The sequence below is a fragment of the Phocoena phocoena genome, chromosome 5 (assembly GCF_963924675.1).
Source record: "Phocoena phocoena chromosome 5, mPhoPho1.1, whole genome shotgun sequence".
Taxonomy (NCBI): domain Eukaryota; kingdom Metazoa; phylum Chordata; class Mammalia; order Artiodactyla; family Phocoenidae; genus Phocoena; species Phocoena phocoena.
This window is the reverse complement of record NC_089223.1, coordinates 75,606,660-75,727,558: the sequence shown is the minus strand read 5'-3', so window position 1 is coordinate 75,727,558 and position 120,899 is coordinate 75,606,660. Positions and strand designations below refer to the sequence as shown.

General features: G+C 40.6%; 2 protein-coding genes across 5 annotated transcripts; one reads left to right on the top strand and one right to left on the bottom strand.

The window, feature by feature from the left end:
• Window positions 1-14,090: 14,090 nt before the first annotated feature.
• On the bottom strand, window positions 14,091-16,550 carry TLR6 (toll like receptor 6). The gene has a single exon (XM_065877931.1). It carries the CDS (start codon window positions 16,483-16,485, stop codon window positions 14,092-14,094), a length of 2,394 nt encoding a protein of 797 aa, XP_065734003.1. The 5' UTR covers window positions 16,486-16,550; the 3' UTR covers window position 14,091.
• A 32,445-nt stretch (window positions 16,551-48,995) lies between these two features.
• Window positions 48,996-104,888, top strand: FAM114A1 (family with sequence similarity 114 member A1). Of its 4 annotated transcripts, none has more exons than XM_065877745.1 (14): window positions 48,996-49,335; window positions 54,419-54,426; window positions 59,310-59,397; window positions 72,164-72,277; window positions 72,402-72,502; window positions 75,515-75,649; window positions 80,407-80,559; window positions 86,882-87,005; window positions 92,460-92,551; window positions 94,802-94,963; window positions 95,808-95,947; window positions 98,503-98,575; window positions 102,745-102,798; window positions 104,011-104,888. In XM_065877745.1, exons 1-14 carry the CDS (start codon window positions 48,996-48,998, stop codon window positions 104,110-104,112), a joined length of 1,686 nt encoding a protein of 561 aa, XP_065733817.1. In that variant the 3' UTR covers window positions 104,113-104,888. The 4 variants fall into 4 exon arrangements, with proteins under 4 accessions (XP_065733817.1, XP_065733814.1, XP_065733815.1 ...); XM_065877742.1 differs by having other exon boundaries at window positions 72,396-72,502; XM_065877743.1 differs by lacking the exon at window positions 54,419-54,426 and having other exon boundaries at window positions 48,996-49,343; window positions 72,396-72,502.
• Window positions 104,889-120,899: the final 16,011 nt, after the last annotated feature.

Sequence of the window (120,899 nt, the reverse complement as noted above, 5' to 3'; positions counted from 1 at the left end):
CATTTGCAACAACATGGATAGATCTAGAAGGTATTATGCTAAGTGGAATAAGTCAGACAGAGAAAGACAAAAACCACATGATCTCACTTATATGTGGAATCTAAAAAACAAAACGAACAAAATGAAAACAGATTCATAGATACAGGGAATAAATGTGTGCCAGTGGGGAGGGGGATGGAGGGTGGGAACAATAGGTGAAGGGGATTAAGAGGTACAAACCACCAATTATATAATAAATAAGTTACGGGGATGTAATATACAGCATAAGGAATATGGTCAATAATATTGCAATAACTCTGTATGGGGACAGATGGTCACTAGACATATCGTGGTGATCATTCCATAATGTATTCAAATGTCAAATCATTAAGCAGTACATCAACTACATTTCAGTTAAAAATAATAATTAGAATTTTTTAAGCATAAAAAATTATAAACAAGAGAAAGGCAGAGGAATATTTGACAGAGACAACAAAGACATGGAGAAGAAGGCCATATGAAGATATGAAGATGGCCATATGAAGGCAGAGAGTGGAATGATACACCCACAAGGCAAGGAATGCCAATAGCCAGAGAGCCACCAGAAGCCAGAGAGGCTCTGGAGAGAGTGCAACCCTGCTGACGCCTTGAATTTAGACTTCTGGCCTCCACATCTATGAGAGAACAAGCCTCCGTTGTTTTAAGCCACCAAGTTTATGGTAACTGGTTACAACAGCCACAGGAAACTAATACAGATGGGTTTACACATTCAAGGCGAATCCTCTGACCCCAACCTCCCCAAGATCCTTTAGAGCTCACTCTAGGATTCACAGCTGGTGTACTTTCTATGTTTGATACGTACCTCCCCATGGCTTTTTTGAGAGTTCCATCCCTGGGTGGTTGAATTAGGATTCTTTTTGCATTACCTTTTGTTACCTGCACACAGTTTGGGGCCTAACTTTGGTCTTATTCAAAAGACAAGGATGTCCACTCTCACCACTCTTATTCAACATAGTTTTGGAAGTCCTAGCCATGGCAATCAGAGAAGAAAAATAAATAAAAGGAATACAAACTGGAAAAGAAGAAGTAAAACTGTCACTGTTTGCAGATGACAAGATACTATACATAGAGAATCCTAAAGATGCCACCAGAAAACTACTAGAGCTAATCAATGAATTTGGTAGAAGTTGCAGGACACAAAATTAATGCACAGAAATATCTTGCATTCCTATACACTAACAACAAAAGATCAAAAAGAAATTAAGGAAACAATCCCATTCACTATTGCAACCAAAAGTGGCGGGGGGAGGGGTGGTGGTGGTGGGATGAATTGGGAGATTGGGACTGACATATATACACTAAAATGTATAAAATAGATAACTAATAAGAACCTGCTGTATAAAAAATAAAATAAAATTCAAAAGTTCCATAAATAAAAGAATTCTCCGGCCAATGTAGGGGACACAGGTACGAGCCCTTGTCCGGGAAGATCCCACATGCCAAGAAGCAACTAAGCCCGTGCACCACAACTACTGAGCCCTCGTGCCACAACTGCTGAAGCCCGCACACCTAGAGCCCGTGCTCCGCATCAAGAGAAGCCACCGCAATGAAAAGCCCACGCACCGCAACAAAGCCCCCGCTTGCCGCAACTAGAGAAAGCCCATGCGCAGCAACGAAGACCCAACGCAGCCAAAAATAAATTAAATTAAATTAATTTAAAAAAAAAAGTAAGGGTGGTATTTTTATGTCATTGTTTGTATTTGGCTGAAAGACCCAGACACGTCCCAAGTCTTTCTCTCTAGCTTCCTGAAAGAGCTACTCATACAAGGAGAAACATTTCAATGAGAATAAAAATAATACTCAATTACTGCCTGGGCCAGTGCCTAATATCTCAGAACAGAATCATCCTGTATAAGCTATATTGAAGTAAAAGTTGTTTGGGCTTATGGCTCGAGTGGGTTTCCCTACTTATTCCTAAACCTGAATCCAAATCTGGGGATCTTTTAACTTTCTGGTCAAACTCCAGAGTTCAAGGAAGTAGCGGTCAGCACCATCAGGTATGGTGCACAGCGTGTGACTGGAGAGACAAAGGGCAGAGACAGGATCCCACACACAGACGTGAGTGCTTAGCACACAGTGAACCCATCACAAGCAAGATGAAAGCTGTCTTTGTTTGCTTAACAACGGCAACCATCACAGCAAATTTAAATTTATAAAACTGAGACAAGCTGGGACCTGGGACCCTTTGTGGCAGTGCTGCAGTGCTTGTATCTGGACAAATGACTCCTCAAGCAACAAAAAAACCCCAAAACAACTATAAGGGACTAAAAATAACTGCGTGCATGTGCAGTTGGGGCAAATTCTGGACAAAAGACACAAAAAGACCAAAAAAGCCCAAGTGCCGCTTCTAAAGAGCCTGGAGCAAAAACGGTGTGGGGAGCAAAAGCAGGGTACTGCGCATGCTCACTGCACACAGCACCACAAAGGGGCGGGCAAACCACCAAGCCACACCTCCAGCGACCCCCCTGGACACACCTCTAACCTCACCCCATATAAGGAACCAGCTCGCCCCCCACCCCCTCCACCTCGGGCCAGCAAGCAAAGGAAACTGTTACTTGTTCTTGCTCCCCTCTCGTGTGGCAGGGGCCCCAATAAAGCCTTGCCTGAGTTTCCTGTCTGGCCTCTAGTCAATTTCTATTTATTGGGGAAGGCCAAGAACCCTGGTCAGTATCAAAACTGCCTGTCTTCAAGCATTTAATGAAAGCATGGCTTCAGTTTTCTATCTAGCTTAATTAGTTGACTCAAATATCTTCTATTTGCTCAACCTCCATTTTGCCCTTTCATTTATAGTCATTATCTGAAGCACTCAACTTATGAAACCATCATATTACACCTGAGATGAATGGCCAGCTCTTTTTACATTCCTTTCTGTTTATGCCTGACTGTCCCATCCCTTTAACGGGAAGAGGTTTGTTAACTAAATTAGGGGCCACTCTTTCTCGAGGGGCAAGGGAACCACCCTCATCACCAAATGGTTCTAACAAAAAGCAAAAAGGAACAGATAAAATCTGAAGCTAAAATAGAAGCCTTAGTAGACCCTGGAATGTGCAATATCGAGGTTCCGGGCTTGGCCAAAGATATCCAGCCAGTGATTAAGTAAAAAGGGTTATACAGTGTCTAAATATAAGGTACAAATTTCTTAAACCTAAGGAAGACCTTCAAAAATGTTTGAAAGTAGATTAACAAAATAGGAGCCCACTGGTCTGACTAAACTGACCATAGCTGATATTCAGACCCTGATAGGAATTTTGGAAGAGGCCTTCTCCCCTAAGCTAAATGAGGAAAAGTAAAACTTTCCAACATAGGTGAATGGGTATGTCAGTCCTTCAATATCATTGAGGTAACCACCCAATTCTTTGAAAAGGAAAACAAAACTGTCCTTGTTTTATAAATGTAGTCTTTACAGGACCAGAGGTGTGGTTCCAAAAATAATCCAAAACTCACCAATCCTTTTGCCACTCCCAAAGCCTTCCCTATTTATCTTAAGAGGCTTGAAAGTATTAAACAAAGGGGAAACAAAATCATCCTAGGAGGAACTTGCCTGTACCTTTGAGATGCAAATGTCCTATCTGGTCTTTTCAGGAACCCTAATCTCTGACATCTTTTATAAATGGAAATTTTAAAAAAGAGGGTAAAGTAATTTAGAACTTGACTTGTCAAGGATAAATAGATATCTTAAGTGCCTTTTTTGTAAACACTAGTAAAATGGGTTTGTTCAACTGCTAGAAACCCAGTTTGAATCCAGCCCCTTGTAACTGATGGCTTTTATGTTATACCTGACTGAGGGCTGAAATTTTGAAATGGGTACTATAAGGCCTCTGTGTTTGTTTGTGTGTTCATACGTATCTATGTGTGTTGTAGGTGTATGATATTGCAAAAAATGAATTTGTAAAAGAGCTCTACTTAATAGGCTTTAAAAAAATTAAGTGCTTATATAAATACTCAGAAATAGAAAATAATCTGGCCAGAATGAATTTCAGGTTCATGTTATCTGGATAATATTCACTACTAAACTGATATCTGGTATTGAAGGTGGCTTAAGCTTGTTGGTTTGATTAATATAGACATGTAAGAGTCATCAATGTTAAGTAGAATACTTCTGTTGTAACTAGGTTTTTATTTTTAAGCTTTTTTTCCCATACATACATTTATTTATTTATGGCTGCATTGGGTCTTCGTTGCTGCACACGGGCTTTTTCTAGTTGCGGCGAGCGGAGGCTACTCTTCCTTGCGGTGTGTGGGCTTCTCATTGCGGTGGCTTCTCTTGTTGTGGAGCATGGGCTCTAGGTGCACAGGCTTCAGTAGTTGTGGCATGCGGGCTCAGGAGTTGTGGCTTGTGGGCTCTAGAGCGCAGGCTCAGTAGTTGTGGTGCACGGGCTTAGTTGCTCTGTGGTATGTGGAGTCTTCCCGGACCTGGGCTCGAACCCATGTCCCCTGCATTGGCAGGCGGATTCTTAACCACTGTGCCACCAGGGAAGCCCATCTAATTGGCTTTTGATCAGGCCACTATTAAAGGTGGCTGAAAGTGGGAAGAGGGAGGGGTCAAGATCAAAGTTTTGCTAAAACTCATTCATAGAGAAGATCACTCATGGGCTTTTACCAAATGGATGCTAATCATGTCTTTTCCGACAAACTGGATTTCAGAGAAAATCTGGTGCTCAAAGTTTTTTCCATGGATATTTCAAACTTTCTTCAAAAAGTGATTTTTGAAATCTCCATGTGAAAAACACGCTAGCTAACAATCTCTTTTCTCCGATAAGGTCTAAGACATTTCCTGTGGGTTCGTTGCTGTTGTCGAAATGCTCAAGGAATCCAACCTCATAACTCCACTCTGGTCTTTTAAAACAACAGTAACAAAATAACAAATGGGCAAATAAAGCTAAGAAATGCTAGCTAGCTGTCTTCCTCTGAACTTGTGCTCAGCCTGGTGCTGCATGATGTCCTATACAAGCTGGATGCAATTCTTGCTGGAATCAGCTTTTCTCCCACAGCAAGCAAAGTCAACTTCCCTAAGAACCCTGAGATTCTTTTTGACTTGTACTATTCTGTCTCTCTCTGTTTCCTCCTATCCCCTCACAATTTGTTTAAGGGGGAGGCATGTCTATAAATATATTTTTGTGACTGAAAGAATGAACGTCCTCCCCTCTTCCACTCTCACTTACCATTACTTCCCCCAGGTCCATAAATGGAGATAAGGGGGCTCTTTGATTAACAATTCAGTTCCTGGCTCCCAAAAGGCATTTGATTTTGTGAACCAAATCTAGAAACTAATGCCCAGGACAGGGAAGTCAGCAGGGCAGAAAGAAAGCACTTTAGCACTCAAAAAGTCCTGTGTTTCCCTGCAAGCTCATCCCCACTCTGAGTTGCCCACCCGCCTCTTTTTTTTTCTCCCTATTATCCAATAGGTCAGCAGTCCCCAGCCTTTTAGGTACCAGGGACTGGTTTCGTGGAAGACAATTTTTCCACAGAAATGGGTGGGTGGGGGATGGTTCAGGCAGTAATGCCAGCGATGGGGAGCGGTGGGGAGCGGCAGGTGAAGCTTCACTCACTTGCCCGCCACTCACCTCCTGCTATGCGGCCCGGTCCCTAAGAGGCTGCGGACCAGTAGCGGTCCACAGCCCGGGTAACCAGGGGCCAAACATACTTGTAATTATGTACACCCAGGCATTGATATGTCCACCTCTCCTAAGGAAAAACATTAATTCTCAAAGAACATGCTTTCTTTTAACTTTTTAAAATATTTTACAACCCAGTATATCCAAAATATCATTTTAACATGCCATCAATATAAAACATTATTAATAAGATATCATATATAATATTCTTCATTCTAAGTCTTCAAAATCCAGTGTGTGTTCTACATTCACAGCCCATCTCATCTGGGCTCCCCACATTTCAGGTGTTCCATGGGCACACGTGGCTAGTGGCTCTACCATATCGGATGGCCTGAGCCTAGATGGAGTTATCACAGCCATGCAAATAAGTACAAGCCTAATTCCACTCAGTAGCAGCTCAAAGAGCTAACTCAAAACAGAGGTTCCATATCTTAGGCTCTAGGCACCTCTTTACTTCTCTCAATAGCAGTTTCTGCCCACGCTTGATTCCATACCCAGGTGTTTCTTTTTGGATCCAGGGCAATGTAAATATTCTGCCAATTAGATGGGACCTGTACGTGTTGTTTGTTTTTTTAAAACAAAAGTTTTATTGAGATGTAATTCACATACCATAAAAAATGTCACCCATTTAAAGTGTACAATTCAGTGACTTCAGATCAATTCACAGAACTGTGCGACCATTACCACAAGCAATTTAGAACATTTTCATCACCCTGAAAAGAACCACACCCCTTAGCTGTCACCCTCCAATGCCCCATTTGCCTCAGACCTAGACAATCACTACAGATTGTACTAATCTCTATAGATTTGCCTATTCTGGATATTTCATATAAATGGAATCATATTATAAGTGGTTCTTTGTGTGGTTTTTTTTCTTTCACTTAGACTAGTGTTTTCAAGATCCATCCATGTTGAACCATGTGTCAGGATTTCATTTCTTTGTTGCTAAATAACTTTCCATTGTATGGATATACCACATTTTATTTATCCATTCATCAGCTGATGGATATTTGGGTTGTTTACACTTACGGCTCTTATGAATATATAAACACTCATGTACAAGTTTTTGGTAGACATACTCTCTCTTGGGTAGATACTTAGATACTTAGGCATGGACTTGCTGCATCATATGGTAACTGTGTTTAGCCTTTTGAGGAGTTCCAGGCTAGCTGCACCATTTTACCTTTCCACCAACAGTGTATAAATGCTCCAATTTCTCCATATCCTTGCTAACACTTGTTATCATCTGACTTTTATTATAGCCTTCTTACTGGGAATGAAGCAGTATCTCTTTATGGTTTTAATTTGCATTTCCTTGATACCTAATGATGTTGAGCATCTTTTCATGTGTAGATTAGCCATTTATATATCTTCTTTGCAAATTTGCTGAACTTGTGTATTAGTTCTAATGGATTTTTAGTGGATTCCTAAGTATTTTCTGCAATTAAAATCATGTCATCTGCAAAATGTCATCTTCTTCCTTTCCAAGATGGATACCTTTTATAACATGTTCTTGCCTAACTGCCCTGGCTAGCACTCCCAGTACAATGTGGAACGGAAGTGGTGTGAGCAGACATCTTCACCTGGCTCCAAATGTTAGGGAAGAGCTTTGAGAACCATTAAGTATGATGTTAGCTGTGAGTTTTCCATCTATGCTTTTTATCAGGTTGTGGAAGTTCCCATCCGTTTCTAGTTTGTGAGTGTTTTTTTTCCAGAAGAGGCAGAAGTATTGTTTCTTAATCAACAAGGAAGAAAACAAATGCTCTGACCACAGTGTCCTAGTTTGGGAGATGCCTCTCCCAGTGGAGTTAGTACAGTTGACCCTTGAACAAAACAGGTGTTAAGGGTGCCTAATATGATTATAACTTTACAGTTGGCCCTTTGTAGCTGTGGTTCCGCATCCTTGGATTCAACCAACCGCCAATAGTGTAGTACAGTAGTACATATTTATTGAAAAAATATCTGTGTGTAAGTGGACCAGTGCAGTTCAAACTCATCTTGTTCAAGGGTCAGCTGTACTCACAGCTGTGTTCCATTCCTTCCTTCCCTCCCTATTTTCCTGACAGAAAGCACAATTCCTCTCTTCAACCTGACCCTAGAGTTCAAACTGTGCCCCATGAAGCTGGCTGGGAATGAAAAATGACATCACTAGGACATTTAGCATTTAATTAATTCTCCCTTAACTACTTAAAATTTTCCAGCAATTTTTTTTTAAGTTGCCACCTGAGTAAATCTTAGGCTAAGGCCAAGCTGTCTCCAGCTACTGACCTGAGGGGAGGGTTCCTCTTTTAGCTTCACGAAATGTTAACCAGCAACTTTGTACACAATCTTGGTCCAAGTTTTTTACTGTTGGCTTAGGATAAATTCCTGGAAGGAGTAAATAAATGTCTTGGATGGGTTTTCATGTTTATTGATAATTTCTATCACTTTTGTGAATTACTTGTTCATGTCATTGCCTATATCAGGGTTATGATTTTACTATTTAATTATACATTCTCTTTTATGTTACTGACACTAACCCTCCATCAAACTTTCTGCAAACATCTTCCCTCATTGTTTATCTTTTTATCCCATGATCTTTTGAACCAATAAGTACATAACTTTTTATATAAACAGGTAAGTTGACTTTCTCTTTGCTACTACCATCAGTTAGTTGTGTGCTGGTGAACCAGGTTACAAAACAAAAATAAAAAGCCTGATTTTTTAGCACTTGCCAATATCTATGATGTAAGTATTTCCAGTATAGCTGATTTCTAGCTACCAACTGACCTGCCTGCAAAATTTCTGAATATTTAACCACTGGTTCTCACAAGTGTGTACAAACCAGCTCCAGCAGACTACTGCCATATGTTGCTTTTAGGTTTAGAGAGTTCTTCTTCATAACAAGGTCAGATAGATATATGTGTATATGTTCTCCTCAAACATAATTTTTCAGTTAATTTGATTTTTTTATTATCCAAGTAGTAAATGTTTACTGAAGAAAACAGGAAATATGAATAAATAAAAACAAAATTTCAAATCAATAATAACTTACCATATAGAGATACACCAATATCATTTTTGGAGCAACCATGCAGACTTTTTTTTTTTTTTTTTTTTTGCGGTACGCGGGCCTCTCACTACTGTGGACTCTCCCGTTGCCGAGCACAGGCTCCGGACGCGCAGGCTCAGCGGCCATGGCTCACAGGCCCAGCCGCTCCGCGGCACGTGGGATCTTCCCGGACCGGGGCACGAACCCACGTCCCCTGAATCGGCAGGTGGACTCTCAACCACTGCGCCACCAGGGAAGCCCCAGACTTTTTAATATATATATAAACATGCTTTAGGCTCTTGATACCTGTTGCCAAATTGCTATTCAGTAAGTTTGTACAGTTTACATACATACACACACACACACACCCGCCCCCTCAGATGGCACTGGACCAAGTATTGTTTTGTAATCTGCTTTTCTTTTTTTTAATTAATTAATTTATTTATTATTTTTGGCTGTGTTGGGTCTTCGTTTCTGTGCGAGGGCTTTCTCTAGCTGCGGCGAGCGGGGGCCACTCTTTACCGCGGTGCGCAGACCTCTCACTGTCGCGGCCTCTCTTGTTGCAGAGCACAAGCTCCAGACACACAGGCTCAGTAGTTGTGGCTCACAGGCCTAGTTGCTCCGCGGCATGTGGGATCCTCCCAGACCAGGGCTCGAACCCGTGTCCCCTGCATTGGCAGGCAGATTCTCAACCACTGCGCCACCAGGGAAGCCCTAATCTGCTTTTCTTAATCCATAATGCATCATAAATGTCTGTTTATATCAGTAAATAGCCACCTACAGCTTTGTTATTATTGGCTGAATAATATTCCATTTTATTTACAATGTATTTTTAAAATATTTTAATTAACAATGTATTCAAGCAATCTTTTTAAGTTGTCTCCAAACTTCACATTATTATCATAAACAACTCTGCAATATGCATCATGTTCATCCATTTTCTTAGGATGTGTATGAACAATTATTTCCTTAGGATACATTCCATGAGTGAACTCTCTGAACCAACTGACATAAATCCATACCATTTTTCTCTGCCTATTGCTATGAATATGCCTTTTTGATTTTTTTATATGTCTTTTTAAAATGATTATTTAATCCAAATTTAGAATAGATTTTTAGGTTGTTCATCTGCCATATAATTCAATAGCCTACTGACAGTTTTGGTTTCCCTTCTGTTGGTTCTACTGATTATGGTATAGGGTGTTGACTGGAACTTTTCCTATGACTTGGGTCCAAAACCAAGGACTAGGAAGTATTACTTACCCCATATTCTAAGGAGAGCTCCCAACAATTTGGGCCAAGCACTTCCTAAAGCAGTTGTTGAACCAGACAGTGCAATCCCCACCATCACCCCATCCTCACATTTCCCAGGTACATATACATAAAGGGGCAGCAGTGAAAGAGTCAGCAGCATTGAGATACCAGTGTTTATGATGTAAGGCTACACCCTATGATATGGGGAAAGGAGAAGACCTTTAGATGGAATTGGAGATTGAAAATGTTAAGCTAGAGTGCACTGTTAATACCTCAAAAGGGCTGAAGATGTCTGAAATCTGCTCACAAAAATTACTTCGTATTTAGACTTGACTCTGTTGAGATTCCTTACTCCGTGCTTCCAATGCAGGAGGCGTGGGTTCGATCCCTGGTCTGGGAAATAAGATCCCACATGCCATGCCGCCAAACAAACAAAAAACAGAAAGTCCCTGTGGCTTTAGAAATCCCTTTAAGTCTCTTTATCTGCCTGTAATTTATTCTCATTCTCTTCCAATCAAACCAATCTCCAGAAATCTAGACAGAAAGTGACTTCCTCCTTTCCCAGTGCTGTGTTCTGTGTTCTCATTAAGACTCACTCTATCCTCCATTTATATCCCAGTCATCCAGTCACTGTCTCTTAGCCATGCTTTCACACCCTTCCATCCCATCTTCTCTGCCAATCTCTCCCTTTTTTGGACTTCAGAACTGTGAGAAATACATTTCTGTGGTTTAAGCCACCCAGCCTGTGGTATATTGTCAGGGCAGCCTTAGCAGACCCCTACACCACTCTTCTCGATAACGGTCACGAGGCAGGTAACCCTGCTCCCCACTCCTCAATCCCCGTCCTCACTCACCACCATGACAGCAGGTCATGACAAGGAGCTTGACTTTTGTTCTTACTGCAAGGGGAGGTCATTTTAAGCAGGGGAGTGGCTTAAAATAATTTATACTTTAAAAATAATTACTCTGATTGCTGTTTGGAGAATGTATGGGGCAAGAGTAAAAGCAGGGAGGCCGGTGAGTTTACTGCAGTCATACAGGTGAGAGATATTGGTGGCTTAGTCGGGACAGCGGATGCTCTGCTCCAGGTTACAGAGTGGAACATGCACACTCTGTCCCTGATGGCCTGCAGACTCAGCTGGGGGTGGCAGTAGAAAAAAAGGGAGGGAAGAATGTCACAAAAGCTGCATGGGTCTGTGAGACACTTCTGTATCCTTGAAATAAACACGCCCTTTCCCAGGTTGGTATCTGCTACTTGCAACTGGAAGAATTCAAAAGAGGAAACAGAGGATTCCTGGAGATAGAACATCTTTATGTAAAAAACAAACTGATCTCTTATGATAGAGCTTTCATATGTCTGAAATGTGTATGGTTTCATATGTGGCAAAAATACAGGTTTTGTTTAATTCTATTTGAAAATGCCAAAATTCTATATTTTCATATAAAATATATTCTATATTTTCTAAATACTGTCAACAGTATTTTGTGGGAAACATATTGGAACCATTTAAAAATATTTGATCATTTAGAATGTGTGACATAGTTTGTTGTTTGCTTTTTTTATGAATTTATTTATTTTTTTATTTTTGGCTGTGTTGGGTCTTTGTTGCTGCGCACGGGCTTTCTCTAGTTGCGGCGAGCGGGGTCTACTCTTCCTTGTGGTGAGCGGGCTTCTCACTGCGGTGGCTTCTCCTGTTGCGGAGCACGGGCTCTAGATGTGCAGGCTTCAGTAGCTGTGGCATGCAGGCTCAGTAGTTGTGGCTCGCGGGCTCTAGAGCGCAAGCTCAGTAGTTATGGTGCACGGGCTTAGTTGCTCCACAGAATGTGAGATTTTCCCAGACCAGCAATCAAACCTGTGTTCCCTGCATCTGCAGGCGGATTCTTAACCGCTGCGCCACCAGGGAAGTCCCAGTTGTTGCTTTGGTTTTGGTTTTTGGCTTGAGGATTTTTTAGTTTAGGGAACAAGTTCAACAGGGGCTAGAGAAAATTTACCATTTGGGAAAGGGCCTGTGGAAGAAAGTAAGTGCTCTCCTGAAGAGAAGGAAGGGCTAATGCAGACAGAAGATGACTCTAATACAATTTCATTAAGGCTAGTTTCTTTATAACTATTAATTATGAAACCAGTTTATTGAATGAGCTAAGTCCAGAAGGAAAGGACTTTATTTTTCTCTCTAACTATAGCTTTACAAGCAAGTTTTGTTGACTCTCTCCCTCTATAAGGATCTATTCAGGATCTATCCTGAATCCTGAATCCCACAGATTTTAGTGACAAGTCTCATTTTAGTAATTGCACCTCTATTTCAGGCATTGAAATGTCCAGGCCAGTCCAGTTTAACATCAGTCTCACACCTGATTCAAAATTCTGCTTGGCCCTGGCTCGGGCCTTTCTTGCAGTGAAGCGGGGAAGGAGTGTGGTCAATATCATCACTCTTCCTCCATCTTCTCTGCCTTCTCTATATTCTGGATGTTCCCAGGCCTCTGCAAGTGAAGAGAGTATTAGAGAAAAAGGAGCAAGCCTCCCTGCAATTAACGACTGGATAAGGCAGGCAGGCCATCATACCTCTGCCTCTGATTATGGCGGAGTCCAAATGTTGGCTCTTTCACAGGATGCATCTGTGGGTCATTCAGAGGCCTTGGGGGGATCCCACATTGCACAGCTCTTTGATGCAAGTGGCACATTCGCTGGCTGACCTCTTGCAGCACCCCCCTGACTCCCCAAGTCATACGCCTCTTCTCCCTAACCCCTTGCCTCTTAGCAGTATTGTCCCTTTGCACAACAGGCTGCCCTATTAGCTAAGGTCATATCATGACACCTCAAGCCCAGATACCCTTCCCATGGTCATTATGGCCCACAGGAAATCCACAACACTTCTGCCATGCCAAATAATGGAAGGGTACGTTGCAATCACTGCTTCCTTTCTTTCCTCATCCTGCTATTTCGGGCTGCCCAAGCCACCCTCTTACCTCCTGAATTCTCCAGGTGAGAAGAACTCATGCATTCATTCAACAAATATTTATCAAGCACCTATATTTGCAAAGCATTGTTTGCCAATAGGTGACACTCATCCAGCTCTTCCAAGAGCTCTCACTCCATACTCTGTCTGCCTCACTGGACCTGTGCATTCCTGTTACTCTGCAAGCTTTCAGGCTGCGAGTAGGATGTGAGGTTTCTGTTCTCCTAAGCTTACAGCCCATCTCGTTTGCCTTTGGAAGAAATCCAAAGCAATTTCCCCATAAGTCTAGAACCTCTACTTAATGACTCTCTAATCACCCTTTTGAAGCCAGTCTTCTGAAAATGGGTAATATGAGTTGATAGTTACTGATAGTTACTGACCTCTTTCTGCTATTTTTTTATAATTCCAGCCTGGCTGTGTCTAATATCTGTTTAAAATGTGGTGATATTTACGGCCCTTTGTCAGCTTTGAGGCATTCGCCAAAATTCTAACACAACCAGATAACTCCTATTCAATCGGTTACAAATAAATCTGGCTCTGAGTTTCCTTGGCAAGCCAGTAAATCATGTCTTTGGCCTCAACAGCCTATGACTAAGACTCTATTTCCCTTTATATACATAGACTACCAATGCCATGAGTCGCTACTGATTAATTGCATATTTGTGTAGCAAAGTCAAACATTTTATAAACTATTACTCAGATGTGAAGAAAAAAAAAAGTATCTTTATTTTCCATATCTGGTCTAATTTCTCCCCCAGCCCCAAAGTAGAGCAGGATAACAGAGCTGACCAGAGGCCGATGAGGATCCACAGGACACCCCAAGTACCACTGCATACAGTTCTGAGGTTGACTCTTTCCTGCCATGAAGTCTCATAAACTCCTGCTCACACAAAATCCTCTGGGAAAAGGAGAAGAGAGGGGAAAGGTCCTTGAACGACTGAGCATTTACTCAAAAGAGCTTGTTTCAATTTGAAACGGAATGGTTCAACCAGAAGAGACTGAGCTACCTGTCATCAGCACGTTTGAGCACCACCACAGCCCCCAGTCTGGTTCCCAGTTCAACTGAAACACAGTTTTCATTAAGTGTTTCCTGAATGCATGGAGATAATGGAGGCAGCAAACACAATAACTTGAAAGCACAGAGTCCATCAGAATTCAAGTTAGTGATGGTTTCTTAAGTTGGACGTCTGATCCTTTTTTAAGCTTTCACAGCATCACTTTCAGTGACTAGTATTAATTTAATATTAAAAGCAGCTCTAATATTAGCCCAAAAAAGTCCATGTTTGCTCTTCTCCTTGGGCCATTCCAAATAAGTTCTCTGGGCCATGAGAGCCCTCAGCTTGTGATACTTGCCAGGGATGCTGTTCTGTGGAATGGGATCCAGCAAGATCAGGATTAAGTTATTAGATCCTTCATGGAAGAGATTGTGGTGGGCAAAGTAGAGTTCATAATGGCACCACTCACTCTGGACAAAGTTGGGAGACAAAACAAAGATGCACTTGTAACTTTTCTCAATGCAGTTTATGATATTTTCCACGATGCTCTTGCCAGGAACAAAGTTTCTCTCATGGAGACAAATTCTTATATCTTCTTTTTCTAGGTTTGGTATTAACTCATTCTTCACCCAGGCAGAATCATGTTCACTATATGAAATAAACGCATGGAACTGGAGAGCTCTTTGGAGTTCTCCTAAGGGTACATTCCTAGCCCTGCGCCGGGTCTGGGTCCACTGACACACCATCCTGAGATACCAGGGCAGATCCAAGTAGATACAGAGGACAGTCACGGTAACAACCAATACCAGCCCAGGGACCCCAATGGTGACAATCAGCAGAGCTGTGTTGCAGGATAATTGAGATACATGGAAGTCCTTTAGTGGGGTTCCCTTATAGCTTTCTGGATAATCACACTTATAAGAATCAGGCCAACCCTCTACCACTTCACTTGATACTTGGCCTACACTTTGGATAAAGTCTCTTAACTCACATGTACATTGGAATGGATTGTTCCCTGCTTTTAGGGACCTAATCTTCTGGCAGCTCTGGAAGAAATCAGCTGATGGGTTGGAGACTGAATTATAGTCAATGATCAGTATGGAAAGGCTGCTAAAGGTACCACATCCAGGAAGGTGGGCTAAAGAATTGGAAGCAACATTGAGTTCTTGCAAAGTTTCTAGACTGGTGACATCTTTAGGGATGCTCCTTATTCTGTTATTGTGGAGATCAAGAACCTTGACCCTGGGAGGTAAACATCTGAAAACAGAGTCAGTAAGTATATTTGAAGATAAATTTAACACCACTATACTCCCAACCCAAGTGCAATTTCCATCATGTCTATCATATTCCAAAGAATTCCAGCTAACATCCAGTATTTCCAAAGAGAGCATATCCTTAGTCATGAGACCTACTTTGAAAAGGTCTTTTAATTCATTCTTTTGTAGAATAAGTGTCTCCAATCTAACTAAAGTGTGGCAATTTTGAAAAACACTATCTGTGAAAATATTCTGGGTGAAGTTCAAAAACGTAAATGTGCTTGGTTTCTGAGGACAAAGCATGTGTACAAAAGGTGTGTCTGATATGGTTAACATCGTAACAGTCATCTCAGAAAACACTCTGTATAATGCTGTCTGTGAAAAAATAAAAACTCTGTTTATAATATGTTCTATATTCAGTGCTTTCAATGTTGTTTCATGATAAGTAAAAACTTCTTCACTGATGCTTTCAACTATTGTTAAATTGTAAATATTGAGATATTCTACAGGTTTGGGCCAAAGGAATTGAAAAACTCCAACCAAACATTTCCAAGTTGTTTCCATATGGTTTAGGGTAAAATTCAGTAAGGTTGGCCCTCTAGTGAGTTCTGACAAAAATTTAATTAAAACTTGACAGTTGTCGTCATTCAATTTAATATTAGTCAGTTGTAACCACCCTAAACTATTCACTGATATGTTCACTTGGACAGAGAAGAAGCTATTTGGGTGAAAAAGAAGGTGAAGTTCCTTTGTATTCAGAATTTGAAGACTTTCTTTCTCATTTTCTTTCACAAAATAACCTTCCAAATCCAGAAGGATGCAACTGAGGTGCAAGTGAGAAATTGGTAGTAGATCTAATTGCTGTAACTTTGTCGCACTTAATCCTAAGAAATTCAGTTGAGTCAAGTTGCCAAATTCCTTACAGATGGGCAGGGCATCAAAGTCATTGAATGAGAGGTCTAAATGCTTGAGACTTGTAGTGATCGGATGACAGGATATCTTCTGCAACCAATTGTGAGATAAATCCAAATATTCCAAATCCTGGTTGAACTTGAAAATACTAATATCAAGGTACTGGATTCTATTATGGGAAAGTCTCAAAACTTTCAGCCCTGAGAGAAAGCCGATGTCAGAGAGGTGAAGCTCAGATATGTAGTTTTGAGACATATCTAAGACTTTGGTTTTTGGTGACAGGTCTTTGCGAACACGAATAAGGCCTATTTTTGACATGTCCACCACAAATTCACTTTCATCAGAGAAATGGATTATGGTTCCAAATACTAACGTCAGGATGTAAACAAAATGAAGGTTTCTGACAGCAGATTCTTTGCCTTTGGTCATGATGTTGAAGTGGCTATCCCCTAGAGGGTTGTTGCTGTTCTTCAGAACATCTTGCTATGAATCCAAATTCTAGAAATATAATATACATTAAAATGTATAAAGATTGGATGATTGCTCTCAAACCTCAGCTTACTAAACACAAAATCTCAATGAGTTCTTCATTCATTATCAGAATCATTTCTGTCCCCATAATTTAATGTGTTGTTTTTTCCAGTTATACAAGTTGCTTGTGCCAGGAAAGGCAATACAGACCTTGTTAGCAAAGAATTGTGGGTGTGTGTTATAACCTGTCTGGTGGCTTTCTGAGGGGTCCACTCAGGAGTGTGCCTTTGTTTCACCCCATCCAACTCAGAACTTTCCCAGGGCTGCAGCAGCCTCCTGGACAGTGTTTCGAAAACCTTTAAAGGCACAAACACTAGCCACAGCTACCTGGAGGAAGGGATAAGATATGGGGCAGGCAGCAGACACACCAGAAAGCCAGAGAAAGAGGAAGCTGGGAAAGGAGATACATGGGAGAAAAAAGGCTCTAGAAATCTCCATGTATCCCAGGTAATCTAGAGGCCATACACATGCCCAGGGCTGGATGCATGCTCAGAGAAGACCTGAGAAAATCCTAAACATTCACCTCTGATTGGCTTTTAGGCTCCGTGCAAGCAGAAAGTAAAAGCTAAGGCAGAGGTGTAAACAGCCTGGATAAGCACTGAAGAAGTGCTTCAACACAGCCAATCTGCAAAGATCAGGTATTTTTTGTTTTGTTTTGGTTTGGTTTTTTTTCTCCAGATGTTTAAGAAAATCTCTGTCAAATCACTAGCTGACCACTAAGCCAATGGAACAGAGAATTCAATGGCCACACACAAGAAGGAATACAGTCTTTACAAAAATAGTTTAGAAACATCACTAAACAGATAAACAACCACACCCCACAGCAAGCAGCAACAACAAACCCTGGGAAAGAGGAGAATCTGAGTTACCACATCCTAATATTTCCAGTTACCACGTTATAATATTCAAAATGCCTGACTGAAGTAAAAGAACTATGAGGCATGCAGAGAAATAAAAAAGTATTGTTCATTCATAGGAAAAAAAATTTAAAAGAACAAAGTTAGAGAACTGACACTACCCAACTTCAAGTCTTACGTAAAGCTATAGCAATCAAGACAGTGTGGTATTGGTGAAAGAATGGACAGATAGATCAACTGTCCAGCATAGCAAGCTCAAAAATAAACCCATCCAAATACAGTCAACTGATCTTTTACAAAGGAGCAAAGACAATTCAGTGTAGACAGGATAGTCTTTTTAACAAATAGTGCTGGAAGAACTAGACATTCCACATGCAAAAAAAAAAAAAAAAAAACAGAAGGTCTAGCTCAAAATGGACCACAGACCTAAATGTAAAATACAAAACTATAAAACTTCTAGAGGTTAGTATAGGAGAAAATCTAGGTAACCTTGAATTGGCAATGACTTTTAGACACAACATCAAAAGTACAATCCATGAAAGAAAAAACTGTTAAGTTGGACTTCATTAAAATTAAAATTTTCTGCTTTGCAATTAAGAAAATGAAAAGACAAGCCACAGACTGGGAGAAAATATTTGCAAAGCACATATCTGTTAAAGAACTTGTATCCAAAATAAATGAAGAACTCAAGCTCAACAGGAAAATAAACAACACAATTTAAAAATGGGCAAAAGATCTGAACAGATATTTCACCAAAGGAGTTATACAAATGGCAAATAAGGACATGAAAAGATACTCAATACCATATGTCATTAGGGAATTGCAAGTTAAAACAATGAGGAACTACTACATATCTGTTAGATTGGCCAAACAATCCTGAAACAACATCAAATGTCGGTGAGGATATGGAGCAACTGGAACTTTCATTCATTATTGAAATTCAAAATGGTACAGATACTTTGGAAGACAGTCTGACAGTTTCTTACAGAGCTAAACATAGTTTTACCATATGAGCCAGCAATCACACTCCTAGGTATTTACCCAAATGAACTGAAAATCTATGTCCACACAAAAACCTGCACGTGAGGGTTTCCCTGGTGGTGCAGTGGTTGAGAATCCACCTGCCGATGCAGGGGACACGGGTTCGTGCCCCAGTCTGGGAAGATCCCACATGCCATGGAGCGGCTAGGCCTGTGAGCCATGGCCGCTGAGCCTGCGCGTCCGGAGCCTGTGCTCCGCAACGGGAGAGGCCACAACAGTGAGAGGCCTGCGTATCACAAAAAAAAAAACACAACAAATAAAAACCCTGCACGTGGATGTTGATAGAAGCTTTATTCATAACTGCCCCAAACTGAAAGCAACAAGATGTCTTTCAATAGGTAAAAAGATAAACAAGCTGTGGTACATCCATCCAATGGATTATTATTCAGCAATAAAAAGGAGTGAGCTGTCAAGCCATGGAGGAACCATAATGCAATTGCTAAGTGAGGAAGCCAATCAGAAAAGGCTACCAACTGTATGATTCCAACTCTCTGACATTCTGGAAAAGGCAAAACTAAAGAGACATTAAAGATCAGTGGTTGACAGAGGCTGGGGGGTGGAGGATGAATAGGCAGATTATAGAGGACTTTTAGGGCAATGAAACTATTCCATGTGATTTTGTAATGGTGGATATATGACCTTATGCATTTGTCAAACCTATAGAACTATGCAACACAAAGACTGAATCCTAATGTAAAGTATAGACTTTAGTTAATAATATATCATTATTGGTTCATCAATTATAACACATATACCACACTAATGCAAAATGTTATAATAAGGAAAATTGTGTGCAGTGGAAAGGGAGTATATGGGAACTCTCCGGCCCATTTACTCAAATTTTCTGTAAACCGAAAACTGCTCTAAAAAATAAAGTCTATTAGGGCTTCCCTGGTGGTGCAGTGGTTGAGATTCCGCCTGCTGATGCATGACGCGGGTTCACGCCCTGGTCCGGGAGGACCCCACATGCCGCGGAGCGGCTGGCCCGTGAGCCATGGCCGCTGGGCCTGCGCGTCCGGAACCTGTGCTCCGCGACGGGAGAGGCCACAGCGGTGAGAGGCCCGCGTACCACAAACAAAACAAAACAAATTAAAAATAAATAAATAAATAAAGTCTATTAAAAAAAAGGAGAAGAAAATAGAAATGGTCCCCGAGGAAGCACAGACATTGATTTGCTAGACAAAGACTAAATCAACTGTCTTAAAAGTTAACTACGTGACTACGGTCTCTTCTCATTGGACTCCGAATACTTTATTGCTCTTTCAAAGGGCAGTCCTCTTATCCCCTCAAAATGTTTTACCAGTCAGTCAGTTTGATCACCTAAAATTGTATAAAATGGTATGCAAGGAGCTACTGCCAAAAACTACAAGACATTCTCACGAGTCTACACCAGTATTCAATTTGGTACTATGCTCAGCCATCTGCTGCAACCAGTGACCCCTCATGGGTGAAGGGTTAACAAACTCATTTCTCTCCTTCTCCATGGACTAATCTGATCTAACTCTTTTCTGGAAACCTGATACAGGGAGAATGTCAGCTGTGTTATCAGGGAGAATCACTTATGATAAAAGTGACCATTGAGAGGCTTCCCTGGTGGCACAGTGGTTAAGAATCCGCCTGCAAATGCAGGGAACATGGTTTCGATCCCTTGTCTGGGAAGAGCCCACATGCCGTGGAGCATCTAAGCCCATGTGCCACAACTACTGAGCCTGTGCTCTAGAGCCCACGAGCCACAACTACTGAAGCCCACATGCTTAGAGCCCGTGCTCCACAATAAAAGAAGCCCACGCAATGAGAAGCCCACGCACCACAACAAAGAGTAACCCAGCTCACCACAACTAGAGAAAGCCCGTGCACAGCAACAAAGACCCAACACAGCCAAAAATAAAAACAAATAAATTTATTTTTTAAAAAATGACCATTGAACGGTAAATAGCATCCAGGCTGAAAGGACTGCGTATGAACTATAAATACCAAGTAAGAAACCTGAGCTCTATTTCCTCTCCTGTATCTTCCTGAGTAAACTGGGACCAAGTGTGGCCTATTAGCACTTGTGCATCTGAATGTTCAGATGAGCCTGAGAGGTCCTCCTGGTGGGCACTGCAGAGCCATGCCAGCAGTAGGCTAGACCTTCAGATCCTCAACTCAATTTGGCCAACACAACATGAGATGAAAAGGATGGGGAGGAAGGTGGTTGACAAGTCCCTGAGGCCTGGTTGGAAGGCCCATCTCCCTGTAGCTTGAAGGCTAAATCTCTATGGCATAAGACAGGGGATAAATCCTCTTGTGAGGGTAGATGAGGATAGGAATGAGGCCAAGTTTGTGTTACAAGGAAGAACTACTTATACTCTTTACCTCCATGAATTGGACCTCAACAAAACCAGCTGTAGCTGGGCTGGCAGAGAGGATACTACCGTTCATGGAGCCATTTGAGAAGATATGATTAATACAGGCCAAGCCGGGCACTGATGACCATTGCGAGGTGGAAGCAGATTCACCAGCCCACAGATATCATGCTTGTGACTGAGACAAAGGGGTGGAACTAAAACTGTGCAAAAGGTCAAGGAAGAAGCCAGTCCCAGAAATTCAGACACACATTCGTGAGTCTATGCCACTCCAGCTCTGATCTGCACAGAAAAACATCTATGAGCCCCAGGAGGGAACAAAAGCTGGCCAGGACACACCAGGCTCCACAGCCACCTAATTCCCTCAGCAGCATCCTGAAAGCAGCAGTGGCAGCTGTGATGGCCACAGGGCAGCCTCCTGCACCTACATTGGAGTGTCCACACCACATCTGCCTGGAACCACCTATAGGCAGAGGTTAGAAGTGCTTCACAGACTGGCGAGGGTCCGTTGAGATAACACATATACTCTGCTCTTTCCAGTCACAGGATTTTTTTTTTAGTTGCAGGATCTCGTTTTTGGACACAATTCCCATAAACATGGAAATACGTTTTTCCCATTCACATTAGACCAGAAGCAACAAATTCAGAGAGGCAGGAGTCGGCACTTGATAATCTGAAATCATCAAGTTCCTACAGTTGACACGCTGATAAAACAGGAGAAGATGGAGAAATATTAAAAAGTGCACTGAAGAAATCAGAAGGCACGTCAGGATAAAGCTGCTGTATGTAAGACAAAAGTCTTCCCAGAGCCCAGAAAGTCTCACTGTACTACAATGGATTACAAGACATTGCCTCTCATGACAATGATGCTGAGTGAATGAGAAAAGATTACCTGGCTGAGGGGAGGAGGCAGGTGTATGCTCCCATCGACTCAATATCTGCTACCAAGACAAAGGGCTAGAACTTCGAGGCTTGCTCAACCCCATTTAGGATCTGATCTCCACAAAAAAGCATCTAGGAGGCCCCAGGGGACAAGAGCAGGCAACAGGGTCCTGTGTAGCAGGAATAATTGAGAACAGATTTTGACTACTTGTTGTTGTTCAGTTTTATTAACAAAAGGATCCACTGTTCATCACTTGAGGGCATACTGGAAATAGCAAAATAGTTAAGAGATGAATAGTTTCAACTAGTCATACTTTGGAAGAGTAAAAACTCTTCTGGGTTGGGGAAATTTCATTGCAAAATGGCATATAGTGGTTAAAAGTCCCTCCCGGCTCCTCCAATACAGCATTTCCCACCTGCCCATCAAAACACCCAGAAAACACAGAAACTCTCAAAAACCCACCTTGTCACCAAAACCAAAGAAGGATGGAAGATTAATGGCCGGATCCAAAAGCATTTACACTCATGAAGAAATATCTGGAGCTGTATTAAGGAAAACCTGGCATACTCAAGCTTTGTTTCAGGAAAACAGACTCCCTTCTGAAAGGTAGGAAAGAATTTTGTCCCTCTACCTGTTTGTCTCTGATTCAAACACCAAGGATAAGTAACAACCAGGCAATTAAGTAGCATTTCTTTTACCCCAATGCTACTGATGTTAGTGGGTCAGAATACTGAGTTTTCCTTCTACAGACCACCGCCCCCCCCAGCTCTCCAAGATTTCTACACCTAGTCAGTGATGGACATTATCAGGTAAGAACCGAGCAAGAAGCACTATCACCACTCCTATTCAACACAGTACTGAAAGTCCTAGCCAGAGCAATTAGGCAAGAAAAAGAAATAAAGGTGTCCAAATTGGAAAATAAGAAGTAAAATTATCTGTTTGCAAATGATATGATTTTATATGTAGAGAATCCTAAAGATTCCACCAAAAAGCTGTTAGAATAAACAAATTCAGTAAGTCACAGGATACAAAACCAACATACAAAATTAGTTGTGTTTCTATATGCTAACAACAACTATATGAAAAAGAAATAAAGAAAACAATCCCATTTACAAATGCAAGAAAAATAATAAATTTAACCAAGGAGGTGAAAGACCTGTACACTGAAAACTATAAGGAATTGATGAAAGAAACTGAAGAAGACACAAATAAATGGAAAGATATGCCATGTTCATGGATTAGAAGACTTAATATTGTTAAAATGTCCACACCACCCAAAGCCATCTATAGATTCAGTGCAATCCCTAACAAATTCCAAAGGCATTTTCCACATAAATGAAAAAAAAAGATCCTAAAATTCATATGGAGCCACAAAAGACCCTGAATAGCCAAACAAGCCTGAGACAGAGCAAAGCTGGAGGCATCACACTTCCTGGTTTCAAAGCATATTACAAAGCTATAGTAATCAAAACAGTATAAATTTAGCATAAAAACAGACACACAGACCAATGGAGCAAAATCAAGAGCTGAGAACTAAGCTCACACATATATGGTCAACTAATATTTGGCAAGAGAGTCAAGAAGACTCAATGCGGAAAGGGTTGTCTCTCCAATAAATGGTGTTTGGAAAAGTGGATAAGCATATGCAAAAGAATGCAATTGAACCTGTTTCTTACCCCACTCACAAAAATTTACTCCAAATGGATTAAAGACTTAACTGTAAGATCTGAAACCATAAAACTCCTAGAAAAACAAGTAGGAGAAAAGCTCCCTGACTTTGGTCTTGGAAATGATTTTTTTTGGATCTGACACCAAAAACATAAGCAACAAATGCAAAAATAAACAAATGGGGCTACATCAAACTAAAAATCCTCATGCACAGCAACAGAAACAATCAACAAAATGAAAAATCAACCAACAGAATAGGAGAAAATATAAACCATTTTATCTGGTAAGGGGTTAATATCCAAAATATGTAAGGAATTCATATAACTCTATAGTGAAAACAAAACAAAAACTTAAATAATTTTATTTTAAAATGGGCAGAAGACCTAAATAGACATTTTTTCCAAAGAAGATATACAGGTGGCCAACAGGTACATGAAGAAATGCTCAACATCACTAATCATCAGGAAAATGCAAATCAAAATCACAATGAGATATCACCTCACACCTATTAGAATGGCTATTCTCAAAAAGACAAGAGATAACAACTGTTGGCAAGGATGTGGAGAAAAGGGAACCCTTGTGCACTGTTGGTGGGAATGTAAATTGGTGCAGCCACTATGGAAAACAGTATGGAGGCCCCTCAAAATATCAAAAATAGAACTACCATGTGATCTAGCAATCCTACTTATTGGTATGTATCTGAAGGAAATGAAATAACTATCTCAAAGATAGTGCACCCCCATGTTCATTCCAGCATTATTCCCAATAGTCAAGACATGGAAACAACCTAAGTGTCTATCAGCGGGTGAATGGGTAAAGAAAATGTGGTGCAGACACACAGTGGAATACTATGCAGCCATAAAAAGAAGGAAATACTGCCATGTGTGACAACATGAATGGACCTTGAGGGCATTATGCTAAGTGAAAGTAAGTCAGACAGAGAAAGACAAATACTGTATAATCTCACTTATATGTGGGATCTAAAAAAGCCAAACTCATAGAACAGAGAATAGAAAGGTAGTGGCCAGGAAACAGAGGAAATGGGGAGATGTTAGTCAAAGGCTACAAGCTTCCAGATGTAAGGTGAATGGGTTCTAGGGATCCAATATGCAGCCTGAGGACTACAGTTAACAAGACTGTATAATATACTCGAAAATTGCTAAGAGAGTAGATCATACATATTATTACCACACACACACACAAAGGTGTGTGTGATGGATGTGGATAACTAACTTTATTGTGGTAATCATTTTGCAATATACATGTATCAAATTGTCACATTGTAGACCTTAGACTTACACAGTGTTGTATGCCAATTATATCTCAATAACGCTGGAAAATAAAAAGAACTGGGCAAGAGGTAAGGAGGGATTTGAGGGAGTACATTTCATTCTGAATGGTGTAAGACATACAACAATACTTGTAAGTGGGGCAGAAATAAGAACTTTAGCAAGTGTATTCATCAGAAATTGCAGTTTGTATGTATAATACTCCATTAGGTCAAAGTATCAGAGAATTGGGCAATGAGAATAAGAGAAGCTACTGTTTAATACTGGTTAAAACAAATAGCTCACAATGAAAATACAACAGATAAGAACACCTATGCAATGAATAACATTGCATCAAAATTTACAAAGTAACAATGCTGAAAACATAAGGAGACATTGATAATGAAAGTAATATATTTCTCTGGGTCATAGTTAGATCAAGTAGCAAAAAATAAACATATATGGAGGGTTTGAATAAAATAATTAATAAAGGATTTAATAGAGACTTAATAAACTTTGACCCTACAAAAAGAGAATATTTTATATCTAAGGGCCAGGGTTCATGGAACATTTGCTAAAATTGTTTCTTAGGTCAAATAAATTTTAAAACAAATACCCCAAAGCAGAAATTCGTAAAGTCGTATTTCTGACTACAAAATAAACTTTTAAGATCACTTTTTAATATGTTCTGGATCAAGAAAATCACATTTTCAATTATAAACATTAAAAATGATGAGAGTCAACAGGGTGATATGCACATGTGCTAGCCACCGCCTCTTGCCCTAAATCCCCAAAATGATGAAATACACACACACACACACACACACACACACACACACTTAAAAGCAGAAAGGGAAGTCTTTAGGGGAACTGAAACCAAGAGAAGTCTCTGAAATCCACAAGTAGATTGGACTACGATAGACAGAATAGTAGCCTCCCAGAGATGTCCACTTCCTAATCTCAGAACTTGTAAATATGCTGTTACATGGAAAAAGGGATTAAAAGTTGCAGGTAGTATTAAGATTGCTAATCAGCTGACCTTAAAATTTACTCAGGTGGGCCCAATGTAATCAAAGTATCCTTAAAAGTGGAAAAGTGAGGCAGAAGAGGTCAGAGTGATGTGATATGAGAAGGATGTGACCTTTCTTGAGGAAGAGGGCCATGAGCCAAGGTATGCAAGCAGCCTCTAGAAGCTCAGAAAGGCAAGTAAGTGGATTCTCCTGTAGAGCCTCCAGAAGCAATGCAGCCTTGCCAACACCTTAAACCCAATAAGACCTATTTTGGACTACTAGCCTACAGAACTGTAAGATGATAAAAGTGTGTTTTTCAAGCCGCTAAGTTTGTGGTAATTTGTTACAGCAGCAATATAGAATTAATACAGACTAGTTTGGTCTAACCGTTCAACAAGCAGGCTGTGAAAACAGATCAACAAGCAGTTTTACATGGAGCCTCAAGCACAATTTGGGTTGCACGAACAAGAAGCATGACACTTTTACAAAGCAAACCCTGTGATAGAAAGGAACCAGACTCGAGATACAACAGACATTAACACCCAAGGAGACAGAGATAAAAGAGAATAGGCATTTTAATAGATAGACATCCTCAGAGAGGTAAGATTCTAAAAAAGAATGGAGTAGGAATCATGAAAATTAAAAACTTAATAACTGAAATGGAAAACTCGTTGGATGAGTTGAACTGCAGAGTGGCACTGCTGATGTGAGAATCAGTGAGATAGAAGACCAAGAAGAGGAATTTTCCCAAAATACAGTCCAAGAGGCCAAAGAGATTAAATATATGAAAGAAATGCTAAAAGATGTGGAAGACAGATCCACTATATGAATTACTAAAGGATAGACTCTATCCTCTGAAAGAGAAACTGACTCAAAAAAAAAAAATTGGGAATCAAGAAGGAATACTTTGCAAAAAAAGTAGAAAATTTATTGCTAAGTCCCAATATGGATTGATGACAAAAATTTTAATAACAATCTGGAATTTAAATTGCCAATGATAACAAGGGAGTTAGTGGATAGTGGAGGGAGAGGGAGAGAGTGGACTGAAAGCATGTAAAGATCCTTGCCTGACTGAGAAGTTATAGATACCAATTAACTCAAGATTCTGTTAGAAAAATATAAGCTTAAGTATGTGTATTATAAAATTAAGAGTATGTATATGTATATTATTAAAATATAAATAAAAGAGATAAATTCCAATTATTTGGTAGTAGGGAGAAGATCAGATTGAAAAAACCCTAATCAATCTTGCTCTATGCTGAAGGGATAATACATAGTGATTAATTTGGATGTTTCTGGGATTGTAAGCATGACTTATTATTAGCAAATCTATGACAATAATACAGCAGTGGATAAAAGGAAAAAAAACAGAAGAGCATCTCCATAGATATTAAAAATTCACTTGATAAAATTCAGCATTCATCTTTGACTAAAAACATGTTAATTAAAGTATACATTTAAAAGATACTTTTAAAACTTGATAGGGCTTCCCTGGTGGCACAGTGGTTGAGAGTCCGCCTGCCGATGCAGGGGACGCAGGTTTGTACCCCGGTCCGGGAAGATCCCACATGCTGCAGAGCGGCTGGGCCCGTGAGCCATGGCTGCTGAGCCTGCGCGTCCGGAGCCTGTGCTCCGCAACGGGAGAGGCCACAACAGTGAGAGGCCCGCATACTGCAAAAAAAAAAAAAAAAAAAAAAAAAAAAACTTGATAAAGAATATATCAAGTATCTGACTTAAACCAATATCCCACCCCCAAAGCATTTCCATGAAAGTCAATATCAAGGATGCCCACTATTATTTAACACTGTTCTAGACGTTCTAGTCATTGTAAGTAAGGGGTGAAAATGAGAGACAGAAATATTGGAATGGAGGAAATAAAATTATCATTATTTTTAGATTATGTGATTGTCAATGTGGAAAATCAAAGAGAAGTAATTAAAAAACTGTTAGAACCAGTAAAAGTACAATAAAGGGGCCAGTACAAAAATATTTTTTTTAAAAGAAATCTGTCCAAAAATAGCAGATTGTTCAAATAAATTATGGTATCTCCATATAATTAAATATTACTGTGTGGCCTTTAAAGATAATGAAAATCTAATTCCATGGAAAATTGCTCACTATATATATGTGACAAAAAGTAGCTTATTTATAAAATGTGCAGCAGTTAATATGTACACATGCATATGGAAAAATTAATAAGATGCATACCAAGATATTAACAGTGATGATCTCTACCTGGTAAAATTTTAAGGGGAGGGGTTATTTTCCTTTTAGTTGTTACCTATATTTTTCAAATTTTGGACATTTAAAATTAAGTAGATCACGTGATTTGCTCAGAAAATTTATCCCCCCAAAATCAATAGTCAATAATATGAATAACATCCAGTCACACAAAAATCATATTAAATCAAAATAGTGTATAACATCTAAATGAAACTTGTGATATTGGACTGAATCTCAACTTAGACAGACCTGCTGTAAACGTTACTTGAGTATCAAGGGGAGAAAGGATTTTAAGAGGGACCAGGTATTAGATTCTATTAAGAAATAAATGTTAATTTTTGATAATGTTATTTGGCTATGTTAGGAAAATGTACTTTTTTTAGAAATACAGAATGAAGCATTTAGAGGTGAATTATTAGCATGCCTATAATTTAAGATATTTAAGTATAAAAAGATAAAGTGAATCAAATGGGAATTTTTTTCTTAAATATTTTTTTAAAGGCATGATTATTTTCACCTACCAAATTGGGAAAATTCAAAAATATAGTACCCAGTGTTGGCAGGTGGGACTAAAATAAGAACTCTCACTTACTGCTGGCAGGAATGAAAAATTAGTACATTTGTGAAAGGCAATTTGGTCCCATGTATAAATTCCTTAAAAATATGCTTACCCTTATTTTAGCAATTCCACTTCTCAGAATTTTCTTCTAAAGGAATACACATAAAAATATTACTGTGAGGTTGTTCATGAAGATGAAAAATTGAAAAAAATCATAATGACTAGTAGAGAAAATTGTTTAATCAGTTATGGTACACCCACACCATGGAATAGCATGCAGCCTCAAATACTGCACTTTGGAAAAAAATTTTCTATGACATAATGTTAAGTGGACAAAAGAATACAAAATCGTGTGTGCAGTAGGACTCTAGTTTTGTTAAATATGATTAAAACCTGACGGACAAAAAGCCTAGGGGAAGAAAAAGAATGGAAAGAAATATACAAAATGCTAACAGTGGTTATCTCTAGATCTCTAACTCATAGATGAATTTATATTTCCAAAATTTCTAATTTTGAACATCTTTTATAAGTTGAAAGGCTTGTCTGGAAATATAGCTAATATAAAAGTATTCTATATTTAAAGAAATATAATACACTTGCATTTGTGTGGAGAGAGAGAGAGGGAGAGCTTCTTCCACGTGATAAATTGACATCCGTGAGTGAGAACCCACTCAGAGGTCTCTGGATGGTGTCTGTGTTCAGGGGACTGAAACTCAGCCACTACGTAGGAAAGTTGATCAGCTTCCTGTATATCACCCTGCCTCCAAAACACAAATATTCCTCCCCGATCATTTATGTCCTCAAGCGTTTCCTAGTGTTTACATTTAAGCCAGGAGCTTCTCTATTTAAGAAAAAAAAAAAATATGGAGGGGGGAAAAAGGGAGATGAGAGAGCGGAAGATTAGAGGTCACAACTTTTTTTTTTTACAGGAAGTGTAAGAGATAAAAGGTAAAAGGTGTTTTGTTTTTTTTCTTTAATGCATCAAATGAAAGGTGTGGGTGGGGGAGACAGATGGAAGAAGCTCTATATCAAGAAAGAAAATGAAAAAAAAAGGGGCTTCCCTGGTGGCGCAGTGGTTGAGAGTCCACCTAACGATTCAGGGAACATGGGTTCGTGCCCCGGTCTGGGAAGATCCCACATGCCGCGGAGCGGCTGAGCCCGTGAGGCATGGCTGCTGAGCCTGCGCGTACGGAGCCTGTGCTCCGCGGCGGGAGAGGCCACAACAGTAAGAGGCCTGCGTACCGCAGAAAAAAAAAAAAAGAAAAAGAAAGAAAATGATGGATAGGATCTATGAAAATAAAAACTACGAAAAAGGAAAGACCGGAAAAACGTGCAATTCCATAATCAAATCAACAAATATGCAAGAGAAATACTGTTTTATTTGTCAAAGCTTAGGTGAGAATGTTGAAAAAGGCAAGTTCTGGGCCAGTGCCCGCCACTTCCTCCATTTAATAAATGTTTATTCAGAGCGTACTATGTGCCAGAACTGCCCCAGACGTCCAGTGCTGGGGATATAAATACGAATAGCAAAGGCATAATCCCTGCTTTCAAAAGCTTATAAATTAGTGACAGACACAAATAAACAATTATAGAACCATGTGACAGGAAGGATCAAACACTCACGTCTGTGGTAAAAATACATAACATGTGATAGGCGCCATATCAGCGGCAGAAACTACTGTAAACCTTACTGAAAACAAGGAACTAGGAAAAGGTGAAAAGAAAAAATGTAGTAGACAAAAACAGAAGAAATAACATCAGTTAGTTTTTTCCTTAACTATGACAAGTGCTAGCTATTTTTATATCTTTCTAGATAGCCATATCTTTATCTTTCTTGTCTAATAAAAAGAACGCTTGCAACATTAAAAAAAAAACAACCTTAAAATCATTTTGCAAAAACTTAAAAGAAACTTTACCTATTTCCTATACAATCGTTAGCATTTTCTTGCTTATTTGAAGTAATTATTCCATAATTTGAAAAAGCCACAAAGGCTTCTTACTTACCAAGATTTCTTTCTCAGAAGAAGGGAAAATAACTTCTAAATGCACGGAAAAATAAGGGCTTGACAAAATGCAAGTCCTTAGTTCGAGTAAAGCAATACCATAAAAACGGTTTGCGCCACCTGTCGGACATTACTGGAATTACCCCTGCACATGAATTTCCCCTTCAAAGGTCCTGAGCAAAGCATGTGGTCAGTAGGCTTTTCTGGGCTACAGATTAAAACAGTAATCAAATTTCTTAATTCATATGATCACGCAGCTTATGACAATTTCAGTATGAAGAAAAATGTTTTTCTAAGGTGATATTTATCTGTAAAAGTTTGCAGCCTGAATGTTAAATTGTCACCACAATGGAAAGTTATTGAACTTTGCCTGTTTTATCACCATTTTTAATATTTCCAATATAATTGCAACTACCATGATCAATCAGTTTTGAAGCATTATTTTAGCTGGATGGGATACTTTAAAATAAAATGAACTTAGGTTCAAGAATTGGTTTTTAAAAAATCAACTTTTAAGGAAAGTTTGGTAGTTACCACATCCGGGGGAAATTACGTCCTGTTTCTCCATGTTCTGACCAACATTTGGTATTGTTAGATGTTTTCATTTTTAATTCTAAAATAATAAATGCCACTGAGATCCTGCAAAACTAATTAAAAATCAATTTTCTAAAGGCCATTTAGAATAATTTTAGAACAATATCAGCAAAGCTTGATGATACAAAAAGAGGATGTCTGATTAACCAGAGACTTCAGGCAGCCAGGATACCCTGTTCCCAAGACTTTCCCTTAACTGAGGTTCTGTAAAGAACTGAACATATGAGTTAAATAATCATTCTATAATTAATCCCACTGTTTGGCATTATTTCATCGTTAAAAAAACAAGTTAAGACTGTACAGTCTGACCCACGACAAAGTTGGACATCAGGGTTAGAATCACTTCTGCTTTCAGGGGGAAGGAAAGGCCAACTTCTTACTATACATTCTTACTCATCAGACATAACGGGAAGCCTTCACAGGCCTGGCAAGGGTCAACAAGCAGTGGCTGGATCTCTGCTGAATGAGCAGAGGAGATGGCTAGAGTGGAGTGGGTGCCTGTGACTCTGGGAAACCAGCTTTGTGAAACAGGCAGAAGAGAAAGGAACCAGCTATGGGTTTGAGGGAATTTCAAACGACACTGAGCCAAAGTCTTTAAGAAATAAGCACACATACATGGCTGCAGATTTGGTCACATCACACAGTGACAAAATGTTTATGAGCATTTGGTCACAAACGCTCATTAGGGTATTGCATAATAATGCTGGTTTTCGGGAACAAAGAGGCTATTCTTGTTGCGGCTGTTAGAATTCTGAGAAATGTCTTTAAGGAGATGAGAAAACCCACAAAAATCAGGTAATATGCAAGATGGCATGGCAGTGGAACAAACAAACAGACAGGGCAGAAGTCCTCCAAATGCCATGTCCTAGCTGTACGGCCTTGGGCAAGTGGCTTAACCTCAAAGACTCCATTTATTCATCCACAAAATGGGAGTGCTTGTGACTTTTTTGGGAAGATAATAAATAAAAAGTGTCTGGAATAGTGATTTCCATAGAAGACAAGTCATTATAGTAAGGAGTTTTAGAATTCTATGCAAGCCTCACATTTTTTATGCTGGGGTGGAAAGACTATGAAATGAAGAAAAGCAAAGGGCAGAAGAGTATGGAGAGTGTTTCAGCATTTGCATAAAATCCGGTCCCTCAGACATCTGCACAGGTTATCTTCTTCCCAGGAGTAAGGCACACACAGAGGAGAGACACACACACACAGAGAAAGGAACAGGCCAGGTGAAAACAGAGGCAGAGATTGGAATTCTGCAGCCACAAGCCAAGGAATGCCCGGAATCACCAGTAGCTGGCAGCCCTGCCAGCACCTTGATTTTGGACTTCCAGCCTCCAAAAGTGTAAGAGAATAAATTTCTCTTGTTCTAAGCCACCTGATTTGTGGGAATTTGTTATGGCAGCCACAGGCATCTAATACAAGGGTCTACATACTTATGCTGACATCTGCATAAAAATCTTTTTTTCTTAGGGGATACTTAAGAAACTGTTACCTTTGAGCCAAAGAACCAAGGGAGGGAGATATTTTTACTCATCATTTTATGCTCTTTTGTCCTGTTTGATTTTTTTTTTTTTTACTATGTACATGCATTACTTTTGTTTTTAAAAAATAAAATAGCATTATAGTGGGATAAGTAAAATAGTCTAAAGCCAGCAAATATACTGTCCCCATACAAACAGAAGCAAGACATTACTTTAATGATTTTTGTTCTTTAAAAAAACTTCTCTTTCCCTGGAAAATCAATTAAAAAATCAATTGCCTACCAACAGGTTTGAAACAAGTTATATAAAAATGATCAGCATCATAAAATATACAAACCACTAGAAATGAAATTGATAACTTAGATATTAAATATTAATATTAAAACCAAAATCTTCTGCTGAATTAAAAAGAAAAAACAAAACACATTCCAGAAGACACTTGTAACACATATAACCAAAAAAGGATTAATATCTGAAATATATAAAGAATTCCTACAAATCACTAATAAAATGGCTAACAAACCCAATGGGGGTGGGGGTAGGAATTAGCAAAGGATATAATCAAATGGATAACAGGATAACATTAAGACAACCGGGAGACACCATTGTACACCCCTGGGATGGACAAAAATTAAAACATCTAATGATACCAAGTGTTGGTCACAATGTGAGGAAACAGGACCTCTTATACATGTCCAGAGATTCTGACTTAAATAGTCCAGGATGGGGCCAGACATCAGTATTATTTTGAAAGCTCTTCAGGTGGTTCCACTTCAACCCAGTGAGGATCAGGGTGCCCTGAGACCTAAACGCCATCCTGAACACCGCGCCCTCTAGTGGTCCCTAGTGGTCTCCAGTGGTCCCTCTTTTCCTCACACCTCAGGGCCTGGAGGTGATGTAGGTTTCCCTGACTCTCACTGCTACTTCCAGATCACTGTTCTTCCCTCCAACCCTTGAAACCTACCCCTCCTGGTTGCAGTCATCCACAGGCCCATCACTCCCTCATTCACTGAGTAGTTTTGCACCATTCACTGTCTAACACCACCACTGTCATAATTCCAGTGATTTCAGTAGCTATGTAGATTCTTTCATTCCCCTGGCTTCTTAGTTCTTTGATATTCTCTCTTCTAATGAGCTTGTCCTGAAACCTACCTCAGCCATGCATTCCCTTATTGTACCCTACATATTATTACCAACGGCTGTGCTCTCTCCATAACCTCTCTTGCCAGCAACCCGCTTTTCAACTAGCGCCTCTAACTCTTTTTCTCAGATGCCATCAATTCCCCAGTCCCACTGCACTGGACTGAAAGATCATGGTCCACCCTTTTAATCATCTCTCTGAATTCACCCTCAGCTACCTTACTCCTCTCTCCTCAACCCAGGTTAAATCCAACTCGCCACTGGACTATATTGAGCCTGACCAGCTGAACATAGTTGGAGAAAATACACACCCATGCTGACTGTCTCACTTGAAATTCATGACTGGGTCCCAACCTCAAGAGGGAGAAGCCATTCTACTATCCTTTTTGCTCCCCTTCCTTAGCGCATTCACTCTCACTGTCCTACACATCCTCCTCTTATGCTTCCAACACCTCCTTTCCTTCCTCACTTTCAGCTGCTGATGCTTCATTTTTCAGGAAGAAAATAAATGCAGCCAGAAGAGCATTTCCACATCTTCCCTCCAAAATTCTACTAGTGCCTACTTGTCCCTGTTCTATCTGTGCTTTCCTCTGTTCTCCTGAATGAACTCTCTGTGTCGAGCCAATTCCTCCCCATTAAGCACTGAACCTCACTCCTGCTTATCTACTCAAGGAAATCCCTTTACAATTATCCTCTCTACATTGCATCATCATTTTTTTTGCTCTAATGTATGATTCCAATTAGCATATAATGCTACAATTTCTCTCATAGTAAAAAACGAAACCCTCCTCTGAACCCACAACCTCTTCCTCTCTGCTCCTCTTCATACTAAAAATCCTTGAAAAAGTTGTTTTACTCACTAACTGCAATTATTCTCCTCCCATCTTCTCAAATCCTCTCTTTCTCTCTCTCTCTATATATATATTCTTTTTCACATTCTTTTCCATTATGGTTTATTACAGGATAATGAATACAGTTCCCTGTGCTATACAGTAGGACTTGTTGTTTACCTATTTTATATAACTCCTAATTTATCCCTCCCCCACCCCCTTTCCCCTTTGGTAACATAAATTTGTTTTCTATGTCTGTGAGTCTGTTTCTGTTTCATAAAGAAGTTCATTTGTATCATATTTTAGATGCCACATATAAGTGATATCATATGGTATCTGTCCTTCTCTTTCTAACTTACTTCACTTAGTATGATAATCTCTAGGTCCATCCACCGTCTACCTCAAACCCCAAACCTGTCCCTTTTGCATCCTTCCTCATCTCAGTAAATGATACTTCTATTCTTGCAGGCTAAATTCCTTGGAGTAATTTGAGACTTCTTTCTTTTTGCTCAAACTCCACACCCAAACCATGAGCAAATTTTGCTGAGTTTTTCTTTAAAATATATCCACAAGCAAAACTGCTCTCATGCCCTCTACCACTCCCATGTGGCCAAACCATCAATTCCCTCACGTGGGTAACTGCAGTGGACCCCTAAATGGTCTATCTGGCTCTACCTTTCCCTCCATCCCCCCCAACCCCATCCCAACCCAATTAAAATCATGGCACACTCCTACTCAAAAGCTGTATGCCACTCAAAGCATAAGCTGTATGCCACTCAAAGCATAAGCTGTATGCCACTCAAAGCATAAGCCAAATCCCTACCATGGTTTGCAAGGCACTGCCTGGTCTGCCCCATCTCTCAGTCTTCAGTGCCTCTGTGGCCTCATTTCCTTCCACTCTGCCCCATCCTCCCTCTGCTCCAGCCACACTGGCCATCTTACCATGCAGTGAGCACATCAAGCATTCTCCCACACTGCTCCTGCCGTTCCCCCTGCCTGAAACTCTCCCCACATATCACCGTTGTTCACTCCCTCACTTCCTTAAAGTCTACACTGAAGTGCCGCTTTATCTGCAGGGCCTTCCCTGACCACAGCTGCTTCCGCCCATCATTCCCTAGACCCTATAGACTATATTCTGCTTTATTCCACCACCTTGCACATTATCTAGTTAGGGTCTATCTGCCTTGCGACAGAATATAAATTCTTGGAGGGCAGGACTTTGCTCTGCTCCTTATTTCATCCCTAGTACCTAGATCAGTTTTAGGTACGTAGCGCACTCTCAAAAAAATTTTGTCTACGGGCTTCCCTGGTGGCGCAGTGGTTGAGAGTCCGCCTGCAGATGCAGCGGACACGGGTTCGTGCCCCAGTCCGGGAAGATCCCACATGCCGCAGAGCGGCTGGGCCCGTGAGCCATGGCCGCTGAGCCTGTGCATCCGGAGCCTGTGCTCCGCAAGGGGAGAGGTCACAACAGTGAGAGGCCCGCGTACAGCAAAGAAAAAAAAATTTTTTTTGTTTAATGAACGGTTGGGACCACAGTGTAGAACAATTTCGTAATATCTAGTGATGGTCAACTGGCTATTCCATTTCTAGCCTGGGATACAAGAAAACATATACAAAGTTGACCATTGCAGCTCTATATGCAATATAGTAGATAGCACTATATTGGCATTCAGCACATGTAACAACATGTAATAGTGAAACGTGAAACACACTAAATGTCCATTGTGTGGGGAATGGATATATTGTGGCACATTCATACCATGGAATCCCATGAAGACTGAAAAATGCATGTACTGGAGCTACATGTATGAATATGAATGATTTTCAAAAATATAATGTTGAGTAAATAAGTGTACAGGATGTTATTTATAACATTTTAAAACACTGAAAAACAATTTCATATAGTGTTGATGAATGAGGATGTGTACAGCCAAATGTAATAGAACTATGGGTGGGAAGGATGCACAACCACCTCAGAATACTCGTTACCGTTACCTCCGGAGAAGGTGGAGACTAGGAGGAACAGGGTTTCAAACACATCTGTAACTTTTTTCTTTTTAAAAGAAGGTTCTAAAATAAATGTGGCAAAAAATAAAATTTGTTAAATCTACATATTGTCATACCATCCTCTACTTTTCTTCACACACATAAGTAGTTGTCATATTGTTCCCAACCTGGGTTCTTGGACTCTTTAATCAATGGAAATTGCTAAGAGGCCAGACAAGGAATTCAGGCAAGGCTTTATGGGGACTCGTGCTGCAGCACGAGGGATTGAAAACAAGTAACGGGTGCCCTTGCTCGATCCCCAAGGTGGGTGAGCTGGTCCCTTAAATGGGGTGAGGGTGAGGGCAGATTGGTGGGTTGGGCTGGAGGGTGGCTTAGGTCATTTGCCCACCCCCTTGGTGGTGCTGCATGCAGGGATCATGCTCAGGACCCTGCTTTTGCTCCTGGCACTTCAAAAGTGGCAGTTGGGTTTTGGCTTTTTTGTATCTTATTGTTCATATTTTGCCCCAACTGCACATGCATGCAGCTATCTTTAGTCCCTCATAGTTTCTTTGCATTCTGTTGCTTGGGGAGACATGTGTCCAGGTGCAAGCAGTGCAGGAAAGGGTCCCAGGTCCCAGGTCCCAGCCTGTCTCAATATTATTCTCTAGTTTTCTATAGATTTTAACTACTCCTGAGTTTTTTAAATAAAAATTGCTTACATTGCCAAAAATTAAAGTTTTGAAATAAACCAGGTGGGCTTGAAGCAGCAACATTTGAGTAAAAGGGCGTAATTAGCAGTTGGCAACAAAACCTGTTGCTTGATTGATAGTCTCTTATTGTAAAGATACAGTTTGGGTCAAAGGAGAAAGAAAACTGGATAAACCTACCTAAGGAGACAAAAGGCCTGTACTCCTAAAACTATAAAACTGATGAAAGAAATCGAAGATGACACAAACAGATAGAAAGATATACCATGTTGTATATACCATTGATTGGAAGAATCAATATTGTCAAAATGACTATACTATCCAAGGCAATCTACAGATTCAATATTATCCCTATAAAATCACCAATGGCATTTTTCACAGATATAGAACAAAAAATTTTTAAAATTTGTATGGAGACACAAAAGGCCCTGAATAGCCAAAGCAATTTTGAGAAAGAAAAATGGAGCTGGAGGAATTAGGCTCCCTGACTTCAGACTACACTACAAAGCTATAGTCATCAAAACAGTATGGTACTGGCACAAAAACAGAAATATATATCAATGGAACAGGATAGAAAGCCCAGTAATAAACCCACTCACCTATGGCCAATTAATCTACAACAAAGGAGGTAAGACTATACAATGGAGGAAAGCCAGTCTCTTCAGTAAATGGTGCTGGGAAAACTGAACAGCTACATGTAAAATAAAAAAAGAAATTAGAATATTCTTTAACACCATACACAAAAATAAGCTCAAAATGGATTAAAAACCTAAATGTAAGGCCAGATACTATAAAACTCTTAGAGGAAAACATAGGCAGAACACTTTGACATAAATTGCAGCAATATCTTTTTCAAGCCATCTCCTAGAGTAATGGAAATAAAAACAAAAATAAACAAATGGGAACTAGTTAAACTCAAAAGCTTTTGCACAGCAAAGGAAACCATAAACAAAATGAAAAGACAACCCACAGAATGGGAGAAAATATGTGCAAATGATACAACCAACAAGGGACTGGTCTCCAAAATTTACAAACAGCTCATGTGCCTCAATATCAAAAAAACAAACAACCCAGTCAAAAACTTAGCAGAAGACCTAAATAGACATTTCTCCAAAGAAGACATACAGATGACCAAGAGGCACATGAAAAGATGCTCAACATCACTAATTATTAGAGAAATGCAAATCAAAGCTACAATGAGATATCACCTCACACCAGTCAGAATGGTGTTAAAAATCTAAAGATAATAAATGCTGGAGAGGGTGTGGATAAAATGGAACCCTTCTACACTGTTAGTGGGAATGTAAATTGGTGCAGCCACTATGGAAAACAGTATGGAGGTTCCTTAAAAAACTAAAAATAGAGTTACCATATGATCCAGCAATCCCATTCTTTTGCATATATTCATAGAAAACTCTAATTCAAAAAAAATACATGCACCCCAATGTTCATAGCAACATTATTTACAAGAGCCAAGACATGGAAACAACCCAAATGTCCATCAACAGATGAATGGATAAAGAAGATGTGGTACATATATACAATGGAATATTACTCAGCCATTAAAAAGAATGAAATAATGCCATTTGCAGCAACATGGATGGACCTGGAGATTATCATACTAAATGAAGTAAGAGAAAGACAAATATGATATCGCTTATATATGGAATCTTAAAAAAATTGATACAAGTGAAGTTATTTACAAAACAGAAACAGACTCACAGACTTAGAGAACGAACTTATGGTTACCAGGGGGGAAGAGTGGTGGGAGATACATTAGGAGTTTGGGATTGACATGTACACACTGCTATATTTAAAATAGATAACCAGCAAGGACCTACTGCAGAGCACAGGGAACTCTGCTCAATATTCTGTAATAACCTAAATGGGAAAAGAATTTGAAAAAGAATAGATACATGTATATGTACAACTGAAACTAACACAACATTGTTAATCAACTGTACTCCAATATAAAATTTAAATTTCAATTAAATTTAAAAACAAGGGGAGGGGGTTTCCCTGGTGGCACAGTGGTTGAGAGTCCACCTGCCGATGCAGGGGACACGGGTTCATGCCCCGGTCCGGGAAGATCCCACATGCCGCAGAGCGGCTGGGCCCGTGAGCCATGGCCGCTGAGCCTGCCCATCTGGAGCCTGTGCTCCGCAATGGGAGAGGCCACAACAGTGAGAGGCTCGCGTACAGCAAAAAAAACAAAACAAAAAAAACACAAAGGGAGGAATGCCTGATTGGGCTGTTGCCTTTCAGCAGGGCAAGGAGGGGCAGGTGTGGCAAAGGTATTTGCTATGCCCTAGGCAGGCACAGAAGTCACAGGCAATGGTGTTTGTGTCTGTGGTACACCAAAACACACCTGTCACACCTGGAATACAATTTGCTAACACAATGGCAGAACTCAGAAAGAATCACTGTTTTTAAAATTAAATTTTCCCTAAACTTTATACAAAAAATTACAATACACATACATATTCACAAGAATAGGTTTATACTATATACACACTTTTGTAAGCTTCCCTTGCTCTCAACTTAATATTCAGCTATGGCCCGCCTTCCTTCCATATCAACAAATTGGACGTACAGTTATAATTAATGACTACAGCATATCCGATTGTTTGAAGTTACCATAGTTTACTTCACCAATCTTTTTACTGGGGGACAGATTATTTCCGCGTTATTTTCCCCGGCATAAACAACCACAATAAACATCCTTGGACATACATATTTGTACATTTGACTGTTTACTTAGTACAATTCGCAGATGTGGAATTCCTGGGCCAAAGCTAATACATTTGAATTTTGATCCGCATTTCTAAACTGGCCTTCTAGAAAGTATTTTTATTCGGTTGGTTGGTTTTAAATCAAACTACACTCCCACAAACAGGGTAAGACAAAGCTGTTTAAAGCACCACCAGGGGATCGCAAACTCTTACTGAACTTGAGCGGCCCCTTCTCGGTGAAACTGTCTGCGGTGTTTCCTGAGCGCTTTTAAAGGAAGGAAAGGGATCCAGAGAACCCCGAGTGCCGCCCTGGGTGGGGGTGGGCGCCCCTCCAGTTCACCCGGAGGCACAAAGCCAGAAAAGCCAAGTTCCCCAAGCTTGGTCGGAAGCGCGCCCGCGACCCCCGCAGCCTGAGGAAGGAGGTGCCCGGGGCTACCGCCGCGCTCTGGGCTGGGGCGGGGTCACGGGGGGCGGGGCCCTGTCGGGGCCGCGGGGCGGGGCAGCTCGGCTCGTCAGCACCCGTCCCCCTCCTGGCCCGCCCTCAGGCCGCGTCCCCGCCAGCCTTGCCGACGTGGCGGGGCGGGACCCGGCGGGCGCTCCCGCGCGCACTCGGCTGCCTGAGCGGTAAGATCCCTGGGTACCTCTCGTCGTCATCCCCTTCCCCGGGCGGGCAGATGGCGTGGGGGGGGGGAAATGCGGGGACAGCCGCCGCGGGGTGGTGGGGAGACCCTGCCGTCGCTGCTCGTCCTGTTCCCGGAGTCGGCAGGGGCTTGGCACAGGGCGCAGGACCCGGAGGACCGGCCTTGGGTGAGGGTCCCGGGCGGCGCGAGCGTTGCGGCCGAGGGCCCTGCGTGGGTGCGGGCGTGTGAGTGTGTGTGTGTGAGTGTGTGTCGCTCCGGGTCCACGCTCATGCACACACCCACACGCCCGCACTCCGGCTCTGCCCCCTCGGCCGGCGAGAACCTCTGCGGAGCCTGTCTTGTGCTCCCGAAGTATCCGGTCCAGCACCATGCAAGTCGGAAAAAGTTTCCCCAAGGTCCTAGGTTCGACTGAGAGGTAGGCTGCGGGGTCTCCGCAGCGGGGGACACAGAGGAAGCAAGTCCCATCCCGGGGTTCGCTGCCCTTGGCCTCGGAAAACTGAGCTCAGGCCTTGACCTCCCACCCAAGCTCATCATCTCTCCCCCTGCAGACGCCGGCCGTGCTGGCTCTTCCACCCCAGCCAACACCCTAAGCCAGCAGCACCTCCATTCACAGCTCCCAGGTTGAGTCCTACTCCCTACGCCAGCTCCCCAGCCCCCCCACCTGCCCACCCAGTTGGCTCATCTTCTTCCCTGTAATCTGGTGAGTATTTCCAGCCATCTCAGATCAGGCGCCTAAACTTCACTGCCCTTTCCTAGAGTAGGAGACCTCTCTGTATCATCTTAAGAGTGATCTCTGTCCTACCGATCCTATCAATTCCCATCCTAAATACGGAGAGTCAGGCAGGTAGCTTTTTAAAATCAATGTCTCTTGAACTCCAGAAGACCTCAGCTAACCTGAGGAAACTGAGAATGAGGCAGGCTTACTCCTCAGAGGCCTCTCTCTGCCTTCTTTTCCGCCTAGTGCTCCTTTCCTACCTCACCCATATCCATTCCCTGCTCTCTCCTTCCTTTCTCCATCAAAACCTGAGCTCAGGAAAGACTGATAAACTCCTTACATCATAAGCTTTAGGCAAAAGAAGGAAACTTTCAGGGTGGAATTTGAGGCTCCACGGAGCCAGTGCGGAAGGAATTTGAGGGTAGGAAGGGACCTTGCTGAATCTCAGGGATTCAGACCATATAAGCAGCCATTTATTTATAAGACCAGGCTTACAGGACTGAGATGGTGAAGAGATCTTCTGGGTACTCTGGGATCTCGATACAGGGAGGCCTTGGTGAGCTATGAATTACTCTCATCTGCCTCTCCACAGGGGTTGTCGTCACTCCTGTTTTCCAGAAGATTCTCTGTAATGTTTCTGTAGGACTTTATACTCCACAAGCTTCAATTAAAGCAGGATTCAGTTTGAAAAAAATAATAATAAGACCAGGCTTATATGGAACGTTGTTTCTTTTTAATCAATATCAAACAATATATTTCAGTTCAGTAAATATTAGAGGGTCCAAAGCCAAGCTATGTGCTTGTTGGTCACAGTTCTGGAGGAGAGAATGACAGAGAAATAAATATTCCTTATAAATGCCATAGAAGTCCATGCAAGGTGTCATGAAAAACATGGAAGAGAGAGTAATTCATTTTTTGGAAGGAGTGGGACAAATTCAGGAAAATTTCAAAGTAAACAGTGACATTACACATTGAGAAACAAATAGGAACTTGCCAGGCAGTTGGAGACAGGGCATCCTGGGCAGAGAAACCAGCATAAGCAGAGGTGGGGATGTTTATGAGCTGTGCCGGCAGTGATGGAGCATCTGGTGAGGGAAGAGTGTCGGGTGTGTTGAGAGTTACAGAAGCGGATAGAGAGATTGGAGCTGGATTGTGCGGGGCCACGGATGCCATGCAAAGGTGTTTAAACCTAATGGTTTTTAAACAGGGGAGCAGGTAGGTCCTCTCCGTGTTTCATAAAATTACCTGGCAGACACATGGAGGCCGGACGGAAGGAAAAAGAGACTGGGCTCTGGGCACGTGTACCTGTCAAGCACAGTAGAAACTCTTGCAACCTGGTTAAGAGCCTGTCATCCACAGTTTTTGTTCCTGGTCTTTCACTTACTGGCACTTTTTGAAATTGGGAGCAGTGATTTCACACAGGGTATGGTATTACCAAATTCTTATTTTGCCAAGTGAAATCATTAAAAAAAAATCCATGCACTACACCACTATTTTGTAAAATGAAAGACATTTTAATACCAGGAAAAGCACGAAGGCTAAACTTGCAAGATGAAGGCAGTGCTTTACATTTAATAAATTTAGATTGCTGAAAAACTCGCTATCTTGTCCTCATTTTTCTCTATCATCATGGACTGGTTCCAGTCCTGCAGTCTGGTGTTGGGGAACAATGTATCCAGATCATTTTGTCCAGCCTTACTCTACGTAGGAGGGAGTGAGGAACAACAACAAGAATGAGTTGTACACCCACAGAGGGATGGTGGGACCAGAGCATGGCTCTTTGCGCCTCAGCATCCATCCCTCCCATCCCTCGCTATTCCTCCATATCGCTCTTGGTCCAGCCACACAGCATCTGTTCTGAATATCTAGATTCATTCTTGGGCATTTGCACATACTCTTATCCCATCATGCCTGAATAACTATCAAAGCCGCTATCAAGGTTCTCCCATGTATGAGATCAGTCTTGTTCAAGCACATCTTTCCCTGCTTTGATGTGCTGTTTTGCATCATCACTTAACCATTTCATGTTAGATGCAATAGTTTCCTGGGCCTTCACTGACCAGGAATAAAATGAAAACAGATTATTTGTTTTCTGAAGGATAGTAACCGTGTCTTCCGTTTTAAACTTATTTTTGGAGCTATGATGTTGCTGCTCCAATACCTAGCATAGTTCTGGGAGCATTTTAGGTGATGAATGAATTTACTCATGAAAAACTAACTTATTCCAGCCCATAAAGGCTTCTTTATATGGCACTCTTCCTCTCCTTGGAATTTACTGAAGAAGCCTCCTTGTTTCTGTGGGTTGAGGCTCCCTAGCATCAAAGCCACAGGACATGGCTGCAGCGATCAACATTCCAAACCATAAATCAGGAGAGATTTTAAGTCTGACTGCTTCTGGGGCATCCAGGCAGAGATGGGGGCTGTCCCAGGAAAGAGCATGTATCACAGCTGTGGTCCTTCTGGACACCAACAGTCACTGCATAGAAACAGCTGTGTCTTTAGAACACACAATTTCTAATGGCTTCAGACAAAAGGGCACCATCTTAAAAATGATTACATGTCTCCTGTCATAATAACATCCAGAGTAGACAAAGGTCTACCGGGACAAAAAAGGTTTGCGGGGGGATTCTTTTTTGGTTTTGGTTTAGGGAAAATGTGGACCTGTAACAGGCAGAAGTTCATGTACAATTAGAAGTTAAAGTAGGGCTGAATATTATGGTGACCATTTTCATTATCTGAACAGATGTAAAAATATAGTCTTTCTGAAATTTATAAGTTGTCCATAAATATTTCCTAACGGTATTGGTTCAGCACCTGATAGATGAACTTTGGGCGTGTTTCTGAAGGAATGGCTTCATGTTGACGCTTGAATACAGAGCAGCTGCAGGGAAGAGAGGTTTTGTTTGATAATTTTTCCACAATTGAGGTGAGCTGACTTAGGGCAGTTTGGCCATCAGAGATGGATGAGGACTGTAGGGCTCCTCTGTGCAACATCCCTACCAAGACTGATTGTACTATGAATCCACCTCTCAGATGGAGTTCTGCCTCACACTCACATGTATATTAGCGACCAGGCTCAGTTATGTAGCTTGTTCTTGTAGGTTGATGAAGTCCTAGCTCTCTTTGCTTTTAGGACTGCTCTGGTGGCAGGACTCAGCTAACCTTCTAATCAGGCTTTGATGTTCTCCTGCAATTAGCAGAAGAACTAGAAAAACTCTACTGCAAAGTTCAATAGCTGCTGGACTGAATATAATCTTTTGCCCTGGAAATGGAAGAGCTGAAGGCACTTGTGCATAATTTCTTGCCAATCCACTTTAAGCACTATTTCCATTTTACCAGTGAAAAATGCTTTTAATACCCCTTAGGATAAGTAGTACCCCCTGATAAATAGCCATCAGAGAGAGAGATAATTGAACCCTCTCAAAAGGTGAACACTTCATTACAGAATCTGAAATGCTAAATAAGTAAAGACCCTGGAGAGTATATTCCTGAATAGGGCACTTCAAATGTTAACCAGCCACCCTCAGGGCATAAAATACAGCTAACTCACATAGATGTCACATGGTATGTGCTGAAATATTTTAGCACTGGGAACAGTATCACAACAATTGAGGGTGAAGCAGATACAACAAAGTGTTTATAATGCTTTTTATTCACCCATGAATGTTTATCATAACCAGGTTTATTCTCATGTTCCTGCTTATAGAGAAGTGAAATAGCTTGGAACTTCTTAATAATCCAGATTAATAAGGATTTTCAAATTATCTTACAAAGAAATTAAGATATCAGACCAGCTGTTGATGAACAAAAAAATGGGAATATAAGTGATGTGCAATATGGACCCATTCTCCTTATGGTTGTGCCCCTATGACCCAGGCGGGGATAGGGCAAATTAGGACAGAGAACTCTAGGCCATGGCCGTCAAGCAATGTCCTAGACCATGGGTGAGCAAACATTTTCTATAAACGGCCAGCTAATAAATATTTTAGGCTTTGCAATTTTGTGGGCCATATGGTCTCTGTTGCAGCTATTCAACTCCGCTGGTGTACTAGAGAAGCCATAGACAGTACATAAACAAATGAGCATGCCTGTGTTCCAATAAAATTTTATTTACCAAAACAGAGGGAAGGCAAATTTAGCCAGCAGGCTGTAGTTTGGCAGCCCCTCTCCTAGGCCAGTCCTGACTCAAGGTTTTCATAAAGATTTTATAAATTTCTATGTGATGATAGCTTTTCAAGTACCCTCCCTCAATCTCATCCCCCTCCCATGAACCACAGTAACTACTCCTTTTCTGTACAGTGGCCTTTTTCACTCTTTACTATTTCATCTAGGCATTGACCATACTCATTGACAGACCATATCCAACCTTGAATATCTGAAATTTAATATCCCACCTAAAAGGAAATATGCATTATTTGCCTTTCCCATCTGTAGACTTGTTTACAGGTATGTTATCAGAGAATTCAAGTATTTTTGTTTAAGAAGAGACATTCTAACTCAGTTACCTGGGAGGTGAAGGAACAAAGGAAAGACAATATGGGTCATTTGGAACCCCTTGCTGTAAGATAACTCCTGAGTAGTGAATGGGGTAAAGACATTTTCTGCTTGCTTTCATTCCAAATTACACTTTAATTTTAAATCTCCACAAAAATATTAATATAACTCAACACACATATTTGTTGAGCTTCCCACTATGTTCAAGAAACCATGTTAAGTGCTATATAAAATATGAAGACAAAACAAGGAAGATCCTTGTCTTCATAGAATTTACAGTATAGTAGGAAAACAATCAAACGACTGATCAAAGACGATTGTAACCCTCCAACGTGAGACAGATGCAAAGCACTCTGGCAAGTTCAGAGGAAGAAAAATTATATTCAGTTGGGAAGAACAAAAATAGAGGAGGCGGTTATTTTAAATGGGCCTTAAATATGTTAAAACAACATACTGAACCAACAGCCACCTGAGGTTCTTTTGTGAATGTCAGGCATTTTTCACCTACTTATGTTGTCTCACTTAAGGATTTGGAAGGGCATCGTGGGAGGTAAAACTAGTGGGATCAGAGCACAGAGGTCCTTGGATGGCAGCTGAAGGATGTAGCTTCATCTCAATAGGAAGTGGGAAGCCCCTGAGGATGTCTGAGCAGGAGGTGATGTAATTAAAGCTGTGAGGTAAAGGGTGGGGAAGGATGGGGAAGTGAAAGGGAGAACAGTGGAGAGGTGAACCCAATATTGAAATCATCAACATGAATCAAATCGAGGACCTGATTGAAGGTGATGGCAGGGAAAATAGAAGTAAAAGAAAGGATATGGATTCTGAATAAAGAGCCTCTAGGATTTGAGCACTGGTTGAATGTATGAGAAGAGGCAAGTGGCATTGCAGATAGGGCTCCGACGTGGCTCAATCTCAAAGTCAGACGTGGGTTCAGACCTCAAATCTGCCACTGTTCCTTAAAGTGTGACCTCTGAGCATCAGTTGCCTCATCTGTAAAATGAAGCTCGTCGTATCTAACTCACAGGAGATAGCACATTTAAAGAGCTTGGATTTAATAGGCACTCAGTAAGTGATAGCTATTGATATTATATATTCTTGAGAAAGTGAAGGTTTGGTCAATGACAGCTCTGAGATTTTAAGCCTGGGTTATTGGAGGAATCTAGGTGCCATTAAAAGAAACACAAAGGTCAAAGTGAAGGTCTAGAATTAATGGCAAGACAACAGGTTTCCTTTGGGATAGAAAGAGATGTTCAGCTGACGATTAGAACTGCTTATCCAATGGTAGAATTTTTTCTGTGGCAGTGTATTGAGATATAATTCATCCATAACAAAGTTCACATACTAAAAATTCACTCTTTTTAAACGTGCAGTTCAATGGTTTTTAACATGTTCACAGAGTTGTACAGCCATTACCACTATCGAGTTTTAGGACATTTTCATCACCCACAAAAGAAATCTATACCCATTAGCAGCCATTACTCATTTCCCCTCCCTTCAGCCCCTAGAAGCCACTAATTTACTTTCTGTCTCTATAGAATGGAGGTAGATATTTGAGAGTCACAACATAGAAGTGTGTAAAACTGTGAGAAAGGAATGTGATTCACCAAGGGGGAGAATGTAGCAAGAGAAAAGAAAATAGCTAGACAACTTTAGGGAATGGCTATTTGAGGGGACAAGAGGGTTGGCATAGGCATGTGAGTTCTAAGTCTGTGCCATCATGTGGTCAATATGTTAAATGGCTTCCCATATACTGTGGTTTTAACAGTGACCAGAGATTTGACCAACTGGTAAACACTGAGGTCAACAAAAATACCCAGTGATTTTCCTGAGACTTGGCTTCCTGTATAGTGAGAACACTGTGTCTTTATTTTAGACTAAGAAAAGTATCATCTTGAATAAGCCTTCTAGATATGTGTTATTCCGTAAGATGGCCACTAGCCACACATACCTGTGTAAATTTAAGTTTACATTGTTTAAGATTAATTTTTTTTTTTTGGCTGTACCGCATAGCTTGTGGGATCTTAGTTCCCCAACCAGGGATCAAGCCCAGGCCCACAGCCCTGAAAGCGCCAAGTCCTAACCACTGGACCACCAGGGAATTCCCTAAAATTAAAACTTAGTTCCTCGGTTGCACTAGCCACATTTTAAGTGCTCAATAGCCACAGATGACTGTTAGCTACCATATTGGCCAGTGCAGATACAGAACATTTTCACCATCACTGTTGAACTGCACTGTTCAATATGATAGCAACAACTTGCAAGCTTCATAAAGAGTTTTCTGCTTCGTAGGTTATTTTGTAATGGCTACATTCCTTATTTGGCTTAATATTGGCTTCTTTTTTTTCTGTTTCATCCTTGTGTTTTTCCATCTAAACTATTGTCCAAATGTAGCCCAGGCCTTCATGGGCTGGTACCCAACAAGGCACACTTGTGTGTATGTATGTCTCTCTCAATTTGAATTTCAGACCACATTGCAAAGCCAAATGTCAAATATTTTTTATAAGCTCTCAGGTATGTTCCATGCTTATTCTCATTATGGCTAAAAATATAATTAATAAGGTCATATTAAATAAGTACTTTCACAGATACAGATAATACTCTTAGTTCCCATATGCATATTTATTTCTTCATGCCAAGTAAGAGATCCGTGAAAGTTTAAAGAGAGCACGGTTGGCTTGTATTAGTTTTTTATTGCTGTTGTAACAAAGTACAACCATCATAGTGGTTTATAATACACATGTATTCTCTTATAGTTCTGGAGTCGCTGAGGGGAGAATGGTTTCCTTGACTTTTTCAGCTTCTAGTGGCCACCAGTGTACCTTGGCTTGTGGCCCCTTCCTTCATCTTCAGAATGCATCACTCCAATCTCTGCTTCTATCATCACATCACCATTTCCTCTTTGTAGTCAAATCTCCCTCTGCCTCTCTCTGATAAGGACACTTGTGATTTCATTTAGGGCTCACCCAGATAATCCAAGCTTCTTCATTTAATCATATCTTCAAAGTCCTTTTGGCCATATAAGGTAACATTCACAGCTCCCAAGGATTATGACATGGATATTTTGGGGGGCCATTATTCAGCCTACCCCAAGGTTACATAAACTTTCTTCTTGGTAGAAGAAAGGTTACCCCCACCAGATTTAACTTAACTATTCAGGGCTTTGAATTAACGTTTAACAATTCGGATTAAAGCATAAGGTGTTTGTTTGTAATCATGTTGACAGATATTAAAATGTCTGATGATGGCGACGATACCTTAGCCACTGGAGACAAAGCAGAAATCACCAACATGCCCGATAGTGATACCTTACCCAAAGATGCAGAAGCGCACTGTGATTCAGCTACGATTTCAAATGAGCTAACGCCAGCTGACCCCAGAGGAGATGTACATGAAAATGCGGCTGTTCAGGGTGCAGAGACTGCTGACACTGGACTCACTGAGCAGCCCAAAGACCCCGGTCCCGTGGAGCACCCCCGCAATGGAGAAGTGACTGAGGATACCCTTGTTGAATGCATTGACTCCGTCAGCCTCGAGGCAGAACTTGGATCTGAAATACCCCTGAAAGAGCAGAGTAATCCGGTAGGAGTGGTTCACTTGACTCAGTTCAACCTAAGTTCTTACTGATACTACCATGGCCATAGATTTGTGCCAGGCTCTGTGGGTAGGGATTAAGAGTTCAGTATATACTGTGACATTACCTCTGTCGTCAAAGATGTGTTGTGTGGTGAGAAAAGGCATATATGAGAGTAATTGGTCATTATAATATTTGCATTTTGATAATTGTTTTATTATTAATAATAACAATCACCAATTATTGGGCACATCCTGTGTGCCAGGCACTCTGCTAGCTACTCTATATGTTATGTAATTCACTCTATACAACAGTTCTTTGAGGTTTTAAGCTGGATATTATTGACCTCAAGTTATAGACGAGGCAACCAGCCTCAGAGATATTGAGCAACCCAGTAAGATTAAGCTACTCAGTAGTAAATGGAAGATATTGTAATATTGAACGTAATGAGTCCAAATTATTAATGAACCTGATTCCACCCTAAACAAGTCAATGTTTCTTTAACATCACTCAAATTTTAATACATGTTTACAAATCTACCATGAAGATCTTAAACATTCAGATCACTCATTTATTATCACATACCGCCGTCCAGGGGACCAGAGGCAGAGCACATTCATGCTTCCCTTCAGTGCCTGCACCTGTCTCTCTGGGAGATAAGCCAGGCCAGTGTCTCCCAGGTGGTACCTGGTTCCACATCAGTATGACCATCAAGCTGGGTTTTCCTGACACCTTCCCTTCCATCCATGTGGGGACTGGAAAGGGTGGGGAGGCCCTGTCCTCCAATCCTCCCTTCTAGAAGGATGCTATGGTATAGGGGAAATGAGAGTCTTCCCTCTGCCAGGCCCAGCCCTGCTCTCCTGGTGTGTACCACACAGATCACCGCCTTGAGGCGACTCTGCTGCAAGCAGTGAGGGACGGGAACGAAGCAGGGGGTCGGGGGGCCTGGGTTTCCATCCTCCGTCTATCGTTAACTTTGTTAGTTTGAGCAGGACACCTAATTTCTCTGTGCTTCAGTTTTTCCTCTGTAAAATGAGGACTTTGCACACGAAGACCACGAGGTATCCTTCCAAGTAATGTTTTGTGATTCTTTTATTCAGAATCAAGCTTCTTAGCCACAGTTTCCTCAAAGCGGCTCTTAGAATTATTCTAAGATGAGATGAGCTTCCTCAGGGAAGAGGCGGGGTTCCCATCACTGGAGATGTTTAAACAAAAGCAAACAATCATTCTGCAGGAACGTCATGGAAGGCATTTGAGGACCAGATGGGAGTTTGTATCAGATATGTAAACATACGTGTAAAATTTTGTTTACAAGTTCCATGATATCACAGACCCTTTAAAGCCATCCATGGACCCCCCTGAGGGAACTCCTAGACCAGAGGGTCTCGACCCTAGCTGAACATTTCAACCACTGAGAGAGCTTTAAGAAATAATGATGCCAGGATGTATATTAGCCTGAATTCTCCAGAGAAACAGAACCAATAGGATATACCCTATTCTTGTATTTACCTATATGCCTGACTCTGGAACCTGGGTTCCCTCCATGCTGTCTTTCTATTGGGGGGCCATTGGTTCCCAATTGTTATTGTAAGTGCTACTATTGATACATATTAAGAAACTGTGTCTTAGCCACACCATTCCGACCGAAGACGACTTAAAGAAACTACAAAAGCTCCACTGATTCAAAATACGTGAGCTCATGAAGGCTAGATTATACATTCCAATTTCAGACTTCTAAAAGTTATAACAAGATTGCTAATAAAGATAGCATAAAAAAGGTCAGTATGCTCCTACACATCCATCTTCCTAAATTTTGAGCAAATCGAATGAATCCTGCTCTTGCAAGCACTTTATAAACCTCCTTAGTGCTACAGGGAGAGAGCCAACTGGCAGACAGATACTCCCCTCCTCTCCCAGCACCACTGATAGCTTTCAAGGACTTTGAAAAGGTGAGCATTTCCTCATAATGAAGCATCACAAAAGTACCTGGATGGAAATACAAATATTGGCCACAGAGTTGGGGCCATGGCTCTGCATGTATGTGCGTGGCATTGCATCAGGAGCTCAGATAGAAATGGGGTGTAGGAGGAATTCTTGTGAGTATATTGGTTCTAAGAAGGCAGAAAGCTGATATGGGTGGCTGGAAGGGCCTTGAAGGGAAGGGATATATCTCTTTCACCCAGGTTCCATTTAAACCCTTCTAAATAGGTACAAATATAGTCTCCTTTAAATAATTACCAGAAAAGGGGGTTCTGCTATCTCTCGTGGCAGCCTATCCTTGTATCTTAGGTTAATATAGAAGAATTCAGTTTTGCGCTTCGTCTTCAAGCATTGTTCGTTTGCTGTTTTATTTGCTGTTTGTTGGACACTTATTAGAAGTCCTTTTGCAGTGATGAAAACAACCATTTTTCTGTTGATCCAGCAGATAATGAATTCTACAAAAAATCTTCAGTGAAAAGTTCATTTACAAGTTGGCTGATTGGATCTTGAACACAGATACCCTGAGGGATGTCAAGTCCTATAGGCGTAGTCAAGCTCCAAAACCTATCTGATTCCAAGTGTATCTGAGCCTAAAAGAATCTTATCACCTTTAAAAAACGTTTCTAAGGGAAAATGCCTGCTTAAAAAAAACCTGGCAGAATAGTCTTTGAAGAAGTAAACTTATATAATCTGGGACACACTAGATTTTGTGATAATGGGTTTAAATGTATATATTTTTCTACAAGTGGTCTGAGTTCCCTTAAAACCCACATTATTAGCTTCACCTTTGCCTGAGCCAGCATGGGGGCCATAACTTGGCAGGTAGGGCGGTGTGACAAGGAGGGGGCCTGGGGCCAGCGGTTCTGCCAGCTACTCAGCTGGCACCTCTACCTTGAAGGATCACACCGTTCACAGTTGATGCACTCAGAGAAGCTATTTCTGTCTTCAGGGCCCCTTTCTCATCCATTCTGATGTACAGACTCAGAAGCCATTGAGTTAAGGCTTCCTTCAGGACTCCACTCTACAACATCCATAAGAGATGGTCCCCAGCCTCACTTGAACTTTGAAGGTTGTACTAGATCCTTTAAGGCCTCAGCCGGCCTCAGGATACATGAGTTATGCCCCAGAATCTGAGTAGTACAACTATCTTCAGGACGCCTACCATCTAGATGGGTAAGGCAGTGTTGCATAAAAGCAACTGTAGCATGTCTTATAGTACTAGATAGGACAGGCACAAGGTAGCCTTAGATAGAACACTCAAATCAATCTTAAGGAGTCAGTGAAGTCCTCAGCCTCCATTCAGACATGTTTGTCTTGAGTGCTAGCCTGGAGCGACATTTATTCCCAGAGATCTTGTAGGACCTTATTATATACTAGTCTATCAGCCCCTAAAAGATCTAATCTAGATAAAATTTCTCTAAATTCTTAGCACCAAGAAATATTTCCCAGAGTAAAAAAAATTTCATCCCTACTGTCCTACACCAGTGCATAAGACCAATTATGAAGAAGGTAAAGAACGCAATGTTACAACTAAAAGTACTCTCAAAGGAAAACATAGACTACCACTCAATAGTTCTGTCCCTGGAAAAGGAAAAGCAGGGTGTTTAAGAGCAATAAAATTGCTATCAACAGAGACAAAGATGAGAGAACATAGGCCAAGACATGCTGATGATAGATTTTTGCTTCTTAAATGAGTGAGTAGAGTTTGCTCCAATTCTGTTGGAGTATTTCTCCTTTTAAGCCTCTCTCCATCATGGCACCTGATTTTGACTTGGGCAATCAGGTGGATGCTGTTGCCTTATGGCTATATTGGGCAGTGCGTCCTAAATCTGGTGGTATATTAGAATTACCTGGGAAGCTTGTTAGAAATTCAGATTCTCAGGGTAGAAACCCTGAGAGATTCTTTTTTAAAAATGTATTTACTTTATTTATTTATTTTTGGCAGTGTTGTGTCTTCGTTGCTGCGCACGGGCTTTCTCTAGTTGCGGTGAGCGGGGGCTACTCTTCATTGCGGTGTGTGGGCTTCTCATTGCAGTGGCTTCTCTTGTTGCAGAGCACGGGCTCTAGAGCGCAGGCTTAGTAGCTGTGGTGCACGGGCTTAGTTGCTCCACGGCATGTGGGATCTTCCCGGACCAGGGCAGGAACCCGTGTCCCCTGCATTGGCAGGCGGATTCTTAACCACTGTGCCACCAGGGAAACCTGCTGAGAGAATTTTGTTTTGTTTTTGCGGTACACGGGCCTCTCACCGTTGTGGCCTCTCCCATTGCGGAGCACAGGCTCCGGCCACACAGGCTCAGCGGCCACGGCCCATGGGCCCAGCCGCTCCGCGACATGCGGGATCCTCCCGGACCAGGGCACGAACCCGTGTCCCCTGCATCGGCAGGCGGACTCTCAACCACTGCGCCACCAGGGAAGCCCGAGAGATTCTTACTCAAAAGATCACAGTAGAAGCCAAGACTCTGTATTTTTAATAAGTTCCCCCAGATAATACTCTTGCAGTCAGTCTGTGGACCCGTGTTTGGGAACCACTAATATGGGAATCGTGTAAAATTGAGAAGATGGTGAGTTCCATATTGAACATGAGATGAGACATCCAAGTGAAGATATTTTGTGGGCAGTTGGTTATAGTGGTCTGGAGCCCAGGGGATAGAGAGAGATTTGGAGGCCAGCAGCAACTGGATGTTATTTAAGTAATGGGAGTGGGTAAGATTGCCCAGGTGTTATATATAAATAAAGAACAGAGGCCAAGGACCTGGCCCTGAAGTCTCCTGTCTCTAAGCCACTTTGGTCATGGACCGCTCTTTGATAAGTTGTGATTGCCAACAAAGTTCATTCTATAAATGAAATCAAATCTCAAATCACATTATACTACACTGACATTTTAAAATTAAACATTAATTAACAAGAAAGTTAAAGATAGCTTGTGAGAACTCATGTAGGCTTGAGAATGTGCCATTGTTTTGGACTTTTAGGTGCTTTGACCACTACCCTGCGTGAAAGGTGCATTCAACACAAATGTCTAGAATTCTAGGGGCAGGGGTTTCTTCCCTTATACCTGGCATCAAGAAACCAGAATTCTCCAGAGTTCAGAGATGGATAGAAGATCATTTAGTACAAGGAAAAACCCTTTCTTGCACCCTATTCATGTAAAGGTAGGAAGAGGCTCTAAAATATATTTAACCATCTACAAGTGTTTAATACCTTTAATTTCACCATCGAGAACCCCTTTCAGATATTTAAAATGCTAGTCAACAGTCCACCATGTTTACCAGTTAAAGCCCATTTCTGTAATTCAGTATGCTAATTAGCAAAGCATCATACGTTAACACAAATGCAAATAATAGAAGTGTTCATTATAGCTGCCTTTGGGGTATGGCTTTCCTGATTAGGATGCCAGCTGACCACCTGGACTGTGTGTATTTTATTGGAATGCTGGAAGCAGTTGGGTTGTATCTTAATCTAAGGAGCTTCCATAATATCACAATATGCATGTGGAAACTTTCTAAAGTAAACTGAAATCATCATAATAAGGGATGGACAAAAAAAGCAAGAATCAAAAGATAGGTCATGAAAGCCATGAGAATAGAGTCTTTTAAGAATTGAAAAGTGCTTACGCTTCTGATGCTACTGAGAGGTCAAGAAATAAAATGACTAAAATGAGTCCATGGCTTTGACAATGAGGAAGCCATTGTGATCTTGGTGAGAATGGTTTCATGAAATAGTGACCATGGGAGAGTCACCATGGTGGGTAGAGGAGTGGAGGGGGTGGATACAGAAGGCAGGCATCTTTTTTAAGAGTTGAAGAAGAGGAAGCCAGAGAAGTTCGAAAGAAACATTTTGTCATCGTGATTTTCATTTGCTGCTTTTAAGATGGAGGAATCGTGCACATCATTAAATGTGGGAAGCAGCCAGGGAGAAAAGTTGAAAAACCAGGAAAAAAGGGAGAACCAACCTTCCCAGGCCCAGAGGAGTTCAGATGGAGGTGATAATGATAACTAAGAGGAAGATATCATTTCCGTTATGATAGAAGGGGAGGAAGTAATTGTGACTGGGGGTGCAGTAAAGTTAGATTTGTATTGAGATAGGTTTTTGATGTAGGCCAGTGTATGTTTTGTCCATAAGAAAAAGCTACTCAGACTTTTAATTTGGTTTAAACAATTAGTGTTCAATATATTAAGGTTACAGATTCACAATGTCAATTCTCCCTAGTATTTACATTCATCTCACAAATCTTACTCTATTTAGAAGCCTAACATAATTGAGCAGTCACTTTCAAGGGACTTTTGATTAATGCTTGGTCCTTTTTGCCAACTTAAACACTGTCAAATATTTTTAAACTACATCTGTAAACTTAATATACTTTTTAAGTACCTCATTTATCTACTTAAACAAAATCTTGCTGAGTACTTAAAAATTGTTGTAAATCTTAAATTTATAGAGTAGACTAAGCAACCCCTTAGGTGGCATAACATTATGCATAAACTTAGGAAGATTTCAACTTAAAAATCAGAAGTCTAATAATTCAATTATTCATTTTAAATTGATTTTCAAAAAATTGTCACTCTAATCAGTCAAATTCCTTAAACATCAGTAGTATAGAAAAGACCAGATATGCACAAAATGATTACTAGCATATTTCATGCTTTAAACCTTTCCATATTTGATGTTAAATCTTCCTAGAGTTGAGTGATGCATACTCACCAAGGAACAAGATTACCTGGGAATAACTGAGGCCATTTTCAAGCAAATATTTCGACAGAGCTGCAGGCCTCCAGAGTAATTTACATCCTCCCAAATGTCACACTGAGCCATTTTTAGAACAGCTGTGTCACAAATTACAAAACTTAAAAAGGCTTTGGTCTCATAACTCCTACTGTCCACATCCCAAGACCAAAGTTATACACAGTATCTGATTCTTGATCTACTCAAGGAAATAGGACAACCAGGTTGGTCTTTATCCTTTAAGAGAGGTACATATATCTTCTATCTAAATGCTGAAGGCCTTTGAATTTGATGGAATTCTAAGATTTGTACATATTTTTCTATCTAATGATAAGTTTGAACTTGATAGCCTAAAAATAAATAAATGTCTTTTATGTTTAAAGAACTTCGAACTTGATAGAATCTTGCACTCTTTCATGTTCTTAGGACCACACAACAGTTATAGATGTTTAAATGATCTCCAGTTGAGTTTTGGAGATCCCTCTTGATCAAACCAAGTCTGATTTGCTGTTACAATATGCGGTCACTCTTCTGTGAGTTTATGAGGAAGGGACAGGAAGTTGAGAGAGTTCTTATCTGATGGCTTCTGTTTTCTCTGTAAATTAGGATGTGAAGTTCTCTGGTAAAGGAGGTGGGGGTTACATGGGTGAGGGTGAGAAAAAAGCTTTAAAATATCCATATATGAAAATGGGAGATCTGAGTAGATCCGTGCTGCCTAATTTATAGTCTCATAAGCATGTGACATTAAAGCTATTTAAAGTGGAAACAATACTCAAGATGAGATATATTTATAATTCATGTCAAACATTTAGTTTTTGTGGTTTTATATTAAATGTGCACATTTAGTTATTTGAGTATTTGCCGTTGATAACAAATATTCTTTTTAGCTGATCAGGAGGTCACAGCTCAATGTCAAAGGAGCTTTATTAATAAAGCAGTTGAAGTAGTCACACTGCAAAAAGTTCTAGACCCATTTAACATTAATTTCCACTTGCTAGTCAATTACCAGCTGTCACGGCATATTACGTATTGTAAATTTGAGTCAGAAGCTGTCACCCCTAAGTGTATTAACTCTCCCTAATCACATAGGTATAGATTGGTCCCATGAAAGAACTATATTAATCACCAACTTACATATGTCTTCATGATGGTATAAAATTACCACTGGCTTCATTGCTGAAGTGAAGTAAATCAATGTAGACACCAAAAATGAAAGCAGACTGTCATGAATCTTGAGTATTTCCATTCATGTTAACAAGCTTCTCATTGTTTCCAAACAGAAAAATAATGTCAGCCAACTTTCAAAACTTTTTGCTTCTTAGTGTTAAAAATGTAGTTACTTATTATTATTATTACTAGTTAACATTTCTGGAGTATTTATTATGTGCTAGGCACTATGCTTACAGCTTTATGTGAATTATTTCTTTTAACTTTCACAATAACCCTGTGAGGTTATTGGTTCTTATACTTATGGTTGCATTTTTGTAATGAGTTAGTGATAGCTAAAAGACTTGAGTAACTAACATGTCCAAGTGGCAGAGCCTGGAGTCAAACCCAAGCAATTTAATTCCGTAACCTTTACTCTTGACCAGTAGTCTATGCTGATGGATGATGTTTGATATTTACCAGGTGAATCACTTAGGAATGCATTTGGGTGCAAGTAACTAAAACCCAACATATATTAGCTTACAAAATAGCAATTAATTTTTTCTCACTTAACAGAAAGAATGGAGATATGCAACAACTCACATTTGTTTAGTAGCTTAGCAGTACCAGGACCAGTGACTCTGTGATTCCCTGGCCTTTCCCTCATGGCAGCAAAAATGGCTGCTTCAGTTTCAAGCAAAAGGTCCACATTCAGGGCAGGAAAAAAGGAGAGGGGAGAGTCAGCACCAGACAAAACCGTGTAATTTATCATGAAAGCAAAGTCTTTCCCATTTATATCTCATTTGTCAAAACTGTTTCACATGGCCACCCTTATCTGCAAGAGTGGAAGATAAGAGTGGAAGACTGCATGCCTAAGGAAGTTGGGGATGATGATGGACCAGCCTTGAGTCAAAAGTTATAGAATCTACAAACTCTGTAGGAATTTTTCATTTCCTTCTTAACTTCTTCCTTTCTTTTCTTGGAGTGAAAGAGCTGTTATTCTTCATCTCCTAATGTGTTCTTGCCTCATTTTCTATAATGCATTCCTGGATATTAAGGGAAAGTTGTGGTTCCACCGAGTCAGGATGCATTGGTTGCAAGTAACAGAAACTAAGCACACCTAAGAAAATGGATGAATTTCAGTCATTTATTTAACAACTAAATTTATTAAGCACTCATTATACGCCATGAATTCTATGCTCTGTGGACATGACAGTGAACAAAACATTAAAAGAGAGAGAAACAGTGTGCTGGAATCTCATAAAACCCAAAAGTAGGAATGCAGTAGGGCCTTGAAGAGGGACGGGAAGCAGAGGCTGAGAAGCTCTCTGGAATCCAAACAGCTTCTCTGAGCATATCTCAGAGAAGATTCTGTTCACTATGCTTTCTCTTAATTCTTAGTCTGCATGGTGGGTAGAATATGGTCACCCCACATTGTCTGAGTTTTTATCTTCTATTCAAGCTGAACCAGAATCTCTCAGTCCCAATCAAAATACCTAGGAAAAAGAATTTGAATCAAGTGAGCCCAGGGACAGTGAGAGATATAGTTACAGGGGTCGTTGTGAGTGGAGTGGACACCTTGAAAGTTGTCTACCTCAAAAGGCTTCCTGTTGCTATTTGCCATCTCCAAGCTTATTGACGCTTTTCTAGACACTTTGCCTACTACCATCCATGCCAAAGCTCCCTCCTACCACTCCAGATTTTTGAAAGTTAACTCTCCCTTGAAGAGCACATTATTTTAGTTCTGTAAAAACTGCATGAGTCAAGGTTGTTTTGGAGTTTTAACAAATCACTGTGTACCCTAAAATATTAAATCTTCCCCTTCCCTCCACAGCTCTATCCCTGTCTTCCAGATAGTGGGAGATTTGGGTCTTAGTTGACATCAAATTCCCTTCTCACTTCAAGCTAGGCCCTCAGAAGCTGACACCACTACAAACCAATTTGGTTCCAAAGTACACATTGCAATGTAGACTGGTATATTTTATGGCCCTTATAAACTATAAGCCAATGAGATATGGTTGTTGGTGATTTTTTTTTAACCTTCTCTTTGTTTCAAATGAATGGGTGTTTTTCCATTCAGGGATAAATGAAATTGCTGACCTTGTGGGTAATCTGGTTTTTTGCAGGCCGTGGATTCCTCTCCACGTGGAGGGGGCTGGGCAGGCTGGGGCTCCTGGGGCAAATCTCTGCTCTCATCAGCATCTGCCACAGTAGGTAAGCATTACACATTGCGTTTGAATGGATAAAGTTCAGGAGCCAAATAGGATATGACATTTTGATCATACCATGTACTGATAGAGTTTAACATTAGCTCATGACATAATAAGAGCAAATTGTTTTTAGTGTTTGCTGTTCTAATTGCTTCCTGTGTATTAATATATTTATTCTTCAAAAACCCTATGAGGAGGCACTCTTATTTTCTCCATTTTGGAGGTAAGGAAGCTGAATCACAGAGAGGTTAAACATTATCCAAAGTCAGGAGTGGCTGAATTGGGCTTTGAACCACACAGTATGGCTTTTAACCATTATATTGTATTGCATCTTAGAATATAAGATTTAGCCTTTTATAATATATCCTTAATGCTTTGTGTTTATCATCCCGCTTGAACATTTTAAAATATATAAATAGCCTACTCCCTAAAAGGATTTGAGGTATCTCAATAAAAGGCATTCATCACAGGGTATTAAAATACAAATACAAAAAGAAATATGCAGGTAGGGAGGAGATATATATCAAGGATAATATAATTGAACGTTGACATTAACTCTGAGATTCTTGGCTACCAGTAGATTATCTATCTCACTGAGTGATAAAACAAGACTTAGTTTATTTAGATAAATTTATTTTCCTTGTATTAAACATTTGAAGAAATGTCCCGTATTGGCTCGTATACAAAGAGAAAATATAACGGACAATGTCTTCATCAGTGAAGGTTTGTCAAAATATTCTTCATGTGACCATTTCTTATATCCACTCTTCATGAAAACTGAAGGTACAACATAAACGTGTCTATGATAATGTAGCCGTAGCATTTCATCTTGAGGGTAGAGAGTGAAGAGCAGGACAGGGGAAGTCACAGGTAACACAGCTTGCAGATCATCTAACTCAGGTGTTCTCAAGGTATCTCTGTGGCATGAGGATCTTGTGATGGGCCATGAATTGGTCCAATTCACTGTTACTCCTAAAACCAGCAGGGCTGAGGTCTTTGACCCCACTCTAATGGACCATGGTTCCAAACAGTTGAAGGGCCAGATACCTAATCTGATAGAACTTAGACTCCCTGGAAGAATGGACAGATTGCATTCTCCTAATTCCATGTCTGTCAAGTATCAGGAGAGCTCTGGCAAGAAGTAGATGGTGGTCAAATAAATGTTGCCCTCTGCATGAGAGCCTGGAAAGCAAATTTTTTTCTATTGCTAATTGAAAGGCCAGGTATGCCATGAATATTACACATGCAGATGGAAAAATTAATCAGATTAAAGTAGAAGAGCCTGTTTTGTTTTTTGAACAGGACAGAGTCTTTTCATAAGAGTGAGGACAGGAACCTGAAGGCATCCTACTTCCTAGGGAAAATGTTTGAGCTTTTAGTGGCTCTCAAATGGATCTTGCCACTGGCAACACTCAGGATTGCCAGCTTTCTGAACCAAAATTAAAAATGTGCAGTCTAAAAGTTTTTGACGTTGTGATAAGTCATGGAACAGTAAATTATATGGTCACCAAATTATACGGCTCTCCTCATGGTTCATGTCATAACACAGTACAGTGTTTTGGGTGCTTCCAGTTATAATGGTGTCCAGAACTGCCCTGGCTTATAATGAACTTGGTGCTTCAGAAGGTTCTATTATAGACAAAGGATTTACTTTCTCGTTAAAAATTTAAATATAAGCTCCTTCCACGGTAAAGACAGCTATCAGCTGCCCTGTGGGTGTCATGTGCAGGTGTTTTTGGTACACTTACAGGTGCACTCACCTATGACTGCTTTGCTCCTCGTAGGTCTGACTCTTTGCTATTGTTTCTTATCAGTCAGCGACTGCACCTCACCATTTGACCTTGGGCTTTGCTGGACCTTTATAAAGTTTTCCATCCATCAACTGGCGGCTTGCCTGTTGAATTTACTGTCCATTATCTTTTTCAGTGTCCTGTTGTAATCTGACCTTTGCACATATACAGCCTAGTGCAGCCTTCATCCGGTGGACTGTGCTCCAAGACCTCTAGGTTTTGTTACCTGATTCAGGTATAACCAGTAGATGATGCTGGCTTTACTGCTTAAAAATCAGGCTGTGACTCCATGAATTCCTGATCCATAGAAACTGTGAGATAATCACTGTATGTTGTTTTAAGCCTCCACATATGTGGTAATTTGTTACACAGCAATAGAAGTGAATACAAGAGGGTCTACTTGAACTTCATTCTGATATTTGATGGGGCAATGTGTGACTGTCCGCTCATCTCAGAGGAACCCTGTCTCCACCAACCATAAAAGGGAAATGGCAGTAGTGATGGCACAATGATCCTGCTGGTCCACAGGCAGTTATCTCCCCAGGTTCTTCTGGATCAGTTACTGCACAGAGCCAGGTGAGAAGCACCACAAGTTTTAAGTGGTTGCAACATTAACAAGACACAACATTTATTCGAGGTGCCTTAGGGAAACCTCAAGAGTAACCCCAAACCCAAGCACAGGCTAAAGATTAAGACACTGACTTGAGGTCAAATTAAAAGATGAGTGCCTACCAGTATGGGCTGGGACCTGCCATGGGTTCTCTGCTTAGTGACTTGCCAGGCTGAAATCAAGGTGTCAGCTAGCTGCATTGTCATCTGACATTCAGGGTCAGTTTCAAGGTTATTCAAGTTGTTGGCAGAATTAGTTCCTTGCGGTTGTAGGGCTGACACCCCTGTTTTCTTGCTGGTTATTGGCCAGGGTCACTCAACTCCTAGAGGCTGCCCTCTGGTCCTTTTTCAAAGCCAGCAGGATAATTTCTCCCATGCTTCAAATCTCTCCCTTTAGGAAGGGCCCAAGTCCCTTTTAAAGCCCACCTGATTAGTTCAGGCTCATCCAGGATCTCTCTTTTGATTAACTCAAATTCAACTGATTAATGACCTTAATTACTTCTGAAAAGTCCCTTCACCTTTACTGTATAATGTAACCTAATCATGGGAATGAATCCCATCATATTCACAATCCTGTCCACACTCAAAGTGGGGGGATTGGGCTTCCCTGGTGGCGCAGTGGTTGAGAGTCCGCCTGCCGATGCAGGGGACACAGGTTCGTGCCCCGGTCTGGGAGGATCCCATATGCCGCGGAGCGGCTGGGCTCATGAGCCATGGCCGCTGAGCCTGCGCGTCTGGAGCCTGTGCTCCGCAACAGGAGAGGCCACAACAGTGAGAGGCCCGCATACCACAAAAAAAAAAAAAAAAAGTGGGGGGATTGCATGTTGTATATATGCCAGGGTTGAGAATCTTGGGGTGATCTTTCAATTCTCCCTAACAGACCTCCCTTTTCCGTTTGAAAACCTCATCAGTTATACCACCAATGCCAGAAACTTAGTATTTTTTAAGGGCTCTGGCTACATGTTGGAATTTTTTTTTTCAGGAGAAGGAAGGATTTATTATTACTTGCAGTAAGTAAGGAGAACACCAGGGATCCTTCCCAAAGCACTATCTCCCTGATATATGTTGGAAGTTTGAAAAGCATTTTAATCTTGGCATTTTTCTCTTATTTGCACCCACAATGACCAAAGGGCACATGAGGGAGAGCAAAGAAAGTTTGAAATATTGATACTCATTCTAAGAATCCCTTTGGAAAAATTGGAGCTATCTTTAGAGATGTAGAGACTAAATATGTTCATCACCGCTGGTCATCACAACCCCAATAAATGCAATAACAAGATAGCTGAATGCCATCCCTAAGTTGTTCTCCAGGTACATTTTGGAGATTTTTGGTCAGGATGGGCTTTAACTTTACAAAGTAATAGTAGCTAAACTAATAGCAGTATATACTTGAAAACGAGATAAGTATTTTGGTGGACCTGATAGAGAACTAAAACTTGAAGCATAAGGGGAGGCTTAGGTTCCAAGGCTGGAAACAGGCAGTGGTGGTGATTGGGAATTTGACTCCCAAAACATAACAGGGATCACAAGTGTCCCACAAATGGTGAAGTGTCACAGCCAGGCTCACAGCCTGAAATAGACGGTTAGAATAGGGTTCAACCACCTGTTTACAGAAGATTGAAAAAGTTATGGGCACCGTCCTGGGTTGTGGTCTATCTTGAGCTACTATCTTTGGATTGAGAGAGGCAAGCAAGGCAGACCTTCCATTATGTACAGGCAAATAATATCCATCCAGGGCTTTGCAGCATTAACAGTTTATTATCACAGGGTGAAAAAACTTATTGGAAAACAGAGCACTCACAGCAGCAGACAAGCTCTTGAAGGTTTATAAGTTGCCTGTGGAAAGTAAAGAAAATAACCATATATTCTATTGCAATTAATTCCTACTCAGAAACCTCATGTTACCCCCGGGGTAATTCCAGTTGCAGATGGAATTCTATGCAAGACAGCATCTATAACAAAACTCAGAGCTGTCAATTGAGCACTAGAAACAGAAACCAATACTTCTTACAGTTGTTAAAAAACTGCAGTCACAATCATTAGAACTGTTTAGAGTTGGCAGGAGAGTAACTGGAGAATGGAAAGATTTAGAAGATGATTCTGTCCTGGAAAGAACACTGTATCAGAAGTCATAAGACCTGAGACCCGGTCCCAACTGCTACTAGCTTGTGATCACAAAGAATTGTCACTACCTAGCTACACTATGCACTGAACCTCTCCAGATTCAGCTCCTTACTTGGGAGAGTATGGGTGGAAGAACTTGAGAAATTCTAAGATTCCCTCCAACTTCCAGAATATGATGATTCCATAGTTTGTGGCTGTATATAGCAGGAGAAAGATGTTTGTAACCACTGTGCTAAGTAGAAAAATATAGAAAATTGATTGACTTTTTGCTACACTGTATTTTTATATTTTATCTTTTGCCTCACTACTTTGAGCCCCAAGGTTAAGGGAAAATGAGAAAAAGCAACCTTTCCAATGCTTATATAAAATCCAACATTTCTCAACCAACAATTGTTTTTGGAGAGGCCATATCTCCTGCATTAGTTTCGTTGACAGCCATGCTATTATCACATTCTAAGAAGACGTGATCAGCTGCCATTCATGCCTTTGGACAAGTTCATAAGATACAATGAAAACGGTTGTTATTTAAGATCCAGGAAGAAACTTGAGTGGGAAAGGAAAATGTAAAAAAAAAGAAAAAGCAATTTTGATGATAATTTCAAAGTACTGTTGTGAGAACCAGATGTGATTTCCCACAAGCACCTTAGAGACCTGACTTAATCATAGAATATATTGCTAAGTTAAGTGATGGACCAGTAATCAAAATGAAAGTCAACAATGCTGAGATATATACAAATATACCAAGGTAAAAATTCTATAGTAGAATAGATCAACTTATTTCCAGATACTACAAATGACCTACATGTTTATTTAAAATTCTAGTTTTGACAGTTTTATGAGTCTCAACACCTTGTATAAGAGTACCTGAGGAGGGGGAGGGAGATCTGATCTGCATATTTACCTTTTCAGAGTTACCATTGTTCTCCTTCCCCATTCTCTCCTGAGTTACACAATTTTTTCCTTCAGCACATTTTAATGAAAGTCTTCTACCAGCACTGTCAGAAATAATGACAATGTCTTTTTATCACAGAGAACGGCAAACTTGTCAGAATGATACTACAGTAAGAACTCTTAACTAGGTATTTCAGTATCAATATCACATGGGTTTATTTTTGAAGGTGGCACTGCTGATGATGTGAAAATTCTCAAGGATCATTGATACAAAAGATAATAGGATTAATGCTTGGAGTTTGTTCACAATCCTTTACAATCTATGAATAAGTTAATGAATTCCTATGTGATGGCAAGGCAAACACTCTGAGTTCAGAAACTCTTCTTGTCAGTTTTGAACCTAAAGAGAAGTGAGTATCTGATTACAGAGTGGGCATCAACCATCATTACGGAGAGAGGAGACTTTTCCAAAAGGAAGGTTGATTGGCTGCAGGTTCTGCTGCCCTGAAGTTGGCTTTAGTTGAGCACAGCAACACCATCTACGTGTTTTTCTAGATAACTACTGCTCACAACTATAATATCTTGAATTCATTGATAGTAGAGTCTGAAATGCAGCCAATATTTTTATTTTTATTTATTTATTTATTTTAACCTCTTTATTGGAGTATAATTGCTTTACAATGGTGTGTTAGTTTCTGCTGTATAACAAAGTGAATCAGCTATACATATACATATATCCCCATATCTCCTCCTTCTTGTGTCTCCCTCCCTCCCACCCTCCCTATCCCACCCCCCTAGGTGGTCACAAAGCACGGAGCTGATCTCCCTGTGCTATGCAGCTGCTTCCCACTAGCTATCGGTTTTACAGCCAATATTTTTAAATTGTTCTATTTCTCAAAAATTCACCCAAAGAAGAGTAGAAATTGGCACAACCTTCAGAAGAGCAATTAACACTATCTATAAAATTTTAAATGCATGTGTCCCCTGTCTAGCAGTTCCACTGTTGATTCTTTGCAAAATTTCATTCATGTATATGTCCAAAGATGTTCAATATGGAATTCACTCAGCAAATACATATCTTACCAGGCCCTATTCTAGGCACCTGAGGTAAAGCAGTGAGTAAACAAGATGAAGACCTTGTAGTAGAGTTTACAGACTCGTGGAAGGATGCAGACAATAAACAATACACATCCAGCAATCCCACTCCTGGGCATATACCCAGAAAAAAACCATAATTCGAAAGGATACATGCACCCCAATGTTCATTGCAGCACTATTTACAATAGCCAAGACATGGAAGGAACCTAAATGTCTATTGACAGAGGAATGGATAAAGAAGATGTGGTATATATTTATATAATGGAATATTACTCAGCCATGAAAGAGAATGGAATAATGTCATTTGCAGCAACATGGATGGACCTAGAGATTATCATACTAAGTGAAGTAAGTCAGACAAAACAAATATCTTATGATAGCACTCATATGTGGAATCTAATTTTTAAAAAGGCCGAAACAAATGAACTTGTTTGCAAAACAGAAACAGACTTACAGATATCAAAAACAACTTATGGTTACCAAAGGGGAAATGTTGCGGGGAGGGATAAAGCAGGAGCTTGGGATGAACGTACACACGCTACTATATATAAGATAGATAACCAACAAGGACCTACTGTATAGCACAGGGAACTCTATTCAGTGTCCTGGGATAACCTATAGGAGAAAAGAATCTAAAAAAGAATGATTATGTGCATATTTAGAACTGAATCACTTTGCTGTACACCTGAAACTAACACAACATTGTAAATCAACTATACTCCAAAAAAATTAAAATTTTAAAAAATTAAACAATACACATAATGAGTAGGAAGATTATAGAGAGGGTTATAAAGTGTTAAGTCTATGAAAAATATAAGGTAGTGTCAGGAGTACAGGTTAAGCTTTTAAAAAGGGTGGTGTGGGGTAGATCTTAATGAAATGGTATTTGAGCAGAGACCTGAAAAAGAGCTGAGGGAGTTCACCAGGCATATATGAGAAACTGGAAACAACCCAAGTATCCATCCACAGAGAATGTTAAACATGACAGAGCCATTCAGTGGAATTCTGATTCTATGCAACCATTAAAAAGAATGAGGTAGATCAGTGTCCTAGGTCGGATGCCCGGGGAGAAACTGAGGCAGGTATGAGTGTCCTGGAGTTTTATTAGGAAGGACCCTCAGGAGCAAGCCTTGCAAGAACTGGGCTGCAATGCAGTTGCGTCAGAGGTCACAGCCCATCCCATAGGGAGCTTGGGGGTTGGGATGACCCTTCAGAGCTGTCCCAGGGCATAAGGCACAGGACCAGGCTTTTGTATCACCAACTTCCCCACTGACCAGTCATTACAGTACAGTCTTGAAGGAGCCAATTCCCTTTGGTGAAGGGCATTTCAAAGGGAGGCGTTTAGCTTAGAGCTAGCCGTCAGCAGGGGTGAAGGAGCATTGGGATCCCAGGCAGCACACACAGCCTCCACCACCATCTACACATGCTGAGACCTCCACTGTATATGGTGAAGCCGGGTCCAAGACACTTATATGTAGGGATGTGCTTTTCAGAACTTTTCCCTGAAAGGAATCAACAAGAAACAAATCAGACTTGTTATCCTTAGAAGGAAATGGGGGGTAGGGGGTGGGGTTGGAAGGAAGGCAGGGCCCCTTTAAGTCTTTTAAGAGCCCCCTCCTTTTGGAAGTCCCTCTCATATCACAACAAATATAATAAAATGCACCCACATCCCTCATTAAATATATAATTTATATATAACTGTGGAAGAGTTGAATTTACTTGAACTATAGTTGACCAAGTATTACATTTTTGAATACATTTAAGTAAATATTATTTAATTTCTAATTTGCAAATTTTCTTTTTTTGTCTTTTAGAACCAATACTTCTTTTCAGGTCTTAAATCATTCCATAGGCCCCTGTAAGCTCATAGACTGTATTGACTGTTAGGTCAATAGGTGCTGTTTAAGGAGAAAGAGGCTGGCCCACCTTCTGTTGTCTATGTTCCTATACTCTGATTTTGCTAATATTATAAATGTTTATTTTTACTTATTTATTTAATTTTACATTTTTTATCACTTTAATTAAAAGTTTTATTTTGAAAAATATTCAGACTTACAGAAGAAATGTTATAATGAACTCTCACAGTACCTTGATATAGATTAACCTAATAAATGTTTATTTTTAGAAATCAACCAGATATATCAGAGAAATGAGATTATGGGATTTTTTTTAAGTTTCTTTTCTCTATATCCACCTTTTAAAAAGAAAAAGAGAGAAATGAAATGAAAAAGAAGGAAATGTTATATTAAAGATTAAAGCAACCTAAAAGGGGAGAACCCTCTGAACAAGTTAGCTGCTGCCCTCCTGGGGGGTCCTTTATCATAAGGGACCAGCAGAAATTACCCATAAGGCTACCCAGTCATCCAGGGTGCTGTGTAGAACTACTGTTGCTCCCCTAAGTTACCACTTGGTCAGAGAGACCCTCCCACCAACAACAGATTATTTTCATCCTCCAGAGAGAGGGGAGACCTCCCTTCAATGGGGTTTTGATCTTCTGCGAGGTTGGCAAAAAAATTTTGAGAAAAAATTAAACTGGAGGTAGAAGACAGCACCACACAGTGTCTTGGGATCCATGCCTGTACAGCACAGGGATGATCCTAAAAACATTAAGCTGTACCAACCTAAGGCACAGCTGGGAGGGCCAGGGTTAGAGGAAGGTTTCACTGCAGGGGTGACCTTCACCTGGCTGTTTGGTCAAGGTAAGGCAACTCAAGCTAATTTTAACATAAACCAATATTTTAAAGATGAGGAAGCTCCTGATTAAGTATCTGATCTCCAAGGAGTTAAGGAAATGGGACTAAAATGACATTTAATCAACTACAAACGGCATGTAAGACTTTCTTAACATAACATAGTGATTGAGCAAGTGAGTTTTAGAGTCAGAAATACGGAGTTCAAATCCTGCCTCTGCCACTTATTGGTTTGGGGACCTTCAGCAAGTAATTTCATATCACCAGGTCTCAGTTTTCTCAATCGTGAAATGGGCATAATAGTATCTCTTACTTCATAATGAAAAAATTAAATAAGATAATTTACTACACTGAAAATATTTAGTCCAGTGCCTGGGACATAGTAAGTGCTCAATAATGTTGACCAGTACCAAGGGTTTCACATATTTCTTCTCAGTGACCTTATAAAACCCTGGGAGGTAGATGTTATAAACGTCCTTTCAGAGAAGACACAGCAGCAGAGACTCAGAAAGGTCACCAAGACCACATGGCTAATAACTGATGGAACCAAAATTCCTCCACAAGACTCCTGACTCCTAAGTTTAGGGTATTTTCCACTAGAGTATGGATGATAAATTAAACACCAGCCAATCATTTAACATTTGTTTTTAAATGATACAGTATCACGGCATGTATTACTTTCTTTGCAGTACTCACCTTTTTACTGCAGTAAGTCAAAGAGTAGAGGATATTCCGTCTTTAGAACGATAGAATTTGGATGGGTTCATTTCTTGGGGATACTTAGGGTTCATGATGACATGTGAAGAAATGAATCCATGAACTACACTCTGTAGTACTATTCATATTGGTTGTTTTTCTCTGTTATTGGTAGAACAAAATCAGTATCTCTGAGAATGAATCGCTCTCAGTCAAAAGGTAGCAGTGGCTCCATATTATTACTTCCTTGTCTGGGCACTAGATGTCACACTAAGTAAAATTTTAGAAGTTATTCTTCAAAGTAGGGTGTGGCATAGAGTCTAAACCTTAGCTATGAAAAACCATAGCTTTATATTTCTAGTAGAATGTAGTTAAAGATGTACTTTCACTAACAAAAGAACTCAGAAAAAAGAACTGTTAATTAGAGAATATAATTGGAGGAATCTTAAATATGTGCAAATCCTTGTACATCCATTATACCTCAATAGTGTGTGTGTGTGTATGTATATGTGTGTGTATGTGTGTGTGTGTGTGTGTGTGTGTGTGTGTGTAGGTGGAATAGCAGCCTATTGTCATGTCTGTTAAAAAGACACATTCTACTTATTATACACATAAAATGGTATTTCCTTCCAGAAACAAAGCAATTTTTCTAGAGGCAGGTAATGCATACATATCCATAGTCGTTTGTGAGAAGCTGAGATGGTGAGAAGCTGTTCTTCCCCGGGAAAAGATTCAGACATGGCTCTAACCTGCAAAGGGATGGAGAAGGTGAAAGAGGAGGTAATGACAGTGAAGTTCATTAAACCCTGAATGGTCTCAGGGAAGGATATGGAATCATCTCTCTTGTACAGTTTACACAAAGAAGATATAGCAGATGCCTACCAGCCTTCTGAAACTCATTTATCCCTTGATTTTAGCTCTCAGAAATCTAAATGAGAATCATGGATGGAGATTTGGATGTACATTATTTTCTTTTTGAAAATATTTGTGCTTTTAAAGGATGTCGAGGAATATGAGCTCAGTATATAATAAAGTTAGATAATTATATCCCATAATTTACATGTGTTACTGAAACTCCAGTGAGTTTCAATTGAAACGCTTTGAATTAATTGGAAGCTAGAGAGAATCAAGTCTTACTTTTAGCAGTTATAGTGCATCTTTTTAAAAAGTAACTCAATAAGGCTTCCCTGGTGGTGCAGTGGTTGAGAGTCTGCCTGCCGATGCAGGGGACACGGGTTCGTGCCCCAGTCCAGGAAGATCCCACGTGCCATGGAGCGGCTAGGCCCGTGAGCCATGGCTGCTGAGCCTGCGCGTCCAGAGCCTGTGCTCTGCAACGGGAGAGGCCACAACAGTGAGGGGCCCGCGTACCGCAAAAAAACAAAACAAAACAAACAAACAAAAAGTAACTCAATAATGAATTTGGACTGTGTCTAATGATCTACACATGAATATAGTCATATGTTTCTGTATGTAATTAATGTTGTAAACATTGTAAATATTGTTTCCTAAGTTTCAGTGTTTTCTAGATAGTGTATAATAACAGGTGATTTCCACTGGATATAATTAGTCCTCTCTCAGTTTGGCAAATTTCGGTGCGGTGATTAAGTTAAGACCCCTCTGATAAGCAAGCTTACGATTGATGAAATATGACTCTTTGGGTTTGGGGTTCATCCATGTCTTTCTCTTATTCAGGAGATGGACGGTCAGTCATTTGAGTGGTGCCCTCTACAACTAGGTGGTTCTCTTTGGCTCTCAAATCCTGCTGTGACTTGGGCCTTTTGCCCCCAGCTATTAATATTGCTGCTGCCTTGGGTTTTAACAACCTGAGGTTGCCTAGGGTCCTGAGGGAATCTTTCATTTTTCTCCCCGAGCACTAAGGGGGAGGGGAGTGCTGTGAAGATGGCAGCCCAGGCTGCTTCTCCAAGAATTCAAACAGCCACTTAAGACATCACTAGACTATTAGTTTTCTAAGGAGAAAAAAATGGCTCCAAAATGTAGACAAAGCTATTTCTCTGTCAAGCTAAAGTTTGTTTGTGTGTATGTGTCAGTGGCAGGGCGGGGGTAGTGGATGAGAAGGTCAGCTCTGTATTCACTAAACAGTTATTGATATTGAATGCACACTGTGCTGGGCTCCAGGGAATTATAGGGATTGTCCCGGCTCAGATAGAGTAAAATCAGTGCCCCTCATCCTGGCTGACTATTCTTACATCTTGTGTTTGGACTGTTACTGCTTAAGATAACTATCAGAGCTGTTGAGTGCCCTTTCTGGTTTTCCCACTGGCTTACCTTTGGATCCTGACATGTCATCTCCAGACCCTGCTCTCACACATACAGACTGTACTAAAGGAATGACTGACACTTTGTTAAGGCTCAGCTGATTTCTATTCAACAAGTAGTAATTGAGTACCTACAATAGGATAGGCCTACAAGGAATCAAAAAATGAATGACACATACCTGCCTTGAGAAGCTTAGAAAAGAGGAAAGAGGTTAAGACAGGGATACCATTCACATAATATCTTGGGTTGGAAACCCCAGGTTGCTAGTTAGATAGTGTGAGAAGTAAGAGGGACTAATAAAGCATCTGGGAGCCCTGTCCATGCTTATTTGCTCCTCGCAACAACACAGTGGAGAAATTGAGTCACAGAGAGGTGGTAACTTCTCAGAAGTCACCCATCTGGGTGATGGTGAAACTGAGCTCGAACTGGAACCCACATCTGAGAGCTTGCAAAGTCTGTGCTGTTAATCACCACGTTCTCTCACAGTCGGGATATACACCTACAGCTTACAAGAAGAGCTCTGGGAGATGAGCTATGGAACCTGCAGACCGTGGGCTTCTATTGTATCTATGAGCCATATTTTATTTCCTGACAGGTCATGGGTTGACAGCGGTCAAGGAAAAAGCAGGGGCCACCCTCCGGATTCATAGTGTGAATTCTGCCTCTTCCGAAGGGGCCCAACCTGATACTGCAAATGAAATCCCTCAAAGTGAGTGGTGCATTTATTTGGGGATTTCTTGGACTTGGGTTGATTACACCACGTGCACAAATAGAGTTCCAAGTTCATATCAGCAAAACGAACTCTGAAAGGGTGTTTTTCTCTTTAGTAGCAGTTGCAGCCGCAGATCAGAGGCCTGCAGAAAGCCCACCCACTTCTCCTTCATCGGGGTCTCGGGGCATGCTGTCAGCCATCACCAATGCGGTTCAGAACACAGTGAGTCCTTAGCTGCTTCCTCTGTTTTCCCTGAGGTCTGCCAGTGCCTTTTTTTGATATTTCTATTTACCAGTGACCTAGATACATCAGAGAAAAGATGGTCTTGCTCATAACTTTGGATTATGATTTTGTTATGCTTTCTCCCACGGAGTAGGCGTGACCTTGGAACCAAAATGATAAGAACAAAATGAAATATATTTTATGTTTAAAAGAAGGGAGCTGCTTAGAAGGAACATTTTTCAGTCTGATATAACAGTGTCCTTTCCAATGGCTGCAAGGACAGCCTCTGCTTGCGGGGAGAGAGGGCTCTTTCTTAGAGCTGGTTTTCTGAGATGCTCTATGTTTCTTAACCTTCAATTTGAAAAATTATAAAGTGATTCAGGTATGTATATATATATATATATATATATATATATATATATACCAGTAAAGAATCAGGAACATTCCCCAACATGTTACTAAAGTGTTTCCAGATAACTAAGACCAACATTCTTCCTCCATCCCTACCTCCCAATTCTCACTCTCCTCTTTCCTTGAATAGCCCTAATACACATCCCTCCTTCCCAGGCCCCTTCCTTTTAAAGAAGCTTAAGAAGCTTGTTATTGACAACAAAACACTAATGAATAATGAAAAAAGGGGGATGCACCCCAACTGAGATAAGGCAGTTAGCTGGTCTTCAGGATCAGAAGGAAAAGGTTTACTTTCTGCTATGTGAAACCAAATAACTAGTTTTTTAAGAAATATGGCTCACATCCAATTTATTCATTCATTCATTTTTAAAAAAAAAGGTAATTAGCTTTCATTATATCCCAAGAGCTATGCTAGATGCTGGGCATAAGCTGAAAGAGGGCATAACATCCTGGAAGGTGGAGGCAACTTAACAGTTGTCAAATGCAATGCTGTATGGGAAGAAGAGGGGGCTGTGGACACACATATGGGGGTGTCTTAGCCAGACTTCAGGTCAGGGTATGCCAGAAATAGGAAATGACTGTTCCTTTCCTTGATACTTGAGGTCCTCTAGACTAAGCAGGGAGAAGGGGGATCAGCAAGTATGTTTTAGGAGTCGGATAGCAGTACAAGTCCAGTGTGCCCACGGCAGGTGTGCGGGGAAGGTTGTAGGGCTGGGGATGGGACAGAGCACTTTCATTACCTCTGGCATAAGAAGTGAATTCATGGGGACTTCCCTGTTGGTCTAGTGGCTAAGACTGCACGCTCCCAACGCAAGGGAAGAGAGTTTGATCCCTGGTCAGGGAACTAAGATCCCACATGCCTCATGCTACAAAGGCACGTCCAAAAAAAAAAAAGAAAAAGAAAAGAAAAAAAAAAAGAGGAAGTAAATCCATGGTCTCCCTGAGCTACGAGGCAGGGCCCTCTGAGTTTGTTCTCAGCATCCTCACATTCCTTTCTGTGTGCTCTCCAACCTTCCGGTTCTCCCTTTTCCCAAGCTCCAGACACCCCCGCACCAAGTCTGCCCTTACTCAAAGTCCCTTCATCCTTCCTTCTCCCATCTTATTCTCTACTGAAGTAATCCCTCATAGGATGTTAGGAGAAAGTAAATCAAATTATGCAAAAGTGTGAATTGCTGATATCCCCTAGTCCTCCCAAAATAGGTGCATTTAAAAATCTATTTTGGGGCTTCCCTGGTGGCGCAGTGGTTGAGAGTCCGCCTGCCGATGCGGGGGACGCGGGTTCGTGTCCCGGTCCGGGAAGATCCCACATGCTGCGGAGCGGCTGGGCCCGTGAGCCATGGCCGCTGAGCCTGCGCGTCCGGAGCTTGTGCTCCGCAACGGGAGAGGCCACAACAGTGAGAGGCCCACGTACCGCCAAAAAAAAAATAAAATCTGTTTTGTAGTGTGATTATTGATTGGCTCCCAAATCGGAAAACAGTCTAAATGTCCAAGATGGTGATGACTAATAAAGCGTATTAGTGAAATCAAATATTGCTGTTGAAATGATAATTATGAAAATGGATAATGCATATAAAGAATAATGTAGGGCTTCCCTGGTGGCGCAGTGGTTGAGAGTCCGCCTGCTGATGCAGGGGACACGGGTTCGTGCCCCGGTCCGGGAGGATCCCACATGCCGCGGAGCGGCTGGGCCCGTGAGCCATGGCCGCTGAGGCTGCGCGTCCGGAGCCTGTGCTCCGCAACGGGAGAGGCCACAACAGTGAGAGGCCCGTGTACCGCAAAAAAAAAAAAAAAAAAAAAAAGAATAATGTAATAATAAAATATAACCTATGCAAACTCATGTAAGGTGAGAAAAAACACAGATATATGCATATTGTAATTGTAGTTGTATAGTTGGGGTATAGGCAAAGAAGATGTTGCAAAGAAATGTAAGCAGTTCTGTTTGTATGTACAGTTTATATGAGTAAATCTTGATTGTTTTACTCTTTTTTTTAGAAAGAGAAACAGTGACTGGCAAAGGAATTTGCAGTGGTTAACTACATAATAGAACAATTTCTAAAGCCAGAAACACATGGAATCAACCTGTCTTATTTCATGAAAATACTAATTATAGGCGGTTATTGCTACTTTCTGAAAGTATGCACGAGCCACTGAAACAGCCTGAGGGTCCTACACTCTAGGGCCCTATATTAAAGAATTCCCTAAACTGGCAAGAGTATTTGACATTTTTATAGACTGCTCCAAATGATTCTGTTACTTGGGTTAAAATGTTTTCAAACAAAAACAGCAATTGGGTCACCTATTAATTTTTTGTCTTAGGAACATATCTATTCATACACACAGCCAATAAAATTAATCCCTAATGTGCTTTGGTTTTCTTAAGCATCCTTATTTAATAACACTGCATGTCCTACAAAGTTATATGACATATGCTCTTCCACGGAAAAGAAAATAGGATTAAATGGATGATAAATCTCCTGATGAGAAAAAACTGTGACTTTATATTGCTTTTCATATTTGAATATAGTGCAGTCTAGGAGGTGCTGACTGCCTCGGAACAGCAAAACATGAAAACCTAATCTCGTGCAATTATCTCATTGGCAGGGTAAAAGCGTCTTAACAGGTGGTCTTGATGCTCTGGAATTCATTGGCAAGAAAACTATGAATGTCCTTGCAGAAAGTGACCCAGGTTTTAAGCGGACCAAGACACTCATGGAGAGAACCGTTTCCTTATCTCAGGTGGGATTATGTGATTTGTTCTTTTGGTCAATAAAGTGAATACATTTTTATTTACCTTTTTTAATAAATGTTTTAAAGCACATGTCAAATTCAAATGACACAAAATATCAGGGAGTGAAAATTGAGTTTCTAATACACCCCTTTCCCCAGCCACACATCATGGGAGACAACCATTGTTAACGACTTCTTACGGATTCTATCAGAGACATTATACAGACAGACTTAGATATAGATATAGATATGGATATAGATATGACTATATAGATAGATGTAGCCAAACATATACATATATATACATGTGCACGTATATACATACAAACATTTTCAACCAAATGTTAGCATACTAACCATGCTCCTTTGTACCTTGCTTTATTAAGTATAAATTATACTTAATAATTTCTTGAGGATGATTCCATCGATGCCATTTGTCTTAGTCCATTCGGGCTGCTATAACAGAATACTGCAGACTGGGGGGCTTATAAACAACAAACAGTTATTTCTCAAAGTTCTGGAGTCTGGGAAGTTCAAGATCAGAATAGCAGCAGATTCAGTGTCTGGTAAGGGCCTGCTTTCTGATTCATAGACAGACGTTTTCACACAGTTTCTTCGCATCGTAGAAGAAGGCAAAGGAGCTCTCTGGGTCTCTTTTATAGGGACATGAATCCTGTTCGTAAAAGGGTTCCACCCTCATGACCTAATCACCTCCCAAAGACCCCACCTCTAAATATCATCACACTGGGGATTATGTGTCAACATAAGAATTTTGGGGAAACACAAACATTCAGTCTATATTACGATTATATTCCAGCTCTACCACGTTCTAGCTACATGACCTTGAGCAGACAACTTAACCCTTCTGTGCCTCAGATTACTCATCTGTACACTGGGAACATCAATACCTACGGATAGCTTTGTTGTGAGGATGAAATGAGTTAGAATAGAACCCGACTCATAGTTAGCACCCAAGAATGTTAGTTGTTGTCATTGTCTTTTTTATGTATCAAGATGATAGGTAGAAATGGTATCTCATTGGAATTTTAATTTATATTTCTCTTACTATGTGCAAGGTTAGACTTCGCCTCTCATACTTCCAGCTCTAAAGTGTTCCTCCTTGAGAAATATGGTATGAAGAATTTAATCTATGTTTTGCTTACTTACAGTAGTCAGTAAAATTAAAAATAATGTTTATCTTATTTTCCAAATACAAAACCCTAATACTGAACTTGCTCTTTCAGTTGACACATGACCAGCTCAGACCCTATAGTGTCAATCATGCCCCTTTTCCCCTTCCCCCTTAAGAGTCTGATACACCAGGTCTCTCTATGTCTTATCAAAATCAGGAGCAGCAGATGCAGGATCTTACAAATTTCACAGGCAGGACAAACACATCTTCCCATGGCTCAGTGCTGGGAAGCCACGAAGGAGCTATCACTGGCAACAGGTGAGTGGCAGCTCCTGAAAAGTTTGATTTTTAGGTGATTTCTTCTTGGCTCTTCCAGAATAACCCACATATAACCACTGTGATATTACAGCCCAGGTAGGGACTTGGCAGGATCAGCTAGACCATCACCCTCCAGATCCTTAAAGAAGAAAATAGATTTTGTATTAATCAGGACATTAACACTAGATGTTGTACAAATACAAAACCAAACCAAAAATAATAACGCAAGTATCAATGTGGCTTAAAATGAAGAAGTTTTATCTTTCATTCCTATAGTGTTAGCGTTCGCGGGCAGCCCACGTCTTGTGGCTCTACCATCTTAAAATCCTTTACTTCCAGCCTCATAGAAAGGGGAGAAAAATATGTGGGGGGCCATTACCCACTTCAGCTTCCTTCCGAGCAGTAATTTTTCATTCGGTCATTCACTCCACAATGCATTTTGAATGTCCACTATGTGCTAGGCACTGTTCTAAGCACTTGAGATACATCAGTGGTCAAAATGAGTAAATATCCCTGCATTATGGAGATCTGTTCTGGTGAGGAGGGACAAACAAACAATAACCAGTATCTCATATTTTAGAAGATGATGAGTGCTGTCAAAAAAATAGAAAAAGTAGAGCAGAAAGAGGGTAATCAGGAATATGGGAGTGAGGGGCAGGTTAAGTATTAAGTCAGATTGTGAGGGAGAACTTCATGAAGATAGATGAATGACGTTTGAGCAAATACTTGAAGGAGATGAAGGGCTTGACTGCAGAATCTGGGTGAGGCGCATTTCAAGCAGAAAGAGCAGCTTGTGCAAAGGCCCTGAGGCAGGAGTGTCTGGTATGAACAAGGAAGAGTAAGGATGCTGTGTGGTGGGAGAGGAGTGAGCCAGGATGAGAGTTGCTGAAGATGAGGCCAGTGTGGTCATGGGGAGCAGGTGATGGAAGATTGTGGAGGGTGTTTGTAAGAACCTTTGACTTCACTATTAGTGAAAACGGGAGACCATTGCAACGTTTTGGAGTGACAAGATCTGATTTTAAAAGTATCACTCTAGTTATGGTGTTGAAAACAGACTAGGTTGGGGGGAGGGTGAAGGGCAGGGAGACCAGTTAGAGTGTGTATCAGCCTACATCCTCGCAGAAGCAGATGCCAAGGTAAGTTTAAACGTGCAAGGATTTTATTAGTAGAAATGACAATGTGAGAGAAAATTGTGGGAGTTGGGGGAGAGCCATAAGACCACAATGCAAGTCTGATCCCAGTGGAGGGGAACAAGAAAGGAGACTGGGTGCAATCATCCTAGATTGCTGTGCAGTCTAAGGAAGGTTTGGCAAAGCCATGGGAGAGTCCTGCAGCCAAAGTCCACTGACAGAGGAGTTTCCGTCTCTCAGGAGAAGGTCTGCCCTAACATCCCTGCTGCACCAGTGATGGCAGGGGGAGGTGGTAAGAGGCATGACCTCAGTGAAAATGAAGAGTGGGTTTCAAAGCGCACCCTCGGGGCTCTTGGTCATTTACGCTCCCCTCTCACAGCCTCCTCAGGAGGCGTTTGCAGGTATCTAAACAAAGGATAATGGTGGCTCAGAGCAGTGTGAAGCCATGAAGGTGGTGATGAAGGCTGGTTCTGGGTGTAGTTTGAAGGTCGATCCAGAGTTCCTGGTGGACTGAGTATGGAGTATGACATAAAAGGAAGAGGCACGGATGATTCCAGGGTTTTTGCCTAAGCAGCTACAAGGATGAAGCTGCCATCAACTGAGAGAGGGACATCTGTTATGTTTTTCCTAATCCACACTAAATAACTCTAGACATCAGAAATGTTAATGCATGCCCTCCCTAAGTTTCTCATGCATTCTTTCTTACTCTTTGAATAACGTGGGGACAGGGTGATTCTCAGATCCCACTGGTATAAGTTTCCAAAGCTGCCCTTCTGTCCCAAAGTCTTCCATGCCAGAATCACTCACTGCTATTTAAACCAATCTCCTTTTCTTCTCCAGAGGGAATGTAGCAGCAGCACCCCGAAAGCCAGTTAATTCTTCTTTAGGCCACTTTAATTTCACCCTCCATTTCTTGGGTGAATCCACATCGTTCCAAAGTGACAATTTCCCTTTACCTTTTATTGCATCCCTTTTTCCCTCTAACCTGAATCAGAATTTAGAGATGGAAGTTGGTGTAGGAAAGAAAGCAATTTCAGTGTCACTTTGTTACTTTATTTCACCACCACCAAGCCAGTGAGATCCGTGGGAGTAGCTGGGTTTTATTGTAAATGTTAACAGTTCCCAGGGATGATTTGATGGGGCTGTTTTGAAAACTTTCAGATCTTATACTTATTTAGTCTTAAAGACAGGCAGGAGGGAGAATTCTGTCTGCAGCCTGGTGGGTTTGGGGTTAACAACCTCAAGAACCAAAAAGGAGAATGAAGCTGATTGTTTATTGACACATAATAAAAACCAAAATCTATTCTTTCATGATCTTCCGCTTGTGACCTTGTGGTGGCCAGTGCATTTATGGTGCTCTTCACAGATATTAAAGAACCCTATAAACTAAATGCCACAGTCACCTTGATGAGGAATCAAATAGAAGATGCTTAGAATCGAAGAAAACAAAGGTAGGAAATTAAGAGTAACTGGTGGACTTGCGTTTATTTTACTGTCTTATTATTTAATCAGCAGAAAAATAACTGGAGAAAAATGATCAACCTGGAGAGGAACTCGGTTCACAGTATTTCTAGAAACCAATCTTATCAAAGAACTGATAAGCTAACATTCTTATTTATATTAATATTAAGTATCTGGTGAGGAATACACTATGAGTTTATATTTTATTAATCATTTTCATCAAAGATGTTTAATAACCACACACACAAAATTTTTAAATAACTCAAATAAAATCAGACCAGCTTATTTTTGCTTTGAAGTCTGCCTAGGGGCACAAGTTGCAATGAATCCTGTCACAATAGATTCAACTTTCCCAGTGTAAATAAAATTTGCTCATTATAGAAAATCTGGACATTTTAAAAATAAGATTAATCACACACACGGAAAACACTTCTGTAGAAACCACTGTTCAGCTTTTGTTTTGCTTCTTTTCAATCCCCTTCCTGGGTGTAGAATTTTTGCTTTGTTTTGCTGTGTACCTATGAACATGAAAAGTTCAAAGTGGAATATTATGTAAAAACTTGTGAGTAAGATCAATGCAAAAAGTCATTTTTTTAGAAATTCCACAGTGACTAAAACCTACTCTTCACAAGTACCAAGTCAGTGCTCATCTCCCCCAACATCTTCCGCAGGAAATGTGGCTTTTAAGCGTATACTTAGTGTACAAACACTGTGTATTTGTGCAGATGTTGCGGGAAGCCAAGGAGAAGGAGAAGCAGAGGCTGGCACAGCAGCTCACGGCCGAGAGGACCGCACACTACGGGATGCTGTTTGATGAGTATCAGGGTTTGTCACACCTGGAAGCCCTGGAAATTCTGTCCAATGAAAGCGAAAGCAAGGTATGTCTGTCCTGGTCATTTAAAGTAGCACGCTCATGAATACGTCTTCTTCTTTTTTTTTTAAAATGTTAAAAAAAAAATTATTAAAAACACACACACATACACGCACACACACAAACAGGGTCCCTGTACTCATCTCCCACATTTGGGGTCTGAGGACTGTCTTCTACATTAGAAGCACCTGGAGTGAATACGTCTTCTTAAACACGAAAGAAAGCCTCCTTTCTAGAGCCTCATTACTGTGCTGAGGTCACAGATACTGTCCAGCCTGATGACCCCTCTCAGGCTCCATATTATTTTCTCTCTATCCTGTGCCTAGCTGTTCCCCCTCACCAGCCCCAGGAGAGCCAGCATGATAGGAGTCATCACCACCCCCAACTCACGGCCCAAAAGGCCTTGCAAACCCTGGCTGTCAGCACCTGGCCTGTGCCTCCATTTGATGATGTAGTACCCAGATCAGAGGTGCCCTGCCAGGCCATGTCTTCATTCCTACCCAGTGGAGACAAAGCAGCTGGTATTTCTCCCAGACTGCAGGGTTCTAATATATTTAGTTTCATGGGTGATATAGTTATTTATTCACCCATTTGTTAGAATGCCTGGGCCACAAAGGGCAGGATTATCTTACTGGGCATTAAAGCTCTATTTAGTGGTGCTCCTGAACAGAGCTCTGGGAAATTACCTAACAGCCCTGCACATTCACTCTGTCTGATCCCAAGAAAACAAACATGAATAGTGGAAGTCAGCAGGGTTGTTGGTGATTTCTTTTTTTTTAAAAGGATGTGTGTGTGTGTGTGTGTGTGTCCGTCCCCAAATGTGTGTGTTTTTATTTAACAAACACTTATATGTCATTTATATAATCACTAATCTAAGCACTTTAAAACTATTAACTCATTTAATTGTATATACTGCTCTTTTTGTGAGTCAGACTTACTGTAGTCTGGGGTGTTTTTGCAGTGAAGGCCACAGGGCAGTACCCTCTGGACTTCCTGGGAGGGGCCATGGGCCTTCCCAGTGACATTTACTTGGGGGAGAGGCAGGTTCTCAGACAGGAGGCTGAACTTGAAAGTAAGCCTTAGAAGCGAACAGTGATTTTTGACTCTCTGTTGGCCTTGTCCTCTTACATTTGGACTTTGGGGGGTTGAGACATTCTTGAAGCCCACCTAGTCAGGGAAAGATGACCTCTGCCATATAACAGGTAACCAAGAACCAAACAGGATGGACACACACACACACACATACAAGATTACATAATACAAGTTACTCTGTGTTTATTTCCTTTTTCGTTATCCATTAGCCATCACTGACAGTCTTGTGGTTAAACTGTTAACAGATCATTTTTTTAAAGCAAAATCATGACTCATGCAGATACCAAGTGAACACAAATCAAAGAATTTACTTACCTCATTAATTAAATGAAAGAACCGGACGATGTTATAACCGGTTCGAAGGAAAAGCCAAAGAAGCACAAATTCATATGAAATAAAGCAATTTTGAAATGAATGTACAAATGGACACAAACCTGGTTTTTCCATAGAAGGAGAGGTTGTCCCTCCACTGGGCAAAATTCGTTATTGTTTTGCACTGCTATCAGCTATCTACATTTTACGGAGTTATAAAATTACTCCCATGGAATCAGGATCCAATAATCTGGTAAAGTGTGATCTGGAAAAATATAGTTTTCCACTAAAAAACAAACTTTTCCCTACAAAAGCAGGGTTTGGGGTCAGACATTATGTGATCAAATGCCACTCAGTAGCTGTATGGTTTTGGACCCGTCTTACCTCAGTCTCCTTATCGATGAAATGGGAATAATAATCAACTTCGTAAAATTATTAAAAGAATTAAATGAGATAATCCATGTGAAGCTAGTTGCAGCATGCCTAATACATAATAAGTAGTCAATAAACGTTAGCTGCCATTTTTACATACACGTGTATACGCATATATAATGTTGATGACATTTTATTTTTATCTGCATTCTTATATATACATGTTATTATTGTTGAAAACACTACAGGGGAGCATGGCCCCTTGAATCTATCACGGTGGTAGAGAGACATTCCACTCTGGCTGGTTCCAATGCAGGTCTAGCTGTAAAACAGCCCCAGGCCTCTAGAAAAGAGCCCCAAAGGACTGATGTTGCCAGGAAGGCAGTTTGGTCCCTGGAGGGGGGCATTTCCCTCTGTTGGCATACTGCTCCCACAAGCTCTGCTTTCTTTCCCCAGCCTGGAGATTTTCGTAGTTTTCATAGTGAGAAATGCAGAACTTTTTCTTGGCTTAGTAATAATAGTTACTGGGTGTTATAATAAATAGTCCTAAAAATATATGGGTCAAAACCAGTAAGAGTTCTCCTCACTCCTGTGACAGCCCAAGATATGAGTGTCTGGTCAGCAGGCAGCTTTCCAGCATTTAGGGATCCAGAAGCCAGGCTCTGTCCATCTTATGGCTCCACTAGTCCCATCCTAATATTCACAGGCTCCTGGCAAGAATACAAATGGAGACCCTACTGCGGTTGTCAGATTTAGCAAATAAAAATACAGGATGACTAATAAAATTTTAACTTTAGATAAACAATGAATACTTTCTTAGTATAAATATGTTCTATGCAATATTTGAGATATACACTTATACCAAGAAAACATTCATTGTTTATCTGGAATTCAAATTCAGTCAGACATCCTATATTTTATCTGACAACACTGCACATACCAAATATTTAAAAGTTAAAGAGCTTTTGGAAACAAACCGTTAAAGAAAATATATTCTGTCATCCTTCCTTGACAAATGTACTTTCATAATGGCCTGGAAGGCCAGGTTCCCATTTAGAATTCTCAGACTCCTCAAATTTTCATATCACCCTCCTGCCTGCTCTCTTCCCTTTATCTCCAGCTGTCTGTTGCTTCAAGGACCCTCATTGGCACGAGTGAGGATGCCCCAGTTCAAACACCATCCACATCCCCTGCAAACGGCCGCCTTTGTCCATCCCTTGGGCCTAGGAGTGCACGCTCCAGTGGATGGTCCCGCCATAGGGAATACAGCCTGGGGAAGAGGTCCATACAGATCATGAAGGGGAAACTTCAGTCACCTGGAGAGTTATCGAGAAGTGGGAGTGTGGGTTCTCGGTGGGCACATCCCTTTGGCCCTGTGGACTCCCCTACGACCAAGTCTAATGTATTGGATTTCACTCTCCTCTAGGGCCTTGTTGTCTTCTTCATCCCACCAGCATAAGGAGAGAGAATATAGAGGGGACGTTCCCATTTGTTAAAAACTTTAACCCAGAAATGGTACACATCTCGTCTACTAACATTCCATTGGCTGAAACTTAGACAGGGTGTACAGAATTATAAGGAATCATTACTACCTACTAGATTGATTCTAGGATGTCAACAGGCATGGCAACATGCTGTACTATAAATCTTAAGGAAAAACTGATATTTTTATTGTCATTATACTCAATACTTGACCAAAACAGTAAACAAGAATGCTCAAAATGACACCCCACACCCCGTTTCAGGGAAAAGATTTACAAGGCAGACTGTTTACCCTTGTGTCCCTGACAACACTTAAGCACAGTGCCAAGCATATAGTCAGCATTCCATGAATATTGAGGAGTGCATGATTATTTATTATTTATTATCGGACTGAAGTAAAGATTTAATGCACATCGTGCTAGCATAATGGAATGAACTAGAGGAAGCAAAAGAGATGCTGTAATAGAAAGATGCTGACCAAAGAGTACTTCACTAAAAAGAACCCTTCCTGGGAGATGCCCAAATCTTAAAACCCCAATGCATTCACTCCTGGAGGATAGCTACCCTCAGAAGACACAGAGAAACCAAGAGGCCCCACATGTGTGTATACTTTTTCACTAAGCGTTGTACTTTAACATTTATTCAATTACCCATTTTTCTTTACTCTGAGAAAAGTGCTGTTTAGAAAATATATCTGAAGCATAAAGATATGATGTGGGCATATCTAGGACCGTGAGCCCTAAACATGAGTGTATGAACTGAAATGAAGACTCTGAAGAGGTCAGGGCAGAAGGGAGTAGGGGCGGCCAGCATGCAGGGAGCATTACTTCCACCTGCTGAACTCGGCGCCTAATGGGTTTTGTGTTGAAGACTTCCCCCTGAACTTCCTCTCAGAGCCTTGGTGTCAGTTGCATTACGTCCTGATGATGTGCATTGGCAACTTTTAGGGAAATGGTGTCAGGCCTCGGTGATGCCCTCTAACTCTCTCACTTGTCTGGACTGCAAGTCTACTGCCATAATCAATATGAAAACACAATCCAAAGAGTATGGCAGCTTCTCTGCTGGCTCTCCCTCCAGAGCAAGTGTTTGACCTGCAGTATGAAAATTTTAAACTTTACTACTTTATAGTCAGACTTCACTTTTTATATGGTTCTCCATGCACTGTGACCATTTTGGAAATTCAAATGGTCTTCAGGTTCACAGAGGTTGACTGACCATCTGTACAAATAATTTTTAAGTGCTTATGAAGGACATTTTCAAAAGAGGGGTTCTGAAGACAGTGAACAGGGAGCACACCAGTTTACGCATCATCCTCTGTGCTGTATCCCCCAAGGAGCCTTGCAGCCCCCTTACTGGGAACCCCCTACTGTCACTACACTCACACCTGGTGTGGCTGTTATCTGTTCACATGGGCCTCCCTCCTTGAGACTGTAAGATCTCTGAGAAGAAAAATGTATCTTGTACGCTTTTGTAACCCCAGTACAATAAAACATCTAGCAAGTGTATTTGTATGTATGTCTGTAATATACATACAACTACTTATTTATATATTTGTTTACATATACTTTTTTATTGAAGTATGGTTGCTTTACAATATTGTTAAAGTTTGTTTGTTAGTTTGTTAGTTTCAGGTGTACAGCAAAGTGACTCAGTTATTGTTTTCAGATTATATTCCGTTATAAGTTATTATAAGATAGTAAGTATAATTCCCTGTGCTGTGTAGTAAATCTTTGTTGCTCATCTATTTTATATGTAGTAGTTTGTATCTGTTAATCCCATACTCCTCTCTCCCTCTCCCCTTTGGTAACCATAAGTTTGTTTTCTGTCTTACATATATGTTTGTTTACATTATATATATAATTTATTGACCATCACGATAAATACTCCTGAGTACATCATTTCATTTAACCTTCAAAACAGTCTTATAAGGTAGTTGCTATAAGTTCTCATTTTAGAGATAAGAGAACTGAGTCACAGAAAGGTTAAGTAAATTACCCAAAGTCACATAATTAATAAGCGAAGAGCTGATATTTGAAACCAGGGTATGTTTTCAACCACTATGACAGAAGAGCTACCAGCAACATTTACTTAGCATCTGCTGTTTGCACTTGTGCAATGTTTTTCACATTCGTTGTTTCATTTATCCCACAAAGGATCACAATGAAGTGTGGCTCTCCATTTAAAACATAAAATTTCCTTTGGGTGTATACCCAGAAGTGGAATTGCTGGATCACATGGTAGATCTATTTTTAATTTTTTGAGGAAGCCAAAAACAGAATCTTGAAGAGATATATGCACTCCCATGTTTATTGTGTTAGTCACAATAGCCAAAATATGGAAACATCCTAAATGCCCATCAACAGATGAATGGATTAAAAAAGGTGTGAGATATATACACAATAGAGTATTATTCAGCCATGAGAAAGGAGGACATCCTGCCATTTGCGACAACATGGTTGGACCTTGAGTACCTTATGCTAAGTGAGATAAGCATGATATCACTTTTATGTGGAATCTCAAAACAGTCAAACTCATAAAAATCAGTAAAATGGTGGTTAGCAGGGGATTGGGGGGAGGATAAGATAGATGTTACTTAGGGGTACAAACTTGCAAAAGTAGTAAATAAGCCATAGAGATCTAATGTGTAGTGTGAGGTATACGGACAACAGTATTGTACTATAATCATCAAACTTGCTAAGAGACTACAATTTTAATTGTCTCAACCACTAAAAAGAAAGTATAATTATGTAATGTGATAGAGGTGCTAAATATCGCTACAGTGGCAATCATATTACAATATACACATGTATCAAATTAACATGTTATACACCTTAAATTTACACAATGTTATCTGTCAAATATATTCAATTAAAAACATGAGAAAACTGAGGCCCAAGGAGCTTATGTAACTTACCCAAAGTTGCACAGTTACTAGGCAGTTAAATCCAACATTCAACCCAGTGTTACCTCCCACGCCATGAATCACCTGGGGGAACTGGGCACAGCTATACGTAAACATCATTAATGAGAAGAAAAGATGACAGTTATGCTGACCTATTTCTTTTTTTCAGGTTCAGTCATTTTTAGCATCACTTGATGGAGAGAAGCTGGAAGTCTTAAAAAATGACCTAATTTCCATTAAAGACATCTTTGCAGCCAAAGAATTAGAGAATGAAGAGAATCAAGAAGTGCAAGGTAAAGGAAAGTAACCAGTTAAATAGCAAGACAAACGATTGGTGCCGTCCTTAGAAACTGCTGTTAATAAGCATAGCCCTTTGAACAGGAGAGAATTACTTAATTCAGGTGCTTCTCCTGCTCACTTCCAAATTCTCTGTGCATCTGGTCTTTTTACAGGAGCTGGTCACATTGACCTATAGTCCTCCTGTCCTTTGGGTGGGAACTGCTGAGTGAAGCACCTTTATTTCTCTGGTGTCCCTGGCATGTCACAGGCACACAGCAAATGCATCTGGTCAAGTGAACGAAGAGCACAGTGCACTCAACAGGGCCCTGATGACTAGAGTTTATGCTCCAGTGTCTGATTTTTTACCTGCACGTGGAAGTTGCTGAATGTGGTTGATCTTGATGGTGGGCAGGTCTTTCAATGGATTTCTGTTCATATTTTTCTTCTTCCTTTTAATTTCTGTGTGTAGGAGTTAGGGTGTATTTGTAAGTGGCCTACACGTCACCCAAAAAATACAAAGGCACAGGGTGCATCAAGGCGTGATTTGTCAGGTTTGATTGAGTTAGTCAATCACTAAAGTGAGCCAGGTACACGCTCTTCCAGCCAGACGATGACATGACCCCAAGGAGACTAGAACCTATTTTGTGAGAAGCAAGGCTTCCTTGAGAGAGAAAAAGAGGTTCCCAAAGTTGGACGTGCTTAATGATTAAGTTGTCCCTTTGGGAACAGAATATAGTGAAGCATTTGTTGTGTACATGGAGAGTGATTGATGTCATCACCAAGCACTAGACAGTTGTTTCACGTAGGTTACACTGAAAACTTAAGCAACCTTGGACACACAAGACTGGCTTCTCCTGGGATCATCTGAAGGGTCTTACTTGCAACATTTTCACTACTTACTTGCTATTTGTCCTTGAACAAGTTATATAACCTTTCTGAAATTCAGTATCTTACCTGTAAAATGGAGACAGTGATACCTATTCCTGAGGGCTATTGTAAGGATCAAATTAGATAATATATGCAAAAAAATATTACAGAGGCTGGCATACAGAACTGCTCGAAGTGTTAGCTGTTATTATTATTAAAAGTGCTAACACAATTCCAGGAGAATAGTAAAGATGCAACAAGTTACAACTTTTATTTACAATTGTACTTGTGATAATGTACATGCATATCATGTACATCACTCTCTGGAAGCATTTTGTGCCCAGACGTGTTACGTATCTTTAATCAAAGCTCAAACACAAGAGCTCAAATGCTTCAGCCTAGATGCTCGGGGCAAAATTATTCTAAGCATTTGCAAACTGTCTTTTAAATACTATCTCCCGCTTTAGCCCCGCATGCTGACCTCATGTACCTTCAGTTTAATGAGATATGCTCACTGCATCAAAATAGAAGAATCAATTATACTGAAGCAGAGGAAAAGGTCAATATCAAAGAGACAGTTGGAGAACAATGGTTTTGAGCATTTGTGTGTTTCTACAAAGTCACAAAGGATGACAATCTTGTCTTTGCTTTAATAATGAAGAAACTAAGATACTAGCTGTCAAAGGTCATGCAGCTAGTATTCTGAACCCAAGATGAACTAATGTAGATGCCTCTTTTCCAGAGTAACAATCACCAAAAAGATGCAGGCTATTTTTCTTCAGTTTATGATGCCTGAGGTAGACCTTTGCCTTACTGGGTGTGTCATTCAGAACGGATAAAAATAGGATCCCAAATTCTCCCTAACATCAAAGAAATATTGTTTCCAGTGTAAGTGAATGCAGTATGGCATCCCCAACTAGTGCAATTCCTTGGAGAGAAAACTTGATTCAATACTGTTAAATAGAAAATGTTACTACATGTGTTATGCTCCAGTGTTAATATAGAGCTTCAGTAAATGGAGATTTTTTAATATGACCAAAAAAAATTGAAGTCCTGAACAGCATGCTTAAGAAATGGTAGATTGGGCTTCCCTGGTGGCACAGTGGTTGAGAGTCTGCCTGCCGATGCAGGGGGACACACACCGGGTTCATGCCCCGGTCCGGGAAGATCCCACATGCCGCAGAGCAGCTGGGCCCGTGAGCCATGGCCGCTGAGCCAGCGCGTCCGGAGCCTGTGCTCCGCAACGGGAGAGGCCACAACAGTGAGAGGCCCGTGTACCACAAAAAAAAAAAAAAAAAAAAAGAAATGGTAGATTAATCTCTCTTTAAGTGATGGAACCCTGTTACCTCCCATAATATGTCCATTTTCCTAAAGGGCAGCTCCAGATTATCAAAACACAATTACTTTCAATTAACTTAATTTAATAAATAAATGTCATTTAGACACCTAAAGAAGAATGGGAGAGAAGAATAGCAGGGTTGTCATTAAATCAATCCAATATGATGGAGTGTTACAACTCCAGAAAGGTGAGGGATTAACTAAAAGCTGTCGAGAGCAATCTCATTAGTGAGGGAGAGCAGACAATCCAGGAGCAAAATTCTGGGAGAAACCACAGCATTCTCATCATATTTTTTCTTGTAAGCACTTGCATTCCTAAAAGCCCCCTAACACCTAAATAATTTATTTGGTAGTCTTAGAAAATGTAATGAACTGTCATTTTTAGATAAATTTAATATTGGGCTCCTCTGCATTTAATAACATTAGCTAATGATTTGCATGTTTGTCCTACCAGCAGAGTGTAATTTTATCACACCGCCGTGGGTCTCTAATTTGGTTTACCACTGTTGTGAAAAGATTTTTAAAAGATATTTTCTCTTTTTATTGACTTGGTGAAGATCTTCTCGGCCACACATACAGACCAAGAATTGTAGTAATAGATATTCTTTGTTGCAACATTCTTTAACATCTGTTTTTTATTTACATCCATTTTTCTCTGTGATGATTTTCCTAAAACATTTGCTACAAGTTATTGGTGTATTTCTCTGTCCTATAGAACGAATGCACATTTAAAAGCTGGAGCTACAGAGAGTATGTGTATCCTGATTTAGTGTTGATTACTCTCAAATATTTTTAATCTCCCTATGTTTATATCTTTGTAACACTTAACAATACAGTTTATATAAAACTCTAGTGTTTACAAAATACTTACACATTTGTTGTATTATTTGCTCCTTACAATAACACTAAAGAGTAGATGGCTGGGTTTTATTATCCTATATTTACAGAGGAGGAAATGGAGGCTAAGAAGCCCTGTGACTGGCCCCAGGTCACAGAGCCACAGGTGCAGGAGCTGGGGAAGAATCTCCACATCCTCAACCTGAGGCCAGGGCTCTTTCTGCCCTGCAGCACTGCCTCACGGAGATGAGAAGGACCAGGCAGTTTGGAAACGAGACCCCGTGGGAGTTGCCCCTCTTACTTTGCCTACCTAGAGAGGATGAGACCAAGATCTCTGCCCAGCAGAGACAGAATCTCAGCTTTTGATGGCCTCTCTCTCTCTCTCTCTCTCTCTCTCTCATTCTCTCTCTGACTCGGTAGCCCTCCAGCTCTCCCTTTGTACATGTGACTAAAGCCTTCTCATTTTTGAAGGCTCTGTTCAGGCATCACCTCCCCGAGAAAGGTTTCTTAATACCCCTGAGAATTGGATCAAGTGTTGCAGAAGACTGCTCCGTCTGAGCACTTACTTTATGGATTTTATGATTTGCTTGTATCAGCTTCACTGTGAACAAAGACAGCCATCTCTCCCTCTACCGCAAGGCACATGCCTCCCTCTCCCTGTGGCAGTCACCCTGTCCTCCTTGCTGTCCCCAAGCAAGCCAGGCACACTCCCTCCTGGAATTGACCCTGGCGGTGCCTCTGCCTGGAAGGCTCTTCCCCTGATCTGTGTGGCTCATCCCTCTCCTCCTCTGGGTTATTACTCAAAGGCCATTTTCTCAGCTCCTCTCCATTTGAAATTCCTAACCCCCAGCTGCCCCTATTCCTCTCCCTTGATGTATACTTCTCCATAAAACTTCTCACCTGACATATACGTTTTACTTATCTAGTTTGACCTGCTCCCCAATGAGAATATATAAATTCTAGGTGATGATAAACTGATTAGGCCAAATTCTTTGAACAAAGACCTACAAGTGGGCTTCCCTGGTGGCACAGTGGTTGGGAGTCCGCCTGCCGGTGCAGGGGACACGGGTTCGTGCCCCGGTCTGGGAAGATCCCACATGCCGTGGAGCGGCTGGGCCCGTGAGCCGTGGCCGCTGAGCCTGCACGTCCGGAGCCTGTGCTCCGCAGCGGGCGAGGCCACAACAGTGAGAGGCTTGCGTACCGCAAAAAAAAAAAAAAAAAAAAAGACATACAAGTTATCCTGGCTATCTTCACAAGCTGCTGATTAACCATTTTGTCTCTAAAATAGAAATACACAAGCAGACAAGTGTTAGATACAGTATTTCTCACATAGCTTAGCCCTCTCTGAAGCTACTGCCTTCACCCACTAACATAGGCCATGGTATTTTCTTCTCAGAGGGTTTCTGAGATCATGTAATAAGGCCAGATGAATGATGCTTTTATCCTTCCACCACCGTCCCAAACTGGTGATACAATCCATTGTGATATCAATTCTTTAGCACTTATAAGAAACTTTGAAAATGGCCTCAACTTGTAGATACAAATGAGAGATATAAGATTGTAACTTTTAAAGATCTCTCCTCTTTATTGCCCACCAATAATATTGTTATTTTTATTTCATGATATATATATATAACATGTTATAGATAATCAATATATTAGTATCTATGGTATAATATATTAGTAAATTATTTATTCAATAAATATTCATTTTAGCACCTGTTATGTTCCAGGCACTGTGTTAGATGCTCTGGATTCAGGAATGAGCAAAACAAATATTGTCTGTATCCTTAGGTAGCTTCCAATCTGAAGGGAAGACATATCATTACATAATATTGTAGGACCAGGCAGGTGTCCTAGGAAACCATGGGAAATTTCTCCAGAGATATAATGTTGTTACAAGTATTAAGATATAAGTAGATGATCCATGGAGACTAATTCTGCTTGCTCAGTACTGTGGCTCTGTGTACCTAAAAGAGTACCCTGAGTATCATTAAGGCTTGCAGTGCTAAAAGCATAACAGTACTGTAAGTCATAAACACAGTGTTGTCCCAGGGCTTTCAAGCCTGAGAAGGGTCGTTCATTTGTTCATTCAGTCATTCAGCAAACAGCTACTGACCACCTATAGCTGTGAAGAAGACCAGTGGTCCTGCCCTGCCCCCACGTGCCCTTCGGGCCAGCCCAGGGGTGCCCCAGCTAGAGCTGCGAGCAGCAAGGCTCCACCAGCCCCTCGCCCAGCTGCAGCCTGCTGCCTCGCCTCTGTGCTCATACACGGGCACAGCTCGTCTTTGCCCAGCGGCTGGAGGGCGGGCTGCTGCTGCCCCCACTTATACTCTGACTGTGGGCTGTAAGGTTGTGGGAGCTGCCACATTCTGAAGGATGAAAAATAAATCATGCTTCTTACTTCTGTCATTTTCTATTTCCAGGGATAGAAGAAAAGGGAGAAGAATTTGCTAGCATGCTTACAGAGCTTCTCTTTGAATTGCATGTTGCGGCCACACCTGACAAACTCAATAAGGTCAGCACCATATGGATCTCAGTTTTTGCTCGTTGGTTTTTTTTTGTTTTTTTTTTAAAGGTCTCGGTTGTAAAATCCAGAAATCCACCTGAAACAGAAAAACCCCAAGTCCCAATGGCACATAGCAGGAGGGGAGTCCGGGTCAGTAATTAAGATTCGAGGAGGCAACATCATGAAATGTGGCTGCGGAGAACCTGCTAGGCTGTGTCACAAGACCTGCATTTTAGTTGCAGTTTCACTGGTAATTACCTTGTGACCTTGAACAAGTCATTTCTCCTTAAAATAGGGTCTCAGATCAGATCAGTGGTTACCCTCAGCCTAGAGGAGGAAAGAAGGTACAGAATCACCAAAGGGCTTTTTCAAATTCCATCTCCCCTCCCCTCGAAAGTGACATGCCAGCATTAGGCAGAGAAAGCACATCTGCCAGAGCCAGGCCACTCACACAACCCCTCCCACGGGAAAGCTGGTGCTTCGTCGTGTCTAAGACCATCTGAGCTTTCACTGTCTGGCTTCCTCTGAGAGTAACACTGGATGTTTTGCAAGTTCCTACAAGGTCTTGCGATGGCATTTCTTAATGAGGTCACTGATCATTAATTACTTAAAACTGTCATTTTTCCCATTCTCTCTTTCTTCTCTTTTTTTTTTGAATTTTTGAATTTTATTTTATTTATTTTTTTATACAGCAGGTTCTTATTAGTCCTCCATTTCATACACATCAGTGTATACATGTCAATCCCAGTCTCCCAGTTCATCCCACCACCACCCGCTCTCTTTCTTCTCTTTAGCGATCGGTGGTTGACACAGGTCCTCACTCATCAAGGTGGGTGAGGAAAGGGCAGACTGAGGCAGTGAGGTGGAGAGATGAGCAATTTCTTTATCTCTGATAGAGGTCACTGATTCTGGCAGGTCAGTGACTTGAACGCAGCAGGGAAATTGCCTCATTCATCTCCACACAGCACCTGCAGCAGCTCAGAGAGTGTGTGTGGTGCCTCCGAGGTCTCACTGGCTTATTTACATAGGTAAACCTTTGTCCCTAAAAGAGGACACACCAAGCATGGTTTGTTAGGTTTTGTCTCCCCTAATCTTCTCCCCATTAACTTGCCATCAACACCATGACACATTAAACTTTGACATGCAAGCTTTCAAATGAGAAGTAAGTTTTGCATAAGCTCAGATGCAACTTAAGCAAACAGCTTAAACTATAATATAAAAGCTGGTAAGTCTGCCCTTTCAAAATTCAGGGAGTAACAGATAGGGAAGGTGGTGTCTGCTTGTTCAAAAACTTTTAAGGCCACAAGTTGCTCAAACTGCACTCATGTGAAGTGAAATTCATCACAGTTCTTCTCTTGTTCCCACCCCCTGACTCCGCCCTGCGAGGTTCTGGCATGGCTGGAGAGGAACAGAGCCATCCTTCATCTTCTGGTGCGATACATTATTAGGTTCATGAAATATTAAGGGCTTCCTGAGACATAGCAGATGAGGAAATTTGCTTTCGCAATGACCCTGGCTAAATTTCATATATATATATATGAAATTTTACAGTTGGTCACAAAAAGTGAAAAATATACTATGGCTTTTCCAAAGTGACGGTCATTTTTATTCCTATCTGAGTATCATTTTATTTTTTTTTTAAGATTTTATTTATTTATTTTTTGGCCACATTGGGTCTTCTGTTGCTGTGCACAGGGTTTCTCTAGTTGCGGTGAGCGGGGGCTACTCTTTGTTGTGGTGCGAGGGCTTCTCATTGCGGTGGCTTCTCTTGTTGCAGAACACAGGCTGTAGGCACACAGGCTTCAGTAGTTGTGGCATACGGGCTCAGTAGTTGTGGTTCGCGGGCTCTAGAGCGCAGGCTTAGTAGTTGTGGCGCACGGGCTTAGTTGCTCTGCGGCATGTGGGATCTTCCCGGACCAGGGCTAGAACCCATGTTCCCTGCATTGGCAGGCGGATTCTTAACCACTGCGCCACCAGGGAAGCCCTGAGTATCATTTTAGAATGCTTTCCAAAAATTCCTCAGGCCCTGCAGTTTTCTCTCCATACATTCTTTCTACTCTGTCCCTTTTTCTTACTGTATTTTTTACCAGAAAGCAACAACAAGGTGTTTTTAAGGAAGTTGAGGAATTGCCCCATCACTCTTTAAACGTACAGAGAACCACCCTTGGCGGTTTAGGGTTTGATCCAAGTCGTGGGATTGGCTTTTGTGTCTCCATATTTGTACAATAAACGTATTGCTTTGGTTGGGGGCCTTTGCAGGCCATGAAAAAAGCTCATGACTGGGTGGAAGAGGATCAAACTGTGGTGCCAGTAGACGTGGCCGAAGAGTCAGAGAACAAAACAGAGAAGGAAGAAAAGGAAGAGAAACCTGAAAACCCCGAAGAAGACAAGAAGGAAGAAAGGAAAACTAAGACAGTCGAGGTAAACGCATTACAGATCGTCCGCCTAAAGAGCAGTAATATTATGTTCATTTTATTAGCAGCCTAATTTTAAGTGAGGCAAAGCCATTTCATTTTCATTTATACCCTATTCCACACTATAGAAATATGAGTATTAATGTAATAAACACTAAAATTTCTCTATACCAGGACATTTCATGATTTAGCATAGATATTGTAGCTTTCCTCCATAGCGTTACAGTTATAATTTAAAGGAAAAAAGATATTTAAGAACATAGTTGATTTATCTTTAGGGTAAAATTCCATCATATCAAATTTGTAACCATAACATGTCCTTATGCCCCATAACTAATGAGGTAATTGAAGCTTTTTCCAAAAAAGAATTTCATTGCCACAGTTTTTATTCTGTAGTTTAATAAATTTATATATGCATAATTTATAATCTGCCTATGTTCACAAATGAGTTTGTAATAACTTCATTTTACGTTGAATTTTAATTTTAGAGAAAGAAAATTTCAAATTAGATCGCTCTAAAGAAAAATGTCCACTGAGGTCTGTTCAATTCAGCCACCCTTCCACACGCTTTCATGTCTGTTGTGTGCCCAGCACTGCTCTGAGAACTGGGGACCCAGCTGTGAAGAAGGCTTGTTATGTCCCTGGGACCTGGTGACACTTCTGTTTTATGGTAGTATTTCCACTTAGAAAAGTCTTAGGTACACCCATTAATCTTTGGGTAAATTTTTTCAGGTCATATTTGTTTTGGGGGATTTTTTCCAGGAATTATGTAATTGTTTTAATGTCACAGGAGTTTTTTAGAAAGCATCTTCTCAATGAATAATTTTCTGACTGTTACTTTTTGCTTTCAGGAAGCATACATGCAGTCCATCGAAAGCCTGGCAGAAGTAACAGCTCGCTGTATTGAGCAGCTTCATAAAGTAGCAGAATTAATTCTTCATGGACAAGAAGAGGAAAAACCAGCTCACGACCAAGCAAAAGTTCTGATAAAGTAAATGTTACTTTTAATTCTTATTTTTCCAATTTTATGTATACGTGCCATTCAAATGCACACACACACGCACACACACGCATACACCCTCAGCTACTAAAGATTCAGATTTCATGTCAACTAATTCCATTGTTCTGTGGTCATCTTAAGAATTAAGGACTCTCTTAAGAAATGAGCCAAGTTAGCGAGAACAGTAATAATTAGCTAGACATTCCAGGAATTATTTATGAAGAGATTTAAGGGAAGACACCCTAAATCATTCAGAGCTAAATGTTTCTTTTAATAGATCAGAATCTTGAAAGTACAGACCTTTGAATATAATTACATTTTCAACATGCCACACAGATAAAAGACACCTTAATGGACCTTCTCAACTAGTTTCACAGAAATATGCAAACACACCCCCACTGTTCGGAGGGACTTACACAAGCTCTGCATGTTCTGAATTCTGGCAATGATGGTCACTAACGTAAGCCAGTTCACTGTGGATTGCTTTTGCGTGCATATTTGCTATCATATGTTTATTCTTCAGTAAGCTACTATTATTAGTTTAGTGAAATAAAAACGTGTATATATATATATATAATGTTATACACATGAAAATAGCTGGTATGGAGCGTTCATTAAAATAGTTGATTATGGAACTGAAGAATAAGCCATTAGCTTTTACACATATGACTGTAAGCTATGGTATAGAAAATCAGCACAGGCCCAAACGCCCTCTCATTATTATATAGACACAGGAGCCCAAATAAGAGCCTCCTAAAAATATATGGGTACACACACACAGACACACACACACACACACACACACACATCTCAACACATTCACTCACTTGCTAGCTAACTAGTCTTCACTTATTACTACATTTGGCATTGTAGGTTGGGGAGCAAATTTTTGGTGGAAGGACCTTCCAAAAAGTCATTATTAGTGTCTCTGATGGCATTTTTCCTCACTTGTACAGATTGGTGATTTAGTGTAGATTTTCCTATCTAAACATGTGAAAATCCAAGATATTATAAGCACTGCACAATCCTGCCCTTAAAATGCCTGCAAAGAATATGTACTTGTCTCGATGTAAAGAAGGAAGAGGAAAGGGCGAAATAGGAGAAGTTTCAAGTATTGAGGAAAGCATCTGAGTACTGTTTTATATTTGCATGCTGATTGGAAAGAGGAGGGCTGAAGTCAGAAGTTTCTGAGTATGGAAAGCAGAACCTTACTCTTAGCTCCTGTCTGATTCTCAGCCCCTGATTGTCCCAACCTTACCAAGCTGCTCCAAGCAAAATGTAATAAGGCCTCATATATGTCTGTACAATAAGTGCCTTTCCACCCACCTGCCCAAGAACATAGGCAGAACTGCTCTTTGCTATCTCTTGGCCTTACTCCTGACCCTTCCTGCAGATAAGTTTTGGATGGTTGGGTGGATGGATGAGTAGTTGGATGGATAGATGAGTGGAAGGAGGGATAGATGGATATAGCTCAACAAACCTGAATACATAGCTTAGACAGAACCCCTATTTATCAGAACGAAACTTGCCTCTACTGACATCACTAGATCTTTTAACATGTAAGATTCTTAACTTGGAGTTATTGTTTTGCTAATAGCATTTTAATCACTTCATAAAAGTCTTACATACTTATTGTTTAAAAAACTCAGGCAAAATGCACCATTGTTAGGTAGATTGTTTTCAGCTTTTGTCATCATCTATAATGTTATGACAAACATTGCTTTGTTAAATATTTGTATCTATCTTGCATTATTTTCTTGGGGTAAAGTCCTAGCCGTGATGGCTGGAATAAACATTGGGGTAAAGTTTTGATGTATTTGATGTAAGTCTTAAAAAACATATTCTACAGGATCTTTATTTTGAGGCATCTCATAAAAACATAATCAAGGGCTTCCCTGGTGGCGCAGTGGTTGAGAGTCTGCCTGCTGATGCAGGGGACACGGGTTCGTGCCCCGGTCCGGGAAGATCCCACATGCCGCGGAGCGGCTGGGCCTGTGAGCCATGGCCGCTGGACCTGCGCATCCAGAGCCTGTGCTCCGCAGTGGGAGCGGCCACAACAGTGAGAGGTCCGTGTACCGAAAAAAAAAAAAAACCATAATCAAGATATGAAGAGACATCTGAGTTTGAATTTCTTCATCTATAAAATGGGAATAATAATGGACCCTAATAAGGTCATTATGCAGTTTAAATGTGATTATGCATATAAAAGTATTTAACATAGTATCTCAGTGAATGTTCATTATTATTTTCAAATGAACAATGCTGGAGAAAAGTCCCTTGGCAAGAGTTTTATACCCCTTGTGGAGCTCAAGCCTGGTATTTTCCTGCATATGCTTTTGCTTCGAAAAAGAGGTAGGGTGAGAATTAGATTAAACTGTGATTGTGAATCATGGAAGAATACTGAGGAAAACATTTCTACAGAGCATCTTCAAACTTGAGTGCTCTTCTTTTAAAGGGAATACTGTATTAATATCAATAATTGTATTAACAATACAATTATTTTTCTTTATTAAAAATACCCAAATCTCTTTTTTTTCTTCTTTCAGATTAACTACTGCAATGTGCAAGGAAGTGGCCTCCTTATCAGAGAAGTTTACAAATTCTTTAACCACTGTTGGGGTAAGATTATGATACTGATTCTTTTTTCACCTTTTTGAGGGGAAGGCCTACAAGGGGCTGTGATATGAAGTGGAGGACATAGTACCTTCTTTGATAGCTCCACAAAGCAGAAGCTCTGCCGGGACATTTGCTAAAATGAGGCCTGAGCATCTTCTCTAGCTATAGGCAGCTTAAGGCTCTCATCTGACTGAGTTCTAGCCCTGATGCGACCATATCAGACATACAAGGTATTGGGTGGATTTTCAAACCTCTCTGGGCCTCATTTCCTTTATTTGTTCACTAAGGTTCCTTCTATTATTTAACATCTGCGATATATAACTCCACAATCTCTAGTAAAATAATTCTGCTTTATTGTTACACTTCAACTTTGACCAAAAGAAAAAAATTTTACCAATCTGTAGAAGTATTTCTGTTCTCGAGGCAACAATTTTGAAAGGTTCGGCATTCATTTGGAGCTGTGGCTTCTGGTTCTTTTCTTTAGAAATCAGTCATGTTATGTAACTCAACCTAATGGGATTGGAGAAGACAGTGGCAATTTTTCCTTTTCATCCTTTCTACTTTTCCCTTTAAGGCCCTGGATGCAAAGGCAGGTGATTTTTTACAAGAGAAACAGCAAGTTTCACTTCCTGTTTTAGCTAGGGTGTTTGGGTTACAAATGTATTAGTTGCCTAGGGCTGCCTTGACAAGTACCACACACTGGGTGACTTCAACAACAGAAATGTATTGTCTCACCATTCTGGAGGCTAGAAGTCTGAAAGTAGTGTATTGGCAGGGCCACGCTTCTTCTGAAGCCACTAGGGAAGGACCCTTCTCTGCCTCTTCCAGCTTCCCAGGCATTCTTTAGCTTGCAGCAGTGTAACCCCAATTTCTTTCTCTGTCTTCACATCATCCTCCCTCTGTGTGTGTCTGTGCCCACATTTCCCTCTTCTTAGAAGGACAGTGGTCATATTGGATTAAGGATTAACCTCATCTTATCTAATTGAATCTGCAACACCCTATCTCCAAATAAGGTCACAGTCTGATATACTGGAGGTTAGGACTTCAACATATCTCTTCCTAGCACAAAGTAACAGAAACAAGCACTAAATAATTTAGACAGAAAGGGGAGCTTATTAAAGGTAGTGGAGGTACATGAGCAGCCGTGGGGGACCCATCACCAGAGCTCATGTACCTTCTCTCTAAAGTGTTGTTATTAATGTGACTCAACTACAGCAGTTCCTGGTTCTCTTCATTCAAATTCCAGGATCCTGGGTGAGAAGGTTTGAAAGGCTCAGATATGCATCTTGGTGTCTCCAGTAGTGATGAGGACAGGGTCGTATCACGTAGACCTACTTTGCTGCTGGGGTACACCTCTTCCCACCCCCACCCCAGGCAAAGAGCAGGTCTCAAAAAAAGCAAAAATGATTGTGGACTGGGCTGTCCGAGTTGTGTGCCTCTCAGACTTCTGTAAGTGGCTTAGTTGATAAAGGATGAGTTACATACCAACTATTCATTCTGCTGTCAAAGAATATGGTTTGCTTCTCCTATTTTGTAAAAGACCAGCTTTTATATTTGTCTAATTTCAGGCCTTCAGCAATGGAGCTTCACTGTAAACAGGCAGAGTGAAGGGGGAGGGTAGAAGCTCATTGATAGGATAGGCTTGATAAAATACACTTATGTGATTGGCATCATCTAAGTTAACTGATGCCCATGGACTTTGGTGTAACTGCTAGATTTACAGAGAGGTGTGAGCTCTTAATCAGGATGGAATGACCTTGGCGACTCAGCTTCCCAAGGCTCTACTGTACCCTCTTCTCGCTCTTTCCAGTTTACTACCTGAGAAACTGAGTCTCAGAAGGGTGAACGATTCACCCAGTTGACTCAACTCCCAGTTGGCTGCCCATCAGACACAGCAGACAGATAGCTAACTGTTTGGTTCTCTGCGGTTGCCTAGTGTTGAGGATGTATATGTCTGTGTCTATGTGTGTTATATGTTTTATACGATTCATGTTGAACATTAATTAATTTATGTTAGTGGGTGATATTCATGGTATTGCTTTCTATTTCCTTTAATGTATTGTATTCCAGCACAGTGCTTCTCAAACCTTAATGTGCAAGCAAATAAACTAGAGAGCTTATTAAATGCAGATTTTGATTCAGTGGATCTAGGATGAGGACTGAGATTCTGCATTTCTAACAAACTCCCAAGTGGTAACAGTGCTCCTAATTCATATCCTACATTTTGAGTAGCAAAGCTCTAGCAGATAAGTGTGTACTTGAATAAATACACACACATAAAATACACACACACAGGGCTTTCCTGGTGGCACAGTGGTTAAGAGTCCGCCTGCCGATGCAGGGGACACGGGTTCATGCCCCGGTCCGGGAAGATCCCACATGCCGCGGAGCAGCTGGGCCCGTGAGCCATGGCCGCTGAGCCTGCGCGTCCGGAACCTGTGCTCCGCAACGGGAAAGGCCACAGCAGTGAGAGGCCCGCGTACCGCAAAAAAAAGAAAAAAGAAAAAAAATACACACACACACACTTGTGTCCAAATGTTTGTATGAACACAATCAGGAACACACAGATTATCGTTTGGAGAAAGAAAAAGCCAAATCTAAATGGAGTTTACTGAAATACCATCTCATGACAACAGTACCTCTCATCTTGTGCTGTGATGAATCATTCACATCGTCATTGTTTGTATTCTCTAAAAGAGCCATTATTCATAACTTGAAGTTAATGAGTATATATTGCTCTCCAGACTCTATTTAAATTGCTTGCACATCTCATTGATTCTGAAAACCAATGCCATTTTATTGCCCTCATTTTGATTATATTTTAGAGGTTTATTGATAATCAAATAAACATGAAAGCAAACCATAATGGATTTTCTGGTTACTTACTAAAATGACTGGGTTTTTAAAGAGTTTTTCCCAAGACTCCATTCTGGTTTCCCCAGTAGGACATTACTTAGCCCTCGGTAGAGTAATGTCAGTGAAAGTGGGCTGCTCTGGGAAGAAATAGTTCATTTATATACTTTTGTTTGTCATAAAGTCTTTCAAGTACAGTGAGGGAAAGCAGCCTATTAAGACTGCCCTCTTCTTTCTAGTCCCTGTAATTATTTATTGTCTACGAGTGGACTGAACATTTTAGATAGAGAAGACTGGACATAATAATAACGGCGACATGAACACTGATTCCCACTTTTTGAACACGTACTTAGTATCAGGTTCTGTATTCTGCGTTTTCCATGTTTTGCAAACTGGGATATGCTGACCTGTTTGCAAGTTATATTTAAGAGTGTTTTAACTTTACTGCCAACCTTGAAGACACACCCTATAACCAAGTACCCGTGTTTGCATTTAAAAGAAAAAAGACTACAGACCAGGTCTGGAACTAGGGTAGGCAAGTAAAAGTACATAACATGTCTACCAAATTTAAGGGGACTCCCCCCCCCACAAAAAGAGACAAAGAAACAACCTCAGTCATCTAAATAAATATTTTAATGCAGTATTTTAAAAATCAAAATTAACACCAAAAAATCATGATGAACAAAATATCAAAATTTTAAATAAAGACTGAATCCGACCCTGTACAACTCAGCCTCACTCACCTCCCCCTAATCCCAGACCTGCTATGAGCTTTAAGTAGTTTAAAAGATCTGAGTGTAAATTTCTAGCTACATGACCTTAAGCAAGTTACTCAACCTTCCTGATTCCTGTTTTCTCATCTTTATTTTTTTTAGTTTTTTTATTAAGATTTTTTTTTGATGTGGACCATTTTTAAAGTCTTTATTGAATTTGTTACAATATTGCTTCTGTTTTATGTTTTGGTTCCTTGGCAGCAAGGCATGTGGGATCTTAGCTCCCCAACTCCCCAACTAGGGATTGAACATGCACCCCCTGCACTGGCAGGCGAAGTCTTAACCACTGGACCGCCAGGGACGTCCCCTATTTTCTCATCTTTAAATCGGGGTTATCATCGTACCTACCTACCTCCTAAGATTTCTGTCGAAATTAAATGATCATGTAGGGGAAGCACCAAATATGAAGCCTTGTCTGTAGTAAGCATTCCACTTCTCCCCTTCTTCTCTAAGAGATTCCTCAACAAAGCCAGCATCTGCATTTTCTGGGACAAGCCTTGGAATATGAGCACCTAATCTGTCAATTTCATCCTTTTGATTCCACAGAGCAACAAGAAGGCTGAGGTCCTTAACCCCATGATCAATAGTGTATTGTTAGAGGTAAGTGGCCTCCTGGAGAGAAAGTGCTTCTGAATCAAAGCAAATGTTAGAGCTACATTTTTTTGTGTGTATTTCTCCCAGGCAGCAAGTGTTATTGCAATTCTAAATTTTATCGTCTACAGTCTTTTTTGAGTACATTTGTGTAGTTAAACCAGCTGTAAACCCTCGGGTGAAGCAGCAATACCTCATTTTCAAGAATTCTGATTATAAAGAGAAACGCTAAGCTCGCATGTTATTTCTGTTGCTGTTTCCCCCGACAGAAGCACATTTCTGCTGCCAAGTTTGACACCAGATTTAACACTGTGATAACTGGCTGCAATGAGGGATTCTTGCTCAGTGGTGATTTTCATAAAAATGGGCACTTCCCTCCATTTACATAACCTTGAGTTTAGCTAGGTCTAAGCTCCAGACTGGCAAAAATGACAAGTAGAATGTTTATCATCTACCCGTTCAGTGACCAGAGGCAAGATCCTCTGTGACCGCTCACTCCGTGGCCTGCCCACCCACCAGGACATTGTAACATGGACATGCAGCTGCCCCGTACAGCTGTGGCTTTGCCAGAAGTAACGATGTAAGATCGAAGAAAAGAAGCCCAGGAGGCCTCATTCTTGACTTAGAGGCACTGTGTTCCACCTGTGATTAGTGGGGAAAACCTTCTATTAGGGACCAACTCTAAGGAACTGGCACATCTGTAGCCCCAGGGCACCCCACTGAAGCCACAAGGTGTTGACAAGTTGAGTTTGGACATGGGCAATGCATATACAGTAGTTTCTTGCTGTCTGAAGTACCTGTCAAATGCAAAATTTGGAAATTACAAAAGTCAGGGAGGGCTACCTATGTATTTATAGCAATGCGTTTAGGAATTGGGTCTTATCGTTAAGGGAAACTACCAAGGTACAAGAATAACAATGTGGTGACAACAAACGTTATTGTTTAAGACAAAGCCACAGAGGGGGATGGAGTTGACAAGAAGAGACAAGGAACCATAGAGGCAGGTTCTGGAGGACACAGCTAAGAGGAAACCCAGGCAGTCAGAGGCAGAATAGAAACATCCAAAGAAATGTGTTTACATCTTTTTTAAGCACCAACATTAAAAGAAAAATATTCTAAAATAGTGTGGGGTATAAGGAGAAGGAACATTATCAAATGGGAGGAATTGTCAAGCTGGAACTCTGACAATAACCCTCCAACCACAATTTTCTCCCTTCATAGGGCTGCAATAGCACCACATACATACAGGATGCCTTCCAGCTGCTGCTGCCTGTCCTGCAGGTTTCACACATCCAGACCAGTCGTTCCAAAGCACAGCCATGACCTGGCCAGACTCCATCTAGTTAAAGGAAACAGCAGGCCCTGTTGCTCTGATATATACCATTTCATGGAATGTTTTCGACGCATCTGACCACAGATGCCTGTTTGGAGACACTACAAGCAATTTTGCACAGACAGATTGAGAATGCAAGTTCAAAGACAGTATCATTTCTCTTAATGTATACGGTTGTTTTTACAAGTAATTATGTTTCCTTTATGTTAATTTAAATTTACATGGCTTTGTATTGATAATTTCCTTTATCTGGAGTTCACTCAAAATATTAATTTCTATTTTCCTGGTCAAGCATGTTATATTTGGAAATTCATGGACAGACCCTAGACTTTATATTTCCACTTTTAAATTTCCCATTCTTCTAGTATGACTTAAAATCAATTCTTATCCTAAACTTAGTTTTGTTATATTAATGCCACTGTCAGAGATAACACTACTCATAGATATTACCTATTATGGTGAAAGAGGAACGTAAGTATCTGTTTATAGTCATGTACTCTCAGAACAAGCATTTATTGAGCTCCTACTGTGTGCTCACAATAGAGGAACATGATCTCACCCCAGTAGAGACAGATATTCTGAGAGAGGATTTATAATAATTCTTAAAATGCTTTAAAATACTAATAACTTTTCCAAACCTTAAAAAATTTGAAGAACAAGGTAAATTAGTGTTTTTTTAAATGTTCTACCCTTCAACTGGTTGTACTTTTTTATCCCAAACTTTACATATGGGATGAAAATACATATGAAAAGGGATACTAAAGAATATTTTGTTTAAAATGGAATTCTTATGACCATAAGTACATAATAGCACAATCATAAAGCTTGTAAGTATTCAGATAGAAAATTAAGGGAATTACAACAGAGTAGACCCCCAGGACTGCATTTTAAAATCTACTACAGTTGAGTCAAGCTGTTCCATGAATACACAGATCACACTCGCCAATGGCAAATGTAATGATTGCTTCTAAAGACAGAAAATGCTGATGTGTGGATGACTAAATGGTCACAATCCAGGAGGCTGCACAGAAGATCCTGTGGCCAGGAGAGGCCTTGTCAATGGGCATTTCTCCCCCCGAGCCCCAGATGGTCACTCTGGGTAGGGGTCTGTACAATGTTCCTATCTGGGAGCCCCACTGACATCCCTCCAGGTACTGTCACGAGGTGTCTTGCACAGTGGCTCTCTCCAGGCCAAATGAAGCCTATACTTTTGCCAGCGTGAAAAAATCCCTCATTCACTTTTGGTTTTATTCCCCTGATAGAGTTCCATACAGGCAAAGTAGGGATATTTTCATATCATCCTACTTCTCAGCATTTTATTTTCCAATATCCTGCATTTCATTTTTGTATCTCCTGAAACAACGAAATGGAAAATATAAGAATTTGTAATCTTGAAAAAAAATTCTGTGAGGAATCAATTAAAGCTGGGTTTTCCTACTTGCTTTTTTTTTTTTTTTTTTTTGGCTGCTTTGGGTCTTTGTTGCTGTGCGTGGGCTTTCTCTAGTTGTGGCGAGTGGGGGCTACTCTTCATTGTGGTTCACAGGCTTCTCATTGCAGTGGCTTCTCTTGTTGTGGAGCATGGGCTCTAGGCACGCAGGCTTCAGTAGTTGTGGCACGTGGGCTCGGTAGTTGTGGCTCACGGGCCCTAGAGTATGCGGGCTTCAGTAGTTGTGGCACACGGGCTTAGTTGCTCTGCAGCATGTGGGATCTTCCCAGACCAGGGATCGAATCTGTGTCCCCTGCATTGGCAGGCGGATTCTTAACCACTGAGCCACCAGGGAAGTCCCCCTACTTGCTTTTTGATTGCCTGAAACGTTTCTGCTATTCAGTGTAGAGAACAATTAACTCATGAAAGTGTTCCATTTGCCTCATCATAAATTTTAGACTTTTTGTGTACAGAGCAGAAGAAAGGGTTTAGATTTACAATTTCTTCCCATCAGATGTTTTAGCATCAGATGGATTTATAGACGTTAACTGGAAATGTAAAAGAAACCAATAGTTTCAAAGGAACTAGATTCCCAAAATTAGACTTTAAGCCTACCTGCACCCATTTAGTGCATAGCAAAATTTTTAATCATAAAATGAAATAGAAATCTGCAAAAGAACAAGAGAGATAATTACTTGTTTAAAAGTGGTTGATATTATTTACATTGCATTTATATATCTTTTAATGATAGAATGTCGAGGGTTGCCAAATGGAAACGTAGGCCGAGAGATGATTCCTGGGGCCTAGCTCCATGGTCTGTGAATTACATTATTTAAGAGAGAATCAGCACTTAAAATGTGTCCACTCTCCAGGATTGCTCTCTTTCAATACTGTTTTTCACCATCACTTTTATTTTTTTTATTTTTATTTATTTTTATTTTTGGCTGCGTTGAGTCTTCGTTGCTGTGCGTGGGCTTTCTCTGGTTGCGGTGAGTGGGGGCCACTCTTCGTTGCGGTGCGTGGGCTTCTCATTGCAACGACCTCTTTTGCTGCGGAGCACGGGCTCCAGGCATGTGGGCTTCAGTAGTTGTGGCACACTGGCTCAGCAGCTGTGGCCCATGAGCTCTAGAGCACAGGCTCAGTAGTTGTGGCACACGGGCTTAGTGGCTCCGCGGCATGTGGGATCCTCCCGGGCCAGGGCTCGAACCCGTGTCCCCTGCATTGGCAGGTGGAGTCTTAACCACTGCGCCACCAGGGAAGCCCCCACCATCACTTTTAAATAACTGCTTCTTTGCTTTGCTTTAAAAGCTAGCAAAGCACAGGATCCAGATCTGGGCACATGTCAATCCATTACCGAATGAATGATTTAGCAGGCTTACTTTGGAAATTTTGTATTCCTTCAATAATCCTTTACATAAATTGGGTTCATTTCACTCTATGCAATTACCCTGAACATGCATGCCAGTTTTTTTTTTTTTTCCTTACATCAGGTGCAAAAGATGTTCTAGTCTAAATAATGAATGTAGTCCTGTGCCTGTACCTTATTAAATAAAAAGCATATTTCAAATTCAAAGCAAAATGCATCCAAGAAAAATTGCTTTGGGGTATTGATACATACAGCTCTGAAGGGCAAAATCCCAAATCTTAAAGCAAAGGCCTAAGCTTAAATATTCTACCCCACCGAGGACAGAAGCCTCTCTTTCCTCTGGGTCTCACACTGGGCTGTACATCAAGCCCATGGTTAAATGAGCAGTGTGGGCTCACTGGGGCAGTGCCAGGAATGAGCTGCTTCAGCTGCACCCACAAAGGAACCACGGACCTCAGCTGCAGAACTCAAAGGCGAAGAAGCACCAGCCTTGGGAAGGCAAAGGAAAGTGTGAATTACATGGTAGAAGTCCCAACCGAGAGATGAGAGTGTCTCCGGTGCTTTGTAGAAGTCAGCTGCCCCGAGGTGCTTGCGTGTCTGGGAAATTACCTCCTGCACAGGCCAGCCAGGCTGCACTTAAGCTAGAAACAAAAGCAGGCAGATTCCAGTCACAGCCATCTCAGAGGTCCAGGATATAACATCTTATGAAGTAATTCAGCAAAAATGTGAAATAAGCATATTTCTCTTTTTTCCTAAAAAAAAAAATATATATGTATGCTGAACAGATGGGGTGGATCATAACACATGACTTCAATCTGTATTTAATTTTATAAAAGCAGTTATTCTTCAAGGTCAAGGTAAATTTTGTAATGTAAAAATTACCCTTTGGTCTTCCTCTTAAGCGTGCCCTACGTTCTGATATTCAGATCCAGGCTTCAACTTGGCTTCTTAAATTATTGTGTTTGTAAAGGCACATCAGAAGAGATCATAATGAAAATTCAGTTCAGAACTGCAATTCTGCCTTGATTTTGTAGTTGATTAGAATTCAAAAATCTAATCTAGGAGTGGATTCAGACCAGCCGTTCTTCACATTAAAGAAAAAAATCATGGGGTTAACGATTTGTTGTATTTTTCTAGGTATCTCATAACTTATTCAGGTTTGTGTTCATTTTCTGTATATTTACCTATAAATAGATGCTCCACTACAATATCTGCTATTAAACAAATCTAAATTCTTTGTGTGTGTGTGTGTGCATGCTTAGATCCTGAAAATAATCTGAGTTATTCTATCGTTTGGGCATTTTACCTTTAGCAATGATTAACTTATTACAACCCAACAGTAAGAAATCAGTGGTATTTCTGATATTTCTAGTGTCTCCTGTCATCATAGACTGGGAATAGAAGCTGATTATGGAGGGTAAGAATTTTGTGTTGGGGGCTTCCCTGGTGGCGCAGTGGTTGAGAGTCCTCCTGCCGATGCAAGGGACACGGGTTCGTGCCCCGGTCCGGGAAGATCCCACATGCCGTGGAGCGGTTGGGCCTGTGAGCCATGGCCACTGAGCCTGCGCGTCCGGAGCCTGTGCTCCGCAACAGGAGAGGCCACGGCAGTGAGAGGCCCGCGTACCGCAAAAAAAAAGAATTTTGTGTTGGAATTGAAGCTACATTTACCTTTGTCTGAACCAGAGAATATTTTTCTCTGCATGAGCTGTCAGCCAAAAAGCAAAAGGATTATGTCTGCCTTTGGTCACTGCTGACTCACTTGACAGGCCTGTCTCTTCTATTAGTCTCAAAGAAATTACGTACTGCAAAAGACTAATATGTACATTTCATATATGCCTTCCCTGAGAACAGAAGTTTAGGGTAATTCAGAAATGGTCTGTCTCCTTGCCCTGGGTTTCACCACTAGGTTTCTAGAGCTGCATTTGGAGGAAAAAGCAAGCATAGAAGCCAAGACCAGATGGATGAAACCTTGGCAAAAAAGCAAAGCTAATTCTCTGCCTCGAGTCCCTGCCATCTTTATCCTTTTTCTCTCTCAGGACTTTTTTGCCAGTCATTAAGTGCCTCTCTTCCAGGATCAGCTTTTCACATCCTGCCTCTCTTTTTCACGTCTCCTCTTCTATCCTTTCTCTTTCTCTACATTTATACTCTCCTTTCCCCATTTACCTCACCAGAAAACAATCCAGCCAAAAGATTTCTATAATGATCATCATATGTATTTACTGTTTGCTGGGCACTGTGCTGAGTGTTTTATATGCATTATCCCATTTAATCTCCATAAGTACCCTATTGGGTAGATATTATTACAATTTCCACTGTCTAAATGAGAACATTTAGACCCAAGGAATTATGTAACTCATCCAATCTTACACAACTAGTAAAACAGAGCCAGGATTCAAATCCATGTCAGTTCGTCCTGACCAGCTAGCATTGTAAACTATTATGTAGAACTTCCCAACAAAAGAGAAAAGTAACATGTTATTTTAGAGACATCTGAACACTTATGTGTTTAGTTCTCTTTATGCCGTGAGGTGGATTTGTAGCTGAAAGATTTGGTCGTCAGCTTTGGTTGTTTCCACACAACTGAGGACACACTGGGGCCAAAGAGACACAGAATGAAGCCATGTGAGGTTATGGAGCCCCTGGATGGTTCTCACCGCGGGCCTCTTCACCGCTTCACAGACATTTACATCAAGCAGCTCCCTGGTCAACTTCAGCACAGCAGCCTGTCTCACAGGTGCCTTTGTCCTAAAATGGCTCCATTTCCCCCTCCCCTTCTCCCTTCACTGGTGCCAAGGAAGCCCATTTTCATATCACCACCCTTCCTGAAAATCCTTAACCCTCTACTATTTGCCTGAAGCTTGGGGTTGTTTTATGCTTCCCTTGCCTAGAAGATTACTGACTTTAGACAGCCTCTCTGCTGAATCTTCAGTACCAGGTGCTGTGAGATAAATAAGTGTTTTAAGGAGGTACTCAGTAATACCTGCTTGTCCCTGAACTTGGTGCTGTTCCCTGTTAAGCCCAAGAAATTATGGTGGTGGTGGTGATAGAGATGATGGTGATGGTGATTGTGATGATGAACTTATTCACTAAGTACTTACTATGTCCCAGACACTATCTCCATGATCTCAATTTAATTCCCAATGTCAACCTTATGAGATAGCAACTATTATCATACTCATTTCACAGATGAAAAGCGAAACACAGAGAGATTAAATAATCTGCCTGAGGTTATCCAGCTGATACTCGGAAGAGATAGGATTTATATCCAGGCAGTGTATAAAATGCTAGTCAGAGCCCACAGACAAGCAGATACGTGGTCATAAAAAGGAAAAGTTGCTCATTTTCCCTTAGGTTGAGTTCTTTTCTTCCAGCTAATACCTGGGCTCTCCTCTCTCTACCCTGTGGCCTCAGGCAGAGAAAAATTGCTCCACAAATCTCCCTGTCAGAAGGCTAACCACATTTCTCATGCTTATGCCTCTGATCCCAAGAGAAAGTGGGTAGCCTGTGTGTCCCATTCTCCCTCATGTTATAAATCTCATGCTGAGTGGTCCATTTCTCACTGAAAACTGTGATTGCCTCTTAAAGCTTCTGCAAGAAAGCTCTAGTCTACTATCTTTGGGAAAAAATCCAATGCTAGGAAATGTGATAAAGGATGAGAAACCAATGATGCACTGCAGGGCAAAAAGACTGGTCATTTCTGTCAGAATTATTTGGTCCTAGAGGGCATCTTAGTCAGGGATACATAGGATAATTATCTTCCAGACAGCTTCACACATCCCTCCCTCACTTCTTTTAGGTCTTTATTCAAAAGCACACCTTCTTGGTGAGGTACCTCCGGGTCAAATTGCAACCCTCCCAATATTCCCTTTCCCTGCTTTGTTTTTTTCTCCTTAGGATATATCACTATCTACCATCCTTTACATCTTACTTGTCTGTTATTTATCTCTTGCATTTGGATGTAATTTCCATAAGACAGGGATTTTTTTTGTCTGTTAACATATTCCCTGCATGCATACCAGTGTTTGGCTCATAGCAGGGGCTCAGTAATGATTTGTTGAATGAACAAATACATCAAAGTCTTAAGGGTGCAATCTGTAAACACTGAATAAGAGAATGGAAACAGCCATATTATGCAGTAATTAATGATGGAGAATATCTGATCGAGTTAATGTTAACTATAGAAGTCCTTGTGTCCATTTTGATGGTATTTGGTGTTGTAACATAAATGGGCATGATTTGGGGGCTTCCCTGGTGGCGCAGTGGTTGGGGGTCCGCCTGCAGATGCAGGGGCCACGGGTTCGCGCCCCGGTCCAGGAGGATCCTGCGTGCCACGGAGCGGCTGGGCTCGTGGGCCGTGGCCGCTGGGCCTGCGCGTCCGGAGCCTGTGGTCTGTGGCGGAAGAGGCCACGGCAGTGAGAGGCCCGCGTATCGCAAAAAAAAAAAAAAAAAAAAGTACATAAACATTTTTTCCATTAAAGTGAATGGAATTTACATTTTTTACTTAGAAGAATTCACTCTGTAAGGGATTTTTCAAGACTCTTCATTAGGCCAGGGTAGACTATAGTGAGAAATTAGAACCACCTTAATAAGTAACTATGGTATACCAATACTGTGAAATATTATGCAACAGTTAAAAAGAATAGAAAGAATGTGTTCTGATCTGTTTGAGCTGCTGTAATAAATATACCATAGACTAGGTGGCTTAAACAATAAACATTTATTTCTCCAGTTCTGGAGGCTGGGAAGTCTAAGATCTAGGTGCTGGCAGATCCAGTGTCTGGTAAGAGCCCACTTCTTGGTTTGCAGATGGCTGTCTTCTCATTGCATTCTTACACAGCAGAGAGCGAAGAGAGAGAGGAAGCAAGCTCTCTTATGTCTCTTCTTATAAGCGCACTAATCTCATTCAGGAGGGCTCCACACTTATGATCTAATTACTTCCTCAAAGCCCTGCCTCCAAATACCATCACATTGGGGATTAGGCTTCAACACATGAATTTGGGGAGGATACAGACATTCAGTCCATAGCAAGGTGGAATAGATCTCTGTACTAATGGAGCTCCAAAATGTATCACTGAGTGAAAAAAGAAAGCTACAGTATGGTACTTCTAGTATATTTTATCTCAAATAACATGTGCACACACAAAAATATACTACACACACACACACACACACACACGCACGCACACATTCCTAGAAGAAAATCTGGAAAGATACACACAAAACTGTTAACAATGCTTGTGATCATGGGTGGAAAAGGTTGCAATAGGGTGGGGAGAACATCAGAATTTGACATAGTAATCAAAGGAAACTCCAGTGTTGTTCGTAATATTTAAATATTTTTATAATGAAAATATATTAATGGATGACTTAAATAATGAAAAATTTTAAATCAAAACAAGAAGCAAAAGAACATAGCTTCTGATGAGGGAGACAAGAGGATAGGGCCCTGCCAGAGCCTTAAAGTGTAAAATACACAGGTTATTTTTCAACAGAAGGGCCAGAAGTGTGAGTGAGAGCATCTAAATGATTTGAATTTCTTTGTCATCAATGTTCCTGTAAAGTTCTAAGACAATTTTGAGGACTATACAAATCTCTCCTTCCTTTCCTCAAAAAAGCCCAAAACGAAGTATTCCAAATGCATAGTTTGTAAAGACTGTGATGATGTAAACAGAAAAATTTGTCATTTCTACCTCATTGGAAAAGGCCAACTTCTTTAGCTGGATAGTCTCTCTAATCTTCCTACTAAACCTGAACAATTCTACGTCTATGTAATGACTACAAAAGCAATTTCAGAAACTTCTGGAGGGAAACACCACACAAATGAATGAGTCTGTGGTTCACAATTATTAGTTTGATGCCCAAATGCATATCATATTTGCAAGAGGCAGTTTACAATCTGCTCATCTTGACAGATGTAACACAAGGGGATTTAAATCCCTGCATTTGCAATTTCTGTCTCTCCCTCTCCAAATTTATGGCGAAATTGTAGACATGAATAATGTGTCAGGGATGAGTGAACTGAGGTCTGTGCTCTGTTCCTATAGCTCCATTTCACTCAAAGGACAGTAATGAATGGGAAACAAAGAAGTCTTTGCAGATAATGAATTTGAGTCCTAATGACCTTCCTGAACTATAAAATGGATTTTCTTGGCATTGCCCAAACCATTTGGTGCCTGTAGTGAGGTGTGAAAACATTTTGACCATTTGGAACCAGGACCATGCATTTTAAGTATTTCCTCGATGATTCATGAAGAGTCAGAACTACCTTTCTATGGAAAGGTAAAAGTCATCCACCAGTGGTAATGGAAAACTTGTTTCCAACCTGCCCTGTCTATCGCCTTGACGGCAGTGTGATTGATTATTAAGGAGTCTTGGACTATTCTTCAGCCCCCTGGGACCATAGTATGGCCATTTATATAAGATATGGGTATCACAATCCAATGCCTGGTATCCCACATCTCTTTGTTTTAAAGCCAGTTGATCTCTGGCAAGGAATATAGAGTGAAGACTCACATTTACTCAAAGAAAGTTATGTGCAAAATAACATGTTTGCTTACTGAACAGTAACAAGTCTGTCACTTGACTGGTCATCTCCATCTGGATTTGCTGCAAAGGCAGCAGTCGATCAGTCACTGCTAGGGCATCAATACCTAATGGGAATAATATACATCAATGGTCTGAAATTAGTTGGCATAAAAATGAAAGGCTCATTGGCTTTTAAGAGCAGGAATGCAGTCTTCCATGTATTGCATCCAAACAACCCATCCATTGTGGCCTTCTTGCTTCTTTGAGATAGTCATATTTTTCTTCTTTCCAGAGCTAAAACTGAAACAAATCATGAGATAAAGTAAAAGAGGAAAAATCTATTGATTTTCATGAAGCTCGACCCTTCATTCATTCAATTATCCATTCATCCAGTCAGTACATAACATTTATTGCCACTGTTGTACCCTCTAGTAATTAAAATAGGGTTCAATTTGAAATTCAAACTGAAACTGACTTTGCAGTTCTTTTATCCAAAATTATATAAATCTGTTTGGGCAAAAAAATCCACTAGGTATATCCGTGGTTTCTACAACCACCCACCTATATGTTAATGACACCCAAATTTCTACCTGGAGCCCTGATATCACTCCTGGATTCTAGCCATAGAGTCAGCTTCCTACCAGACACCTGTACATCAATATTTGGGTGTCCTAGTAAATTTAATCTGAACATGTCTGAATTGAACTCATCACCTTTCCCCCTCCTCCTACATTCTCCGTCTTAGTTGGATGCACAGGGTTACCGCTACCAGAAACCTAGTTGTCACCCTAGGCTCTTGCTTTTCTACACCCTCAACACCCGATCAGTTTCCAAATGTTATCAGTTACTTTGTATATCTTCCTCAATCCCATTGCCTCAGTCTTGTTTCCCTTTCTTCTCATCATTCCTGTGAACTGGGGTAATAGATACTGAAGGGTTGCAGCATACGCCACTGCAGTATATAACTGTAGGAGTTCAGGACATGCCATCCCCAAATATGCTGCTTTGGTATGTTGATTGCTCTGAGTTGTAGGCACTTGAAAAACAGCAAATAGGCATTCCTAAAATCAGCATAGCATCATTAGCACAAACTGTGCTTTAATGGAATTTATCTTAGACTGGATTTTTAAAAATCTGGCTATAATATAACCCCAAAAGAGGGATGAAATTTCTTCCAGTGTCTCAATCTTCTCTTACTGCAATGATTCAAAAACTGGTATTCAGGGATAATTGGGAAGGAAAAAAAAGAATTTTCCTGAGAAGAGTGTTAACCATTAATAAACCTTTTTTTTTTTTTAACTATAGTGAATTCCCAAACCTTTCAGTTTATTATTGTGTATATCCCTCTCCAAAAGGCGGACTGGAGGTGCAGCTTCTCTCCAGGTGGAACAGGGAAGCCTAGATCGGGAGCCCCAATTAACAGCCACCTCCAGTGGCGTTCCTCTGAATGCAATCTGGCTTCCCTCCCGTCCAATAAGCTTGTAAGTAATAAATCATTCTTTCAGTTGTGCAGTAGCATTTAAGGCCTGCCTGCTTAATCTTTAATTGGTTAAGCAGTTACAAGCTCAAATTATAGAGTGTGAAGAATATCACAATAGATCACAGTATTGTCAGTTTTCCCCTGCAGAACCCTGACATTATCAAGTTTAACAAAGCCCATCCCTCTCCCGCATTAATTACTGCAATGTCCTTGAAAGAGAATAGCATGGTTATTACTATTTCAAAGACAACATGCTTCTGTCTCCTGCATGACAGGAGCTCACACGTGTGTGTGTGTGTGTGTGTGTGTGTGTGTGTGTGTGTGTGTGTGTGTGTGTTAGACACATAGATCTTAATTTAGGCCCCCCTTTTCTGTACACAACTGCCCAAGTGCCTTCATATGTGTTCCTTACACCCTGGCCAACTTCTCCTTTCAATCTCAGATTGTGTCCCCTCCTCCAGGAAGTTTTCCTTCACTTCTTCCTCCTTGATTTAGGTTCCTCTTGTCTGGGCTCCCATAGCACTCCATTCATTAAGTCCACAAACACTTATTGGGTAATTTCTATATCAGATACCAGTATTCGTTACTGGCGCTCAGACACTAGCTTGCTGGGGGCACAGGTAGGCCAACCTGGGTTCCCAGGGAGGGGAGGCCTACACGCCCAGGGCTCATACAACCAGTTCCCAAGGGAGGCAGGAAGCCTCCTACGTCCTCTTCCTCTCTCCTCCCTACTGCTCCTCCACCCCTACCCATCCCATGCAAACCAGCAGTTTCTCAGGAATACAGCCTGTGTGAATTCTGTCTCTGATGACATTTCTGTCAGTAAAACATGCCATTGAAAGAGATCATTTTTGCTCACATTGATCTAATTATTCTGATAAAAAAGCAACAACTACTACTGAATAATAAACATTTTGTCTAGTATTAGTCTGTTATTTAGATAGCTGGAATAAAATAGACAATTTTTAAAGTACCTTTTTTTCTATTGAATTTTTCACTCTGAATAAAGAATAATGTAAGAAAAAGAAATCTCACTATGATGTAATCATTAAGCACTCCTTTTTTTTTTTAACATCTTTATTGGAGTATAATTGCCTTACAATGTTTTGTTAGTTTCTGCTTTATAACAAAGTGAGTCAGCTATACATATACACATATACACATATCTCCTCCCTCTTACGTCTCCCTCCCACCCACCCTCCCTATCCCACTCCTCTAGGTGGTCACAAAGCACCGAGCTGTTCTCCCTGTGCTATGTGGGTGCTTCCCAGTAGCTATCTATTTTACATTTCATAGTAGATATAAGTCCATGCCACTCTCACTTCATCCCAGCTAACCCTTCCCCCTGCCCGTGTCCTAAAGTCCATTCTCTATGTCTGCATCTTTATTCCTGTCCTGCCCCTAGGTTCGTCATAAGCTTTTTGTTTTTTTTTTTTTAGATTCCATATATATGTGTTAGCATACGGTATTTGTTTTTCTCTTTCTGACTTACTTCACTCTGTAGGACACACTCTAGGTCCATCCACCTCACTACAAATAACTCAATTTTGTTTCTTTTTATGGCTGAGTAATATTCCATTGTATCTATGTGCCACATCTTCTTTATCCACTCATCTGTCGATGGACAGTTAGGTTGCTTCCATGTCCTGGCTATTGTAAATAAGCTGCAATGAACATTGTGGTACATGACTCTTTTTGAATTATGGTTTTCTCTGGGTATGTGCCCAGTAGTCAGATTGCTGGGTCTATGGTAGTTCGACTTTTAGTTTTTTAAGGAACCTCCATACCGTTGTCCATAGTGGCTGTATCAACTTACGTTCCCACCAAGAGTTCAAGAGGGTTCCCTTTCCTCCACACCCTCTCCAGCATTTATTGTTTATAGTTTTTTGATGTCCATTCTGACTGGTGTGAGGTGATACCTCATTGTAGTTTTGATTTTCATTTCTCTAATGATTAGTGATGTTGAGCATTCTTTTGTGTGTTTTTTGGGGAAATGTCTATTTAGGTCTTCTGCCCATTTTTATTTATTTATTTATTTTTAAACATCTTTATTGGGGTATAATTGCTTTACAATGGTGTGTTAGTTTCTGCTTTACAACAAAGTGAATCAGCTATACATATACATATGCTCCCATATGTCTTCCCTCTTGCGTCTCCCTCCCTCCCACTCTCCCCATCCCACCCCTCCAGGCCGTCACAAAGCACCGAGCTAATATCCCTGTGCCTTGCGGCTGCTTCCCCCCAGCTATCTACCTTACTACGTTTGTTAGTGTGTATATGTCCATGACTCTCTCTCGCCCTGTCAAAACTCACCCTTCCCCCTCCCCATATCCTCAAGTCCGTTCTCCAGTAAGTCTGCGTCTTTATTCCTGTTTTACCCCTAGGTTCTTCATGACATTTTTTTTCCCTTAAATTCCATATATATGTGTTAGCATACGGTATTTGTCTTTTTCTTTCTGACTTACTTCACTCTGTATGACAGACTCTAGGTCTATCCATCTCATTACAAATAGCTCAATTTCATTTCTTTTTAAGGCTGAGTAATATTCCATTGTGTATATGTGCCACATCTTCTTTATCCATTCATCCGATGATGGGCGCTTAGGTTGTTTCCATCTCTGGGCTATTGTAAATAGAGCTGCAATGAACATTTTGGTACATGACTCTTTTTGAATTTTGGTTTTCTCAGGGTATATGCCCAGTAGTGGGATTGCTGGGTCATATGGTAATTCTATTTGTAGCTTTTTAAGGAACCTCCATACTGTTCTCCATAGTGGCTGAACCAATTCACATTCCCACCAGCAGTGCAAGAGTGTCCCCTTTTCTCCACACCCTCTCCAGCATTTATTGTTTCTAGATTTTTTGATGATGGCCATTCTGACTGGTGTGAGATGATATCTCATTGTAGTTTTGATTTGCATTTCTCTAATGATTAATGATGTTGAGCATTCTTTCATGTGTTTGTTGGCATTCTGTATATCTTCTTTGGAGAAATGTCTATTTAGGTCTTCTGCCCATTTTTAGATTGGGTTGTTTGTTTTTTTGATATTGAGCTGCATAAGCTGCTTGTAAATTGTGGAGATTAATCCTTTGTCAGTTGCTTATTTGCAAATATTTTCTCCCATTCTGAGGGTTGTCTTTTCGTCTTGTTTATGGTTTCCTTTGCTGTGCAAAAGCTTTTAAATTTGATGAGGTCCCATTTGTTTATTTTTGTTTTTATTTCCATTTCTCTAGGAGGTGGGTCAAAAAGGATCTTGCTGTGATTTATATCATAGAGTGTTCTGCCTATGTTTTCCTCTAAGAGTTTTATAGTGTCTGGCCTTATATTTAGGTCTCAAATCCATTTTGAGTTTATTTTTGTGTATGGTGTTAGGGAATGTTCTAATTTCATTCTTTTACATGTAGCTGTCCAGTTTTCCCAGCACTACTTATTGAAGAGGCTGTCTTTTCTCCATTGTATATTCTGGCTTCCTTTATCAAAAATAAGGTGACGATATGTGCGTGGGTTTATCTCTGGGCTTTCTATCCTGTTCCATTGATCTATATTTCTGTTTTCGTGCCAGTACCATATGTCTTGATTACTGTAGCTTTGTAGTATTGTCTGAAGTCCAGGAGCCTGATTCCTCCAGCTCCGTTTTTCTTTCTCAAGATTGCTTTGGCTATTCGGGGTCTTTTGTGTTTCCATACAAATTGTGAAATTTTTTGTTCTAGTTCTGTGGAAAATGCCAGTGGTAGTTTGATAGGGATTGCACTGAATCTGTAGTTTGCTTTGGGTAGTGGAGTCATTTTCACAATGTTGATTTCCACTCCAAGAACATGGTATATCTCTCCATCTGTTTGTATCATTTTTAATTTCTTTCATCAGTGTCTTATAGTTTTCTGCATACAGGTCTTTTATCTCCTTAGGTTGGTTTATTCCTAGGTATTTTATTATTTTTGTTGCAATGGTAAATGGGAGTGTTTCCTTAATTTCTCTTTCATATTTTTCATCATTAGTGCATAGGAATGAAAGAGATTTCTGTGCATTAATTTGGTATCCTGCTACTTTACCAAACTCATTGATTAGCTCTAGTAGTTTTCTGGTAGCGTCTTTAGGATTCTCTATGTATAGTATCGTGTCATCTGCAAACAGTGACACCTTTATTTCTTCTTTTCCGATTTGGATTCCTTTTATTTTTGTTTTCTGATTGCTGTGGCTAAAACTTCCAGAACTATGTTGAATAATAGCGGTGACAGTGGGCAACCTTGTCTTGTTCCTGATCTTAGTGGAAATGGTTTCAGTTTTTCACCATTGAGAATGATGTTGGTTGTGGATTTGTCATATATGGCCTTTATTATGTTGAGGTAAGTTCCCTCTATACCTGCTTTCTGGAGGTTGTTATATATGGGTGTTGAATTTTGTCAAAAGCTTTTTCTGCATCTATTGAGATGATCATATGATTTTTCTCCTTCAATTTGTTAATCTGGTGTATCACATTGATTGATTTGCGTATACTGAAGAATCCTTGCATTCCTGGGATAAACCCCACTTGATCATGGTGTATGATCCTTTTAATGTGCTGTTGGATTCTGTTTGCTAGTATTTGTGGAGGATTTTTGCATCTATTTTCATCAGTGATATTGGCGTGTAGTTTTCTTTCTTTGTGACGTCTTTGTCTGGTTTTGGTATCAGGGTGATGGTGGCCTTGTAGAATGAGTTTCAGAGTATTCGTCCCTCTGCTATGTTTTGGAAGGTTTGAGAAGGATAGATGTTAGCTCTTCTCTAAATGTTTGATAGAATTCGCCTGTGAAGCCATCTGGTCCTAGGCTTTTGTTTGTTGGAAAATTTTTAATCACAGTCTCAATTTCAGTGCTTGTGATAGGTCTGTTTATATTTTCTATTTCTTCCTGGTTCAGTCTCAAAAGGTTGTGCTTTTCTAAGAATTTGTCCATTTCTTCCAGGTTGTCCATTTTATTGGCATATAGTTGCTTGTGGTAATCTGTCATGATCCTTTGTATTTCTGCAGTGTCAGTTGTTACTTCTCCTTTCTCATTTCTAATTCTATTGATTTGAGTCTTCTCCCTTTTTTCTTGATGAGTCTGCCTAATGGTTTATCAATTTTATCTTCTCAAAGAACCAGCTTTTAGTTTTATTGATCTTTGCTACTGTTTCCTTCATTTCTTTTTCATTTATTTCTGATCTGATCTTTATAATTTTTTTCCTTCTGCTAACTTTGGGGTTATTTTTGTTCTTCTTTCTCTAATTGCTTTAGGTGTAATGTTAGGTTGTTTATTTGAGATGTTTCTTGTTTATTGAGGTAGGATTGTATTGCTACAAACTTCCTTCTTAGAACTGCTTTTGCTGCATCCCATAGGTTTTGGGTCATCGTGTTTTCATTGTCACTTGTTTCTAGGTATTTTTTGATTTCCTCAGTGATGTCTTGGTTATTAAATAGCGTCTTTTTTAGCCTCCATGTGTTTGTATTTTTTACAGATTTTTTCCTGTAATTGATATCTAGTCCCATAGCATTGTGGTCGGAAAAGATACTTGATATGATTTCAGTTTTCTTAAATTTACCAACACTTGATTTGTGACCCAAGATATGATCTATCCTGGAGAGTGTTCCATCAGCACTTGAGAAGAAATTGTGTTCAGTTGTTTTTGGATGGAATGTCCTGTAAATATCAATTAAGTCCATCTTGTTTAATGTTTAATTTAAAACTTGTGTTTCCTTGTTTATTTTCATTTTGAATGATCTGTCCATCAGTGAAAGTGGGGTGTTAAAGTCCCCTACTATGATTGTGTTACTGTCGATTTCCCCTTTTATGGCTGTTAGCATTTGCCTTGTGTATTGAGATGCTCCTATGTTGGTTTCATAAATACTTACAATTGTTATATCTTCTTCTTGGATTGATCCCTTGATCATTATGTAGTGTCCTTCTTTGTCTCTTGTAATACTCTTTATTTTAAAGTCTTTTTTGTCCTATATGAGAATTACTA

Excerpts from the sequence above, each read along its gene's own strand:
- TLR6 (XM_065877931.1), bottom strand. The coding sequence starts at position 16,485 with ATGACCAAAGGCAAAGAATCTGCTGTCAGAAACCTTCATTTTGTTTAC.
- FAM114A1 (XM_065877742.1), top strand. The coding sequence starts at position 48,996 with ATGTCTGATGATGGCGACGATACCTTAGCCACTGGAGACAAAGCAGAA. Across the intron at positions 59,398-72,163 it reads ATCAGCATCTGCCACAGTAG|GTCATGGGTTGACAGCGGTC; the intron begins GTAAGCATTACA and ends ATTTCCTGACAG. Across the intron at positions 95,948-98,502 it reads CAAGCAAAAGTTCTGATAAA|ATTAACTACTGCAATGTGCA; the intron begins GTAAATGTTACT and ends TTCTTCTTTCAG.